Genomic DNA, 144,179 nt, shown 5'->3' on the forward strand with positions numbered 1-144,179 from the left:
CATTCTCTATCGCTCGATCTCGAAAGGCCAAAACTTTTTCTCTCTCATCTTGTGGCTATCTCAATACTCTAGGAGCGCAACAACGGCGGGCCAACGACCTCTCCAACACAAAAGCACCAAAGGCAGCCTCTCTGGCGTCACATCAGAAATAGTGAAAATTGTCTCTCTCTCTTGGAACAGACGGACGGGATGAGCATGGGCTATGAGGATTAAGGCATGATTGTGTGCCCACTGTTGTTCCCAGTGTAATAATGTCTAGAGTCGATCACACATTCTCAATTGTCCTTTGCTAAATTTGGGCACACCGTCTGTGGGCAGCATTAAGTCAGTCATACCGCTCTCTCATCTATGTGGATAGGGGTATTAACATGCATTGAGTGGTCACAAGCGCATTAGCAAAAAATTATCAACTGTGCACAAGCCACCAAAATAGGCGTGCATGCTCCCAGCCAGACATTTGTGTGCACAGACAAAAAAAAAAATCATCATTAGAGCTTCATCCTTAATTAAAATGCCAAAAGAGACGTCCTACACCGACAGAAACTTTGCCTTAGTATTGTAGAGATTGTTTTTCAAGTTTTGTAGTTTGACCATGGACACTAGGGCCCATGGTGGGCACCGAAAATCAACATGGAGTCTGGGCCAAGGTGGACGGTGACACCCGGGTGGGACCTGAGCCATGTGTCAAAAGACACGCCCTTGACCCCGACTCTTCCCCCTTTCCCTCGTGAATACCCATCATTCTATATCTCTCTCTCGATCTAGAAATGCCAAAACTTTGTGTGTGTCTCTCTCTCTCTCATCTCGCCCCCTCTCGTTACTGTTGAAGTACACCAGCGACATGTCGACGGCCTCTTTGGCACTGCAACACCATCGACAGCCTCTCGGGTGCCCCCATCGTATGGGATGGGCATCGACTCTGCCATGCCTCTTGAGTCGGTCAAACATTCTCAATTGTCCTATTTTTTTGCTAAACATGAGGCACATATTCTGGGTGTAGCGTTAAACAAGGCCCCAAAAGTGACGTGTTCAGTCGATCACACTGCGCTCTCAACCAGTGTTGTGAGAGGCGTACGCCTCAGTACCTGAAGCGTACGCCTCAGAGGCGAGGCACATGCTCAAGGTACTGAGGCGTTGCTGTGATGCGCCCCTCATCAACTTCCGGCCAGTTGTGACCACCGACCACCGGAGTTGCTGTGCTGCAGCTGCTGCTCAGTCTTCTCCGACCACCGGACGACCGGCATATCCCTCGCTTCCGTACCAGCTGGGCGGGTGGTCCTTCTCTTACTGCCTCCCCTCCCACCGCCTCACTTCCATTCCAGTTGTGAGAGGCGTACGCCTCAGTACCTGAGGCGTACGCCTCAGAGGCGAAGCGCAGGCTCAACGCCTGGCTTCGCCTCATCGCATTTAACAACCTTGCTCTCAACTCTATGGACAGGAGTATTAATGTAATGCCCTAAAAGTACAACTCAAAATTGTTTGAAAAGATCTAAGTTAGTTAGCAAATCTTGAGCTGATTACAAAGAAGTATACAATAACCAAGATTGGATCTCAGTATTATCAGATTTAGGTCGATTTTTACACTCAAATTTAATAATGAAGAAACCAGAATTTTCAAGACATTTCATTGTCAAAACATAACTGAATTAAATATTATTTAACAAGTAATATTTCAAAATGCCAAGCACAGTCAGGAAACAAAACTAAATAGAATTGTAATTTCTTGATTGGTCTATGCCATCTCGCCATGGCTTGTACCAACAGTCTACTTATCACCTAAAATGATAAGGGGCCAAACCACATCTAGCCCGATAGGTACAACAATGTCACATATTTGTAAAGAACTAATGTATGTATGACGAACAATCGTGCATTCAAATATGCATGAGTCACATCAATAATATCAATTAATTAGGTTTTCAACAAGATCAATGCCTTTATATTTGAAAACCAACAGGGGTATTTTAAGAAATTACTACGATCAAATATGGCATATAACGTAAACAATACCTGAATCTCAAGTCAGAATAATGCAGATTTTTCTCAAATGTATATCAAAGAATTTGATATACGTATGACCAAATTCTACATAATCGAAGTCATGCATTTGCATAGTCAAAATATTTCTGAATTATATATGTATCATAACTCATTTTTGAATAACTTAAAGTTCGAAACATGCATAATCCCGATGTAGTGCCCCATCGGATCGATGTCGTGCTCGTCGCAGACGACCTCCCAGAACTTAGATCTGATCTGGTTCCCCCATTGCCCTCCCTGAATGTGAAGGATTCCCCTCATTTTTCCTCTGGTTTTCCCCCTTTCTTCGGAGATCCAAGGACGAAGAAGATGCAGAGAATGAGAGCGAGAGAGGAGAGCGGCTCTCACACGGGTTACGATGAAAATGGAGAGACGGGGAAGGTCGAAGGGGGATGAGGGTTTTATATATGGTGTTGGGAGGAGATCGGACGGTGGACATCTGTTCCCTCTCTTCTTTTCGATTTGATCGGACGGTGGATTTTGGTTTGGTCTGAAGGCTCAGGTTGGAGTTTCTTTCTTGGGATAATATCTAACGGAATTCTTTGGTCACAGACCAAAATGGCGTTCGGTTATTTAATCTGACCAGAATTAGTCAGTGTGGTTTCTGGTGGGGGCTGGTAGCGTGAGAACGGTGTTCATGTAGTTTGCATGAGTTGCCTAGACCGCTGTGGGATTTGATGTCATACATCTGTTGGATCAATGAGATCTGACGGTCTGCATTTTTTGGTTGTAGGGCGAAGATGCTTCATGAATCCATGTGATAAAAAACGTTGCTTTCGGTTTTGATTACTTCGGGTCTCGGATCCATGGATCTGACTTTACATGGGACACATGGTAATATTCGAAGCAATCAAATGTTGAATTTCACCCTTAATGAGGATATGGTATGCATATTTTAGTTGAGAACTTGAGATGCACATACCTATAATTCTAAGAGTGGGACCCGCGCCGGGGGGAACCCCCGGCCCCCCCTTATATATATATATATATATATATATATTACATTTTTTCCCCTATCGCACCCCCGCACCCAAGGTTTTTGAAAGTGCCGCACCCCCGCACCCGCACCCATGTGACATAGCTCTCAACCTTTTATAATCGGGAGATGTTTTAAATAATTTTTCAATAGGAAAAATGTTTTCAATGTTTTTTTAAGGCATTCTATTTATCAAATATACCATCATCGGCCCAAAACATTTCTTGATATAAGTCTTCTAGTAGTCTCAACAATATATCTATGCTTCATTTCAGCTAGTCCATTTTGTTGAAGAGCATGAGGATAATATTTTTTATGAATAATCTTATATAAGTCAAAATAATTTTTGGACTCTTTTGACACAAATTCTCTTCCGAATTGGTTCTAAAGATTTTAATATTGGTTCTAAATTGAGTCTTTGTATAACAATGAAATTTTTTAAAACAATCAAATACTTCGGATTTGTGTTTAAGAAAATATATCCAAGAGTGTCTACTATAATCATCCACAAATACAACATAATAAGATACTCCTCCTTTGGATACAACCGGAGTCGGTCTCTATACATTCGAATGTACCAACTCAAATGGATTTTTAGATATAAAATGTCTAGGCCCAAAAGGTAAAGATTTCATTTTACCAAGGATGCAATCTTCACAAACAAAATCTCTTTCTTTATAGCTTATAAGAAATGAAAACAAATGTAATTTGGACATACTAGGATGTTCTAATCTTTTGTGCCAATTTTTTATATCTTTCTTTTCTACAAAATTACAAAAGATATGTTTTGATAACTCAAGATTGTCCATAACACAAAGATCTCTTCTTCTATGGCCTCGCCCAATCGGCTTCAACTGTATTAAACAATCATTAGATGAAAACAAAATTTTACATCCATGATCCGCAATTTGAGAAACAGATAAGAGGTTTAAATTCAATTTTGGTAGTACTCTAATATTTGGTATAAAGAAAGTTTGTTGTTTTTGAAAAACTCTAAAACTTTTAATTTTTAAGGAAGTTTCATCGACGGTTGAAACATAAGAATTATTTGGGTTAGTATGACATTTGGATAATATGGACTCATTTGGAGTCATATGAAAAAAAATATCGGTGTTAAGGATTCAAGAAGTCTTACCAGGGTCACCACTTGTAGACACGGCCGCCCCTGAGAATAAAGAAGCTTAATTTTTGAACATTGGTTGTAGTGCCTCCATGAGTTGCATCAAAGATAATGAACTGATGCATTTGGAGTCGTCTACACCATTTCTTTCAAAGGATGGTCCCACTGAAGCCATATTTTTATCATCTCTTTGATTTCTTTCCTTCTTTTGGGGCAAAAATCTTGATGTGTCCCAGTTCATAGTAATGGTAACATATTATTTTCCCACCCTTGTGTCTTTTGTCACTTCTTTTATTACTTTGGCTTCTTCCAGTCATTGAAATTTCTTTCATTTTCATTATTTTTTTACAAAATGAGGAGGTTTATAACTCAGTGTAACTTTCGGGCTTTGACATAGCAAGCACGAATTCTTCATCATCTGAAGCGGATGGTTTTTTCAACATATTTTTCTCCATAGTTAACTCTTCAAGAGTTTCAACTATGGTAGGTACACCTCCTCTATAAAGGGCCGACTTGGTCCCTTCAAATTCGGGTCTAAGCCCATTAACAAATTGATAGAAATGCTCTATTCTAATTTGTTTTCACGGAGTTTTACATCTTGGGGGCAATGTCATTTTTGCTCTAGAAGAGTCAATTCATCCCAAAAAAGAAAGAAGCGATTGTAATATTTTCTAATGCTCATCTCTCCTTGGGTCATAGTTTTCACTTTATTTTGCACATTGCATATGTGAGCAATATCCTTGAGACTATACATATCTTTAAGATACTTTCATGCATCACTAGCGAAGTTAAATTTTGCTAAACTAGATCACTCGTTGATGTTAACACTATTGATGAGTCATCCAATTATCTTGGAATGACCCATCCTCCATTCTTTCTATTTTTTCTCATATTCAGTGACGGCTATGTCACACAGACTCGGCTAGGAGGTCGACGCACCCGCATCGACACGCCCCGACACGGGTGCGGCTTCGGACACGGGGCAGACATGGTCAACCAAGTGTCAGATTCGGTCAACGCACCAGGGCTGAGTCCATCCACATTTTGAACTCGGTCAACTTTGACTGAGTCTATTTTTATCCATTTTTAGGGCAAAAGACATATAAAAACTAAAAAAAATGATCTTTTTATATCTTTTTATATATATATATAATCGAGTCTTATTATTGTTATATATATATATATATATATATATATATAGCCGTGTTCCCTAATGGGCACAACTTTGACCGAGTCTTATTATTGTTATATATATATATATATATATATATTTTAAATATATATGCATATATATAGACGTGTCTCCGTGTCCAAAATTTTTGAAATCGTTGCGCACCCCCGCACCCATGTGACATAGAGTGATGGCCTTAGACATCTCTTCTTCTTGAAAAGCCACTTCCTTTTCATTTTCAATCTTGGTAAGTATAAATTTAGGCTCTCTTTCAGTACCATCAACCAAACCCCATAGACCCTTTTCTCATATTTTGTGTTTCACTATAGATGCCCACATCACATAGTTAGTATCATTGAGTCACACGAGAATGAAGCCGATCACTTCTCTTTCATTTTTCGTATTTTACAATAATGAGAGAGAAAGGAAGATAACCAAAGATTTGTTGAGGAACTCTTTGATAGTGCACTTTCCGATGCAACGATCCCACGAACCGATGCTCCACCAATCTCACAATCCTCCTCTTGGCTTTTTTGAATTAATAACAACCAAAGCTCAGATACCATGTAATGGAATAACACAAAAGTAAATAAATGTCACTTATGTTTTTACAAGAACACAAACAACCAAAAAGAACACTTGATCAAGCCACACTACCCACACAAGAGTCAAAACAAATGTTCTTGTATTGAAATAAATGCTATAAAAGCATTGGAATATACATGGGCCTGACGCCCTATTTATAATACATAAGAGGCAAAGGCAGCAGCCCAACTAGTTACTAGTTGGGCTGCTCCCAACTGTCACATTTGTGATCTTTGGGAGCAGCTCCAACTAGCTGCCCAATCACATCACATCATTTACATAAAACAAAAAATAAAAAGAAATAAAAATACACAGTCAGCCCCTAATGGGCTGATGCCTATTACAATGTAAAATGACCGGAATGCCCTTGATGGGTATTCCGGTTTATATATATATATATATATATTAGAGGGCTAATCTTAACACGTCTTTAAATATTTTATATTTTTTCTTGAGTTTTGCATCCGCCGCACATAAAGTGAATCCAACAGTGCACCTGTATCTAGAAAAAATCAATAAACTGTTGTATTCCGGTTGTGTCCCTTGCGGATGCAGTTGTGGCAATGTGGCACTTTAAAAAACTTGGGTGCGGGTGCAGTTGCGGCGATGTGGCACTTTAAAAAACTTGGGTCTAGGAGTGCGGAGAGGGTATATATATATAAATTATAGCAGTTTTAAGTTAACACTACGAGAATGTGTGTGCATCTATGTATTTATATATATAATATAGATAAAACTGGACTTGGTTAGGGTTAACTGAATCTACTTTTGGACAGAAATGAACCTCAGTGTGGTTGACTTTACCTGACATAAAGGAAGCCGTGTCCAAGTGTCGCACCCGCATGGGTGCGGGTGCGGGTGTGATGCGGATGTGGTGCCCTCTTAGAAGAGTCTCTGTTACATAGGTTGTATTTTATGATGCACTACTGAGAACAAGAAAGCATCAGTGCATGCTTTATTCATGTTGTGTTTAAATCTTGATATTTTCATATAGGAATGCCACTGTTCTATTAACAAAATAATGTCAAACTAGCATCTTTTTTATGGGAACATGAATGTTTGTTAGAACCAAAGATTTATGGCCATCATTTTTAGCAGCATTTGTGGTTGCTAATGTGATTTTCCAGATTCTTCATAGTTGTAGGGATTTCACTCGGTGTTTCATCTGGGATCCTTAAGACCAGCGAGAGAGAATATACTTGAAGCCCGGAATTTTCAGAATCATGGGGGTTGTATTGCGGCTGGAGAAAAATTTATGAGCTGGTTGACCATGCCGCCATGAATTCTTAGGGGACCCTACTTTTCTATCCTTCAGATTTCTGGACATGTTGGTGACAGATGAAAGTGTTAAAATGATGTGGTTTCCTAGTTTGAACCACTGGCATCGTTCCTGCTTCAAGTCTTCATGCATTGAATAACATGTCTATGTTACCACAGAGGAGGGAAATAGAAAACTGTGGAGCTATGTAACACAAACTCTTCTAACAGGGCACCGCATCGCACCCGCACATAGGCGGGTGCGACACTTGGACACAGCTTCCTTTGTGTTAGGTGAAGTCAACCACATTGAGGTCCATTTCTATCCAAAAGTAGATTCAGTTAACCCTAATCAAGTCCATTTTTATCTATATTATATATATATAAATACATAAATGCATATACATACACGTAGTGTTAACTTAAAACTGTTAAAAATTATATTTTATATATATACCCTCCCTGCATTCCCGCACCCAAGTTTTTTTAAAGTACTGCATCGCCGCACCCGCACCTATGTGACATAGCTGCGGAGTTGTTATGTGAGCCTAAAAGCAGGACTATTATGATTGTCTTCCTAAATGTAAGCTTAGGCCATGATCCAACAATTCACTAGAAAATACTGGTGGTCATGAGTTGCACTAATGAGAAGTGGTGGGAAATGAAACAAGATTTGTCATCTCTGAAGAGGATGAAGTTCAATGTGTCAGGGGCTTCTAATATGAAGCTTAAATATCAGGCAGGTTTTCATAGTGAATCCTTATGTAGGCCAACCAACTGATAAAATGAGTTATTCAACAATGCTAATTTCAGTTCCAAATGGGAAAATAAACAGTAGAAATTAACTTTAGAAGAATTGGAAATCTTTCAGGGCATAGATTCTACACAGTCTGGCACACTTCATGTTTTATTGTGAAATATTTGACAACCTTCTGTTAGTTTGTATGAAGGCCTACAACTACTATAGACCATAGAAGTGTGACTCCTTTCATAATGGAATGGAAAGCAGACACTAAAGTGAAAATCTTATTTTTAACCATCCTGGCTGCATATTCTTTGATAATTTGTGATGCTGACTGTTGCTTTCGATAGAAAGACCTGCTGTGAGGATCAAGAGTTGACTATACAAGGGAGGTTTTCTTCTTTTTGCATGCATACATGGATTTCCTTCTGCAATGCTAGCCTACAACTTCTATGATGGCTGCAAGTGCCATGCATGCTGTAACTTTGAGCAGGATACAATGTCCATGCAGTTGTTACATGTGCCACCTCCAAAGTAGAGGTTGCATTGAAAGCAAGCACTTATAAGCCATGCAAACACCGTGTGTTCTTCATGAGTCTGAAGAAAATACATGAATAGATTCAGAAAATGTGTACATATGCAATGTATCAACAAAACAAGGACATGTCCTAATGAAAGCTAAGGATTCCTTCAGTCGATTGTATCCTTTATGAACTTTTCTTTATATGCCGGCTGCTTTATCATGTTGATATGGGATAACAAATCCATACAGAAGTATCTAAAGAATGTGTTTATATTTTCCGTATAAGTTAGTGATATCACTTATGAAGTTATGGTTATTGATTCCAAAGAGGAAAACTTATCAAAACAAAAAGGAAACAAAGCAAAACAGAACAAAACGTCAGTTGAACAAAAGTGTTGGTTGAAATGAACTTTTGTTACCATGACTGCTTATGAGCAGTATTCATAGAAATATAATCTTTTCATCTTTTGCAATCTTTCCAGGTGTTGCATCGACTTTGTGCCAATCGGATTCGGTCCTTGGCAACAGTGAAAACAGAGGTGATTCATCGAGGAAGGCTGTTATGGAAGGCGTGCGCAAAAGGTTCATAGAGCGGATTGTTTCACAGCATGAAGATGATGATAGTGACAATTCTAGTGATTGATACTCATGTTCTTGTTTTGAATGTCAATTAAGGTTCTAGGTGAGTGACCTTCTTATCATTGTCTTCCTGTGGATTCAACTAACGTTGTGTTTGTGTGTGCACCCGCACTGCATGCCTGTGTTTGTTAAAACAGGTTTTTCTTGTGTTTTAACATGACGCTGTTTTTCTGTGGGGGATGGAGCTGGTATGTGTACTAGTGCCTATGTGGTCCCAGTTTTCATGATCACTATGATCTTCACATTAGATAATTTGGTTGGTGCTCACCTGTATTCACTGACCTTGAGCTGTCGAATTTGATGGTTAAAGAAAAAAGAAACATATTTGATCTACATGTTTTGGTTTGTTCAGTAAAAAAACAGAATTTATATCTTGTGATTGGGATGTGTAAGAAGGATTTTCAAAGGGTTTAAAAGTCGGCGACCATAACATACCGAAGTTTTTCCAGTAGATTTTTTTTTACTTCAAAAAACATGATTCAGGGTGTCGATCCCTATCCAACAAACCATGATGAATGCATGTAAGGGTCAGATTATGTGTGAGAGGTGGTTGACTTGACTGTACACTTTAATCGGTGTATCTCTCTCTCTCCCCAAATGCGCTGGGCAAGATGAGCCACGAGGAGCTTGTTTAAGCTTAAATGCCTCAATCACGATCAAAGGGTGTATGGCTCAGCTCAGCTTGGGTGAGCTCGTGGGGGTGTAATTATATGATTTAAGTGTAATATATGTCACAATAAACAGTTTGACACGAGCATCAAATTTGAATCAGTGAAGTTATCTAATCAAACACAGACTGGCCTGACTTGTATTCAAATTGAACCGAATACCTTTTTGTACCTGAACCAATATGTATCCCAACCCGTTGTTCCAATAGTTCTGAAATTAATATGAAAGCCAAAACCAAACCCAAAATCCAACATAAGCTCACATTGCTTTAAGTTGGGATCAAACTTTCCGATTGAATTTGAAATCAGTTTAAAGGAAACCCAGCCTAAACTGGCCCGCTTCAATCAACCATCACCCAACCCTTCCGGATACAATCAAGATTCTGCCCTCATTGCTGGCGTTTAAATTTTTGAAAGGCAAGAACCAGGCTCACCCCCTTATGCAAGTAGGAATCTTGGATCATCCACAACTTAATGGCACCAATACTACAGTATTAAGCAGCTTATGACTGCAAATTATGGTTGATCATCTTTTTTTTCCTTTTTTTTTCTGGCAAATAAGTGGTTTGATCATTTTTAAAAGATGCACATTGTGAGCTAGGCTCTGTTTAAGTGCCTTTGAATTGGACGTTCCTTGTGGTTTCTGGTTTCCCCAATGCGCTCTGTTGTTTGGGAGCAGCGCATACTGTTGTTTGGGAGCACTGGTGATGGTGAAACTCTGCAGTGGAGATGGAGTTGGCAACCCAACATCATATTTCACAAGAGGATGTTTTGGCAACTCCATCCCTCAAACCATTTTTTGGCAATAGCACATTTTTGACAAGACCATATTTTGTTAACACATGGGAACAGTATTTCTGTCCCAATGCAAGGCTCCCAAAACAGAGGCTTATATGACTGGGATAGAGTATGGCTCAACCAGATGGTCTTTTTCTTAATTCCCAAAGTATTGGATAACCAACTTGTCCTAGCCAAGTGAGACATGGTGGGAATACCTCCATATACTACATAATTCAATATCCCGGTTATCTCATTTTTTTCTGGATAAATGAGTTGCACCAGAAAAACACCCTAAAAGGGAGAGATGGTGGAATGCTTAGAAAGAAGTCACTCGGTCTTGCTTATTCCAGGTCCATCTCTGCTGCTGTCATTTTAAGATATTTTCCTACCACCACACAAACATGCTGTATTTTAGACTCGGGTCATACCCACCTTAAATGAATGGACCCCATGAAGATGAACTCAGATCCCTTGGCTCTCTTTCATTTCGCATCAGCCTGACCAAGGCACATTGTGCTTCGAAACTCATCTATCAACATTTCATACGTCTTCTTTACCTTTCACTTGATATATGTATGGGTGCAAATGGGTCGGGTCCCAAGTCCCAACCATATTATCAGATATGGGCAGTTCACATCCAAACCTGACATGGATCGGAAACATAAGCAGTCTGGTATTTTTGGATCTAGACTAGAACCGGGCAAGCATATAACATCGGATCTGGGTCAGAATCAGATCTGAACCTAACTTGTTTTTATTTTTTATGTATCTAAAAATGTCGAAGAATACCCATACGGTGAATCTAGAGTCATGGAAGTTCATGTCAGGTTAGGATCCATAACATATTCAACCCAGCTTGCTGAAAACAGATACGGTGTTGGACCAAGCATGACCCAACCCGTATCCGACCTGTCCGAACATGCACCCATTCATGTGGCTACTTGTCTTCTCCACTCCAACACTTGCAGTGAAATTGAAACACCTCAATCAAATGATACCTGGAAATCACCTAAATACAAACAAGTTCTGGTGCGTTAAACTTAGAGTTCAATTTGGACCAGCTGCGTCCAAGCAAGCTTTACCCTTAACCTATTCTGAGTCCGGATCCAAATACAGCACTATGGAAGACAGATTATGACATGCACACAATATGAAAATGTGCCAGAAACTTCCAGGTCCTATCCATCATACTGACCTGGCCGTCTGTTTCACATATTCTGTTCTACCAACTATAGCTATCAAATCAAACCACAGAAAACTGGGGCAAGCATGTAGCACTTGACATGCACAAAATAAGGGGCAATATGATACTTCTAATTGAATGCCATATCCAAAACTAGATGAACACAGACTTAGAAATTGTTAATTGACTCTAAAATATTCATATTATTCCATTCATAACATACTCTCGTCTATATAAAATGAAAAACTGAAGAGAACAATCAAACATGAAAAAGAAAATGCTAAATATAGATGGAAGATTTTGGAAATTGCTCCATCACTCCTCAACACAGGTGAGTTTTTTCTACTCATCCAACCTTGTGACCATTTCGCCTTTGTCCCTGGGTTTCCTGCTTTTTCCTACAGCACTTTGTTCTGCCTTCTTCTGTGCTCGGATCAATGCTCGCCTGGCACGGGGGCGCATCTCCCTTACTTTCCTAGGTGGCATTACATATGGCTCTAGAGGTCTCTCAACAAAAGGATGCTCATCACCACTGAAAATTCTTAGTTTCCGATCTCGGTCCTGCATCAGCATGAACATTATTATTAACAGTAAATTTCAGGACATAATTAGCATTGCAGATACAAACATAATTGCAATATCATCCACGTTCCCAGCTAGGTCTCAATGAGATCATTTCAAAAAAGATTAAATCCATGCCAAAGGAGAACTTTTATTTTTTAATTTTTATATTTGGGATATTACAGGCACAGGCAAGGGGTCCAAGTACACCAGTTGTGTTTTCAAGTTTTTTCTGAAATATTGATAAAACTGGCCTGTCCTACATGGTACAGTTAAAATATTCAGAATTAAATTATTTTTCAAATGAGTAATGATGTTCAACTATGGGAAGATGTCAACTAAGTCGTTTACCAATTGCAGAAGATAATTTGGATGGCCCAGAGAGGTCCACAAGATGCCGACTCCAAATGAAGTTCAGTCATCACCCTACCAAGCAGCTTGATAGGTTCCGAAGAAGGGATAAAGATGCCGAAGATACTTCTTATTTTTTACGTGCCTCTATCTAAAAATGGTCAATTTATCAACTAGATGTTAAAATTGTTAGAGAACTTTGTGAAGAAGTTTAAATAGATCTCTCGTCGGGAGTAGATTTAATGGTAAAACTCTAAAATTAAAAAAAGGCCTTGTATGGTCTTAAACAAGACCCTAAGGCTTTGTATGATAAATTTAGTCATGTTTTGATTAATTTGAGATTTATTTCTTGTTATACTAACATTGCTCTCTTTGTTAAGAAAACAAGTACTAATATTGTGATACTTCTACTATACGTTGATGACAAGATCATTACAAAAAATGATAAATGAGTTAGTAAAATTAAATATGTTTTAAAGAAAATTTTTGATATGTATTCCTTGGGATTTTTGAAATATTTTTGAAGAATTGAGGTTGCCTACTTACCTAGAGGATATATCCTCTCCCAAATGAAATTGGCTGCTGATATATATATACTAAGTATTTTTTTATGAAAAAAGGTGAAGACCCTAGAAGTCATAAATGTTAAATTAAGACTCGAAGATGGCATATTGCTCGAAGATCCTACTCCTTATCACCAATTGATTGAATTGCACACCTACCTTTCTATCACCCAGCCTGATATTGCTCATGATGTTCCAACATGCTCCTACCACAGTACTTATGAGTGCAATTATGAGGATTGTTCGCTATATTAAAAATACGATCTCAAAAGGGTTTTTATGATCCTCCTCTTTATTAGATGTAATTGCTTACATTGATGCTGACTGGGGTAGTAATCCAAATGATAGAATCTCAACAAATGATTTTTGTGTTTTCGTAGGAGATTCCTTAATTTTTTGGAAGTGCAAGAAACAACACAAGGTCTCGTTGTCTTCAACTTAAGCAGAATATCAAGCCATGGCCACAACAATGGTTACAAAAATTTCGCCACGAAATGGTTATTTTCATCTCTAAATCTTCAAATATGTGATGTGACAAAAATGCAATCTACATTGCAAGCAACCACACCTTCTATGAAAGAACAAGGCATATTAAGATGGATTGTCATTACGTACGTGATGAGTACATGAAAGAAACTATTGAATTACCGTACATCACATCAAAGTACTAGCTTGCCGATTTTTTCAGCAAAGCTCTTCCTACACCTCACTTTATGTTTCTCCTTAACAAACTTTCGATGATCACACCGTAAGTTTGAGGGAGGGTGTTAAAATATATACATATACATAGTATTGTAATCAGGAGTATTTTTGTCTTTTTACCTCTTGTAATTAGCACAGTCCGCTAAGGACTGATTTATAATTTTTTCTTTTTTATTTTCTTTTGTTTTCTTCATTTAAATGACCAAGGGCTCTATGGTCATTAGGTCATAGAGTCGTTGGGACCTCATCCCAACGGCCATATTTATTACCGTTGGGGAGGTCCCAATGACTATGGGATCCACCCCTTTGGTCCATTTGTTGTATAAATAGGGGCTAACAGCCCCTTTCAATGTAATGCTTTTTAAAGCATTTTATCAATAACACAAATATTATTTTTATGTCCCTTGTTCGTCTTTTTGAGGACTGTGTATAGCCCTTAGTTGGCTCTTTGTATCTTGCCCACTAGTGGCTTTGTATTTGTGTGGTAGTGCACTCTTTATCTCCCTTTTTGGCATCTATCTTGTGCACTTAAGATTTCATTACATGATAACAGAGCCCTTTGGGTTCTCTTGATCTTGGAAGCTTTGTTAGTGGTGATCAAAGATCGTGTTCATGATATAAGTTATTCTTTTCTCCCTTCTACTTTATCCACTTCTCTTATTGTTCGTCATGGAGCATAAATCAAGAGTTGAGCTCTCCTTCAAACTCAATGGATCCAACTGTAACGACCTCAAACTGACCCTCGAAAAAATGCTGATATATATATATATATATATATATATATATATATATATATATATATATAACAATTGCAGAAAACCTCCCAAGAACCAAGGGCGCATTACAGATTTAATATATCAATTTTATCAACCATATCAAATATTTAGTCAATTTAAAACTATGAATTGAACATCATTTATTCAATCAAATAAGTCAAGAAAGTTCAAAATTCAAAATCAACTCTATTCCATCCCATGCACATCAGAACTCGGGCCACCAAATCATAAACCTTGAGTCCTTCAATCGATCATTCCTTCTAATCACTGACCCTCAGTGTCTGAAAAGTACTTTTAGAAAATGGGTAAAAACTGAAGTCCTCATACAAATTACTCTAAAATCCAACAGTAAGTAAATAACACAAACTAAATCATGCATAAATTTAAGAAGAAATCATAGGCAACAAATCATCAGAATTAACTTACCATTTAAGCAGTTCAAACAAGCATTCAACAATTTCATGCTAAATCAAATGTTAAAAAATGCATGAACTAATGCTTAAACATTTAAAAATGCATGAATCAATGCAACATGCATGAATAACTTTTATGTTAATTATCAAAATTGTTTTTGCATGCATGTCCCTATTAAATATACACAAATTTAATTTTCACTTTCCTTACAAACCTGCGGATACTCAAACAAGTAAAGTTTTCGAGATTCAAGGCAATTCTCAGTCATAACTTAACACACAATTTGTATTTTAATTACTGGATTTCATCGATATCAGACATCAACACCATCGATCGGAACATTAGGCATCAGTACCTAATGCCAGAACATCAAGGACATCAGCATCCATTGATATCACTTTCTTGATATACCAATAACTACAGTTGAGTCAACACCACCACCCCTAGGTAAAGTGACTGAAAGTTCCCTACAACTGTGGTCGAGAACATGAACCTCACATCGAGTTCTTAAAGACAACAATTGTACACGATATTTTAGTATCCTCACGATCCCCCACGACCGCCATCCAAGATTCTCATACTGTCAAAGGGACATCAAGAAAGAACATTATTACATCGTTTGGTCTCTTTTATCATCTTAATCAATTAAGAGTTCTTTACACAAGAACAATTATGCAAATCAATATGCAATAACAAATTCAGGCTCTTGCCCTATCAATTCAACATTGTAATTAATTTTGAAAAACTAATATTCCAAAAATCATTTTGTAATGCATAAAGAGTTTCACTAACTCATGAGCAACACATGCTCCCGGCCTCCATAGGGTTCACACATAACCACTATTCAATTTAATAAATAATTCATGACATTGTAAAATTTCAGTGAATATAAATCACACGTAGATATACAAACTTAGGTTCACAATGCACAATCATCAATGCATATTCATGGCAAATGAATGAATACAATCTTATCAAATTCATCACATTAGCCAAAACCCAAACCTTTAAAACCGACCAGTTTCAACATTTATTCATCTCAGATTTAAATAAATATTCAAAACCGATCAGATTTCATAATTTTAATAGAAATCAGATTTTGAAACTGATTTCCTGTAGGTATTGACTGCAGCATCAATGCACATTCATAACATATAGGTGAATGCAGCAATATATATATCATACCTGCTGTTGCCGCATACATATATGCTGCAACATGCATACCATATGTTGTCGCTGCATACATATATGCAGCAATAATACCATACTGCCAACTTGCTGTCGCTACACGTGTGGATAGCAACATGCTAACAGCGTGTTTGCTATCACTACACAAGCATAAATAGCAACATGCTGACAACATGTTTGCTGCCACAGCACGTGTGAATAACAACATGCTGACAGCTCGTTCGCTGTCACAACACAAGCATGAACAACATGTTTGCTGTCACAGCACAATCATGAATAGCAACATGCTGACAGCATGTTTGCTGTTAAATCATGAATAGCAACAAGCTGACAGCATGTTTGCTGTCATAGCACAATTGTGAACAGCACAGTGACAGACTGCAGCAATATGACTGACATCTCTATCGCTGCATATATATATATATATATATATGCAAGCAGTGACATGGCAGTTATCCAGAAAACATAACTGATTCATTCACATGGCCAGTAAATAAAAGAAAACGTATGGTTCATTTACATGATCAGCAGATAAAACAAAGCATACAATCTCATATGAATTTAAATCTAATCATGCAAGCAACGATACCAGAAAATTTAAGAAACAACTATTGATTCAATCTTTCTGTATCATGGATCCAATAATAAGAAACGCAAATCAAACACCATAATCCTTGCGTGACATCAAACTCAAAAAACACGCAGCCCTTTTTAAAAGAAATTGTGTCTATGCTAAATATCAGAAGATGGCTGGAATTAAGGACAAATATATATATATATATAAAGGAAAATCATCCCGATCAAAAATAAATTCCAGATTTGTAAAGATTCATAAATATGTATAAAAATATACATATTTGATTTTCCTTCAAATCCCTACTTGATTTAATCCATATTACTCTTCCCACTCATCGGAATAGAAAAGAACCCGTACCTTGATTCGAAGATTCGTAAAAATCTTAGAGGAAGGAGACGTTGGAAGAGCTTCTCTCTCTCTCTCTCTCTCTCTCTATTGACGTGTTTTTTTCTCACTTTCCATTCTCTCACTCTTTTATAATTAGAGAGACCTCTAAGGGGGGGGGGGGACGCCCCTTTCTACCTCTCAACAATATTTATCTACTATTTTTTTTGTATTATCTTGTGGAATATTCCACATAAGGGGGGATGCCCCCTTCTAGGAGAATATCAAGTAGGGTAGAGTTCTACCCAAGGTAGAACTCTACCTTATTATCACCTCTTTAAATATACATATTTCACTTACATATTTTTAAAGTTTAAATTCACTTTTATTTTAAAAAGGTATGGATGGGTTATGGGTCCAGGTTAAACCCATGATCCAAATCCATATCCAATTCCAATTGGATCTCAACCCATACTAGGTACTAGTCATTATGGATCCTGAACTAGGTCTAGACCCATATTAACATCAATCCAATTCGATAAAACATATCTCCTACGAGATCTACGTTCCGAAACGGATCTAACTATGGTCCTATATCCATTTCACTCCTAAATTTCGCTTGAATTTAACTTAATTTTAACCCAAATTTCGCTCGAATTTAAAAATAAAAATAAATAAATTTTGCATGTTTTACCCATCATTTTTAAATATCTTCAATGGGCCCTGTACTAGGTCCAGACCCCTATTGGAGTCAGCCATATTTAACAATTTTTAAGCAATTTTGATATATTCAATATGAATATTTAATTAAAAAACACATTTTCAAGCTAAAAAAATATAGAAAAAATTATGAGATATTACACCAACTACATGACATGGGCTTCGGCAATGAAAAGTCACCTCAAAGGCAAGAAACTTTAGAGATTTGTGATGGGCACTACTCTTGAACTATCTTTTAAGCTCACCAAAGTCGAAGAAGGTGTTGAAAAAGCCCTTAAAGCAGAGGAAAAGGATATCCATGAACATCAATTTAAGGTAGAAGATTAGGAAAGCAACCATGTTAAGTTTTTAGCATGGTTCATGAACAATGTTGATATAAAAATATGTGCCAACATAGTTAAATTTAGAAGAGTCAATGAAACATGATTCTTTCTTTAAGGGTATGTATATCCAAAAAGATCTTGTTAGACAATATTTTTGTCAAGACAAGATTAGAACCACAAAATAAGGGGCATGAATATTTTAGCGTCTTGTCTCCTCTTTGGGATGAATTAGCACTTCTTGAGCTAAAATGGGTGGCTCTCGAAGATATTGAATTAAGAAGAGAGCAAATTGAGAAAGAACACTTCTTTTAATTCCTTCACGGAGCTTAGAGAACTTAAGGGCAAAGTCGCTTCCGTTGGAGAAACCACGCCCAATAAGGAAGAATCTAGCAAGAATGGAGGAGATATCAAAGACACTGCAAGTCAAATATCAGCGGTACTACATCAACTACTCAAATCATCTTCTACTTCAGTTATCGCTATTGCATCATCGTCATCTCCTCCAGGTATGTGAATTCTTCACTTGGGTGTTTCCTTTCATATGACCCTACATGAGAATGTTTTTTCCAAAGTTTGCACTAATTCTAAACTACCGATGGAACCTCTTTAAAAATAAATAGTATGGGAACTCTTGATTCAAAAACTTCTCAAAAATGTTTTGTTACAAAAATAAGGGTTGTTCCAAAATTGAATTTAAAACTTTTTTTTGTTTCTCAAATTTCCGACCATGGATGCAAAGTCTCCTCATAACCAAAAGATTGCATTGTGTAGAATCTTCGGTCAGGAAAGCTGATTGGGCGAGGCCATAAGAGAGGCGATCTTTACTTGGATTTTTTGACTCTTCCACCTAAGTCATTTTGTAATTATATTCAAGATAAAAACACTAATACTTGGCATAAGAGACTTGGGTATCCTAGTTTTTCAAAGACGCATCTCTTTCTTTTTTTGAAAAATATTTGTAATGTAAGGGATATATCTTGTAAATATTACATTTTTGGAAAAAGGAAAGCAATTCATTTTCCCCAACAAACTTTCATTTATATTCGTTCTTTTGAATTAGTGCATTCGGATATATGGGGTCCTTCACCAGTCTTATCGAAAGGAGGTTACTCCTATTATGTTATTTTTGTGACTTTCCTGGATACAAATGCATTTTCTAAATTTTAAATTTAAAGTGTTCTCTTTCTTTAAGAAATTTCACATAATAATTAAAAATCAATTTCTTAGTAACATATTTATCCTTAGGTCCAATTCAGGAGGTAAATATATGTCAAACGATTTTCAAAATTATTTGAAATAACACGGCATTTGTCATCAAAAGTCTTGCCCTAGAACTCTCCAATAAAATGGAGAGTAGACATATAATAGAAACTGTTGAGACTCTTCTCATTTCTAGGGAGATTCTAAACAAAATTTGGATCGAAGCCTTGTTAACTTGTAAAATTCGAGTTTAAAAAAAAAAATTGACCCGAGTTGGATCCAGATCCAGACCCGATTTCCCCCCATGCTTGTAAATAAGCATGCAGGGGGGGTTCCTCTTACGCAAAAGAGGAAACTCCCCCCCCCAACCCCCCCAACCCGTGCTTTTCTCTCTCCCCTCTCCCTCTTCCCCACTCTCTGCTCTCCCTTTTTTCGGCCACCCAACGCTGGTGACCCCCCATCAGGCCTCCTCTCACATGAGCCCCCCTCTTCTCTTCTCCCCATCTCTCTGTTTCGGTCTCGTAGGGGAGGGGCGCCGCCCCCTTAACTTCTCTCTCTCTCTCTCTCTGTTGGCAGGGGAGGGGCGTTGTTCCCCTCCCCGCTCTCTTAGGTCAAGGGAAGGGCGCAGCCCCCCCCCCCCCCCCTCCTCCTCTCTCTGATCCCTCTCTGCTCTCGGGGGTCGGGCTCGGCCACACACACACCTCCAATCTGTTGTCGGGTGGATCGGGCTTGGCCTGATAGCCGAGCCCACCCCACCCCCCTTTTTATGTGCGAGTTAGACCCCACCCCCTGCTTTTGTTTCGCAGGAGAGGGGCACTGCCCCTCCCTGCTCCTCTCTTTGTTCTCCCTAGGTGGCACTGGCAGGAGGGCGCCGACACAGGCAGGAGGGGCGGTCCTCCTACCCCCTCTCTGATTTCGCAGGTAGGAGGGACAACCCTCCTGCCCTCCCTCTTTCGTTTTCTCAATCAGGAAGGGCTCTTGCCCCCTCTCTGTTGCGCAGGCAGGAGCCCTGCGAGACCCAGCCTAGGTTGGGGCCGGGGTCATATAACGACCCCAACTCATACTTGTGAAAAAGTGGCATTTTTTTTTAAATAAATGTGAAAACATTCCTGGAAACCCGGTGCCTTTACAGTTTAAACACAATTACCACCACAAGAGATCTTATACCCATCATCCAAACCAAGCACAAACTTTATTTATTAAAATGCATAAAGTTTGAGACATAAGCAAATAAAATGTAAATAAAGCAAAAAGAAGAGCCACACTTTCAAAAGGTATCTGTCAAACAGTCGTGTAGTCCTCTCGTAGCTCCTCTCAAAACAAGTCGTCTCATTGGGCATCTAATGCTGCGAAAAACACAAAAGTAGGGTGTCCGAATCCAAAGAATCATGTATACGAATTCCTCTAATGAAACAAATAAGTAAAAAGAATATAAATAAGATTCACGTAATATTTTATAGGGATGCATTTATGACAAATTCATAACTCAATTAACTATTCATGTAATAAGGAACAATTATTAAGTAATGAGAGAACAATTAACAAACAATAGGAACCATAAAATAAGTAATAAAGACAATTAACATGTATTAAAGAACAAACGGCATGCATTCACCAATATATAATAATTAAGGGAACAAATAAATATGCATGGTCTAATGCATAGCAGGAATATGCATGATTTCAGTGCAATACATAAATAAATTATTATATTTTATCAAAGTTTTTTTTCATATGCATGTCCCTATTAAATGTACACAATTGAAGTTCATCTTTTCAATTATCGTTGCTCGTGGATACTCCAAACGGGTAAAAGTTCTCGAGGTCAAGTTAGGTTCTCAGGGTAACTTAGCACACAAGTTGTATTTTATTATTTTGTTTCAAACTTAGCCCTCGACCGATATCAGGAATCAACATCATCCATCGGAACGTTAGAAATCAACAACCAATGTCGGGACACTATGAAAATCAGCAACCATAATGCCACTTTCTTGGTATACCAAAACAACAGTTGTGTTTACATATCACCCCCATGCAAAGTGGCGGATTCTCCCTAAAACTGTGGCCAGGAGAGGAACCTCAATATCAGCTTCAAGGGCAACAACAATGCACACGAAGTTTTAGTATCCTCACGGTTCTCCAAAACCGCAATGTCCATGATTTTCATACTATAGAAGGGACATCAAGGAAACGTAGATTACATTGTTCTTTTAATTTTATTATCTTGCTATTAATTCATCTTCTTTAAATTGCAATTCAACATGCAAAATTAATAACACACGCTCGCAAATCAACATGTAAAGCTCTTCACGGGACCACAGCCCGTGGCAACATAGAACAATGCAATTAGAACAATAATATCACATTTGATTTTTGCAATGCATAACAATATCTCAAACAAAGAGCAACCCATGATGATCCATTTTGAACATCTATGCATTCATATGCAAAAATCATGAATAACATGCCACTATGCATTCTTTTTAAATAATTCTCAATGCACATTCATCTATGCCAATTTAAGGATGTACATGAAATAATAATATTCATATCCATGTGCATGAGTTCACACGTTCATGTTAAATGCATGCTTTCATTCATGAATCATTTTAATCAAACATGTGAACACTCATGCAATCATTACATGCAAAAACATATTGATTTCATGTATGCACATGCACTTGAAATAACATATTGCTCAAGCATATCGTATCAAGTAAGGCATGTGAAAAGAAATTCATTCTTAGCATGTTGAATTCAAATTCCAGATTTAAACAAACACAGTGTTAAGAGTACATTAACTTTTTTTTTCTTTAATCACATGCAAATCGAGCCTGGCAGGGCAAGCCTGTACCAGTCCAGTTGAGAGTTGGACTGGACCTGACAGGGCCCAGCCTGCCCAGCCGAACCACTCGGTTGGGTTGTCGACTGTCCAGCCAGGGCCAGGCCAGGCGAACATAGTTTGGTTGGTCCGACGGCCAGCCACCAATATATATATATATATATATTGTGAAACAACCAACGCATGTGTCTCGGGCTGCATTTACAAGCTTCATGTGTAAAACCTATAATTTTTAAGGATTATTAATAAATAAAGAACTCATTTTTTTATTTTCAAATTAGAAATGTGTTTCTAGCTTTTGAATTTTATTTATTTATTTATTACATATTCATTTGTTCATTGAAGCCAATCAGGGTATAATTTGTATTTATAGAACTATTTTGGGCTATAAATCATATATATATATATATATTATATTTAAATATATTTTTGATGGAGTTTGTAAATTATTTGAGTGTATTTGTGTGTTATTTGGCTCTTGGTAATGATTTATAGGATAATTTGCTATTTTTGGCTAATCTTGTTATAATTGGCATTTTTGAGTTTTTGGCATTTGCGATCGCACACGAAGGATTCATTGTATTGCTTGGGCAGTGGTCTTTGCGGACTTCAAAACTCCTCGGTCTTTTGAGTTTCGATTCATTGTTCTTCACATTATTAAGGTAAGATACCTTAACTGAACTTGTAGAGAGCATGTTTAGGCACTAATTGTGTAAGCATGATGTCGGTGCACTGAATATTTAAATGAATTGCAAATATAAGTTATGCTCACATACTTCACTTAGCTATGGATATCTAGAACTCTTATGATTGTAATTCGGAGATCATGCTTGTTATGATTGTAGTTAGCGGAATATAGAGTGTGTTTGTTGCAGGTACACCTGTGTGTGGGTTTGAATGCCCGTGCACTTATGAATGTATAATATATACGCAATATGTGCCATCATACTTTGGTTTGCGCATACTATGTTGCTTTGTATGTTTGTATGGATTTGATACATGGTGCACATATAACTACTATGGATATGTATAAGTCGTGTTCGATGCATAATGTGAATGTTATATATATTATCTTGTCATATGATGGACTCATTTATTCTTGTATGGAAGAATACATGCAAATGTTATAAATTGTTTTGAACTTGTATGTTTTGTTTGCTTGAAAAATATGTGTATGATGTAAGGTAGGATGGTCAATGAGATTTTGACCAACCCTTACACAATTATATCTAAAGTGATATATCGATTCATATGGTGAAAAATGCATGACCTTTATCGTGTGTGCAAATCTCGAACTACGCAGGAGTTATGTATGTTGAGGTTTAGTTGCTTCGTATTATGAAATGTGCATGTTCACGTATGCATGCATACAAAGGCGTAGCTAGGGGGGCAGGACTGGGTTGTAGCCCAGTCCTGCCTCTCGAAACAGTTAATTTTTTTTTTTAAAGCCCAGGCCTGATTCCATATGAAATAGTTTTTTATCCATTTTTTAGCCCAGCCCTGACTGCAGCAAATAGTTTGATTTGTCTATATGAAATAGATTTTTATTAATAATTATAGCCATTTTTTATTTTATCTCAAAACAAATTTTTTTGGGGGCGCTGCCCCCGAACCCCCGACTATCACACAATTTTTTTTCTACACCCCTGTTTGCCCCCCCCCCCCCTCGCATGGGCTACGCCACTGCATGCATAGAATCATGTTTTGTTTACGCATGCTTCGAGGTTCAATTTACGAAATGCAATATTCTTTGCGGTGATGATATGATGCGTAGGATAATATGCTTTTGTATGATATGATTTAAATGCCACGTGAAATGAAATTATGAATGCATGCGATAAATATTTAAGTTCAATAGTGAACTTTGGTTCATGAAGCCTTATTGGTTAAATGTGTGATTTTATAATTTTAATGTCATATGAAGTGATGCATGATGTGCTGCTTTGATTGTATACATGCTTATGCTCGTATTGATGGCTATCGACCCTGAGAGTGGTCAATTGTATTGATGCATGTATCACAATAGTTTTCACTGGATAAGGTACTCGTTGAGGAACTCTTCCTAAAGGATTCTCTGTGAGGGTGTGCATGACCAGATCAGGTAATCCAGCTAGAGCAGTAAGTCTTTGTGAGGAAGTGCATTGTCCAAGACCAGGCAGACCATCCGTCTAGAGCGGTAATTCCTTGTGAGGTTGTACATTTCCCAGACCAGGTGATCCGGTGTGGATTTTGTAAATCTTTATTATGAATAAATGAAATGTTATGATGAATTGTGATGATCTTCTGAGTTGATTAAGATAGTCAGTTATGAATCTATAGATTTGGCTTTTCTATTATAGCATGATTATATATTAAACTCAGATATGATAATCAGATCTTTATTGATTTTAGATCTTGATATGAGGTTATGATTGTGACGCTTATATTAGCGTATATGTGAATGACACATCACGCCTACAAATGACTAGTTTTGACTTATTAGGTGAATGATACATCACGCCTACATAGTTTCATTGCAAATGATTGCATTATGATTGTATGAGTAAATATATCACACTTATGTATTATGATTGATGTGTATCATGAATATCTAACCAAATTATTTATAAGGTATGTGCGTGTATTTCACGTTGGAATGGTCAAATGTGATTTGACTTATTGTTTATAAGAATTATGAATGCATATGAAAATGATGCAATGATCTAAATGTCTTAGATGCATATATATTTATGCGACGACTCGTATGACTTGAATGCATATAGATATTGCTTTATTACGTGAGTTAAGGTTGAATAGAATATTAAGTGATGAAATGCCTTTAAATGCTTTATATTCGAATGCTTGAAATGAATAACTCATAGGACGTTGTTCCCTTGTCTATCGTTTGACGATGGATGAATAATATATCTTTACCTTTAAATACTTGATATGTTTTCTTTAAGTTTGAGTTTGGGTTGCTTTACCAAACTTTAGCGAGTCTGACCCCATTTTATGGGGGGCAGGTAAAGTATGATGAGTGGTTGGAGCGAAGGGTTGGTCGAGCTGCATCCTCGAGGGTCCACTCTTACCTTGCGATCTTGGTATTCATGATCTTTTTGTTTTAAGTACTTGATCATGTAGAGACTGAAGTATTTTTTTCATACTCTGATTTGAAATGAAATTAAAACTCTTCATATTTCAGTCTTATATTGTACGTGGTTTGAAATGTGTATATCTCGTATATTTTTATTTGATTGTTATCTTTAGTGTAATCGCGCCCAAAGTCTTAACTGTTTTTAAAAATCGTTTCTGCATTATAAGATCTGATTTACTTATACTCATAAAAAAAATGGTCTCGAAATTTCAATATTTAAAAATTTTGGGGCGTTACATCATGATTCAGATATGCATACTAGGGCATGATCATATTCATATATGCTCACCAAAACAAAGCAAAACCTCATGCATGCCATGAACATTTAGATTACATGTATATACTTATTCAAGAACATATGCATATCTAAATTTCTCAACTACACCACCATCATACAAACTTTTAATGAAAAATGCATGCATACAATATTGTTTCATCACATATTTACATGCCTCTAACAGTCCATAACATGGATCCTCCATGAAAATCGATAATATTATAATGCAACCACATAACAAGCTATTTTTCTAATGAAATAAATTCTGTTTTAACATACTACTATGCATGTACAGAATTTTATTTTTGAAGGGATGAAGGAACAAAAAATACATCCATGGAAGATGTAATATTTGCTTTATACTTTGTCGTCGCACTATAATGTGCACAGGCTTGCATTGTAAAATATGTATTAGCATTACATAAATGCAACCTCGTCGGACACGCAAATGTGTATGTTATTCTACATGTTTCCTTCTTGCTCTTTTTCAAAAAAGACATGGGTTTGCGCATGGATGCTAGAGTTTTAAAGGAAAGGGATTCCTTAAGATAACCCAGTCTTCCAATTGCGTAGTTTTGCAAAGCAAAGCCTGCACGCTTATAGGTTGCGAAATTGCAACTAAGCTTTCCCAAGTCGGTGCATTTGGGAGAAATGTTTTACAAACTTCGGTTTGAGATTTCGATATGACTCGGATAACCCCAATTAGGGGCATGAGCATATGGTTGGACGGAGTTTCTGTTGAGAAACCCATACCCCTTTTATCGCAAGCAGTATAGTGAGACATGTGCAACATGTTGATACTACGATAACTGGATGAGAGATTCGTGGCAATCTCGTATCGTGCAAATTGCATAATGTTATAAAAATAGTTGGAAAGACCAAATTATGTCAAACTAAATTAAATAGTTGCATCGTTTCTTTTACGAAACATTGAGTTGGGGTTTCTATTGAGAAACCAATACCCCTCTCATCATAGCCATACTTTTAGACAGTCACAGCATGTTAGTACTACAATAATTGGATGAGAGGTTTGTGATAACCTCGAAGCGTGCAAATGGCACATTGTAGAAATCACATAAAGGTGTTAGATCGCCTTCACAGGCAAGATGCTCGAGCTAGTTTGAAAGACCAGAGCATATAAAATGGGTCGTCAGTTAAATAAAACCTGACGCGTTCATTCACCTCTTATTTTCATCAAGGAAGAGGATGGATCGGTACAAAAACTCTGATGGACGGGTTATTAACAACCACCCCTCGGGCAAATGACTTGGTGTCCCCAGTCATCGGAGTTAAGATACGGGACTACTGGAGATTATCCTAGGTGGTAGATCTCATGGACTTCTGCAGAAGTTGGATGCATCTGTTGCCACGTATGCCTTTGGGGAATCCTCGCTCTATCACCGACCGTCCCCTTAGGAGCGGACTCAGCTAGCTATTCGGGGTATCGAAAATACATGGCATAATAAACCCCCGGATTAGTCTTAGTTGTTTCTACGTTTCGCGTTTGTGCGTACCCGCAAGCCAGCTAATATTGAAACAAAGTTATCTTGCTAACATCACTTGTCTAATTGTGTATCATGTATGAATTTGATACATATTATAGTTTTGTGTATCATGTATGAATTAAATGCATATGCTAGAATTGTTTTATATTGTCTTGTGCATCTACCAGTTTTTCATGAAACTGACCCATTTTATGGGTATAGGTGATGATTAGGTTTACGAGACGGGAGATGTCGCGATTGCAAGATGGCTTCAAGATCTCACTGTTTCTGTTGGCTTTCTGCGTCCTAGATACATTTTGGGTTTTTGCATTTTGTATAAGGGTTTCTTCGAGAAATCTCATTTTTGTATAAACTTGAATTTTTCTTCTAATGCGTATGGTTTTTGAATGTTTTGCGAAGATTCAATCTATTGTGAAATGGAGGTTTTTACGCTAACACGCCCAAGGTTGTCAACTTGTCTGTTATTTTGAAAAAAACTGTTTTTGTTAATTCACTAAAACAAAAACTCTAAAAAATATAAAGGATTTTCTAGTCTCTTTCAATTATTTGCTAATGCGCCCAAGATTTACAAATTTGAAATTTTGGGGCATTACAGGAACCTCCAAGATCTCAAAGATCTCGATCAGCTGTCGGATCCAACTCTCAGCAATGTCTGGATCCTCCTTACCCGTGAATGACAGAGGGTCCATGTCCATGAATCGTTTAAAATTCACCCCTTCACCAGGGTTCCTGTTCTCCCGTTATGACCATGTTTGTTGCCATCCCCTCCATTATTGGCGAGGTTCTGGCATGTCTATGTCAGTGTGTGGAAAGCTCCCATCATAAAATCTCTCTGTACGGTCCAATCTTCGGGCTGACGTCCAGCCATCTATAAAATTAAAATAAACAATTTTGTTCAATTTATGGATCCTCAACTATCTACTGGACTTTGAATGACTTGTTTGGCTCGACATTGATAAATTTTAGGATGGCTCTGATACCATTTTGTAACGCCCCAAAATTTTAACCTTAAATTTTAGAGAAAACTTTTTTTTCTTTTTAAAATAGCGAAAATGCTTTGGGTTAAACATTTTGGGTGGGTTACAGTACAATCAATCATCACAACTGAATTAAAATGTGAACATTAAGATTTAATTCAGTTTCAATAATTTAAAATACATATCAGAGTATTTTGATAACAATAATTATTTTTCTAAAACTATTACCGGAAAAAAAAAGACTGGTTCTCGACCTCGCCCAAGCATTTTACATTCGCTCCGCAGTTACACATCATAATTTACCTAAAACCTCATAAAACGGGTCAGATTTATGAAAGCCTAATAGAAAATAACATACATAAATGCACGATATCATAATACATTGAAATACAACCTCGTACATCAATCATACAACACATATCAGACAATAAACATAAAATCATGCTAATAATTAAAATAACAGTACAATTTAGTGCATATCCATTCATGCTAAGATTTGCGTCAATACAATAAATTATGCATATGCATAAACATTTACAAAATGCATGAACATATACAAGATGCATGAACTTACCATTTTAGTGCTACGAGTCCTTCATGCATGAATAAGTTATCATCTTAAATTATTGTTTTCTTGCTTAAATAATGCATGTCATGTTTTATTTATATGCAATTCACAATCTTGTTTCACTTGCCAATATCTGTTAGTGGGTAACAATATCTGTCAGTGGGTACAATGCAGACTCTCCCAGATGGAGGTACGGCCCAGGTTTGTATTTTTAAACAATTGTCTTATTAACCTGTGTGGCGCCCCAACTGTGTATACTCTGGAGAGAGAATATAATTTTATAGAGAGAGTTCTCAACTTCTACAATCCCGATATATCAGATTTTTCTCATGAGTCTTACCTACCACACCGCGGGCAAATCATGGTAGTTCCCCTGGTTACTGGTCTTATGAATGGGGGACAAAAGCAACCTTTCGTGCTAAGCTAAATAACCGAACATCATAAAAGTAGAGATTTTCTACCGAAAATACGCTTTCTGCAATGATACCGTTGTTTTTTCTTCCACTCGTCCCTCATTCCAAGCTGAATTAGACCTTCACCAAGGTAGTTGCAGGTCTCTAATGGAGGTCTAGACTTTCCTAATGGTTTGGAGGAAGGATATGTGAGGAAGAAAGGAGAGATGCACATCACTATCATGAAGCTTCTATTTATAGATAGGCCTAGGCAAGAGTCTCATCTCTAATATAAGAGATTAATATCTATTAATTTCTTTTATTAATAAAATAAGTAAATAAATTATAGGTTCTAACCTTAGTAAATTTCGAAATTGATTAAGCTAAAAAAAAAAAATATGTGGTCTTAGACCCAAAGACAACAGAATTCGACGTTTAAATAGTCGATTTGATAGCCCTCGAAACGTAGATCATCGTCGTGATCTTCGTACGCACACAGATCGGCAAGAAAATTTAGTCAATGTTGAAAAACATTGATTTTCGACCTACAATTAGGCATGAACTTCGGTCGATGATAAAACACTCAAATCAACACCAATTTGGACGTGTAGATAGTCGATTTTGATGCCCTTGAAATGAGAAACGCCGAGATCGACTCTGATTTAATAGGTAAGGCACCGATCGGCCAAAATTTTTGTTGAAACCATAATAACATTGCAGTGAACATCCCACAGTATGGGTCCAATCCAATGAGATTGGATCTAAATATCCTAAGTTATATCCAACCCAATTCATCCATAATTAGTTCCAAATGTCATGGATTATATCCAACCTAATTGGGTTGGATCCAAATACCATTAGTTAAATCCACTACCTAATTTAAGGTCCAAATCCATATTAGATTCCTATGTATGATTAAATTCACATTTCACGCCTAATTAAATTCAATATTAAATTCCATTTCAACTACTTATTCAATTTAATTTATAATTCCAATCTCAAATTGAAAATCAAATAAATTCTTAATTTCATCAATATAATATATAAATAACGATTTAATAATTGTCCAAAAATCACAGATATTACAATTCCAATCACGGGTGAAGCATGATCTATGATGACTTCAAGTCAAGGATCTCACTGCAACACTGGCAGTTGCTAAGTGTTTGGTGGAGGGCCCTCCTCATAAGGACAACACAAGGGACAACTGCTCATCATGCCTCCAAAAGGCCAACAATGGGAATAGAGGAAGGAGCACATTAGCCACACCTATTAGGAAGGGTGAGAGAAGGCAACCCCTACCTGATAGAAGGAAATGGATGTTTTATCTCATCATAGCTTGATAGAACCCAAATCTAATCATACTTCTCATATTCGATTTTACCATGTTATAAATCTCTCATAATGATCTCAAATTAGGATGTTTTGTGTAAAACCCACAAAAAAAAATAAAAAAAAATTAGACCCGGGCCAGATCCGGTGGTTAGTCGGTTGCATGCTTATAAAAGCACGCAGCGGCAAGGGGGGGGGGGGGGGGGGGGGGAGGTCTCTCGAAACCTCCTTCACCTCTGCTCTCTCGTTCTCTCTCTCTCTGCACTTTCTCTCCCCTGACCCCCCTCTCGTTTCTGCTCGCCGAAGAACCCCCGACAACCCACAGGTCGGCAGGGGTAAAACCCCTGCCGCCTGTGAGAAGGGTTCTAGCAGGGGGTTTTGGGGCCCTGCCTGCCCTTTGTTTTCATAGGGAGGGTCGAGCTCTCCCTATCTCCTTTTTGCCGAGCAAGGGAGGGTTCGACCCTCCCTACCTCTGTTTGTTGCGGGGAAGGGCTCGAGCCCTTCCTGCCTACGTGCTATGCAGGGGAGGGTTCGACCCTCCCTGCCTTCGTAGTACGCTGGAGGAGGGGTCGAGCCCCCTCCTCGGTCCCTTGATGTTAGGGGAGGGGTCGAGCCCCTCCCTGCTTGTCTATTGCGCAAGGGAGGGGTCAACCCCTTCCCTGCTTCCGTGTTTTGCTCGGAAGGGGCTGAGACCTGAAAAGAAATTCACGTACTGGGTTTGGATCAGATCGAAACACAATTCAAGTATAATTTCATATTTAAGCACATGTTCATTTATTATATTAATGGCATATTGTAAATTACATTGTTGTGTAATGGGTATTCTCGTACCCTAGTAATTGTAACACTATAAACTTAATGGAATGTCAATACTGCAGCCTCCAGTGAAGGATTATGCAGCTCTTACGTATCCTCTCCTCTTCCTGTGCTTGGTCTTGTGCATGTGCCAAGGAACCCACCATTTCTTACATGGTATCAGAGTCATTGATCCTCTCTCCAACGTCTTCATCCAAGGTATTTCTTTTCTTATTCTTCTTGAAATCTATTGATTCTCTCCGGTCAACGTATTTCTAAAATCTACATCCCTATTTCTCGCTCCTTCTCATCTAAAAATCTGCATCCCTATTTCTGAAATCTACTAAATCTTATTCTAAAAATTTGCATCTCCCAACTATTTGCATCTAATCTTTCTCCTTCTCACACTGTTTCACATGATTTCTTTTGGTCACGCATGAGCAAATCTTTGTGTGATTTCATAAGTTGTTCCTAATCTGATATTTTCTTCAGAACTGAGTAAAATATCATATTTGAGTAAAATATCATATTCTTTTTCTTTAATAACGTTACCTCCAAAAAAAGCATATTCAGCTCTTTGCATTTCATTGACTGGTCTTTACAGATCAGTTTACTGCATAACTCCGGTTCTGTCTTGGGTCAGTTACCCGTAAAAAAAAAAGACCGAGTTCCAAGTTCTGATTTTTTGTTCTGACTTCTTTGGTTCTACTCCAGTATTGTTTCTGACTTCTTTTATTTCTGAGTCTTGCTCAGCCTTCAATCACCTATGGATTCCCTTTCTTCTTCTCAATCTGGCCTCTCTTCCAACTTTCTTAGTCAACTTGTATATGAAAAACTAAATAACTCCAATTTTCTCACCTGGAAAAGACAAATCATCCCATTTATAAGAAGTCAAGATCTTTTTGAACATCTAGATGGCTCTGTTTCTGTTCCTCCAGAGTTCATATCACAAGATGGCAAGGCTGGGGAAGGTGACACTTTCGTTACTTTTGTCAGAAATCCAGAATATATATCCTGGATGAAGCAAGATCTTGGTTGCCTACATCACTTCCACCCTGTCACGAGAGGTGCTTGTGGCAATTCCAGATGACTGTTCTATAATGCAATTATGGCATCGATTGGTTCAGACATATTCTCAAGTTTCTCAGGCCAGAGTATTATTTTTGAAGAAAGAGTTTCAAATGTTGAGGAAGGACTCCATGACCATCATGGAATACTTGAACAAAATGAAGACCATTACAAATCAGCTGGCCATCGTGGGATGCGCAGTTAGTGACAGAGATATGGTGCAGCAAACTTTGAGCGGGCTGGGATCGGATTATCATATGATGATTACTTCTTTATTGTGTTTGCCAGATTTACCTACATTTGAAGACTTCGTACCAAACTTTTACAATATGAGATGACCTTGAAGGGATTTTCTGAAAATACTCATGCTCAAGCTGGGGCACACGATGTCCTTGCCACAGGAGTTGCCTATGGACGAGGACGTGGTAGGTATGATTTTCGAGAAAGAGGGGAACAAGAAAGAAATGGACAAGAAAGTCGTGGAATATTACCTATACCCAATATTCCTCCTAATGGACAGAGGCAAAGATCTATACCCACCCATTTTCTATGCAATAAAAGGGGACATATCAAAGCTAATTGTTGGTTTAATCCTCAAAATAGAGGCAAACAACCAGAGACAAGAAATGGGTCAGATAAATTTAAGAACAATAGTGAAGTCAAGGAGTTATTACTATCTGCTCTAGCTGAATTGAATTTAAAACAAAATGATCAGGGCACTTAGTATGTCGATTCTGGTGCAACCACTCATGTCACTGGTGATGTTGGTAAGCTCCTAACTCTTGTTCCTTATGCTGATAGAAATAGTATAGTCACTGGAGATGGGTCTCACCATCATATTTCTCATATTGAAAACCCTGTCATTCCTATGTCTACTTCTCTTGCTGTTTCAAATGTCATTTATGCTTCGAATATCAAGAAAAATATCGTTTATGTCTCTAAGCTTGTAGATGACATCAATGCTCTAGCTGAGTTTACTCCCTTTTCTGTTTGTGTCAAGGACCTTCACACGAGGGAAACATTCGCTGAAGGAAAACGCCAAGGGAATATGTATGTGTTCCAAGAGAATCCTTCCACCTTGAAGCTCACATTATCATCTTCTTCAACCCTTCCTAAGAATGTTTTTAGTCTTTCTGAGTGTAATAAGCCGAATCTTTGGCATGGTCGTCTGGGTCATTGTAATAGTCGTTTCATTCAAAAGCTTGTTTCAAGCAGTCTTCTTTCCAAGTCAAGTCTAAGTTTAAATGTCAATGATAAAAAGTATTCAAGTTGTCTGCAATGTAAGAGTCAAGTTCTTCCATTTCATTCTATTAATAAAAGAGCTTCAAGACCATTTGAAATCATTTGTTCGGATGTTTGGGGTCCGGCTCTAGTTCCCTCTATGTCTGGCGTCAGATATTATCTTATTTTTGTTGATAGCTATTCTCGGTATACATGGATTTTCTTTATGAAATGTAAATCTGAAACATTAAGTTATTTCAGAACTTTCATTTCTTTGTTCAAAATCAATTTTCTGATAATATTCTTTGTTTCCAATGTGATGGAGGGGGTGAATTTTCCTCAAATGACTTTATTAATTTTCTCCAGACAAATGGAATACGTAGACAGGTGTCTTGCCCTCATACACCTCAACAAAATGGGATTGTCGAACGCAAGCATCGCCATATTGTCGAGAGTACAATGAGCATGATGCATGATAGTAACCTTCAAATTACCTTATGGGCAGAGGCTTTTCATTCAGTTGTTCATATCATAAACCGATTGCCCATGAATATCCTGGAAAACAAATCACCCTGCTTTTCTCTACATGGTGTTCATCCAAATTATCATGATTTGCGAGTATTCGGGTGTGTATGTTATGTTCATGTTGACAGTTCAATGCAACACAAGTTTCAGGATAAGGCCTTGAAGTGCAGATTTGTGGGGTATGCCGATGATTATAAAGGGTACAGATGCTATGATCCCGTGAGCAAGCGTATCAAAATATCCAGGAATGTTGTATTTGATGAATTGAATTTTGACCACAATGTTAACACTCTTCCTGAAATTGAAGTTTATCACCCCTGGTTACACTCTGATCTCTTTTCTAGTGTTAATGATGTTTGTCCTTCAGAATGTAATCAAAGAGATGAGGGAAACATGTCTGATGCTCTCCAAAGAACTCAGGAAAGTGTCCTCTCAGATTTATCCTTGCCTCTCGGAAGGTATAAAGGTATTGTTTACTCTCGACGAGAGAAGGGGACCATCTCCAATTCTGATTAGGAGATGAATTCTTCTTCCTCTGTTCCCAGAAGATCCACTCGACCCCGGCATCATATTGACAGATGGGTAAGTTATGAGAACTTCACTATGGATTTTCAACTCTTCTTAACCTCTTTAGGTAAGGAAGATCAGCCCACAACATTTTATCAAGCAGTAAATTCTAAGCGATGGATTGAAGCTATGAATGAAGAAATGGATGCTCTTCATGAATGTGGCACTTGGGAGATTGTTCCCAGACCACATGATCGAAATGTGGTTAGGTCCAAGTGGATGTATAAAATAAAATATAAGTCGGATGGTACTATTGAACGATATAAGGCTAGACTGGTTGCCAAGGGATTCACGTGGGAGCAAGGACAAGACTATGACGAGACCTTCAATCCAGTTGTGAAAATGGGCACTATTCGAATTATATTATCATTGGCTATTGAGCACCAGTGGATTATCAATCAGCTGGACGTAAAAAAATGCATTCCTACATAGAACTCTGAAGGAGGAAGTGTACATGGAGCAACCCACGGGGTATGCAGAAGGGAACTCCAAAGAATATGTGTGTAGATTAAAGAGAGCTATATATGGTTTAAAGCAAGCCTCCCGATCTTGGTTTGATAGTTTTTCTCTTGAAATAGAGAAATATAGTTTTAGTCGGTCTCTTCTTGATCATTCTCTTTTCATATTCAAATGTAAAGACATAGTTACCTTGTTATTGATATATGTTGATGACATAATCATTATAGGTAACTCTAATGAACATATTGAGCAGGTCAAAGAACTCCTGAATCACAGGTTTAAGATGAAGGACCTTGGTCAACTGCGATATTTCCTTGGAGTAGAAGTTGACAGAACTGTTGAAGGCATGACACTTACTCAACAAAAGTACACTATTGATGTTCTCAGCAAGGCAGGTATGAAAGATTGCAAGCCTCTAAGCATGCCCAGTGTACTTCATCAGAAACTCAGTTCCCAAGATAGAGATTTGTATGAGAATCTTACAGAATATCGCAGCATAGTAGGGATGCTTCAATATCTCACCTTTACTCACCCTGATATTGTCTATTCAGTTAATCAGGTATCTCAGTTCATGCATGAACCACGCATTGGGCATATGGAAGCTGTTAAACGCATTCTTCGATATTTGAAGGGAATTATTGGGGATGGTCTTGTGTAACGCCCCAAAAATCCAGGACTTGTAACTTTTAGAATAGTTTAGAAAGCTTTGAAATCATACAATTATCAGAGTTTAAATAATACTTCAGCGGAAAATGATATTTTTAAAACCACAAGTCAATGGACCTTGAGCGCATTACAGCGTAAACTTTCCTTTGTCAAATCCCGCACAACTATTGAAATCAAATGGTTTTGATATGCAATTTCAATGATGGAGAATTTGTTTGTTGAAACCGAGAAGAAGTTTACTAAAACAGCTTTAGTAACTCAAGGTTTAATAAAAAGAGAAATTTTGGAATACCCTTCATACCAAATTTACCAACATGTCCTCAGGAGCGAAACGTCAGGGAAAAAGTTCTATCTTGATCTCATCACGCCATCGTGCCATCTCAGACTGTATTACCTATCCATAACCTGCCCATAAAATGGGTCAGTTTTGCTAAAAACTGGTAGGTGCACAGACATGACAATATTGAACATAATTAAGCAGAATAATTTAATATGTCAGGCAAACAGGCAATTATATAGCAATTTAATTTCAACAGATTCAGAGAGCAACTATCATGAACACAATGCTAAAATTATTACAAGCATTTTACTGGCACAAGTAGGTTAACTATTACAAACGAAGCACTGTACAAGAAAGTTAACTAGCAAAATACAATGCTTCGTCGACCACACACACAATTCCATAAGTATTGAACCTGTTGTACCCTATAACTTCCATATGGGCATAACTCAACAAATTGTGATCAGATTATGTTTCGATATTAATTGGCCAAGGGGGTACGCACAAGGCACGACTCTAGAAACAGCTTAGACTGATCCGGGGGTTTATTATGTTATGTATTTTATGATAACCCGGATAGCTGACTGAGTCCGCACCTAAGGGGACGGTCGGTGACCAAGAGAGAAATCCCCAAAGCAGCATAAACAATGGATGCATCCCAAACATGGAGAGCTACCACCTAGGATAATTATGGTAGTCTCATTCCCCTAACTCTGATGACTGGGGAAGCCGAGTCTTTTGCTCGTAACTGCCATTAATGGCCTGTCCATCGAAGTTTTGTACCTTCCTGTCCTCTCTCCTGACAGGAGTCAGCGATTCGAATGAGTACATCAGGGGTAGTTAACTGAAGACCCATTCTACATACTCGGGCCTTTCGACCAATTCGAGTATCTTGCCCGTGAAGGCAGAAACATCACTTATTTAGGTGATCACAACATTTTGTTATTTGCACTCATCGAGGTTGCCACAACCTACTCATCCAATCATCGCAACGTAAGAAGACGTACTTGTCAAAAAGTACGGGCGTACTTGTCAAAAGTACGACTACGATGAAAGGGGAAATAGTTCCACAAAAGAAACCCCAACAGATATTATCTGCAAAAGAATTAATACAACATATCCTGGCAAGATAAGTCTTGAATTCAATTCAACAACATTTTTCATATTTCATGATGCAAGGTTATCTCGGATCTCTCGTCCGATCAACAAAGTACTTAACATGTTGTGCATGTCTAAAAGTACGCTATACTGAACCAAGGAGGTGTGTGGGCTTCTCAAAAGGAACACCCAACACACAACTTCATAATGATCCCAAGAATAAAGGAGTGCTCGTTTGGCACGATTCATCCTTAAAAGCCATAATGTCACATTAAGTCATTCACACAAGACACAACACTATCAATCTTACATCCAAAATTTATCTTAGTATCGACATGTGACACTAGATTGATACATAAAGAATGGGTCCTTCAACAGAACCCCACTCATTCATATGCTCATGCCCCTGATCGGGGTTATTCAAAATGAGTTGCAACTTGAATCAAGGTTATAAAACATTTCTCCCAAGTGTGTGGACTTGGGAGGGGCCAAATGTGGCTTCGCAATCCTGCAAGACTTAATCATACTTTGCAAAAGTTGTGCATTTTGAAGAGCACCAAGTTCGCAGAAGGAAACTCGTTTTTAGAGAACTGAAATGCACAAGCACAACTTCTAGTGTTTTGAAAAACAAGTGAAATCAGGATAGACGCAAGACTACATTTATGTAAGTACATATTTACCATAGGTGTGAGCATATGCAGATTATAACATGTCAACAAAGAACTCTCTACTTGCGATGCCGCACATCGAGGGAAAAGACATAAGTAATTACACGAGGTACCAAAACCATACATTGACCACTTAGACAGGCAAAACATATAAGGTCATAAGTAATACACGAGATACGAAGTCGTACCACACTCAAAGGAAATGTGCAAGCAAAAATGGTTGCAAGCAAACAAGGGCATATGTATTTCAAGAAATACGAAACCACACCTCAACTCATAAGCAACTATGCAAAATAATGATCGAAGAATGAAATTGTACATCGACCCATAGGAACGTACAGGCAAGTATATATGCAAGCAATTAAGGGCATAAGTATTGCAAAAAGTATGAAACCACCTTCAACCACATAAGCAAATACGCAAATTAATACTCAAAGAGTAAGATCATACATCGACTCATAAATATGCAGACAAGAAAATATGCAATGCAGAAGCAATATAAATCTAAGCATATCTAGCATGGGCATCTTAATTATTTCAACTTAACTAGGTTCATTTATTGCCCTCTGTGCGACTTTACCCTACCTTGGGATGTCGTGCAGCTGCGTACGCCTACGCGAGAGGATAATACGAGGGTTGAGCCGTGGAGCACGATCGGGACCTGTTGCGTAAATAGGCAAGAGTGTTAAATATTCAATTTTGCTAATATAATTAATGGTGCAACGGGGCAAGGGTAGAATTAGGCGATGGCGGCACCGACGACAACGGGGCGACAGGGAATGAGCCACTGTCAAAAACAGCGAGGCGGCAGGGGGTCAGCCCCTGCCGACAGCAACGAGGCGGCAGGGGGCCTACCCCTGCCGACAGCAGCGAAGCGGCAGGGGCTGAGCCCCTGCCAACCGCAACAAAACAGCAGGGGCTGAGCCCCTGCCGACAGCCATGAAACGGCAGGGGGGCCAGCCCCTGCCGACAACACGAGACGACAGGGGACCAGCCCCTGCCGACAGCATCGATGCGGCAGGGGAGGCAGCCCCTGTCGACAGCCACGAGACTGCAGGGCTAGCCCCTGCCGACAGCAACAAGGAGGCAGGGCCCAGCCCCTGCCGACAGAGAGAGGGAGAGAGCTCGGGACGGGGGATGACAGGGGGACAAGCCCCCTGCGTGCAGAGAATCAAGGGGCAGCAGGGGGGTTATCCCCTGCCCTCCCAGAAGCCAAGAGGCGGCAGGGGGGTGAGTCCCTGCCAGCCCCACAAAACAAAGGGCGACAGGGGCATTGCCCCTGCCAACCGAGATAGGAAGGCGACAGGGGCACTACCCCTGCGCGTCAAAACCCCAGAGGCAGCAGGGCGAGCCCCTGCCTGCCGGAAAACATGAAGCGGCAGGGGCATTGCCCCTGCCTACAGGTGATCTAGGGGTGGCAGGGGGACTGACCCCTGCCAGAAAAAGAGGGACCGGGGCGGGGGTGACAGGGAGGGCAACTGACCCTCCGTCGGTTTCCCTATCACCCATAGGGGTGAGGGGGTGTCGCAGGGGCCATTGGTCCCCTGCCGGCACTCCGGCGCACCCCCAGAGGGAAGAGGGGAGGACAGAGGCCCATAGGCCACCTGTCGGGCCCCCGATGGGCACCGGGAAGGTGGGAGGCCGCGGCAGGGGCTGTGAGCCGCCTGTCGGCCTCCCGGCGAGGTGACGGAGAGGGGGGGGTGAGGAAGAGAAGAGGGAGGAGGAGAAGTGGCGTACCTGGGAGGCGAGGTGGCTGGCGATCGCCGGCGTGAGCAGGGAAGGAGGAGGCGTCGGTCGTGGTTGCCGCCTGCAGGGAACGAGAAGGGGGGCGGGGCATCGTTCCTCCCCTCCCGCAATGCTCTTAAAGAGCTCGGGGAGGGGCGACAAAAGGGGAAACCCCGATGGGTTTCCCTATCGGGCAGAAGGCGCGATGGGGGGGCGGCGCTCGGGAAGAGGATTTAAAATCCTCTTCCTGCGTCGGGTTATCTTAAAACCCTATCGCAGGCGGGCCCGGGTCGGGTCCGGACCCGACCCTGCCCGGGTCCGATAATTTTTTTTTTTATGAAAAACGTGGGTTTTACATCTTGTGTACAAGAAGAGTATGAAGGAACGTCACATACATGAACTTCTTGTATACACAGATGCAGATTGGGCAGGAGATCCAGATGAGTGTAGGTCAGTCTTAGGATATTGTGTTTTCGTTGGCCTAAATCTTGTCTCTTGGAGCAGTAAGAAACAAAGGGCTATTGCGAGATTGAGTACTGAAGCAGAATATAGATCAATGGCAGCTGCTACAGCTGAAGTAACATGGATCAGACATCTGTTGACAAGTAGGAGAATCAATATCTAAATGTATTCTCTTATGTGACAATCAAAGTGCCATCAACATGTCATTCAATCCTATCTACCACAGTCGTGCCAAGCATATTGAAATTGATCAACATTTTGTAAGACAGAAAGTCGAAAAGAAGGAAATTGAACCAGTATTTGTTTGAACTACTGATCAAGTTACTGACTTGTTTACCAAAGGGCTTATCAAGGACAGATTCTGGATGTTGAAAGGTAAGTTGTTCATGGTTCAAAACCATGTACAACTTGAGGGAGGATGAAAAGAAGACATTATTCACGTACTGGGTTTGGATCAGATCCAAACCCAATTCAAGTGTATCTAATTTCAAATTTAAGCACATGTTCATTTATTATATTAATGGCATATTGTAAATTACATTGTTGTATAATGGGTATTCTCGTAATTGTAACACTATATACTTAATGGAATGTCAATATTGTAGCCTCCAGTGAAGGATTCTACAGCTCTTACGTATCCTCTCCTCTTCATGTGCTTGGTCTTCTGCATGTGCCAAGGAACCCACCATTTCTTACAAGACCCCCTTCCTCCCTCTATTGGTCAGGTGAGGGGTCGAGCCCCCTCCCTGTACCCTCGATGTTCAGGAGAGGGGTTGCGACCCTCCCTATACCCTCGTTGTTCAAGGGAGGGGTCGAGCCCCCTCCTTGCTCCCTCTTCTCTGGCGTCAGGCAAGGGCTTCGCCCCCTGCCTGTTTGCGTGTTCATCAGGCAGGGGACAAGCCCTTACCTCTTTGCGTATTCGGCAGGTAGGGGCGAAGCCCCTTGCCTCCTTTGGGGCTAGCGGGCAAGGGCCTCGCTCCTGTCTCTTTGCTCTTTCGGCAGGCAGGGCGAAGCCCCTGCCTCCCTCGTTGCCTTCATCAGGCAAGGGTGCAACCCCTGCCTCTGTCTGAACCATCGTCAGGCAGGGGTGCATCCCCCTGCCTCCCTGTTTCTCGCTGACAGCAAGTCAGCAGGGGCTCACAGCCCCTGCCCCTACCCTTGCTTCTTACATTGAAAGCAGGTTCGCAGAGGCACGCTATCCCTGCCTCTGCTTCTTTCAAGACAGAACAGCGGCAGCGCCCCTGTCTTCTCTACTTTTAAGATTGAGATAGCATGTTGACGCCTCGCTTTTGCAGCTCGTACGACAGACCCAGCTCGTGCCCCACGACCCAAGCCGTCCATCGCTTACACCCCCAGACGCCAGCAATCTCGCAACTCCCCAAGGTAAGGGAAGATTGCACGAAGGATTTAGACAATTGAATTGAGTGCAATTAACTAAAAAAGATAATTAAATAAATATTTATATATATTTATACGAATACACATTTAACTCAAGGACGCGGTTTCGCGATCCTTGTCCTTTACTTTCTGTCATGTCTTTCGTTTGTTATCGCGCTTTGCGCCTAGGCTTCGCTTACGCATTCCTGCTTTCAGTCTTTCCATTGTCGTTGTGCTTTGCGCCCAGGCTTTGCGTTTGCGCTCCTGCTTATAGTCTTTACTTTGTCATCGCGCTTTGCGCCCAGGCTCCTATTTTTGCAAATGTTTCGTTACTGCCTTGCCATTGCAGATGACGCTCAAGTTTTTGTTCATTGCATGTGCTATAAAGGCATCCTCGTGGAGGATGCAAGAGGCATTTACCGCTCTTCCTCTTACGATTACAGTTGAGTCGGAGGCTCAACGATACATCCTCGTCTAAGGAAAGGGATCCCTAGCAAGGGATCCTGGCTTTTCGAGTGAGCAGTCCTGCAAAGTAGACTTGAGAATTTAGGGAGTTGCGCAAAAGCATCAAAGATTGCCCAAATCGAAGTATTTGAAAGAATGTGTTTGGCTGGTTTTGTTCGTCTATCCGACATATCTTGGGTAACCCCGAATTGGGGCTTGAGCGAACTTCTTAGCAGAGGTTCTGTAGAGAAACCCGTATCCCGTTTATCGAGGCCAGTATTGAGTGATGTGAGGCATGTAGATACCACGATAGCGGATGAGATTCTAGAAAATCGCATGTCAAATGTTGGCACAAGTTGTTGGCTGTTTTAAAAGTTAAAGAATGTCAAAAGTAAAGTTTGAGAAACATTACATCTTTGCGAAACACTTCTGTTGAGGTTCCTATTGAGGAACTATATCCCTTTCATCCTAGAGTACTTGTAGTCGTGCACTGCACGCTAGTACTGCGATGATCGGATGAGACGGTCGTGCGACCTCGAACAGTGCTAAATGCACAATGCTGTAAGCACATAAGAATGGGATAGCCTTCACAGGCAAGATGCTCGAGTGACTGAAAGACCACAACATGTAGAATGGGTCGTTAGTTAAGCAACGCCTAACGCACCCATTCGCCCATTTGGTTTTGTTGAGATTAAAGAGTTTTTAAGTTTAAGGTTTCTTAAAAGTAGGTTATTTGATATTTCTTGTTTAATGAGGGACTCGTATGTAATTTTTATATTTGGCCTCTCTCTATTTAACATAGAGATCAGCCCTAATCAAAGTTAACGAGTTTTCTAATTTCACAGACGTCTCTCTCTCTCTCTCTCTCTCTCTCTCTCTCTCTCTCTCTCTGCCTAGGTTCCTGTGCATCTCATCGAAACTTCTACATGGTATCAGAGCGGTAGATCTCGGGAGTGTGATCGATCGTGATCGACTTACACCAACAAAAAGAAAAAGTTAAAACCAGGTGTGCACATTTATTCTTTTTTGCATAGATTTGATAACAGATCTCATGTTTGACTAAGGTCATGCCCCAGATCTATCATCAGATCTAAGGGACACAGTGACTGCGTGTCTTCAGGATCGGGATATGGTAGAGTTGAATGGTGCGCAGAAGAAACAAAAGTTTGTTTTGTGGAAGTAAAGAAAACCTATTAATAAGCAGCAGTGTTGGATCTGGATGTGAAAGGTGTTCTCTTGCCGTAACCCCTGTGTTGTGGAATATTTTTTAAGTTGTCGTGATTTCTGTGTCTGGGAGCAGCTGCCGTGATTTCTGTGTTTGGGAGCAACTGCCGTGATTTCTGTGTCTAGGAGCAGCTGCCGTGAATTTTTTTTTGTATGCCCATATTATCTTTGGTTGTGAATCTGGATGTCGAGTTCGACATGGTTTTGTTCTTCTCAGATCTCATTTCCTGTGTTGTTTTTTTCTGTAGTCGTGAACCTGGATGTCGAGTTCGACGTGGTTCAGTTTTTTTTTTCAGATCTCATTGCCTGATCTGATCTGATATCTGTTTTGGGTTAAATAACCCTGTGTAGTTGTGAAAGAAGCTTTCGTATGAGGGTGAAATACATTGTTTTTCTTTGCTGACGTGATTTTATCCCTGATGTGGGTTAAACAGCTTTGGGTGGTCGTGGAAATTGACTGACACAAGATTATGAAATATGTTGCTCCTATGTTAGTTGGCTTGTGGTTGATGAACATTAAATTTTTTTTTCATAAGTGATTAAGAGAGTGAACGTGTTTCCTTTTGCAGCAGTATTAGCATCAAATATCTCATTCCTTGTTAAGTATTATTCATTATGGGTGATGTTTCGAAATTTGATTCCAAAAATGAGAATATTGGAGAATATAAGGCATTTGCAAACCCCTTTGCGTATGGTTCTTCTGTGAGATTGAATGAAACAAACTATGTCAGGTGGTCTAGAACGTTTATGATGTCGGTATCTGAACATCGTAGAAAACATATTTTGTTGGAAAATGAACCAAATGAAAAGGTGGGAAAATATATTACTTGGGACGAAGATAATGACATTGTTATGTCACGGATCATGAATAGTGTCGAACCTCATATTGCAGATGGTCTAATTTACTATAATACAATCAAACAAATATGGGACAATCTTCGCGATACGTAGAGATTAATGTGAGTCGTATCTTACAAGTCGAACAGAAAATATATAATTTACAGCTGGGAGATCAGACCTTGGCCCAGTACTATGCCTCCGTCAAAGCTGCGTTTGAAAGACTCAATGCTCACAGACCTCTTTGTTGTTCGAAACATAAGGATCATCAAGAACAGACTATGGTTGCTCGGTTTCTCACTGGTTTATCTTCCGAATTCTCTGTTGCAAAAATCCAAATGTTGACCGGATCTGATGTACCTACTCTTGTTGATGCATACAATCGTCTGAGTAGACTTGCGATCTCTCTTCCACAATCTCATCCTGTGTCCCAGTCATCTGCTCTCACTGTCTCATCTGGTTATGGGCGTGAAAATATTTAGAATATCAGAGGACGAGGTCATGGCAGAGGTATAGGAGGCAGAGGAAAACTTCAATGTACATTCTGTGAAAAATCTGGACATTTAGAAGATCGTTGTTGGGATAAGCATGGTCGACCTTCTTTTTCTTCATCAAAGTCAAATGCTCCAAAAGCAAATGTTACTACACTAGAGGTAACAAATGCACATGAGAATACCTCTGCAAGTGACAGTATCACCCTCAGTCGAGCAGAATATGATGAGCTGATAGCTCTTCGCCCTTCGAGCTCCTCCTCTCCTGTAGCTGGTGTTGCCTACTCAACAGGGAATGATAGTAAGTGGATTATTGACTCTGGTGCATCCAGACATTTGTGTGAAAATTCGTTGTTCTTTTCAGATCTAAAGGATATTAATGTTCATCGAGGAGTCTCATTAGCCGATGGGAGTTCTTCACCAGTTGTTGGTCAGATAAATGTTTCTATATCCTCCTCCTTACAATTGAAAAATGTTCTGCATGCTCCAAATTTTCCTCAAAGTTTACTCTCTGTTAGTTGTCTTACTAAAGAACTAAACTGTAGAGTGATATTTGATCCGATGAGTTGTCATTTTCAAGATTTATTAACGGGGGAAGAAGATTGGTGGAGGCTATGAAGAAAATGGAGTCTACTACCTACATCATCCAATGGGTAATGTTTATCATGCAGTGGACCACTACTCCAGTCTTGTTCAGTGGCATCGTCGTCTTGGTCATCCTCCATTGTCAAAGCTTCGTTATGTCTTTCCTCAAATTCCTTCTACTGCATCATTGCAGTGTAAAGCATGTCAGTTGGGCAAGCATCATCGAAGTTCGTTTCCTTCGAGTCAGAGTCAGTCCAGTCATAAAGTTTTTGAACTTCTTCATGCAGATGTATGGGGTCCTAGTAAAATTCCTACTATGACTCAGTGTCGATATTATCTTGTTATTGTTGATGACTTTTCTAAGTTGTCGTGGGTGTTCTTAATAAAAGAAAGATCTGAAGTTCCAAGTATTATCAAATCCTTAATTCTTGAAATAAAAACTCTGTTTGAATCTGTTGTCAAGATTGTTCGCACTGATAATGCTCTTGAGTTTAAATCAAAAGTCCTGTTACAATTTTACCAAGATCATGGCATCCAACCCAAAACTACCTGTGCCTATTCATCTCAGCAAAATGGTGTGGCTGAGCGAAAACACAGGCACCTACTTGATGTTGCACGGACCCTTATAATACAATCCAATGTTCCTGCGGTATATTGGGGTGATGCGATTATCACTGCTTGTTATATGATCAATCGCATGCCTTCATCTTCTGTGGGAGATCAAATTCCATTACATATCCTAAAACCTAATACCCCACTCTTCTCTTTCTCACCTAAAATATTTGGATGTGTTTGCTTTGTACACAAACTTGGCCCTGACCGTGATAAACTAGTTGCTCAAGCTACAAAATGCATATTTATAGGTTATCCAAAAAAATCAAAAAGGATATCGATGTTATGATCCAATTTCTCGCCGAGAGTATGTCAGTGTGGATGTATCTTTCTTGGAATCCATTCCATATTACTCTAGTATTGGTTCCCAGGTTCAAGTTGATCCAGCTGAGTTTTTTCCATTACCTATACCTCCTTTTCCTTTGGAGTTTGTGCCCTCATTACCGAACCAAACTTCATCTTCTTCACGTTAATAATCCTCCATTGGTATATGTGCGTAGAACTCCACCTCCTCTGGTGCCTTCATCTTCTTCTTCTCCTAAGGTAAGTACTACTGACAACAGTGATGTTCATGATGATGATAACAGGCCAATCGCTCTTCGAAAAGGGACTCGACAATGTACCTTATATCCCATATCTCATTTTGTGTCCAATGTCAGAATTGGAAATCAGATGAAAACCTTTATTTCAGCCTTATCTGCCAAAACTATTCCTCTGAACTATCAACAGGCAGAGCTAGATAACAGGTGAAAGCTGACTATGCAAGAAGAAATTGATGCTTTATTGTCTCAGCATACATGGGATCTAGTTGATTCCCCAGGGGATGCTGACATTGTTGGATGCAAATGGGTATATACAATAAAGTACAAATCGAATGGTTATATTGAAAGGTACAAGGCCAGACTAGTAGCAAAAGGGTATACTCAGACCTATGGTATTGATTTTTTTGAAACCTTTTCTCCTGTTGCACGGATGGGCACCATTTGTCTTGTTCTCTTAGTAGTTGTTCATCATGGATGGAGTTTGTGTCAATTAGATGTGAAAAATGCATTTCTATATGGGGATCTATTTGAGACAGTTTACATGCAACAACCTCCTGGCTTCGAGGTTGAGGGGGAGTGTCAAAAGGTGTGTAGATTGAGAAAGGCAATATATGGCTTGAAACAAAGTCCGCGTGCATGGTTTCAAAAGTTGTTTGAAGTGATGTCGAGTTTTGGCTTTAATAGGTCAGCGGCAGACCATACATTATTTATTAAGAAAACCAACTCAGACATAGTTGTTATGGTGGTATATGTGGATGACATCATTCTTACAGGAGATGATGTGAAAGATATTGAAGCCACAAAGGCTCATCTTCAAAAACACTTTGTTACAAAAGACCTTGGCTCACTTAGATATTTTCTGGGTATAGAAGTCGCCAGGAGTCGTGAAGGGATGGTTTTGTCCCAACGGAAGTATGTTCTTGACTTATTAAAGGAAACTAGAATGCTGGGAGCTAAACCAGCTAATATCCCCATGGACCATAAAGTTCAGTTGTTTGAAAAAGGGTCGAAACCCGTTGACAGCAAAAGCTATCGCTCACTAGTAGGGAAGCTACTATATGTAACTGTGACCAGGCCGGATATTGCTTTAGCAGTAAGCAAAGTTAGCCAATTTATGGACAAACCAACTGAGGTACACTGGAATGCAGCTATAATGATTCTCAGGTATTTAAAATCCTCTCCTGGAAAAGGGTTATTATTCAAGAAAGGTGGAACTCTAGATATAGTGGCTTACCCTGATGCTGACTATGCAGGATCTGTAGTTGATAGAAAATCTACCACAGGATTCTCTGTGTTTTTGGGAGATAACCTAATTTCATTGAGAAGTAAGAAGCAAAATGTGGTTGCTAAGTCTAGTGCAGAATCAGAATATAGGGCTATGGCCCAAACAACTGCTGAATTAATGTGGGTTAGTACGGTTCTGAATGATCTTCAGGTGAAGGTTTCCTCTCCTATGACCATGATGTGTGATAACAAGGCCGCCACATATATAGCGAACAATCCTGTCTTTCATGAAAGGACAAAGCATATTGAGGTTGATTGCCACTATGTAAGAGATATGGTTCAAGCTGGTCATATCACTACCAAATATCTAAAGTCTGAGGACCAAGTTGCAGATATGTTTACAAAGCCTCTTACTAGACCAAATTTCTTAAAATGTTGTGACAAGCTGAGCATGATCGATATCTATGCTCCATCTTGAGGGGGAGTGTTGAGATTAAAGAGTTTTTAAGTTTAAGGTTTCTTAAAAGTAGGTTATTTGATATTTCTTGTTTAATGAGGGACTCGTATGTAATTTTTATATTTGGCATCTCTCTATTTAACATAGAGATTAGCCCTAATCAAAGTTAACGAATTTTCTAATTTCACAGTCGTCTCTCTCTCTCTCTCTCTCTCTCTCTCTCTCTCTCTCTCTCTCTCTCTGCCTACGTTTTTGTGCATCTCATCGAAACTTCTACAGGTTTCTATCAAGGGAGAAGATAGATCGATAAAAAAACTCCAATGGACAGGTTGTTAACAATCACCCCACGGGCAATGATCCGACCTCCTCAGTCATTGGAGTTAGGGGAAGGGACTACCAGACATTATCCTAGGTGGTAGATCTCATGGACTTCTATAGAAGTTGGATGCATCTGTTGCCAAGTAACTGCCTTTGGAGAATCCTCTCTCGGCTGAAAGTCGTCCCCTTCGGAACGGACTCAACTAACTATTCGGGTTATTGAAGATACATATAATAACATACGCCCAAACTAGTCTCAGTTGTTTCTACGATTCGTCTGCGCGTACCCACAGGCCAGTAATATTGACACATAAGTTTGTTCACACTGGTTGATGGGTCATAAGACTTTCGTATGTTTTGGGTATGTATTTTTTGTCAAGTAAAAGCTTATCGATGAAATTACGTATGACTTTGGTGTCTCCGAGATTCTTCTGATTATGATGCTTATGCAGGTAAATGACACATCATGCCTACATAGTGGTATTGCAGAAAATTGCATTATGATTGTTTATGTGAATATATCATACCTGTATAACATGATTGATAAGTATCATGAATATTTGATTAAAATGTCTTGAATATATGTGCGTGAGTTACACGCTAGAAAGGTCAAATGCAATGTGCTTTGAGATAAGAATTGTGAATGCATATGATGATGCAATGATATGAATATTTGCACATATAACTTGAATCCTATGTGAATTTATTGAACTACGTAGGAGTTACGTATGTTGAAGTTTAGTTGATTCATAATATATTATATGTGTGTTCTCATATGTATAGAACTCATGCTTTGATTTCGCATGCTTTGAGGTCCTATTTGAGGAATGCAATGTTCCTTGTGGCAATGATGCGATGTGTGGTGTAATATGCTTCTGTATGATGTGATTGAAATGCTACGTGATAAGAAATGTTGAAAGCATGCGATAAATGTTCATGGTTCATGGAACCTTATTGAAAGAATTTGTGATCTTGTGTTTTGATTTACCATGTGAAGTGATATGATGCATATTGCAGGTATACATGTTTGTGCCTATATTGGTGGCTACTGACCTCAACAACGGTCAATTGTTCAGAGCAGTCGATTCTATTGATGCATGTATTACTGAGTATGGTATCTGATGAGGACCTGATCTCCAAAGGATTATCTACGAAGGTGTGTATGATCAAGATCAGGTGACCCGGCTAGAGTGGTAGATCTCTGTGAGGATGTACATTGTCCAAGAGCGGGTAACTGCAAAGACGGCAAACTCCTGTGAGAAAGTGTATGGTTCAAGACCAGGTATACCATCTAGGGCGATAATTTCTTGTGAGGTTGTACAATTCTCAGACCACGCGATCCGGCGTTGATCTTGTTAATTATAATAGTAGCTATAGACCCTGAGAACCGTCATTTGTGTTGATGTGTGTATCACAATAATTTTTATTGAATATGGCATTTGTTAAGGACCGGGTTCCCAAAGGATTCTCTGTGAGGGTATGTATGATCAAGATCTGGTAATCGGCTAGAGCGGTAGAATCTCTGTGAGGAAGTACACTGTCTAAGAGCGGGTAGCCACAAAGACGGTGAAATCATGTGAAGAAGTGTATTGTCCAAGACCAGGTATACCATCTAGGGCGGTAATTCCTTGTGAGGTCGTACATTTCCCAGACCAGGCGATCCGACGTGGAACTTGTGAATTTCGATTACCATAAAAAGTTATGGTGAGCTGTGATGATCTTCTGAGATTGATTGAAATAGCCAGTTATGAATCTATAGATTTGGTTTTCTGTTTTAGCATGATTATATGCTGAACCCAGATGTGAGAATCAGATCTTTATTGATTTTAGATCATGTTTTGGACCTTCTATGGAAGGGTGGGTTTTTCTGAGAAAGTATGACGCCTTAAGCGAGTCATAACATGTGACAGTTGGCCGCGTAAGGCCTTGAGAGATGGGAATAAATTAAGGTTGTTCAGGACAAAGAGTTTGTTAGAAGTAGTGAGAGCAACAAACGATGACCTGATAATGATTAAATACAGAGACCCCGTTCAAGAAACAAAAACAAGCTAGAGCAATGTCTCATTGTGTCTCTTCATCCGTGTCGAATCAAGTAGAAGATAACATTCTTATAGTCTTCTGCTAAACCCTTTTTTTATGGCTCTGTATAAACTCTTGCAAAGACAAAAGTTTAATCACACGTACGTTTTGTTCAATCGAGTTTTGAACTGCTTACCTGCTTTGAACTGCTTACTTGCTTTGAACTGCTTAGCATGTTGAATAAAATGTTCTTAATTCAGTTTCCTGTAGTCTCTCTTGTTCACCTACTAGTTTTTCGCGAAACTAACCCATTCTATGGGTATAGGTGATGATTAGGTACACCACGGGCGATGGCAAGATGGCTTCAAGATTTCTTTTTCCTGCTCTTAGCTCGCATTCTGGACGTTTTTGGGTTTTGTCACGGATTTTTCTTTGGATATCTGAATTTTGTACTATTTGGGAACTTCTTTAAATGAAAGTGATTTTTCTAAGTGTTTTGCAAGTATCATGTGTAGTGAGTTTTGGTTCTTTTAGCTTATGTGCCCAAAGTTGTCAGCTTGTCTTTCTAAATTCAACAAAAGAATTATCTTCTATTGATTACATAAACAAACTCCGAAAGGAAAGAGATTTTCTTCTAGTATCTTGCTTGTTTTCTGAAAGGTTCGCATGTTTGAAATTTTGAGGCGTTACATTTTGCTTCTTAATTTTACCCATTTTCATAATCTTAGGACTCAGAATTTATCTATTGGATAAGAATTTATCTATTGGATAAGAATTTATCTATTGGATATGGGCCTTTTTTTTAATTATACTTAATGAGCTTCTTTGGAATATAGATTAGCTTATATGCTTAACCTTCTTATATAAGCACAAATTTATTGTCAACATTTTGATTCTTGTGATATAAATTTAACCCCATTGTAACTTCTTTAATAAAGATTCATGATATGAATCATAAAGTTAGTTGGCATAACTATAGATTGTCTTTCCCTGTCCGCTTCTCCCTATCCTCCCTCCCCCCCCCCAAAACAAACACACACACACACACACACACATGCACAATGCTAGGGTGAAAACCAAATAGGAGGCATTGTTCACCACCCTAGACCAGAGTTACCAGTCGAGGAAGCGGGAGCGGGAAGCGGGAGCGGGAAGCGAGGCACTTTAAAAAATTTAGGAAGCGGGGAAGCGTGGGACCACTTAGAAGAAAATTCCGAACCGTCTCGGAAACGACCTAGGAAGCGAACCGGAAGCGACCTAGGAAGCGAACCGGAAGCGAGGGGAAGCGAAAAAAAATGAAAAAAATGGGGAAGCGAGGGGGAAGCGTGGGGGAAGCGTGCTTCCCATTTATGGGAAGCGCGTTTCCCATAAAAGGGGGACGCGCTTCCCATAAAAGGGAAGCGCGCTTCCCAAAAAAGGGGGACGCTTCCCCTCACGCTTCGGAAGCGCGACGTTTCGCGCTTCCCCTTTTGCCTAGGCGCTTCCGGTAACTCTGCCCTAGACAGTATCAAAGTGCTAAAGGCACTTAAAAGTTGGATCTCAATGTAAACAAGGGTTTGCATGCTGTGGAAGATAGAGTCCATTTCTGACACTAACGAATTTAGAAATTGGTAGAGATAGCACGGTATGGCATGGACAATCATGTAAGAATGGCCCACTCGATCTTGCTGGAACGTGAGAATGAGGCGTGAGAGAGAGAGAGAGAGCTGCGGCAGCAAAGGGGGACTTCACACTTGAAGTCGTGCCCTACTTTATGTTTATATATACATATACAAAACAGTAACTGGGTTGGACCAAATATTTGGATCCATACCCAGACATAAAGTTACAAGATACATTGGAGAACTTGACCCACACTGGAAAACCCGATCCAGTTTATGATACAGTCTTAATACCCTCCCTCAAGTTGTGCATGGTCATGTACCATGGACAACTTGCCTTTGAGATACCAAAACCGCGCACTCGTAAGTCCTTTGGTAAGTAGATCAGCAACTTGATCTTCTGTTGGTACATAGACTGGAATAACTTCTTTGTCCTCTACCTTCTGTCGGACAAAATGTTGATCGATCTCTATGTGTTTCGTTCGACCATGGTGGATAGGATTGAAAGCAATTTGAATGGCACTTTGATTATCGCAAAACATATTCGCAACCTTCACTTTTTCTCCTATCTCTGTTAATAAATGTCTTAACCATGTAACTTCGGCAGTGGCAGAGGCCATGGATCGGTACTCAGCTTTTGTACTTGAACGCGCAACAGCACGTTGCTTCCGACTACTCCATGCTATTAAGTTTTCATCAACATACACACAATACCCAGAGACTGACTTTCTATCGTCTGGATCTCCTGCCCAATCTGCATCTGCATACACTTCTAGTGGTCTATGTTCTCCTTTTGCCTTTGATTGACGATAAACAAGCCCATCTCCAAGAGTACCCTTCAAGTACCGAAGAATTCTTTTAACTGCATTCATGTGTTTTGTACGTGGATCGTGCATGAACTGAGAGACTTGATTCACTGCATATACAATATCCGGCCTCGTAAAAGTAAGATATTGAAGCATCCCAACTAAGCGACGATAATATTTCGGGTCCTCATAGAGCTCCCCATCTTGAGCACTGAGTTTATGGTTTAACACGCTAGGAGTATTCAATGGCTTGCAGTTCTTCATTCCTGACTTCTCCAGAAGATCCAGAGCGTACTTGTGTTGGGTCAACAAGAGGCTAGTATTTTGTCGATCCACTTCAACTCCCAAGAAATATCGTAGGACACCCAGGTCCTTCATCTTGAACTTCTGATTCAATAGGATCTTTGTAGCCTCTATATGCTTGCAAGAACTTCCTGTAATAATAATGTCATCTACATATATGAGAGGTAAGGTGTTGACCTGATGTTCTCGAAAAATGAACAATGAATGATCAAGTTGAGAACGGACAAATCCATATCGTTGTACTTCAATGGAGAAACTGTCAAACCATGACCGAGATGCTTGTTTTAGTCCATAAATAGCTCAAACATGTGTCTCAGGATTGTTTTCTGCATAACCAAGAGGTTGCTCCATGTAAACTTCCTCCTTCAGATCGCCATGTAAGAATGCATTTTTAACATCAAGTTGACTTAGAGACCATCCATGTTGAACCGCCAAGGATAACACAAGTCGAATGGTTCCCATTTTTACAACTGGATTAAAGGTCTCGTCATAGTCTTCTCCATATGCTTGTGTGAAGCCTTTAGCGACTAGTCTTGCCTTATATCTTTCAATGGATCTGTCAGGTTTGTACTTAATTTTATATACCCACTTAGACCCTACAACATTCTTATCCGGAGGCCTAGGAACTATTTCCCAGGTCCTACATTCATGCAAGGCTCCCATTTCTTCATTCATAGCATCTGCCCATTTTGATGACAAGGAGGCTTGGGAGAAATCGATGGGTTCTTTTTGTTTTTCAACCTGTGCAACGAATAACTGCATTTCTGTGGAAAAATTCTCATAGCTTACCCCTCTTTCAATAGGGTGTCTGATCCTTTCCGAACGTCTGACATGCTCAGTTATGTGGGGTGTGTCCCTTCTCCTGACATACACTGCCCCTTTGAATCTTCTGCCATCTGGACGAGCAGTACCAGATGTCAGGGTTTCTTCTGCGATGGGAGGCACAGTAGATCCCTGAGCAACTGTCAACACGTTCCCACTAGGTTCTGCATTGGTTTCCATGGGCTCACACTCATCTATCACTGTGTGACATGGAGCAGAGTTATCCATCTCTAGCTGATCAAATAATTCATTCGCTAGCCACGGCTGATAGCTTTCTTCCTCCTTAGTAACCCTTGCTTCTTTGTTCAAGATCTGAACATTGTTCTCATCAAAGACAACGTTTCGTGAGATTTTAATGCGTCGAGTGTCTGGATCATAGCATCGATATCCTTTATACTCTTCAGCATACCCAACAAACCTGCATCTACAAGCTTTATCCTGAAATTTATTACATTGGGAACTGTCAATATGAACATAGCATACACATCCAAACACTCGTAGTTGACTGTATTGAGGTTGGGTACCAAACAACACGAAATAAGGAGTCAAATTATTCAACATTTTCATCGGTAAACGATTTATTACATAAACCGCAGAGTGGAAAGCTTCTGTCCAAAGACTTAAAGGAATATGAGTGTCATGCAGCATACTTAGGGCACTTTCAACAATATGACGATGTTTTCTTTTCGCAACCCCATTTTGTTGTGGTGTGTGTGGGCAAGATATTCTACGCCTTATCCCGTTGTTTTGAAGAAATTCAGTAAATTCCTTTGATAGATATTCTCCCCCTCCGTCACACTGGAATTGTTGAATACTTGTCGAGAATTGATTGACAACAAGAGCATGAAATAAACAAAAGAATTTGAATACCTCAGACTTGTATTTCATAAAATAAATCCAAGTATATATGGAATAACTATCAATGAATGTGACATAGTAGCGAGTGCCAGACAAAGAGGGTTGTGGAGCAGGTCCCCAAACATCAGAATGAATAAGTTCAAAAGGAAAAAAAGCTCATTCATTTATTGAATTGAAGGGAAGTACATGACTCTTACACAACTGACAACTAGAACAAAGAAAACCATCAACCTTATTATACGGACTTGATCTTGAAATAAGACCGCTTGACACAAGTTTCTCAAGAGAAGAATTATTACAATGACGCAAACGACAATGCCAAATATTTGGCTTATTGTACGAAGACAAACTCAAACAATCCTTAGATGAATCCAATTTGAATGGTTGACCAATTGACGATTTTGCTCCAGCTCTACGAACAAGTGAAGAAGTCTCTTTGAGGATATACATATTTCCCTTTCGCTCTCCCTCAACGAGCGTCTTCTTCGTGAGTGGATCCTTGACACAGACAGAAGGAGTAAAGAAGGAGTAAATTCGACGCAAGAATGAATGTCATCAACCAATTTAGAAATAGAAATGATATTTTTGACAATATTAGGGGAATGAAAAACATTGGACAATTTTAGGGAACCATCGGAAAGAGGAATATTCACGTTTCCAGTGTAAGTTATTGGATGGAGAGCTCCATCTCCAGTTTTAATACTTGCATTTCCATGATAAGGGATGGGTTTCAAAATCTTACCAATATCACCTGTCACGTGGGTTGCAGCTCCAGAATCAATATACCAAGTTCCCTGATCACCCTGTTTGAAATTCAATCCTGACAAAGCTGATATTAAAAGACTCTTGACATTGTCTTCATCCCATTGAGTTCCTCCAGCTTTTCCCTTGCTTGACGATCCTGTGACATTCATTTTCCCTTTGTTTTGCGGGTTGTGCCAACAATTTGCCTTGATATGTCCCTTTTTGTTGCACAAATAGCAAGTTGGAACATTTTTGAAATTGTGATTTCTCGAAAAACTACCTAACGGCATGATAGGCGTGGGCAACAATCCATGCCCCCCTTGATTATTTCTTATATGTCCATGTCCTCCTCGGAAGTGGCCACGTCCTCTCCTTGAATTTGTCCCTGTAAACAATACTTCTTGGCTTCCTGAATTGTTGCCTACATCTTCTCCTTTAATGGAAATTTCATATTGTAGTAATTTTGCCCGAAGATCCTTAAAGTTAGGAAGTGAAGGAAGACACAAGAGAGTTGTTACCAACATATGATAATCTGATCCAAGCCCGCTTAGCGCTTGTTGAACTTTGTCCTTATCAGAAATCACACAACCCACCATAGCCAATTGATCTGTGATGATCTTCACCTTGTTCATATACTCTGTAACAGTCATGCTTTCTTTCTTTAGGAGTTGAAACTCCCTCTTCAAATGCATAATTCTTGCCTCTGAGATTTGAGAATAGGTCTTCGCAAGTTGTTCTCACAACTCCATTGCTGAGCACTCATCTGGAATACCTACAAGAACCTCTTGCGAAAGAGTAGAGGTAATGTAGGCTACAATAGCTTGATCTCGTTTTCTCCAAGTGGTGAATTCAAGATTTTGAATCAACTTGTTAGAAGTCTCTCCCTTATCGTCCACAATTTCCTGCACAATAAATTCTGGTGGTGCAGAGATCGTTCCATCTAGGTGTCCATAGAGATCGAGGCTCTTAATGAAAGGCAGTATCTGCCTCTTCCAGGTTAAATAGTTATTGTTACTCAGTTTGTCTGAGATAAGTTGTCCTAGAAAACTAGATGGCAGGGTAACAGAATCCATGAAAACTGAACTGTAAAGTAGCTGACTGTTGACAAACACTTAAGGAATGACTTTAGATCTGAAATAAATTCAGACCAGATTAAATCAAGAATAAAGAATAAAGGAATAGGTATTTTAGATCTTGAAGGAATGACCAGAAATCAAGAATAAAGGAGTGAAACTGGATCGGAAAGAAATAAAAATCTGATTCGCTTCAGATCTAACCGTGACAGACGAAGAAACAGCAGCAACTAAGAAAACAGATCTGATCTTTGGATTAGATCTGATCTTTGGATTAGATCTGATCTTGATTTCAGACTTGAATGAAACAAATGCAACAACCAAAGCACAATATATGAACCTAAACAGTTGATGGTTGTTTTCAGCTTAATACCAAATCTGATATCAGAACCCACGTTTGGGCAAATTCGGATTTCAGATAGCCTTTGGGTTCGACAGTCTGATCCAAATCAGACGTGATAAACAAAAGGAAGAAAAGGTAGATAAAGAGGGCAGCAGTCACGCAGGGTCAAATCTATCGATCAGATCGAACAGATCTATGATCAGATCTGAACCGATAGTTTGGAAGAAAACAAAAAGGAACGATGACTAAACAGAGAGGAAAAAGTTGGATGAAGACAGAAATGGAAGAGGATGCAGATAGAAATAGAAAATAGAAAAGAAGGCAGATAGAAAAACCTGGAAGAAGAAACACCTGGGACGTTGATCTCGCTGGATAGCCCTAGACGGAACAGCACTTGCAGTGTCGATCTTGCTAGACACGCCCTTCGGAGTCGATTCACTGTGCAGAAGCCTGCTCTGATACCATGTAAGAATGGCCCACTCGATCTTGCTGGAACGTGAGAATGAGGCGTGAGAGAGAGAGAGAGCTGCGGCAGCAAAGGCGGACTTCACACTTGAAGTCGTGCCCTACTTTATGTTTATATATACATATACAAAACAGTAACTGGGTTGGACCAAATATTTAGATCCATACCCAGACATAAAGTTACAAGTTACATTGGAGAACCCGACCCACACTGGGAAACCCGATCCAGTTTATGATACAGTCTTAATAAATCATTCATTAAGAATTCATTAAAGCACAAGAGAAGGATTACCAAAGCTTCACTTCCTAAGCAGCACAATAGTTCTTTAGTGTCACTATGGTATAAACTTCATATTCTAGTGATCCTATGCCTTGCGCTTTTTATAATTTTACATTTCCTTTTTCCTCTACCTATTTTCCAAGTGTTCCTTATCATTCCCTAGTTTTTTTCTTTAGCATCACTATGGTCTATATTGAAAAACATTCCAATAACCATACAGTTTGCCTCCTCTTTGTGATCTTACCTCCCTAAATCTTCCTCGACTTTTATGCACTTTTACAGAAAACGTCCTCCATGAAGGCAAAACACTCTATTCGTCCATTTGATGTTGAAGTTTGCAAAAAGTATGTTGGAGAACACAGATCCATGTGCAACTTGACCACACACTACTTTTAGAAGAGCACACATCAGAAGAATATTAGATATTCATAATGCAATCATAGAATGACCTGATGTTTTGGATCTACAAAGGTGCAGCACATAGACATTGGTAGTAGATAAGCAGCCAGCAATTCTAGTGATTCAATGTATAACATTTCATTCCCATTATACTTAAACATCTTAACCACCGACTAATACTTTTTTCGCAAGATCAAATAATCAAAGAACTCATGAGAATTTTGGACAAGCACAATCTGGCAACCGATAAAAGGAAGAAAATGAATCTTGGCTTGATAAAGCAAGGCATCGTTGTTGATCACAATCCAATCAACCTATGATGACAATTAATGAAGCCATCATGGTATTCTCTAAATAAGTTATGGTAAGAAAATGTGGTGGAACATGTTAAGGTTCACGAATGTCATGGCTGCCAATATGTGTGTGTGTGTGTGAACGTGGTCAAACACATCTTTTTACCCCTAGAAAATTCAGAAATAATACAATGGTTTTAGGTATTAACAATTGTTGTGCATTTTATACACACACACAGGCGTTGGCATTGGTTGGACGGTGTTAACAAGTTCATAAATTTTACCCTTACAAATTTGCAATAGCAAGTAAATGACAGAATAGAAATCATATCTTCCATGCATGAAGCAGATCCATCAAGCAAGACCAGGCCGGTTTCAGATATAAATCATACTTTTCAATTATAAGCCTAGTCCCATACATATTTGTGATACCAGTAAAAGTGATGACAAATGGAAAGTAAGAATCTATGAAGAGACAATAGAACAAATAGACTGGAAAATATAGAACTTTTCAATCTGCAATGAGCTTCACAAAAGCTTCAGAAACTTAACAGTCCAAAAAATGCATGCAGATATTCCTCTACTTTTAACAGGTAAGTACTACTTAAATGCCAATCGTGAAATTTTTAGAAAAGACAAATCACTCACATCTCTTAATTTGTTCCGAGGAAGCATCCTTAAGACAGCTTTACGGATAACCTCTGTGGGGTCCTTTGCTAGCTGGTCCTTCAAGCTCCTCTCTTTAAGGTGACCAACATACCTACAAGACAAATGATTCTCCAGTGACTTATTCAAACTCCCATCAATTGCATAAAGTTAGAAAGCACAGTACATTTAACTAGCTGTCCACAACTCTACGATTCAACCATGGATATTGAGTTTTTTTTTGGATCTATAACCCGAAGAAACCGCACCCGGCACCAAGGCCTGGTCACGTGCCAGCAGCATAAAACTCCGACGCTAGGACCCCAGACCCTGGGGCCTATGCTATGTGTTGGCTTGTGCAGAGGGGCGACGCCCATGGGAATCGAACCTTGACTGCCCGTCTAGCAGCCAAGGCCCCACCCCACTACGCAAACCCCCCTTGGGGAATAAGATATTGAGTTTGAACCATATATTCAGGCAAGTGCTTGGTCAGTGCCAGCATGATGAGCAAAACAAAGCGATTAATGTGGATCACTTGCCCTGTGTGCCAATAATAGAACTTATCGGTCATTTTTCTCCCAGTGACACAAATATCTTTTGCATTAAGGACGATGCACATATCCCCATCTTCACGATATGGAGTGTATGTTGGCTTATCCTTTCCTTGAAGCACAGTAGATAAATGTGATGCCAATCTTCCAAGGACCTGAAAACAGTGCATCTTATGAATTGATGTGCACTATAAGCATATTGAGGACAAAATTTCACTCATACAGTGAAAGATATTAGTTAACCTGCCCTTTTGCATCGAAAACTCTCCATCTCAAACCCTCCAAATTGATTCTTCTTAGGCCAGCAAGAGCTTTCTGCATAGCACAGACATGAATAAAATGAAGAGAGAAATTCCCTTAAAATCATCATAGATAGCAGTAAGTCATAGAAAGCAAATGTTGAGTAACAGCAAATGAATGTCAAAAAGGAAATCATACTTGACAATTTGTATAAGGAAATCTATGTTGGGAATTCCACAGATGTAACAGCGACAGAGCTTTACACTAGCCATATTGAAATAGAAAGTAACACATTGTTTTTGCCCTTTTGACCACACAGAACTCCATGAGTGTGTGTCTCGTAACTGTACCATCATTCATCGTCTATGCACAAGTTCAGGGGTGGTCATTGGATTGGGTACTCAATGGCTGCCCCTTGTGGGCTGGAAATTTTGCTCAAACCCTGCATGGTCCCAGGTCAAACCAGACCAGACAGCTAGTAGTATCAGGATTGGGTACCTGCCTGGGCTTGATCAGGCCATTATTGTTAAAAGATATATATGTAAAAAGAAAAAGAAAGAACACTAGGAAGGACCCTTCCAGTCTCTTCTTCCTCTGGGTTACAAAAAAGGCCCAAAACTGAGCAGTATTTGGCACCAAAAGATCTAAGAGATAGCAGGGACATCTAAACTTGCCAATGCCAGGTTGATCACCTACTCACCTGCTCAGCCATTGTTTGCTGCAAAATCTGAGAGAGAGCAAAGCGGTTTGAACTTGCAGGTACCCCATACACTATGTCACAGGGATTCACCCAACAAGGTGCCACACCCATGTCGATGCGACACGACTTGGGTCCGGGTGCGGCATCCGGTGCAGTCAAAATGACCCTAGGTGCGGTCAACCGCACCCAAGGTCATAACTGTCCAAAATGGACTTGGCCAACTTTGACTGAGTCTATTTTGGACAAAAAAAAACTACGAAAGGGGGGCTGGGCAGGGGATTAGGGAAAATCTGTAATGACCCCAATTGCCCTCGTAAAAATAGTGAATTTTTTTTAAACAATTGCGAAAACTAATCCATGGATTCGGGGCCTTACAGATTTAATATACCAAATCACAAACCATAATGTGCATTAAATCAAAAGAAGAAGAATCAACTTTATTTATTTAAATAAAAATGTCAAATAGTCTAGACGTCAAAAATCGTCTATCTCAGTAGAGTCACTATATCATGAACCAGAAACTAGTCACATAGCTCGTAGTCTCCAGCCAGCTACTCAGGACATCACTGAGCATCCGTGCCTATAAAACAGTTTTAAGAAAACGGATAAGAACCAAAGTCCTTTGTACAAATTCCTCTAAAAATCAAAACAGTAAAGAACTAGCATAAACCAAATTAATGCATAAATTTCAGAGGAATATCACAATTAACAACTTACCACAATCAATTTACCATTCAAGCATTTAACCAAATATCATGCAGAAACAAGTATTATGCAAAACCAAAAATGCATAATGCATGAACTAATGTTGAACAGTAAATATGCATGATTCAATGCACATGTATGAATAACTTATTAAGTAATTTATCAGAGTTGTTTTTGCATGCACGTCCCTATTAAATGCACACAAATTTAATTTTCATTTTTTCTTAAACCCGAAGATACTCAAAACGGGCACAAATTCTCGAAGTCCAAGTTAGGTTCTCAGTTGTTGCTTAACAACAATTTGTATTTCATTACTGTGTTCCACACTTGTTCATCGACCGATATTAAGAATCCTCACCCTTCATCGAAACATTAGGAATCCTCACCTAATGTCGGGACATCAATGAAAATCCATAACCATTGACACCACTTTCTTGATATACCAAAACTACAGTTGAGTCAACAACACCCCCAGGCAAAGTGGCTGAAATCTCCCTAAAACCGTGGCCGGGAGGTGAACCACCATATCGGGTTCATGGGCACAATCGCACACGGAGTTTTAGTATCCTCACGGTCCTCCAAGACCGTCATCCAAGATTTTCACACTGTAGAAGGGATATCAAGAAAGAGATTAATTACACTATTTGGTCTCTTTTAACTTTTTAAATAATTCCAAGTTCTTTACACAAAAATCGTTTTGCAAATCAACATACAAAACCAAATTTGGGCCCTGGCCTGCATAATTTAACAATGAAATTAATTTTTGAAAAATCATTAAATTTTCAGAAATAAATTTTGCAATGCATAAATAAAATGAACAATAAGTGGAGCAACACATACACATGGCCTAGACGGCCCGCAGTGGTTCACATCTGACCACCAACACATCTTAAAAGTGATTTATGCATCTTTACAAAATTTCAGTGAACATACAACACACTCGTCGTTTAAAAACATGTTAACAATGCACATTCAAACACACAAATGAATGCACATGAAAACAAACACATACGCATGCCAATCGATGCTCGCAAAACACCTTAACATGATCAATGTCATGCATAAACAATCAAACATGCATATGATCATATTTATGCAAACACCAAATAAATTTCAGATTCATGTGTATAATATGCACAACTGCAAGTCAATCAAATCAAACGCATGTTTATGTATCATTTTAGAAAATGCATACATCAATCTTAAACATGATCAAATTCATGTACTAATTCAACTATGCAGAAATTTCTTATCAAGCTAACAACAGAACAGATCTGAATTCACAAATCAAACAATCATTTATTTGGTAGATCTAGACCAGATCTGCCTAATGCATACACTTGGCAAATCTGATTCATAACAGTTCACCTAAACTTGGCAAAACTGAACAAATTTACGTAGCCATGAAACATGGCAAATCTAAACTAGATTTGCATATATATAGAACTCAGCAAGTCTGATCAGTTCTCATGCACATAAAGCTAAGCAAGTCTGATCAAATTTACATGCATAAAAAAAACTAAGCCAGTCTTATCAGATTTACACACTCAAGGAACTCGGCAAGTCTGATCAGATTTGCACACATAAGAAGTCGGCAAGTCTGATCGGATTTGCATAGTATAAAACTAGGAAGATCTTATCAGATTTGCATATCATAAAACTGGGCAGATCTGATCAAATTTGCATATTTATAAAAATCAATAAGTCTAATCAGATTTGCACATATGTGAAATACAGCAAGTCTGATCAGATTTGCACACACATAAGACTCGGCAAATCTAGTCAGATTTGCTCAAACAAGAAACTATGCAAGTCTCATTCAGCAGATTCTGAAATAAGAAAATATTTCCAACAACATGAATAAGCTGTTAGATTTTATAAATCTAGAGTTTTACCATGCGTGAAGGATGAGGAACAAAGGAAGAGAGGAGCTGCAGAGAAACCCTGAATCCCAATACAAGAATTAGCTGCTACTAATCCTGTCATTATATGTTGTTACTAATACAAATTTAGGGTACTAAAATACCCTTTTACAACAAAAAAAATTACATATGTGCCATTAATGAAAGGATGCATGATCACGGGTCTGGACCCTGACTCGTGATCCAGACACGTGATCCAAACACATCTTTCCACCCTCCCTCAAGTTGTGCATGGTTTTGAACCATGAACAACTTGCCTTTTAACATACAAAACTTATCTTTAGTCAATCCTTTTGTGAATATATCAACCACTTGATCGGTGGTTCGTACAAATTCAGGCTCAATCTCCTTCTCTTCTACATTTTGTCTCACAAAATGTTGATCTATTTCGATGTGTTTGGCACGATTGTGATAAATGGGATTGAAGGACATATTTATGGCACTTTGATTATCACATAAAAGGAGGGATCGAGAGATTGATTCTCCCACTTCTGTCAATAAGTGCCTAATCCATGTAGCTTCAGTAGTAGCAACTGTCATTGACCTATATTCGGCTTCTGTACTTGAACTAGCAACAGCCTTTTGTTTCTTACTATTCCAGGATACCAAATTCATCCCAACAAACACACAATGGCCTGATACATATCTGCGTTTGTCAGGATCTCCTGCCCAGTCTGCATTAATATAGACAATAATTTCATGTGCATTTTGCCCATTTGTCCTTTTTCTGTACAAAAGATCATCCCCAACAGTTCATTTCAAGTACCGAAGTATTCGCTTAACCACCTCCATATGCCCTTCACGCGGCTCATGCATAAACTGATATACTTGATTTACTAAGTAAACGATATCAGGTTGAGTGGAAGTAAGATATTGCAACATGTCGATTATGCTATGATATTTTGTAGGATCCTTATACAAATCTCCATCTTAAGAACTGAGTTTCTGATGAAGGACACTAGGAGTTCCCAAAGGTTTGCAATCCTTCATACCCGCCTTGTTGAGGACATCAATAGTGTACTTATGTTGGGTGAGAGTCATTCCTTGAGAAGTATTGTCAACTTCGAAGTCCAAGGAAATATTGCAGTTTTCCAAGATCCTTCATTTTGAATCTCTAATTCAAGAGATGCTTAACCTCCTCAATATGAACTTTGAAGTTCCCTGTGATGATAATATCGTCTACGTATATCAATAGGAGAGTAACTGTGTCTTGGTTCTTGAATATAAACAAGGAATGGTCAAGGAGAGATCGCCTAAAACCATATTTTTGTATTTCCAGAGAGAAACTATCAAACCAAGAACAGGATGCCTGCTTCAACCCATATATCGCCTTTTTTAAATTTGCAAACGTATTTTGTAGGATTGCCTTCTGCATATCCAGTGGGTTGTTCCATGTATACTTCCTCCTTCAAATTTCCATGTAGAAAAGCATTTTTGACATCAAGTTGACTGATTGTCCACTGATGTTCAATAGCTAAAGATAGTATGACTCTGATTGTTCCCATTTTCACAACTGGACTAAAGGTCTCATCATAATCTTGTCCTTGCTCCTGTGTAAATCCTTTGGCAACAAGTATCGCCTTGTACAGTTCTATAGTGACATCCGGTTTGTATTTTATTTTATACACCCATTTCGACCCAACTACATTTTTGTCAGGTGGTCTGGTAACAACGTCCCAGGTACCACACTCATGTAAAGCCTCCATTTCTTCATCCATTGCTTTAATCCATCTTTTAGAATTTGTTGCTTGAGAAAATGTTGTGGGTTCATCTTCCTTGCCCAAAGCAGTTAGAAAAAGTTGAAAGTCTAGTGAAAATTTTTTATAGCTGACCCATCTTTCGATCGAATGACGAGAGCGGGTGGATCTTCTAACATCTAAAGTAGAAGTAGATGTAGAGGGTGTATCCATTTCCTGATTAAAAATAGTGGGCGCCTCTCTTCCTCGTCGGGTATAAACAAAACCTTTATACCTTTTTGGATCCAAAGATGGCTTTGTGCTCTCCTGTGTAATCAACCTATCAGCAGGCATAGTTTCTTTATCCTTCTTATCACAATCTGAAGAACAAATATCGTTAGTACAGGAGAAAAATTCAGAAGTCAACCAAGGATAATAGACCTCAACTTTCGAATTTGATTCAGAAGAATTGATGCGACGATGATCAAAATTCAATTCGTCGAAGATAACATTTCTTGATATTTTGATGTGCTTGCTCATGGGATCATAAGACCTGTATCCTTTATAGTTATCTTCATAACTCACAAACCTGTATTTCAAAGCCTTGTCCTGAAACTTATGTCTCATTGAACTGTCAATATGAACGTAACATACACAACCAAACACGCGCAAATCATGATAGTTGGGATGAACTTCAAATAGGGAAAAGTAAGGAGACTTGTTCTCCAAAATATTCATGGGTAATCGATTTATCACATGGATTGCTGAATGAAAGGCTTATGTCCATAGAGTAATCGGAAGATTACTATTATGTATCATACTCATTGCACTCTCAATAATATGGCGATGCTTCCTTTCGACAATTCCATTCTGCTGAGGTGTATGAGGGCAAGACACCCTTCTCCTTATTCCATTACTTTGAAGAAAATTAATAAAGTCATTTGAAGAGAATCCACCACCTCCATCACATTGGAAGCAAAGACTATTTTCAGAAAATTGATTCTTGACAAAAGAGTGAAAATTTTGGAACTTGAAGGTCTTAGACTTGTGTTTCATAAAGAAAATCCAAGTATAACGAGAATAACTGTCAACAAATATAAGGTAATATCTAGTTCCAGATACAAAAGCAATTGGAGCTGGCCCCCAAACATCAAAACATATAATCTCAAAAGGTCTTGAAGCTCTTTTATTGATAGAATGAAAAGGTAAAACATGACTCTTACAGAAGAGACAACTAGAACATTTTTGTCATTGACATTCATTCCTAAACTAGACTTGAGAATGGGGTTATTTGAGACAAGCTTCTGAATGAAACTACTACTGCAATGACCTAAACAACCATGCCAAAGATTTGGCTTATTGGACTCAGAGACACTAAAAACACATGAAGGAATCACTGAAGACGACGATGAGGAGAGCTTCAAGTTGGGATCAACAGGGCGAACACGATTAGCAGGATCTTCTTGAAAAACATACATATTGCCTTGTCGTTTTCCTTTAGCGAACATCTCCCTCGTGCAGAGATCCTTGACAAGAACAGAATAGAGAGTAAATTCAACTGAAGCATTGATATCATCGACAAGCTTAGAAACAGAGACAATGTTTTTCTTGATGTTAAGAGCATAAAGAACCATTGAAAGACTGAGAGAGGACTTTGACATAGGTATAACAGAATTTTCAATATGAGATATAGAATGGTGGGATCCATCCCCAGTGACTATACTATTTCTACCAATGTAAGGAACAAGGTTTAAGAGCTTACCAGCATCACCAGTAACTATTAGAATATGGGCTGGATATGGATCCATTTAATAAAGGATCCATATCCATTCCCAGGTTTTGTATTTTAATGTAATGAGTTACTAATACAGGGGCATTTTTGTCCACGTGTAAATTATTGTAACCCTATTAAGGCTAATGATGTATTAGCGCAGCCTGTGTGAAGGAAATAGGCTGCCGATTCTCAACAATATCAGAGCTCTCTCTCTCTCTCTCTCTCTCTCTCTCTCTCTCTCTCTCTCTCTCTCTCTCTCTCTCTCTCTCTCTCGTCTTTGATTTCTGCAGGAATTCTAACATGGTATCAAAGCAGCGGCAGGTCTGGGCATAAAAATCTCTTCAGCCGAAACGTGAAAAGCACGTCTTCATCTCTTCTTCAGTCAGCCGAGCCTTTCCCATTCAGAGGCTGAGATCCTTCAGTCGAGTTCCCTTCATCGGCTCCATCTCTTCTTCAGTCAGCCGAGTCTTTCCCATTCAAAGGCTGAGATCCTTCAGCCGAGTCCCCTTCATCTTCTTCAGCCGAACCCAACAGTAGATCCTTCAGCTAGCAGCGAGTCCCCTTCATCTTATTCAGCCGAACTCAACAGCACGACCCTTTAGCCGAGTCCCCTTCATCCTCTTCAGCAGATCATCTTCTTCAGGTCGAGTTTCGTGTTTCCTGTTTTCCAACCCAGTCTTCCTCTTCAGCAGCCCAGTCTTAACAGGTCGAGTTTCCTGTTTTCCAACCAACTTTGCTTTATCATCTTCTAACATCTATCTTTCTAGTTTCTACCATGAAAATTTATTGGTCGAGTTTTTCAGATTTCCATTTGTTTTGCTTCATCATCCTCTAATATCTATCTTTCTAGTTTCTGTTGTGAAAATTTATTCTTTAGTTTCCTGTTGATTCATCATATTTAACGTCTTATATTCTGATATCAGTAAATTCGAGTTCCCTGGTTTTCCAACCAAGAATCTGCCTTTGATATCCTCATTCATTTTCTGTCAAACTTTCCATACCCTCAAAAAAAAAAACAAGGGTTGCCAACAAGCCAACAAATGGATACTTCAGCCAATTCAGGTCTTTCTTCAAATTTCTTGGGGCAGCTAGTTTCGAAAAAGCTAACTACAAACAACTATCTGACTTGAAAAAGGCAAATTGCTCCTTTTATTCGAAGTCAAGACCTTTCAGGTCACTTGGATGGCTCCACTCCAATGCCCCCAGAATCCATCATAACCGAAGCCAAAGAGGATGGAGGATTGCCGAATATTATTCGCAATCCTGCATTTGTTTCTTGGATAAAGCGCAATCAGGCCCTTGTCGCATACATCACTTCCACGTTATCATAAGAAGTACTGATTTCCATTCCTGATGATTGCACATCTAAAGTTTTGTGGGAGGTTTTAGCTCAAACCTACTCCCAGATATCGGAGGCCAAAGTGTTGTTTCTCAAACGCGAATTTCAGATGTTAAAAAAAGGGGCAATGAGCATCATTGAATTCTTAAATCAAGTCAAAAGCATCACAGATCAGTTAGCCATGGTTGGATATCCAGTGTCAAATAAAGAAAATGTGCAACAGACACTGAATGCTCTGGGATCAGAATATCATGTTCTTGTGACGTCTTTATTGTGTCTACCTACGCTACTCAGTTTTGAAGAATTATGTACTAAACTCTTTCAGTACGAGATGACTCTGAAAAGCATGTCTGATGCTTCAGCAGGACAATCATCTACGCATGAGGTTCTTGCCACAGGGATAATAGTTGATCGTTCACGAGGAGGACGTGGCAGAAGCAGGGGAACTCCAAGCCAGGGTGGACGTGGGTTACTACCTACACCAAATTTCAATGTCAGTATTTCAAAGAATGTTCCCACATGCTACCAGTGTAACAAACGTGGTCACATCAAAGCCAACTGCTGGTTTAATACACAAAATCGGAATAGAACACAAAATAATAGAAATGCTGCTATATCAGGAACTGCAGGTACATTTCGAGTCAGTGATGATGCTAAGGATCTTCTCTTATCTGCGATGGCCAACTTGAATCTAAAACAGAGTGATGATGGAATATGGTATGTTGACTTTGGGGCAGCAGCTCATGTCACTGGCAATGCAGGTAAGTTCTCTACCTTGACTCCTTATTTTGGTAAATCTAATATTGTAACTGGAGATGGGACTCACCACCCTATTTCAAACATAGGCAATGTCCTCATTCCTTTGTCTAAGTCATCTATTCCTTTATTTGATGTTGTTCATGCGCCAAATATAAAAAAAAATATTATCTTTGTTTCTAAGCTTGTTGACTCTACCAATTCATCTGTGGAATTTACTCCTACTTCTGTCTTTGTCAAGGATCTTCAAATGAAGGAGATGTTCGCTAAAGGAAAGCGACGTAGAAACATGTATGTCTTCAATGAAGATTCAGCCTCCAGTGTCCTGAAGCCCAAGTCTGATCATGTCTCTAAAAGCGTCTTAAGTATATCCAAATGTAATAAGTCAGATCTCTAGCATTCTCGTCTTGGTCATTGTAGTCAAGTCTTTATTGAAAAGTTAGTGTCCAATGGTTTTCTTTCAGAGTCTGTTTCATCTTCATTGAAGGATAAAATGTGTCCCAGTTGTCAGGTCTGCAAAAGTCATGTACTTCTTTTTCATCAAATAAATGAAAGTGCCTCCATGCCCTTTGAAATAATATGTTCTGATGTTTGGGGCCCAGCCCCCAATCCTTCCTCTTCTGGAAGCAAATATTATGTATCTTTTATTGACAGTTTCTCTCGTTTTACCTGGATATTCTTTATGAAATACAAATCAAAGGTTTTTCCCATCTTCCGTCATTTTCATGCCTATGTTAAAACTCACTTCTCCCAAAACATTCAAATTCTCCAATGTGATGAAGGTGGTGAGCATTCCTCCAATGAATTTTTAGATTTTCTCCAAGATAATGGGATACATCATAGAGTTTCTTGCCCGTACACTCCACAACAAAATGGAATTGTTGAACGTAAACATAGACATATTGTGGAAAGTGCAATGAGTATGATGCATGATTGTAACTTGCCCATTAGTCTTTGGAAAGAAGCTTTTCACACTGCCACTCATGTGATAAATCGTCTTCCTATGCCTATCCTTGAAAATCAATCTCCCTATTACGTTCTCTTTGGTGCATATCCTGATTATGATGAGTTACGAGTTTTTGGATGCACATGTTATGTACACATTGACAAATCCATGATAACTAAATTTCAAGACAAAGCCTTCATATGTCAATTTGTTGGTTATGCAGATGAACATAAGGGCTACAGGTGTTATGACCCTGCCAATAAGAAGATTAGAATTTTCAGAAATGTTGTTTTTGATGAAAATAGTTTTCTGGAAAGTAAAGCAAATCACAATCGAGAACATGGTGACGCAGCTGGTAATTGGTATGATCCATGGCTTAGTACTGAACTTATTTCACATACTGCCGAAGATACTATTTTGATCCCTGAAGGCATACATGGTGAGACGGTTTCAGATGATGCATCACAAACAGCATGTCTGAGATACAAAGGTAATGTGTATACCAGGAGACCCAGAGAGCAAACAAATGTACCTGCTGAAGAACATGTTGCATTGCCTGATAACAAAGAAGCACCAAGAAGATCAGGCAGGATAAGACATCCTATTGAAAAATGGGTTAGTTATGACAACTTTTCTATGGACTTTCAAATTTTTCTATCCAAGATTGAGAAACATGATGAACCACTTGGTTTTCATCAAGCTGTCCAATCCAACAAATGGATTGAAGCGATGAATGAGGAGATCGAGGCACTTCATGAGTGTCAAACATGGGAGATAGTTGGCCGTCCTCCAGATAAGAATGTTGTTGGTTCCAAATGGGTATATAAAATTAAATATAAACCGGATTGTAGCATTGAACGGTACAAGGCACGTCTCGTAGCCAAGGGTTTCACTCAAGAATATGGTCAGAATTACGATGAGACATTCAGCCCAGTGGTGAAAATGGGAACTATTCGCATCATACTTGGCTTGGCAATTGAACATGGTTGGACCCTTAGTCAACTTGATGTTAAAAATGCATTTCTTCATGGAAATTTAAAGGAAGAGGTCTACATAAAGCAGCCTCAAGGTTATACAGAGGGAGACCCAAAAGAGTATGTATGAAAGTTAACCAGAGCCTTGTATGGTTTGAAGCAAGCTTCCAGGTCATGGTTCGAAAGCTTCTCCTTAGAGATTCAGAAGCATGGTTTCTTTCGTTCCCAACTAGATCATTCTCTGTTTATATACAGGAATGATACCACCCTGGTTTTCTTACTCATATATGTTGATGACATTGTGATCACTGGTAATGCTCCAGATCACATTTAACGAATTAAAGTTTTATTGAGTATGCAGTTCAAAATGAAAGACCTTGGGGAACTGAGATACTTTCTTGGTGTAGAGGTGGACAGACAAGATAACAAAATGTCATTAACTCAACACAAATACACTCTTGACCTTCTGGCTAAAGCAGGAATGACAGATTGTAAACCTCTACCTACACCCAGTGTTGTCAACCAAAAGCTCAGTATTTGTGATGGTGAGTTATATCCTGATGCAATCAAGTATCGCAGTTTAGTGGGTATGTTGCAATATCTTACTTTTACTAGACCAGACATTATATATTCTGTTAATCAAGTATCTCAGTTCATGCATGAACCAAAGACTGGTCACATGGATGTTGTCAAACGCATCCTTCGCTATCTAAAAGGAACAGTAGGCGATGTACTTACATATATTCAATCTTCATGGAAGTCACCAAAACATAACATACTGTCCTATACAGATGCAGACTGGGCACGGGATCCAGATGAGAGGAGGTCTGTTTGAGGATACTGTGTTTTCATTGGAAGAAATCTTGTCTCATGGAGTAGCAGAAAACAAAAGGTTGTGGCAAGGTCCAGCACAGAGGCAGAGTATAGATCTATGGCAGGCACCACTGCAGAAGTGACCTGGATTAGGCATCTACTTACAGAAATGGGGGAGGATATCTCAAATTCGACACTTATGTGTGATAATAAAAGTGTTTTACAAATTGCATTCAATCTCATTCATCACAGTCGAACTAAGCATATTGAGATTGATCAACATTTCATCAGACAAAGATAGCAGACAAAGAGATTGAACCAGTTTATGTGCCTTCAGAAGACCAAATTGTTGATATGTTTACAAAAGGTCTTACAAGTCAACGTTTCTGGTATCTGAAGAACAAATTGCACATGGTTCACTCCCATGCACAACTTGAGGGAGGGTATTAGAATATGGGCTGGATATGGATCCATTCAATAAAGGATCCATATCCATTCTCAGGTTTTGTATTTTAATGTAATGAGTTACTAATACAGGGGCATTTTTGTCCACATGTAAATTATTGTAACCCTATTAAGGCTAATGATGTATTAGTGCAGCCTGTGTGAAGGAAATAGGCTGTTGATTCTCAACAATATCAGAGCTCTCTCTCTCTCTCTCTCTCTCTCTCTCTCTCTCTCTCTCTCTCTCTCTCTCGTCTTTGATTTCTGCAGGAATTCTGACAGTAACATGAGTCGCTGCTCCAGAATCCATATACCAAGTACCCTGCTCATTCTGTTTCAGATTTAATCCTGCTAAGGCTTACTTCACTGGCCTTTGAGCTATCAGATCCTCTCTTTGCTTCAGTCTGTGTTGATTTTCCTTTATTCAGGGGATTAAACCAACTGTTAGCTTTGATGTGCTACTTTTTATTACACAGAAAACAAGTAGGAATCGGCCTCTGTCGCTGTGAGTTGGGAGCTATGTTGGGTATAGGTAATATTCCACGGCATCCTTGTCCACTTCTTTCTTGTCTTCCTCTTCCCTTAACATCATAACTTCCTCGTCCTCGTTCATAAGCTACCCCTGTGGCAGTGTGCCTGTATGCATATATGATTATTCAGAGAACCCTTTTAAGTTCATCTCATATTGAAGTAGTTTTGCACGCAGGTCTTCAAATCTGAGCAGATTAGGTAAACACAATAAGGAGGTAACAATCATATGATATTCAGGCCCCAATCCACTCAGAGTTTGTTGTACCATATCTTTATCACTCACTGCACACCCAACAACTGCTACTTAATTTGTGATGATCTTTATTTTGTTCAAGTACTCCATGATAGTCATGGATTCCTTTCTTAACATTTGAAATTCTCTTTTAAGAAACACAATCCTGGCCTGAGAAACTTGTGAATATGTCTGAACTAGTCTGTCCCAAAGTTGCATGGTTATATAGTCATCTGGAATTGCCACAAGCACCTCTTGTGACAACGTAGAAGTAATATAAGCAACTAGCGCCTGGTCTTTTTTCATCCAAGTTACGAATTCTGGATTTCTAACATATATTGTGGTAGATGCTCCTTTACTGTCCTTTTCTTCACGTGATATAAACTCTGAAGGGACTGGAACAGATCCATCCAGATGTCCAGAAAGATCCTGACTCCTAATAAAAGGAATGATCTGCCGCTTCCAAGTCAGAAAATTGGAATTGTTTAATTTTTCAGACATGAGTTGACTAAGAAAGCTTGATGAAAGACCGAAAGGAGAAGGAAATGAATCCATGTTTCACAATAAGAATAATATGTCCAGCACACAGGCCGATAATAGCTAAAAGAATCAGGATACCGAAAGGCAACTTTCAATTTCAAAGAAATTCCTGCAGCCTCTTTTTTTTGGATGACAGAATAGTTACTTAGGTGACTAAAGAAAAACTGGAAACTTGTTGTTTCCCCCTTTTTTTTTGCAGAATAGACTATATCAGGGTATGTGAAGATTTGAATGAAAATGTCAAAAGGCAATTGATTGCGCAAATGGAGCTAGATCTGAATCTAATCAGATCTGATCAAGAAAGGATTAACGTGGCTGATAGGAAACCGATTACGTGATCAGACCTAATTCTCATCAAATCTGATCAACAAGATGATTTAGAACCAGGTTGAGAATTAAGAAGGCAATATAGAATCTATTAATAACAAAGAAACATGACCAGATCTGATCCTGATCAGATCTGATCAAAAAAAATTAGGATTTAAGAGGCGAGATAGAATTGACGTAGAATCTGTTAGTAATCAGAAAAACGTGATCAGCTCTGATCAAGAAGGTAATGCAGAAAAGTTTTGGGGAATTAAGAGGCGAGACAGAATAGGTTAATGAAAAACGTGATCAGATCTGATTTTGATCAGGTCTGATCAAGATTGAGAAGCATAAAGGTATTGGTCTGATCAAGATTAAGAAGCAGAAAAAAATATTGGAAATTAATTTTCATACTTGGAAGGCAGAACAATCTTTCTAGACATACCTTTTGGAAGCAATCTCAGATCCAGCTCTAGCGTGGCTTTGATACCATGTTAGATTTTATAAATCCAGAGTTTTACCATGCGTGAAGGATAAGGAACAAAGGAAGAGAGGAGCTGCAGAGAAACCCTGATTCCCAATACAGCAATCAGCTGCTACTAATCCTGTCATTATATGTTGTTAATAATACAAATTTAGGGTACTAAAATACCCTTTTACAACAAGAAAAATTACATATATGCCATTAATGAAAGGATGCATGATCACGGGTCTGGATCCTGACCCGTGATCCAAACACGTCTTTTCATAAGCAAAACAAACAAATTCAACACAGCAAAACATGATCAGTTGTATGCATAAAAGCTCGATCAACTAAATACCATCAGATTTTTCGAATATGGATATAACTCGACATATCATATTCGAACTGACAAAATTGCATATAGGTCCAGCTTTAAGAAATTAACATCCTGAATATATATATATATATATATATATTATATTTATATTTATATATTGGGATTGCGTGAGCATGGCAACTCATAAAAAATCAACTAGCACGCATATATATATATATATATTGAGATTGCATGAGCATGGAAACTCACGAAAAATCAACTAGCACATATATATTCGTTAAGCCGAAATCCACAAAAACTGAATATATATCTATATATATCTGGTATGCATAAGAAAACATCATGCACATATATTACATGCATATACAGTTTCAAAACAAGAAAATCGACATCTATAGCATTGAATCATACATATTTTCAGAATTGATACTCTAGGGAAATCGGCAATCTCAAGAAATAAACATATATATATATATAATCATCACTTTATATATGTATATATTTTCCGTTTTCATCTAAAACTTATACATAAAATCAGATTTATACATATTTCTTCCCGTAAGAACTTAAAGAAAAACTCGTACCTTGAACGAAATTCAAAAAAAAAGATCGGAAAATATGCATGTATGAAGAAAAACTAATTTTTCTTTTACTTTTCCTTCCTTCTCTTTTCTCTCTTTATTTCTTTCCTCTTTTTGTTTCTTTTTATCTCTCTCTCTCCTCACACCATTTTGGGGTTTTCCTTTCTTTTTCCTCTAGATTACTCTCTCTCTCTCTAGAACAAGAGTTCTAGAGAGAGGGAGAGACTAACCCCTTATAATAATAAATTTTATATTTTATTTTATCTTCTTTTTATTTTTTTAATTTGATTTTATCTAGAAGGGGGTGATGTCCCCTCTAGATGAGTTAAGTAGAGTTCAAGTTCACGTAGAACTCTACATTATCTTCTAGATAATATAAAATTTATTTAATTATTTTATTTATTATTTTATTAAATATTTTATTTAGTATAATATTCTAAAGAATATTCCAGAGGGTGTCGGCCGCCTCTGAAAGTCTCTACGGGAGTAGAACTCTACCTCATCCTCTTTTATATTACAGTTGATTTTAAAGTTTTAAATTGACCATTGATGGATTTCGGATCCAGATCTAAATCCAAGATCCAAATCCATATCCAAATCTATATTGATCCTACTTGGACCAAATCCTAGTTAGTATGGATCTTGGACTGGGTCCAGATACATATTAACTTGGATCAAACGGAGCGGATTCAGTCCGATCCAATCCAGAAAAAATCAAAATTAGAGGCGAGTCATTTTTGAAAAATGCGATTTTCGGGCCAACCGTAATCCGAATTTGAAAAAACAGGCCGCCAATGCGATCAATATTCTGAGGTGCACCTAACGGTGTACATACCTGAATTTTGCCTCTAAATTTCGTCTTAATCAGTGTTGTGAAAAGCGTTGAGGCGTAGCGAGGCGCTCCACCAAAATCTGAGGCGAGGCATAAAGCGTAAGCCTAAAAAAAATAAACTTAAAAAAACTATAAAAATTATCTAAAATTATAAATAAATAAAAAATGCTTTATTGGTGAAGCAACAACCAACAAGAAATAAAAAATATCAAATAAATACTGAAAAAATATGAGATTAACATGTAAAAGTAACATTAACATGTTGACATTCCTCTCTCTCTCTCTCTCTCTCTCTCTCTCTCTCTCTCTCTCTCTCTCTCACACACACACACACATAATGAGTTTTTGCCCTTTCTAGAAAGGGGGGGGGGGTCCGGGGGCTCCCCCCCCCCCCGGTGCGGGTCCCGTTGCGCATTCAGCGGGCGGGGGTCAGGGGGGTCTTATGGGGGGCAGAAGAAATTTTTTCTTGGACTTATGTTTAAGACCCGGTTTCTTATGGATCAAACCCGACTTGTTTAGGTTTAGGGTTGTCGCCCTTGCCTTGTATAAATTCTTTCTTTTCTCTCTCTTGTAACTATCGAAAAAGAGAAATAAAGTTTTTTCCTCTGGGCGGTCGTGGTTTTTTACTCCCTCTCGGATTGGAGGGGAGGTTTTTCCAGTTAAATCTGTGTCCTTGCTGTGTTTGGTTTGATCGTTCTTGTTTATTGTTTCCTTCGATTGTTTCTTACTCGCGGTTTTCGTAACACACCCAAGATTTTCAAAACTTATTTCTTTTGTTACTTGGAATCAGTGTTGTTAAAAATCGGTTCACTAAGTGAATTGTTAAAAAAGATAATTCCTTGTGAGGTCGTACATTTTTCCAGACCAGGTGTTTCGGCGTGGATCTCGTTGATTAATTGTGGCTATCGACCCAGTGAGCGGTCATTTGTGCTGATACGTGTATCGCAGTGATTTTCTTTGATTATGGCTTTTGTTGAGGATTGGGTTCCCAAAGATTTTCTGTGAGGGTTCGTATGACCAAGATCTGGTAACCCGGCTAGAGTGGTAGAATCTCTGTGAGGATATACACTGTCCAAGAGCGTGTAACCGCGGAGACGGTGAACTGTGAGGAAGTGTACTGTCCAAGACCAGGTATACCATCTAGAGCGGTAGTCCCTTGAGGTTGTACGTTTCCCAGATCAGGAGGTCCGACGAGGAACTTGTGTGACTTTGATTGCCATAAAAGGTTATGGTGAGCTCTGTTGATCTTCTGATATTGATGAGTATAGCCCGTTGTGGATCTATAGATTTGGCTTTCTGTTATAGTATGATTATATGCCCAACTCAGGTGTGAGAATTAGATCTGTATTGATTTTTAGATCTTGATCATGTTTTAGACCTTCCTATGGAAGGGTGGACTTTTATGAGAAGGTATGATGCCTTAAGTGAGTCTTGATAGGTGGCAGCTGGCCGCATTAGGCCTTGAGAGAGCATAGAGTGTGTTTGTTCATGACGCAGAGTTTGTTAGAGTTTGCGAGTGTGACACACGACGTGATGACGATGATTTAGAGACCCCGTTCAAGGAACGCAAGCCAGAGCAATGTCTCATTTTGTCTCTTCATCCCTTATCGGGTCAAGTAGAAGTTAAATGATTTAACCTTTCCTTTTTGGTCTTCTACTAGACTCGTTTTCTTTGATGACTCGTCGTGTCTCTTAATCTTTGAAGATAACGAATAAGCATTCTTATAAGCCTTCTGCTAAACTCCTCCTTTTATGGCTCTCTATGAACTCTTGCGAACTCTTGCGGAGACAAGTGTTAGTAAATTCACACATACGTTTTGTTCGATCAAGTTGTTGATTTCGAACCTTTCTCAGGGACGCATTATGTGTTGTCCTGATCCCTTTAGAAGCTTATGTGTCTGGGGGTTCGTGTGCGCACGTGCATCCTGACCTACCTAGTTCCCTTAGACGGCGGTCTAGGCAGATCACCTTCCCATGGAATTTCGAGGACGAAATTCTTTTAAGGGAGGTAGGATGTAAAGCCCGCAAAAAAAAAACGTGTCGGACACATGCCCTGCACGTGTCGGACACGTGTCACGGTCGGTCCGCCGTTTCGGACCCGGATCCGAGCTGGACCCGAGCCCGAACTCGGACCCGGCTTCTCGATCGTTCGAGAAGCCTGTGACTTTAAAAGTCACAGGCGTCTCGGGCGAGGGGCAAAACCCCTCGCCCCTTCTCTCTCATCTGCACCGCCCCCATCACGCTCCCGCCGACGATCGGAGATGCCGGCGAGCGTTCCCGTCAGGCCGCCTCCCCGACGATCCTCGCTGCCGACCTCCCTGCTTGGCTAGCGGCTGCGCCAGGAACCCCGAGCACCGGCGACCCGCCGCCGACCTCTTCCTCCTCCCTGTTGTTTCTCCCTGCGGCTGCTGCCAGGAGGTGTTGTCTCCCCTTCAGTCGCCGGTGACTCGCAACCGGCATCCTCAGCCGCCGACGACCGACGATCCTCCCTGCGGCCACCTCTTCGCCTCCGCTCTGAGTTCCGGCGACCCAGTGGCCCCCGAGCTTCGCTCCAGGTCTCCCCCTATCTGCTGTCGACTGCGCCGACCACCGACGACCTCTCAGCTCCGGCGACCACCTATTCTCTGGCTCCCCTCGTTTCCCCTGGTCGACACCTGCGGTTTTTCGCCTCTGGCCACCTGACATCTTTGGCTGTTGGCGGTCGACAGCAGCATCCGCACTGCTCCCTCTGAGTCTTCGCAGGCGGCCACCACCCTCTGTTCGGGTGGCCTCAGCCGATAGTGGCCCTCGGCCCTTCAGCCTGCAGACTCCCCCGTTTGCTGTGGTCTTCTGAGGTATAAAGCCCTCCCCTTTTTTCTCCTGTGTGATGGGTGGATCGACAGGGGGGCTGAGCCCCCTGTCGTCACCATTTGTTGGCAGGGGGCTAAACCCCCCTGCCACCCTTTGTTGTTGGTCGACAGGGGGCTGAGCCCCCTGTCGTTGGCTCTTCTTGGAAGGGGGTTCCGCCCCCTGTCATTCCTTTCTTTTTGCTGTTGAGCGACAGGGGGGCTGAGCCCTTGTCACCTCTTGTTTCGGCAGGGGGTTAACCCCCCCCCCCTGCCTTTTTGCTCTTGGTCGACAGGGGGGGGGGGGGCTGAGCCCCCTGTCACTCTCCCTGTTTGCTGTGGGTCGATAGGGGGGCTGAGCCCCCTGTCGCCTTTTGTTTTGGCAGGGGGGTTACCTCCCCTGCCTCTTTGCTGTTGGTTGACAGGGGGGCTTGAGCCCCCTGTTGCTTCGTGCTGGCAGGGGGTTAGCCCCCCTTGCCTTTTTGTTGTGGGTCGGTAGGGGGACTGAGCCCCCCTGCCTTCCTTTTTGAGGATCTGTCGACAGGGGGCTCTGTCCCCTGCCCTTGTGCTTTCTCGGCAAGGGGCTTTGTCCCCCTGTCTTTGCCTTTGTTTTCGGCAGGGGGCTTCGACACCCTGTTTGCCTGTTGCTTCTCGGCAGGGGGCTTCGCCCCCCTGCCTTCTTTTGTTTGTTCGGCAAGGGGCTGGGCCCCCGTGCCCTCTGTTGTTCCTGGCAGGGGGCGGAGCCCCCCTGCTCTTCTGTTGCTCCTCGGCAGGGGGTTCTGTCCCCCTGCCTCTTGCATTGAGCCGGCAGGGGGCGGGCCCCCCCTGCCTCCTGCGTTGTGCCCAGCAGGGGGCGAAGCCCCCCTGATTTCTTGTTTTCGAGCAGGGGCTTGCCCCCTGCATCTTTGTTGTTCTTCGGCAAGGGGCTTTGCCCCCTTGCCTTGTTCTTGCTGCCGGCAGGGGGCTGCGCCCCTGTCTCTTGTTCTGACAGGGGGTGTTTCCCCCCTGCCTTGTTGTGGCAAGTGTGGCAGGGAGCCCCTGCTCCCTCCCCTGCCTTTCCTTGTGCTAGCAGACAGGGAGCTCCTGCTCCCTGCCTCTGCTACTGTTGCCAAGCAGGGCTGACGCCCCTGCCTCTGGCACCCTTGTCTGCAGGATGCAGAGCTCCTGCCTCTGCCTTCTGCAGGCAGGAGACCTTGCTGTGTTTGCTTCTCTTTTCTTATGTGGCATATACTAATAAGATCTCCAGGTTGAACGGTGGATCCAGCTCGCCCTATGTGGCTCGAGCTCTTCTTTGCCTACGCTGCGGGCGTACGAGGACCCGCAACCCCTTAAGGTATGGGATTCTTGCGTGAAAGGACAATGAACTGATAAATGCTAAAATAAGAAAGATAACTAAAAGAGGATGATATATGTATACGTATAATATATATACGTATGTCTTTACCTTCAAGGACGCGGTTTCGCGATCCTTGTCCTCTTTACTTTCCTGCACTTTCCTTTCTGTCGTCGCCGCGCTATATGTGCTTAGCCTTTCTATTCCTGTCTTTACATTCCATGTCTTTTAACTCAAGGACGCGGTTTCGCGATCCTTGTCCTCTTTACTTTTCCGCACTTTACTTTTCTGCTGCCCCGCGCTTTGCGCCTTGGCATTTACTTGCTTATGTCTGCTCTGTTCTCCAGGATGCAAGTCCTGGTCCTTTTTTACGTTCTTGCACTTTACATTCCTGTATTTACTTGTTGCCCCGCGCTTTATGCGCCATGGCTTTGCTTATGCTTTACTCTTCGTATTTTACCTTTTGTGCTGACGTGCTTGCTCTTGCACTTACCCTTTTGTATGTATTCGTCTTTTCCTTGTTGATGCACTTCGTGCATATGCCTTGTTCGTGCATGTATCATATCTCTGTCGCATGCTCCTTTTTCTGCTTGCGCTTATTGATCTATCGAGGTGCAACCCTATGCCTCGTGAGTCGTTCTTTACACTTGCGTAGTCAGTATAGGATCTCTTACCTCACGAGTCGCTTGCGTAGTTGCCTGCTCGTGCGTTACGATGATCGAGGTATGATCTCATACCTCGTGTGGAGCTTTAGCGTTCTACCCTCGTGGTGCGGCTTCGCCCATCGAGTCTTGTCCCTCGTTTTGCCTTAGTATGTGCATGAGTTTGCCTCTTGTCAGCTTGCACTCCCTGAGTGCAACTTCGAGTGCATAGTGTATATCGTTCTCACTTGGCTTACAAGCCACGGCACACACTTATGCACTTCAGTTCTCAAAAGACATCGTCATAGGTGCAAACCTATTTTCAAGATGTACAGCTTGTAAAGCAGAGGTAGCGGTCGGACCTCCCAAATTGATGTATTTGGGATAGATGTGTTACAACCTTAGTTTGCCTATTCGATACGACTTAGATAACCTCGTTTAGGATCTTGTGCACGAATGGGGCGGGGATCCTAGCAAGGTACTTGCGCCATCACTAGATCGGCGTTACCTCACCTCTGATGCGAGACCTAGTTTCTAGGCTTTCTGGTTCAACCATGATTGTGGCGCCTTCCTTCGTGAAGGTATTGCTGGATCTCTTACGAGGGATCCATGTTCCTCCTCTAGTAGTAGTTGTACCCTTAGTCACGTACGATATGTTTGGACTACGAGAGCAGGACGAGAGGTCTATAGTAACCTTTAAGCGTGTATCGACACATTAAGCTAATCCTATTATATTGATTTCGCCTAATAGGCAGATTGCTCGCAATTGTCTATAGGATCCGAGCACGATCAGTTGGAACTGAATGAGTTCACTGTGGACTTCTGTGAAGCAGAAGTATTGGGATTTCCTGCGAGAGATCCATACCCCTCTTATGGTGGTTGTACTTTTAAACAGGTACGTTGCGTACTACGATAAGTAGGATGAGAGGCCTATGTCTGCCTCGAATATGCAATGGCATTTGTTTGAGATCACAAGAGTGATGTTTCTACCCTCACTGGGGATTAACCCCCTTTTTCATCGTGATTGTATATGTGAATAGTTACGATGCGTACTGCTGTGAGTAAGATGTGAATTATGTGCTTGCCTCGAACGCGCAATGGCGCGTATAACTCACTTAAATAATAATCATGCGCCTTTACAGGCAAGATGCTCGAATGGGTTGAAAGACCAGAGCATGAGGATGGGACGGCGGTTAAGAAACCCTCTGTCGTGCTCATTCGGGACGGTTCATCAAGAGAGAGGATGGATGGTACAAAACTCCGATGGACAGTCATATATGGCAATCTCGGGCAAAGATCCGACCTTCCCCAGTCATCGGAGGTTAGGGGAAATCCTTCGGGCCACTTCTGCAGAAGTACGGATGTGCATTCATTGGGCATTTGTTTGCCTTTGGGGATTTACTCTCTTGGTCACAGACCGTCCCCTTAGGAAGCGGACTCAGTCAGTCATTCGGGGTATAATAAAATACATAACATAATGGACCCCCGAATCGATCTCGGCTGTTTCTACGTTTTGCCTTGTGCGTACCCACAACGGCCTGCTCAGTAATGAGACAAGACATAACTTATACACATGATCGTGAGATACGCATGTTGTGACATGCTTTGCTTGCTTGCTTGTTAGCTCGGTAGTTCAGTATGCTACTCGTTGAGCTAGGTACGGCTGTCGAGGCGTTACCCTTGTTGGTTAAACTGCTTATGCAGTTCCTTGCTTGGTAATAACTAGCTTCTCATACTAGTTGATTGTTTGTCCTGTGTAGCTTATGAATTGTTTATGATACAATAGCTTGTGCCTCACGATGAATGTAATCACTCGTCGATGGATTGAGCCATCCTATGGTACTTGTATGTAATACGAGTATTGTTATGAATACCTGTATTATGCAATTGCTTTGCTTGGCTGGTGAATAAGAGTTAGTTATTCTTCACCTATTATATCTGTGGGATTGTTATAGTTGTTTAGCACGTTGATCCTTCCTGCTCTTGTACGTAGCTGTTTGTTTTACTAGAGCTTTGCTTACTCCACAGTACTTTTGGTTAGATATGCTAGTCTTGCTTGTTTCTGCTTGAGCTAGCGTTTATCTTACTTATTGCAGCTTCTGCTTTTTCTTGTCCTTTGCACCCCTACTAGTCTGTTGTGTGACTGACCCATTTTCATGGGCAGGTGGTGAACAGGTTGAGACAACTTGCGATGGCATGATGACGCGATGCATTCAAGGCAATGCCCTTTCATGACGTTGCGCTCCTGGGGATAGTTTTGATAGATGCGGTATAAGGTTTCTTTGAAAGCATCTCTTTTGATTATAACTCTGGATTTCTAAAACTGTATTACCAAAATGTGGTTCTTCTTTTCATTTCAATAAAATATATATTGAACTGCAAATCGGTTTGTAAGGGGGAATCTGTTTTTTGTTGTAATGTGCTCAAGGTCTAAGGACTTGTTGTTTTGAACCTGATCTTCCGCTAAACTTCTGTTTTAAACTCTGATAAATGATTGATTTCAAAGCTTTCAACCTTTTTCATAAAAGGTTTCAAGTCCATGATTTTGGGGCGTTACAATGATGGTGACAAGAATTAAGGAAGTCAAGAATGCTTTGGTACCATGATGATAATTGGATATCCTATTGTGCTGATGATGTTGTCAAGGCTTAAGAAATTAAGAAATTCATTATTGATGATGAGTTTTGGGATAGACTCGTATACTTCCAAGAGTTTACGTAATCTATTGGAGAAATGTTGAGATAAGTTGACAAGGATGATGAGCCAATGCTTTACAAAGTTTATGAAATGTGGAATAATATGATTGAAAAAATTCGAGGAAAAAAATCCTGAAGTTGATGATTCAAAATGTTTTAATCATATACATTCAATTTTAGTTAGAAGATAAGATAAGAGCAATACTCTTTTACATTGCATGACATATTCTCTTAATTTCAAATATTATGCAAAGAAGTGGCAGGAAGATGATGTTGGTCGTGTCGCTCCAAATTTAGACCCAGAGTTATCAAGGCATAGAAATATGTGTATGGCAAAACTTTAGCGAGAATCACATATTATAAAGCAAGTCACACAAGAGTGGAAATTTTTTTCTTCAAGGTTATATGAACAGACATTAATAGCGAGAAAGGAAGAGAATAGATCATATCACATGGTCTAACGTCTTGCACTGAGATTGCTATCACAGCCTACTAGTTCATCTTGTTGTGAAAGAAATTAGAGCATGTATGCTCAAAACCACAACACGAAGAGAAACAAACTCACCAGCAAGCGTGCAGAGGATTTAGTCTTTGTTCATTTCAATCTTTGATTATTTTCGCGAACCAATAAGGAATACAGGTTCTAATTGCTCTCTTAGTTACTTGATTATTTTTTAGTTTTTTTAATTAAATATGCAAGTATTTAACATTAATGTAGTCAAGGATCATCCAATTGGGATGTATACCCAAAGAAATGTGACTTAGAGGGGAAGCATGATTTCAACATTATAAACATGGACTTATCTGAGCCTACTCTTCCTTTCTTATGATGAATTTGATGATAAAGTAGAAAATTATTAGGATCATTACCTCATCGTCATATACAATGTGCAGGATATGCTTTTGGTATGTAATTATGCATTGTTTGCTTTTTTTATTTATATAATTTACTTATTTTCTACTTTATTTGTTTGATTGTTTCTTGTTTTCTTAATTCACTTACTATAGTCATAATATATTTAGGTTGATTTAATTATGGTGTTAGTTTTTAATGACGAAGAATAGCAATTGCAGATTGTTAATCTAATTTATTGCATGCATGATGAATTAATGATATGATAATTGCTTTTTATTTCATTAGTATTAGTGTTACTGTTAACTGTTGAAAATTATATATATATATATATATATATATATATACATATACCCTCCCGCACCCCCGCACCCAAGATTTTTTAAAGTGCCGCATCGCCACACCCGCACCTACGTGCCATACCCCATACACCATCTTTCTAGGGCTCCTCAAATTTAGTGTTGCTTACACAACCTAGCATAACAAACTATTTGGTTAGGTCAAGTTGGCAAATATTTGTTTTGATTTTAATGGGCCCAATCGTAATGCATCTTAATCCAACCAAAAATAGAACATCATTGTAAGATCATTTTACTTCCAAGCATATATGTGAACGGGTGCTAAAGGTTATCAACTTGTAAAATATGTCATAATGCATAAATAAGGCTGCCAATTGTAATAATACTTTTGACAACCTTAGCAACTGTACAGAATAAGGGCATAGTGTCGGTCCTCATAGTATCCTGATATTGATACCTTGCTCCTTGCATTCACTTGCTATCGATCACAATATACTTGCCTGATCAATCTTCCGATGGTGAGATGAAGCCTACAAAACACTAATTTGGAAAATTTCTAACATCTTCATTTATGGGTCCCCTTGTGTCAAGCCACATTCCGATCCAACTTGAAGTATCTTCCTGGGTCTAAGATCTTTTAATTGCCCATTGTCAATCTAATAAACCTGCAGTTCAATCCATCACAAAGCCCTCAAACCCAACAAAATGATCACCCTTCCAATAAGGCAAAAAACGAGTTAAGAATCACTGGAAGTGCAAATTGTTCAGGCCCCAAATTCTACTCATCCCAATCGAAGATAGGTATGCTCAAGCTCATTTCTCCCTTATGTATAGGTGAAGCGGGCATTGAATCATCGTGTGAATAAGCATCAAATCTGTCTTTTCTCCATTATATAAACTGTTATTCCTCTCCTCTCAAGCATACCGCTTGTTGGAAGTGATTTGGTTCGTTAGAACCGGTTCCACAACTACTCTAACCAAGTTCGAATCAATCTTTACCCTACACTCACCAGGTCAAAATTAGACCCAGTTTATTTTGTCTAAATCAACCTTATACAGCCAAGACTAGGCCTAATCAGACCTGGATGGAGCTCCGGTTTGAATTTGAATTGAGTCAAGGCCGGACCCAATTTGCTTATGGGTTTAGATTAGGCCTTTAATCTATGTCAAATAGGTGCGGGTGCGGCAATGGGGCACTTTAAAAAAACTTGGGTGCAGGGGTGCGGGAGGGTATATATATAATTTTTAATAGTTAACAGTAACACTAATGAAATAAAAAACAATTATCATATCATTAATTCATCATTTATGCAATAAATCAAATTAACAATCTACAATTCTATTATTCATTATAAAAATTAACATCACAATTAAATCAACCTAAATATATTATGAAAACAATCAAACAAGTAAAGCAGAAAAGAAGTAAATTATATAGTATACTAATAAAAAAAGCAAACAATGCATAATTACATACCAAAAGTATATCATACACAATATATATGATGATGAGGTAATTATCCTAATAATTTTCTGCTTTATTATCAAATTCATCATAAGAAGGAAGAGTAGGCTTCAGATACGTCCACGTTTGTAATGTTGAAATCATGTTATTCTTATAAGTCACACTCTTATGGGTTTACATCCCAAAATTTGGATAATCCTTGCCCGCATTACAAACCCAATTTGAAAATGTTAAATATTTGCATATTTAAATGAAGAAACTAAGAAATAGTCAAATAACTAAGAGAGCAATTAGTACATGTATTCCTCATTGGTTCACGAAAGTAATCGAATATTAGAATGAACATAGACTGAATCCTTTGCACGCTTGTTGGTGAGTTTGTTTCTCTTTATGTTATGAATTTGAGCATATATGCTTAAATTTCTTTCACAACAAAATGAACTAACAGACTGGGATAGCAATCTCAATGCAAGACATTGGAGAAGAGGTTTTATGATCCATATGTTGACCATCATATGATAGGATTTATATTCTCATTTTCTCTCGCTATTAAAATGTGGGATAATATGATTGAAAAAATACAAGTTGTAGCTTTCAAGCATAAGAAAAAAAATCCTACATTGGATGATTCAGAATTTTTTAATCATATTCATTCAATTTTAGTCAGAAGATGGGATAAGAGCAACACTTTTTTGCATTGCAAGACACATTCTCTCAATCTAAAATATTATGCAAAGAAGTAGCAAGAAGGTGGTGTTGGTTGTGGCCCTCCAAGTTTAGACCCAGAGCTATCAAAGCATAGAAATATGTGTATGGCAAGACTTTATCGAGAATCACATATTCTAAATCAAGTCATACAAGAGTTTGAAAATTTTTCATCTTTGAGGTTATAAACTTCGTGAAGCATGGGCTCATCCTTATCAACTTCTCTCAGCATTTCCTAAATAGGTTGCGTAAACTCAATGAAGTATACAACTCTATCCCAAAACTCATCATCAACAATGAATTTCTTAATTTCTTGAGCCTTGACAACATCATCAGTACGATAGAATGTTCAATTCTTATCCGTCACTATGTTAACCAAAGCATTCTTGACTTCCTTAATCCTTTTTATCATCACAATAATGGACGCAAAACGTGTTTCAGCAACCTTCAATAATTTCAGATTAAAATGCCTATTAAATATGGCATTAGCATAATGGTGGTTGACAACAAAATTGTTAATACTTTTGATATTTTTTTTTATTCTTCAATCCATGAATATAGAGCATATGCTGGTGCATTTTCTTTTTCTTTGAGGTTGCAGATGCTCTTAAGGGCTAGATTCAAGTTGTGTGCTATACGAGTCTAAAAAATATGAAGATACTCACTCTCCAAACTCAATGTTGCACTTTTATAAACTGGAGCATTGTCCATGATGATTTGCAGTGCTTTCTGATCACCCACTTCTTTTATTACTTTTATAAACAACCCCTTCAAATACTCAACATTTTTATATTGTCCAAATATATCAACTGCTTTCAAGAATACTCGACCACTAAGCGAAGAAACAATGAAATTAATTAGTAAACACCTTTGAATATCTATTCACCAATCAGAAACAATGGAAACTCCATTTTGTTCACATGAAAAAAATTTAATCTCTAGCAATTTCTCAACATTTTCCCTTTCTTATGCAAGAATTATCGTTCATAATTTTTTTGAGCTTGAAGGTACATAGTCACTCAAGTTACAATTTGCTAGTGAAGTAACTAAATCCTTCCAATAAAGATTTGTAGATACATTAAATGTAAGTGAATTAGAATAAAAATACCTCCATACTTTTCTATCCATCTTCTTCCTTCCATATGTATTGAATGATGCTTGTATCGTTCCTCTTCTCGTACCTCCTACGTCCACCTTTTTTTTTTGCATCTTCTTGGTGGCTTAAAAAATGTATACTAATTGCACAAGAATCACTCGTTGTCTTCCTCTTCTTATATTCATCTTGTATTTTTTTGTATTGTCTTCGCATTGCCTCATCAACTCTTTTGCATCTTAATATATTCAACAAATGAGTTTTAACTCTTGTGTAAGACCCACCAACATAATCTCTCTCTCTCAGAGCTTGTATCGAAATCTCTTATTTTCACCATGCCTATCCACATGTGCCCATAGTGGCCCTCCATCATCACATGATGGGGCTAACAAACTCAAATCAACACTCTCACTACCACTACCAGCAACACTAGCAGCAAAACATATACGTGGGAATGAAGATGATGCAAGTCCTTTGCCTTTATTCATTATTTTCGTCCTTAAAACAAAAAATATATTATATTAAAATAAAATTCATATCAGAAGGGTTGGGTTCGATAGCGCAGAAACCAGCTTTGCAGGGTTGGGTTCGATAGCGCAGAACCCACCCCTGCAGGGCTGGGTTCCACAGCAAGCAGAACCCAGCCTGTTGGGCTGGGTTTGTCGGCGCAGAACCCAGCCCTGCAAGATTGGGTTCCACAATGAGCAAAACCCAGCCTATTGGGACTGGGCTGGGTTTGTTGACGCAGAACCCAACCCTGCAAGGCTGGGTTCGACAACGAGCAAAACCCAGCCTACTGGGCTAGGTTTGTCGACGCAGAACCCAGCCTACTGTGTTGGGTTCGTCGGCAGAGAACGCAGCCTGTTGGGTTGGGTTTGTCGGCGACTCGACACAGAACCCAGCCTGCTAGAATGCGTTTGTCAGCACAGAACCCAGAGAGAAAGATTGAGAGAAATTGAGAGAGAGACATACCTTGCACGTGCAGTCGTCGAAGGAGCGTCGGAGGAGAAGGGGAGGCATCGGAGGGGTAAACTTTTTTGCCCTAATCCCCCGCCCAGCCCCCTTTCATCATTTTTTTCTTCGAGTCCAGATTTGGACGTTTATGACCCTGTGTGCGTTGACCGCACCCAGGGCCGGCTTGACTGCACCGGGTGACACAACCGCACCTGCACCCGAGTCGTGTTGCGTCGACGCGGGTGTGGCACCCTGTTGGCTGAATCCCTATGACATAGCCTTTAATCCTCAAGGCCACATCCATCACCCTACACATGCCATCCAGATAAGACACATAACCCATTTAATTTATAGATCTTACCCACATGCAACAAAATCCATCTCAAAACCTTATCTAACTTCAACCAATATCCACACCAAAAATAAACCCAAGTCCAATCCGATTACACACTTAACCAAACCAGAACCTACCCCCAAAGCAGCCATCCCGCCCCTAAAAAAAACAAAAAAAGAAAAATACAGAAAAAGAAAAGAAAAAATATTATTTATATATATAATAATATATATATAATAATAACTCCGCCTGTGTAGTTATACACTGCCGGTCCCAAGCCCGGATAAAGGAGGAGGGTTGCGGTAGGCCTGTGACAGCCAGCATAAAAACTTTGTCATATCCTATGAAAATGAACCAATATGAGAATTTCGTTGGGGCGTTCCCTACTGAGCGACGCGCTGTACTCTCTAGGCCCGGAGGCAGTGATAAATGTGCAAGGGTTGCTAGGTCGTCGCCCAGAAGCGACGCGTCACACCGGCGCCCGGGTGTGGTGTCAAATAGGCAAGGGTTCCCTCACTTTGTTGGACGGGTGGGGGTAAAGAAGTTAGTCCAAGACCATAAAATTAGGTTAGCCACTTGGAACATAGGGTCTTTAACTGGTAAGTTGGTAGAGTTAGTAGATGTTATGTGTAGGAGAAAGATTGATATTTTATGTCTTCAAGAGACCAAATGGGTAGGTGAGAAAGCTAAAGTGATAGAACCTTGGGGATATAAGATTTGGTATACAGGAATAAATAGGAATAGGAATGGAGTAGGGATTGTTATGAGTCGTCAGTTTATAGATAATGTAGTTGAGGTCCGTAGGAAGGGTGATAGAATTTTACTTATTAAATTAGTATTAGGTACGGATATTATTAATATTATTAGTGTTTATGCACCTCAAGTAGGTTTAGATGATTCCATTAAGCATCAATTTTGGGAAGATTTAGATGGAGTAGTACAAGAGACATCTTATGGAGAAAAGCTTTTCATCGGCGGTGACCTTAATGGACATGTAGGCATTAGTAGGGATGGATTTGAGAATATCCATGGAGGCTATGGTATAGGAGAAAGAAATGAAAGTGGAGAAAGGATTTTAGATTTTTGTTTGTCCTATGATATGATCTTAGCAAACACTTGGTTTAGGAAGAGGGAGTCTCACCTAGTAACATTTAAAAGTGGGGTTAATACGAGTCAAATAGATTTTTTCCTACTTAGAAAGAGAGATAGGGGTTGTTGCATCGATTGTAAGGTTATACCAGGAGAAAGTGTAGCTACACAACATAGAGTCTTAATTTTAGATCTTAGAATTAGACAATGCCGCAAAAGGGATAGACATAGGATAGATCCTAGAATTAAGTGGTGGGCACTGAAAGGAGCTAAACAAGGAATGTTTGTAGAGCAGGTAGTTAAGGAAGTTGATTGGTGTCTCGAGGAGGATTCAGAATCAATGTGGAATAAGATAGCGGGTGGTATGAGAAAAGTAGCTAAGGAGGTATTGGGTGAGTCTAAAGGCGGTGCACCACTAGGTAAGGATACATCATGGTGGAACGAGGATGTCAAATTAGCTATTAAGGTTAAAAGAGAGTGTTATAGAAATCTAAGTAAGAGTCATGATAATGAGAATTTGGAGAAGTATATGATAGCAAAGAAGGAAGCTAAAAAAGTTGTTCGAAACGCGAGGGCTAAGGTATATAAGGAGGTTTATGACAAGTTGGATACCAAAGAAGGCGAGAAGGATATTTATAGGCTTGCAAAGATGAGAGATAGGAAATCGAAGGATTTGGGTATGGTTAGATGTATCAAAGATGAAACGCAAAGGGTTTTAGTCAAAGATGAGGAGATTAAGGAAAGATGGAAAGATTATTTTGATAAGCTATTTAATGATAGTCATGCTCAAGATCTTGGAGACTTCTCCATTCCTTTTCATGAGATAAATCGTGACTTCATGCGCAAGATTCAAAAGAAAGAAATTGCAGAGGCTTTGAAGAAAATGAAATCAAGAAGGGCAGTTGGCCCAGATGGTATACCTATCGAGGCTTGGAAATGCTTGGGAGAGAAAGGTTTAGAATGGTTGACAAATCTTTTTAACTTGATTTGGCGAACAAATAAGATGCCTAATGAGTGGAGGAAGAGTACTTTGGTGCCTTTATATAAGAATAAGGGTGATATACAAGATTGCACAAACTATCGTGGTATAAAACTCATGAGTCATACTATGAAACTTTGGGAGAGGGTGATTGAGTCTAGGTTGAGGAAGGTTGTCATGATATCGGAGAATCAATTTGGTTTTATGCCTGGAAGATCAACTATGGAAGCTATACATCTTCTTAGACAACTTATTGAAAGATATAGAGAGAGGAACAAAGATTTGCATATGGTTTTTATTGATTTAGAGAAGGCATACGATAGAGTACCTAGGGACGTTCTCTGGTGGACAATGATGAAGAAAGGTGTTTCTCTCAAGTACATTAGTATAATTAAAGATATGTATGAAGGAGTAGTAACCAATGTCCGCACTTGTGGAGGGGTGACAACCAATTTTCCGATAACGGTTGGGTTACATCAAGGATCTGCTTTAAGCCCTTTCCTATTTGCGATAGTGATGGATGAGCTTACGAGATCAATCCAAGAAAATGTACCGTGGTGTATGTTGTTTGCTGATGATATTGTTTTGATTGATGAGTCTAGAACTGGGGTTAATGCTAAGTTAGAATTATGGAGACAGACATTGGAAGCTAGAGGTTTTAAGTTGAGTAAGAGTAAGACTGAATATATGGAATGTCGGTTTAGTAAGCAACGAAGTAGTGATGGGAGTGTAGTGAAGCTTGGTGAGCAAGATATACCGGTGAATGATTATTTCAAATATTTGGGATCCATCATTCAAAAGTATGGAGAAATTGATGGAGATGTAAATCATAGGATAAAGGTTGGGTGGATGAAATGGAAAAGTGCTACTGGAGTGCTGTGCGATCGTAGAATGCCATTGCGGTTGAAGGGAAAGTTTTATAGGACGACTATTAGACCCGCTTTACTATATGGTACGGAATGTTGGGCTGCCAAGAGACATCATATTCAAAAAATGAGTGTAGCTGAGATGCGGATGCTTAGATGGATGTGTGGAAATACAATAAAAGATAAGATTCGGAACGAAGAGATACGTAAGAAGGTAGGTGTTGCACCAATTGAAAATAAGATGCGAGAGAATCGTTTACTGTGGTTTGGACATATTCGGCGAAGGCCTAATGATGCTCCAGTTAGAAGGTTGGAGAAATGGGAAAATATATTACTTAAAAGAGGTCGGGGTAGGCCTAGGAAGACTTGGATGGAGATGATAGGAAAGGATATGAATGCTTTGAACCTCACCGAGGACATGGCGTTGGATAGAAATGATTGGAGGAAAAGGATTCATGTGGAAGACCCAAAATGAATTTCTTTTTTGGTTCATATCGCTGACCCCAATTGTTTTGGGATGAAGGCGTAGTTGTTGTTGTTGTTGTATAATAATATTATTATATATATATATATATATGTTTACAAATTTACATTTTAACACTCCCCCTCAAACTTACGGTACAATGAGCGAAAGTTTGTCTAAGAGAAAGTGAAATCGGGGAGCAGCGAGAGGCTTTGTAAAGAAGTCTGCTAACTGATATTCTGAAGTAACATATGGCAGATCAATTGTCCCATGTAGATATTCATCTCTAACGTAGTGACAATCCATTTTGATGTGTTTGGTGCGTTCGTGGAATGTTATGTTACTTCCAATGTAGATCGCACTTTTGTTGTCACAATACATCCGTGAGGCTTTTGTTGCTTCAGCTCCCATGTCAGCAAGCAGTCGTCGAAGCCAAACTACTTCCATGGTCTTGGTTGTCATGGCTCTGTATTCAGCTTCAGTGGATGATAGAGATATCTTCAGCTGCTTTTTGCACCTCCACGAGATTAATGATTCACCTAAAAAGACATAAAAACCAGTGGTTGAGCTTCTGTTATTGGGATCACCTCCCCAATCGGCATCAGTATATGCAAGTAAATCAAGAGAGGAGGAAGAAAACAAAAAAAAGTCCTCGTGAAAGGGAGGACTGGATGTATCTGATAATACACATGACTGCTCCCATATGAACAAAAGTAGGAGCATGTTGAAACTGACTTGCTGTGTGAACAGCATGTGCTATATCTGGTGTGGTAATGGATAAATAGGAAAGTGCTCCGACAAGCTGTCTGTAAGGAGTAGGATCAGTAAGAAGTTCTCCATCATCAATCTTCATTTTAACATTAACAATTTCTGGAGTGTCTACTTTCTTACCATCAGTAATACCAGACCTGGAAACAATGTCAAAAGCAAATTTAGTCTGAGATAATAAATATCCGCTAGGAGAATAAGCAATTTCAATGTCTAAAAATATCTCAATAAGCCTAAATCAGTCATTTCAAAATGAGATTTAAGAAGTGTTTTGATCCTTTTAACTCCTTGTTTATCGCTTCCAGTGATGATCATATCATCCACATAAAGAAGAAGCACAATGTTTCCTGCATCAGAATTCTTAACGAACAAAGCAGTGTCAGTTAATCAGAACTGAAAACCAATATCAATCATAACACGACTAAACCTATCATACCAAGCTTTTGGTGCTTGTTTAAGTCCATAAAAAACTTTTTCTAAGTAAAGGGCTTTACCCTTAGGAATACTTAGACCAGGAGGGGGTTTCATGTATACTTCTTCAACTAGCTTTCCATTTAAGAAAGCATTTTTGACATCCATTTGAAAAATGGACCATTTCTTGATAGAAGCTAAGGCAATTAAGGCTCTGACAGTTGTCATACGAGCCACAGGAGCAAAGGTTTCTTCATAAGCAATGTCATATTTTAGGGTATAACCTTTGGCTACTAATCGGGCTTTATATCTTTCAAGAGTGCCATCACTCTTGGTTTTAATTTTATAAACCCATCGACATCCTATAGTTTTCTTCCCTAGAGGAAGATCTTGAATAGTCCATGTAGAAGCCTTTTTTAGTGCATCTAATTCAGCTTTCATGGCTTCTATCCATTTGACATCATTTTTTGCTTGGAGATATGTAGATGGTTCTTCATATGAGTGAATTAATGCAATGATTGCCCTATATATAAGAGAGAAGGACTCGTATGACACAAACTTTCCTGGAGGCCTCGAGACTCTGGATGACCGTCTAGTTGGAATGTCAGAATATTTTTCAAGTGCACATGGAGGATTAGACCCTTGTCGCCTGGAATATTGGATACTAGTGTCTCTATGAACTTCTTTATTGTCAACATTATGATAAAGATCAATAATTCCTTGATCCTTATCAAAGTTATAATCAAAATCATATTCATCAGATTTTGATGTCAGATCTAATAAAAAAGAGTACTCAGTGTCATCCTTTGGTTTTTCAAAATCAAAGAAGCTCTCTTTTTCAAGAAAGGGAACATTTGTAGACACATATAATCTATTATTTTTGAGGTCAAAACCTTTCTGATTTTCAGCATATCCTAGAAAAGCACAGGGAATCGCACGAGGGAAAAGTTTATCATTTTTGTTGATAAATATGAAACATTTGCACCCAAATATTCTCAGTCTAGAGTAGTCTGGAGAAACGTTCATAAGTTTTTCAATGAGAGTCATATTTTGTAAAGAATATGATGGCATCCTATTAATCAGATAGGTAGCAGTTAAGGCAACTTTTGCCCAAAAGTCTTTCGGGACTTGATTTGCTATTAATAAAGTCCTAGTGGTTTACATAATATGGCGATGTTTACGTTCTGCCAACCCATTTTGTTGAGGTGTATCAGGACAAGATCTTTGATGTGTGATGCCATGTGACCTAAGATAATTTTTAAAATTTGTGGATAAAAACTCTCCCCATGAATCTGTGCAAAAATGGTAATATCATTTTGAAACTTGTTTTTAACCATTTTATGAAATGTTTAAAAGTATGAAAATACTTCAGACTTATGTTTAAGAAAGTAAATCCATGTATGTCAAGAGAAATCATCAACAAAAATAACATAGTAAGCAAATCCTCCTTTAGAAATTACTGGTGCAGGACCCCAAACATCCGAGTGTACTAATTCAAGTGGTCTTAAAGAAAAAAATGTTTTGTTCTAAAATGGTTATCTTTTCATTTTGCCAAGAATACAATCTTTACAGTCAAATGATTCAGAGTTACAAAATTTCCCTAGATTTGGAAAAAGTTGGATTTTGGCTATATATGGATGACCAAGTCTTTTATGCCACAGTTCCAACTCATTTTTCTGAATATTATAGCAAAAAGCATTCTTCGGCATTTCCAAAAAATCCATGTAATAGAGTCTTCCTTCTCTATGGCTTTCCCCAATCAGCTTGCCTGACTGGCGATCCTGTATCCAACAACCGTGAGAAGAAAAAAAAATATTACACCCATAGTCAGAAATTTGAGATACAGATAAAAGATTTAAATTCAATTTGGGAACATATCTAATTTCTGAAATAGAAAATTTCTTTATTTTATAGATTTTTTCAAAATTTCTTATTCCTTCTATTTCAAGAGAAGTCTCATCGGCTGTAAAAACCTTTGGCACACTTGTTTTATTTTTAACACATTCGGATAGAATTTGATTATTTGGAGTCATATGAAAAGATGCACTAGAGTCAAGGAGCCAATAAATTTTACCTGGATCGGAAAAAGATGAGGTTGTTGCGCCGATTGAAGCTTCAGATGAAGAAGAGGCACTTTTGATGAAAGGCTGAAGAATCTCCATTAGCTGGGCCATGGAAATTGGTGCATCTTGATCTTTGGGCTTCGATCCAGCAATTGCAGCTCTTTTCTCTCTCAGCTCCTTAAGTTTGGGACATTGTGGCCTGTAGTATCCCAGTTCATGACAATGATGACAAATAACTTTCTTCTTGTCATAGTCACCATTTTGACGATTGAAGTGAGGAGGTCTATAAGATCGAACATGATTCCCTGGTCTAGACACAACTAGAACAGAATCATCTTTTGTTTTAGAAGAACCTTTCCGAAGACGATTTTCTTACATTGTTAATTCTTCAATAGTTTCAACAATAGAAGGAATTTTTTCCCGGTGAAGGAGGGTCGATTTAGTGGCTTCAAATTCCGCCCTCAAACCAGTTATAAACTGGTAAAAATGTTCGGCATCGAGTTGTTTCTGACGAAGCTCGATGTCTTCGGCACAATGCCACTTAGGTTCTAAGAGGGAAAGTTTTTCCCAAAGTTCGGACAAACCATTGTAATATTCACGAATAGTTTTGTCTCCTTGGGTCATCATTCGAACCTTTTCTTGGAGATTGCACACGTGTGCAATATCTTTAAGGGAATACATATTCTTAAGGTATTCCCATGCCTTATCGGAATAATCAAACTTGGCAAGACTTGAGCATTTTTTAATGTCAACGCTATTAATAAGCCATGACATTATCTTCGCATGAGATATTCTCCACTCTTTCCATTTTTTCTCGTAAGAGGCTAGAGTCTTGATTTTCTCTTCTTCCGATAGAGGAACCTCTTTATCTCCCTCCTTTTTAGTAAGTGATAGCTTAGGTTCCGAATCAGAACCATCCACAATCCCCCATAAGCCTTTTCCCCATATATGGTGCTTCATGATTGAAGCCCATGTTACATAGTTTGTATCGCTCAATTTCATAAGCATGATGGTGACTTTATCATTGTCATCCATCGATTACAAGGAGAGAAAAAGAATAGGGATAAAAGAGAAGTGAGAAAAAGAAAGAGATACAATACAACAAGACGTGGAATCTTTCCCAATGAAGTGATAAAACACTTCTTCTTCAAGTGACGAACACTTTTGAAAGCGGGCACGAAAACCGAGGCAGCAAGATGTAGAATATTTCCCAACGAAGTAATAAAACACTTCTTCAAGTGACGAACACTTTTGCAAGCGGGCATGGAAACCGAGGCAGCAAGATGTAGAATCTTTCCCAACAAAGTGATAAAACACTTCTTCCAGTGATGAACACTTTTGCAAGTGGTCACGGAAACCGAGGCAGCTTTTCTTCAAGGACTAATACTTCCGCGGCTTTGATACCATGAAATGAGATGATGATCTTCCAAACACGAACTGAGATTCCAAATGATGTCTTAACAAGACATTTAAGCATAACCTTAAGAAGGGTATAAAGGGAACAAAAGGAAAAAAATATTCTTTTATTGAACAAAGAGAATGCAATGGCTTAAGAAGCATTTTTTAAATGTAATACAAGAGGGGCTGAACCCCTATATATACACAGTATGAGAGAGGGAGAGTATGAAAGACTCAATAGAGTCGTTGGACTCATTCCAACGGCTCTAAATAGAGCTGTTGGACTGGAGTCCAACAACTCTATTGCTAGTCAAGTCTTAACTAAGACTTGACTAGTTATGTCATTCTAGTTCAAATTGAACTAGATGACAAAAAAACAGAAAAAGAAAAATACAGAAAAAGAAAAGAAAAATATTATTTATATATATAATAATATTATTATATATATATATATATATGTTTACAAATTTACATTTTAACAGACCCTACCCAAAATGTCACAAAACCATCTATGGTATAAAACCAATTCTATAATCCACCTATTTGCGCAAATCCAAGACCTAAACCTATTAGGGTCTACACATTGGACAAAGAGTTGCTCCAAGAGATCCATATTTATATAAGCTTCAAGAAGATGTAGGAGCACGAGCGAGCACACGATTTGAGATATAGGACCTGATCCACAAATGGATCTAATTCACACTGGAACCAGGACTAAGAGTACCATTATTGAATGAAATTTGAGTTCCAGAGTTTTGGTGACACTTGGATCCAGGCAAGTTCTTCACATGAAAGTATGCAACAGAGCATTTTTTTTATTGGTATCTGATTCACGAGCTTTGCAAGGTTATATCGGTGTCTACGCAATTGCACCAAATCCATCTACCTTTCACCAAAAGAATTGTCCATTCTATTGATATTCCTCATGAGTTTCCCATAACTTATGCATATAGTTATCCTACCTTTTATAGCTGTGACAGAATGTGCCTTATTGAAACTGTGCATTTCAATTGTTTGCCATACTTTGTTGATTGATTGGTTTTTCTTTAATTCTATCTCCTTTCGCTTTCCTGTGTATCTGAATCTTAATTGATTAAATAAGGCTGGCTTTACACCTAAAAGAAACAGAAGAAGTTTGGCATGATTCAAGCATCACAAGCCAGTATAACTAGAACTTGGGAGTGGTTCTACAAATGTAAAATCACAATGTGCAACTTACACTAATCAGTCTAAGGTAATTATTTGATTTCAGAAGCATTTGCACATTGTTCTGTTTCATCCAAGCACAGTAACTAGTTAATTGCTTCAAGTACAGAAGAGATCTATGTAATAAATAATGTTAGCATCACCCCAAAGCTAAACTAGGAATTTATTGGACTTTCCAAATAAAGAGATTTAGAGATTATAGAAGCCAATGGGAAAAGATGAGACAGATTTGAGTGCCTAAGCTGGTGCAAAATCATGTTGGGTTGACGTTGGATACAGTCAACCGGAGATTGACATTAGCCAAATTTCATCCAAAAACCCTGCTTTAGTTAAAAGCATTAAATTTGAAAAGAAATTGTCATAGTTTAAAAAACAAAAGAAATTGTCATGAACCAAAATCATTTTTTCAATTTTGTCCATAAAATTGAATTCCATATGGAGCACAAGAAGGAAAAGAAGAAATTCATTCTGCACTATTTCAAGAAAGAAATTGAAAAGAACAAATACATGCCTTTAGATTTCCACTGAAAGGGCGAGAGACAGTTGTCATTTCTCTATCCCCAATCTGATTTAAGAAAACTTATCTGCTCCCCTGCGCACAAGAGTGCATAGCTTAGAAGTGTAAGAACGGCAGTGTTCAATCAACCTAGAAGCTTATTAGCAATAAAATTGCACTTCCTTTGAGCCATAAATATACAAAAGCATCAAATCTTTCATGTGCACCAGAAAGCATACAAAGTGCATAAAAAGACTGACATCGCAGTTTTCTAGCCAGAACTAGTGCCACAATGGAGACAACAGTCATGCACCTTAACATGGAATACAGATTATCCATCACAACCTTAAAATTAGACTACCTGAACGTGGAATACGTTCCATTCCACATATTGCCATCCTAAAACAATGACGAAGGCATGACTACTATCCAAAATGACCATACCAATAACGATTCAGATATAGAACACTACATAGGGTAATCACAACGAAATTGTTTCAAGCATAAAATATCACAGAGTAATAATATAAACATCGATTCGTTGACACTGTCTTAATTGAAACAAGGATGGAAGTAACCAAGTAAGGTGCCAAACAAGAATATGAGACGCAAACTAACAAACAGTTTGTGGGCGACAAATAACACATCAGGAATCTTGGTCCTCATGCATTTCGAAAGCCACTTTGCTCGCTTCAGTTCATCATCGAAGATGAAATGGAGATTTTGGGCATGTCTCAAAATCCGCATTCACACACCAGTAAGGCAACTACAGAGCACCCCAAGAACCACCTTATCTACACAGAAACACAGCAACTTAACGAAACTTCCTACACCCATCAAACACAAAACTCTTTGACAACTTCTCTCGCGTTACGGAAACGATTCCAACCCTCCCATAGAGAGAGAGAGAGATTCTACCTTGTGCAAGAAGTCGTTTGAGTGCTGACGAGGAGGAGGCTACCGTCGGAAGAAGGGAAGAGAGAGAGAGAGAGAGCACCTTCTCTTGAATGTGAGTGTACCGATAGGTTTAAACAAAGCTCGTCATAAAAAATAAGTTTAACCAAAGTACATCGACGTCACCGGCCTATTTCCTTAAGGGTCAGTGCGCGCGACGGTCCGTTCTCACCACCTTAAGCTTGTAATCGAGAAATTACAATCACAACCAGAGTGAACAAAAGAAAGCTCAATGCATTTACTTTGCCTGCAGGCGATTACAGTTCAAGTATACGGGTTGCTCTTTCGGAGTATTAATTCACCTGAACTGGACTGCTTACATCAAACTCAACAAAAGCAAAACAGACTCTAAGTGTAACTGTACAATGTAAGTCGCTAGGGAAGATGCTCCTCCCTTCAAATCATGCATCGTCCTCGGCGCTATCTGTTTTGTGGTAAGCCCTGACTTCAGCCGGGTAGCGGCTATTCATTCAAAATGCAGGCTTTTACGTTGGTTTCGTTGTTTCCTTCCACTGCACCAAGTATTTCTTCGTTTCACTAAAGTAGTTGACCTTATGGCGAAGGATCTAACTGAGATGTTTTTTGGCCCGTTGTGTTGCCAGGGTCCTCTGCATGATAGGAGCGCATTGTGGCACACTGCGTTCTGGGTCTCCATCATCTGGATGGAACTGCTTGAGGTTGTACACGTGGAACACCGGGTGCACCTTGAAGTCTGGAGGCAACTCCAACTTGTATGCCAGCTTGTCCACCTTCTTTGTGATGGTGAAGGGTTTTTCATACTTTCTGAGCAGTCCGTAGTATCTCCCACGGAAGATGCTTGTGCGACCAGGATATAGCTTCACCAACATTTAGAACTTTGCCGGTCGACGATGCTTGTCCGCCCACTTCTTCATTCTCTTTGTCGCCTTGTGTAAGAATGCATTCGCCAACTCATTCTGCTTGTGTTAGTCGCGAACAAACTTATAGGCGAAAGATGGCCTTCCCTTTTCTTGTGTGGCAAGAGTGTGTGGGGTCAGTGGTTGCTGCCCCGTGGCTATCTCAAACGGGTTGTAGCCTAAAAACTCATTTTTCTACAAATTATAACAAAATTGTGTCATGTCATGGAGCTTCACCCAATTTTTTTGATTGGCACTAACAAAGTGCCTAAGGTACTGCTCAAGTAGCTCATTGATGCGCTATGTCTGCCAATTTGGCTGCAGATGGAAGCTTGTTGAAAACAGCAAATCAAAGCCAAGCAACCGAAATACTTTACGCCAAAATTTGCTGGTGAAGCGAGCATCATGATCGCTCATAATGCTCTTTGGTATGCCCAAGTGCTTCACCACATGCTTTACAAACAACTCTGCAGGGCACTCTTTCGAAGCTGGGATAAAGGTGGCATACTTTGAAAAATGATCAACCACAACTAGGATGGAACTGAGGTCCTCTACATTGGCAGACTAACAATAAAGTCCATGGAGATGTTATCCCAAGGACGTTCTGGAATTGGTAGAGGCTCAAGAAGACCCGCAGCTTTCTGGTTTGTCCCCTTATCTTGTTGACAGATGAGGCATGTTCGCACATATCCCTCCACGTCGTCCCTCATCCGCGGCCAATAGTAACCGCGCTCAAGGAGTGCTAAGGTTCGTTTCTGACCAAGATGGTCGGCTCATAGTGTATCATGGCACTCCTTAAGCAATTCTCGACGGAGGCTTCCCCACCACGGCACGAAAATGTGTCCCCCTTTTGTCACAAGGAGGTCATCCTATAGCCAAAATTGCCGAGTCTTCCCTACTTGCACCAGAGAAACAAGATGTTGTGTTGTCGGATCCTGCTGCATACCTTCGTAAATGCGGCTCAACAATGCGTCCTCCAAATGTACTTCAGAAGGCTCCGCACACGCAACTGTCAATTCAGCCTTGCGGCTTAAGGCATCTGCCACAACATTGGTCTTTCCAACCTTGTACTTTAATGCAAGGTTGAATTCAGTCAAAAACATCTGCCGCCGAGCTTATTTAGGTGTCAGCTTCTTTTGTGTCTGGAAATAGCTCATGGCCACATTGTCCGTCTTGACGACGAACTCGGCACCCAGAAGATAGTGCCTTCAAGTCCTGAGGCAATACACGATGGTTGTCATCTCACGTTCATGCATCGTGTAACGCCTCTCTGCATCCTTTAGCTTACGACTCTCATATGCAATCGGATGACCATCTTGCATAATAACTCCGCCAATGGCAAAGTCTGAGGCATCTGTGTGGACTTTTAAGGGTCTCAAATGATCAGGCATTTTCAACATTGTCTCCCTCACTAAGGCTTTCTTCAAGTCGTCGAAAGCATCTTGGCATGCTTCTGTCGAGAGCCATACCTGATTCTTCTTTAGCAAATCGGTGAGAGGCACAACAATGAGGGAATAGCCTTCGGTGAAACACCGATAGTAGTTTGTCAAACCAAGAAATGATCGCAATTCTAGCACTTTACAAGGCGGAACCCATTCCTAAATGGCTCTTATCTTTTGCCCATCCATACGCAGCACACCACGCCCCACAATATGGTCAAGGAAGATGATTTCCTCCTGCTCGAAGGGACACTTCTCTCGCTTAACATAGAAGTCATTCTCCTCCAGCATCTGAAACACTGTTTGCAAGTGCCTGACATGTTCTTTTATGTGGCTATTGTAGATCACAATGTTATCCAAGTAGACTACCATGAACTTGTCTAAGTACGGGTAGAAAATTTGATTCAACAGGGTCGTGAATGTAGCTGAAGCATTCGTCAACCCGAATGACATTACTAAGAACTCGTAAGCACCATAGCAATTGACACAAGTGGTCTTCGACTCATCGCCATCTGCAATCCTCACCTGCCAATAACCCGATCTCAAGTCTAGCTTTGAAAAGACTCGAGCAGTGCCCAACTGATCAAATAAGTCTGCTATTAAGGGCAATGGGTACTTGTTCTTTATTGTGCCCTTGTTCAAAGCACGGTAATCCACACATAACCGTTTGGAGTCATCATGTTTCATCTAAAAAATGATTGGGGTGCCAAATAGGGCTTTCGATGGACGAACAATGCCTGCGTCCAACATCTCATCTAGTTGCCTACGCAGCTCCTTTAGCTCAGTTGGCCCCATACGGTATGGAACGATTGCGGGAGGCTTCACTCCTGGGGTCAAATCAATCTTGTGGTCGACCTCACGTCTTGGCGGAAGATGCTTTAGCAATTTTGGAGACATCACCCCCCGAAACTCCTCCAATAGTGGGGCTCGGGTCGGCGACACTGTTGCTTCTACCTTTCTTTCTTCTGGGTGCACTGCAACTAAGAATGTTTGCTCCCCATGCTTGACACCCTTCTTCAGCTGCGTTGTTGATAGCACTAAAGACTTGCTTTTCTGCGTAAGGCACTGTACTGTGTGAGACAGGTTTGGCCCATGATCGTCAATGTGTTAAACTTTGGCAGCATCAGAACATTCTGGCTTCACGGAAACTTCATACCCAAAATCACATTGAAATTGTTCAGGGGCACCATAGAAAAGTTGGCTTTACCGACCCAACTCTCCACTTGAATAGCCACACCTCTTGCTTTACCAAGGATGGGCTTGGCCACAGAGTTTACCATTTTGATGGTCATCTGCTTTGGTCCAAGCTTCAAGCCCAACCGCTCTACATCTTCTCGCGAGACAAAGTTGTGTGTGGCCCCGGAGTCTATCATTGCTGAAGTAAACTTTTCATTCATAATGACTTCCAAGTACATAAGTTCTTTACTGACCTGCATGTTTTTAGCCGCGCAACTTCTAGCTGCGTTAATCAATCGCATGGCCCTCATCCTTGGTTGCATCGTCTCAGTGTCACTGCATTCAGTATTGTTGCATTCTTCCTATGCAGCATTGGCTTGCTTATCGTCCTTCATGAGACGTTTTGGGCACTGCCTGACAATATGTATATCGCCACAGAACCAGCATGTCACAACCGCACCCTTGTTGTTGTTGTTATGCTTTATGAAGTTCTATTTTTTTTTTTTGGATTGATGGAGTGTTGATGCCTCACCTTTATCATCGCGTCGCTCGTCCTTCTTGCATCCGTGGTCAGACTTCTTCTCGACTTTGGTTGATGGAGTGAAAGGCTTGCACTGAGTGTCAACTAAGCGCTCAGCCACCACATATGCATCTTAAAAAATACGAGGATTGCTCCTTTCCACTTCAGATTGTGCCCATGGCTGAAGTCCCACAATGAATCAGTTGAGCTTGTCGTCTTCTGGCATGTTAGGTATCTCCAGCATAAGCTTCTAGAACGTTCTGGCATAGTCTTGCAATGAACTAGAGTGTTTGAGCTCACGAACCATCCGGTACGCCTGCCTCTGCATGTTTCTTGGCATGAAATAATTGCACAACTTTATTTTAAGGTCGTCAAAGGTGTCTATCACGCATTGACCCCTCTCCATGTCGCTACGCTTCTGCATCCACCAAGCAATAGCATCTCCATCAAGTAAGGTTGTTGCAGTTTTAATCCTCAGATCCTCAATGGTCACATTATGGATATCCAAGTAGTCTTCTACTTGGAACAAGAAGTTCTCAATGGCCTTGCTATCATGAGAACCATTTAATTTCACGAGTCTTGGCACATTAATCTTTGATGGCCTTTCACCATTTCCACCATTTAGGGTCACCGTCTGTTGCAACGTATGGTTCTTCAACTGAAGCTCCAATACTTTAGTCTGCAAGTCGGCCATTGTAGTCGTCAACGAAGTGACGTGCCCCATTAGTAAGTTTACCTGCTCTTGCAGACTCGCCACCACATCATTCAATCCATTGAATGATTCACATGCACGTGAAATCGCTTCCTCATGTGAAGTCACATCTTCCACCAACTTGTTAACAATTGCAGCCAACTCTTCTTGGCCCCGAGGTGAACCCATCTCGTCAGCTTCGGTAACTACCTTGCCTTTGGTGTTGTGCAAGTTTTGATAAGGCACCACGATGTCTTGCTTATAAATCGCAGCCTGTCGACATATTTGTTGACACCGTCTCTGGAGTCCTTTCCCCAGCACGCGAACAAGCTCTGGTATCACTTGTCACAGACCTATTTCCTTCAATGGGCCAGCACGACGCGACAGTCCCTCCTTACCGCCGCAAGCCTACTTATCAGCTCGCTTGCCGGTGGCGGAAGCTTGTAATCAGAGTGCAAGAGAGCAAGAAAGAATATAGGGAAAGAAATTGCAATCACAAGAAGCAATCATAATGAGGGTGGACAAAAGAAAGTTCAACGCATTTACTTCATTCACAATTTTGCTCGCAGGCGATTACAGTTCAAGTATACGGGCTACCTCTTCAGGGTATTGATTCACCTGAACCGGGCAACTTACATCAGACTCAACAAAAGCAAAACAAACTCTAAGCACAACTGTATAATGTAAGTCACAAGGGAACAATGGATCTCTATCACAAAAATACATGTATGAGTGCGATCCCACATGCATCTAGAGTTCGAGATGTAAATTCTAATATTTGCTTTAAAAAAACATGTAAATTCTAATATATAGTTTTTAAATATGACATCGATTTTTTATTTTAATAAAAAAGTTTTCTTTGCTACTTTAATATATAAAATTTATTTTCATTGAAGCATTAGTAAAAACCATGAAAAATTATTAAGAATATAAAATTGATATTCATATGTGTGTGTTCTTGTCAACGTGCCATAGCATGTTTCCTCGTGTCACAGAAATAAAAAGGACATGGCTGAAATAGCATGTCCCTATGATATAGGCTTGAATTGTAAAATTGAGTGGAATTGGAATCCCATTGCATCAATATTCTATAATAAAAGACATAAAAGTAAAGAATATTTCAATCCCATAAACCCAAATTCAAATGATAGCCGAAGAGGGGAAAGGTTCCATCTGAACGACACTTGCACATGGGTTAGTCGATCCTAAGAGACAGGGAAGCCCGTTGGATAGCGTGGATCACGCGAACCTCGAAAGGAAATCAGGTTAAAATTCTCAAACCAGGATGTGGCAGTTGACGACAACGTTTGGGAGTTTGGACACGTTGTCGCGAGCCTTAGGAAGAGTTATCTTTTTTGTTTAACGGTCTGTCCACCCTAGAAACAGCTTAATCGGAGGCAGGGTCCAGTGGCTGGAAGAGCATCGCACATTGTGTGGTGTCCGATAAGCCTTCGATGACCCTTGAAAATTTGGAGGACTAAGTGCCGCCCATGCCCAATCGTACTCATAACTGCATCAGATCTCCAAGGTGAACAACCTCTGTCCAATGGAACAATGTAGGCAAGGGCAGTCGACAAAACAAATTTATAACTTCGAGAAAAGGATTGGCTCTGAGAGCTGGGCACAGGGGTCCTTGTCCAGAACCTGTCAGTTGTCGATGGATTGCTCGAGTTGCTCTTGCGGCAAGAGCGACCTACTGCATGCCGACCGGGGGACAAACAAGGAACAACCCCTCAACGGGCCTTCCCCGAGCATCAAACAACCAACTTAGAATTGATACAAACAAGGGAAATATGACTATTTAATTAAAACAAAGCATTGCAATTGTCACGAGCCTATTTTTTCAACTGGTCAGTGTGGTGCGATGGTCCTTCTTTACCGCTGCAAGCTTTTTCGATAACTCGCTTCCCGTTGCAGAAGCTTTGAGTATAGAGAGTGCAAGAGAGCAAAAGAGAAGAGAAGGAGAGAAATTGTAATCACTTGAAGGTAATCACAACGAGGGTGAACAAAGAAAGCTCAACGCATTTGCATTCATTCACTATTTTGCTTGCAGGCTCATTACAGTTCAGATCTACAAGTTAACCCTTCAGGGTATTGATTAACCTGAACCAAAGTGCAAGGGTGACCTGGAGAAAGTTATAAGTGACTCAACACTTACATCATGACTCAACCAAAGCAAAACGGATTCCAGACACAATTGTACAAAGTAGGTCTCAAGGGAACATGCTCCCCCCCTCAAATGATGCACCGCCCTCAGCGCCATCTGTTTCATGGTAATCCCTGACTTCATCTTGATAACAACTCTTCATCGGGTATGCTGCCCCCCACGTCGGTTCCACTGTCTCCTCCCACTGCACAAAATACTTCTTCATTTCGCCCAAGTAGTTGACATTTTGATGAAGGATCTTGCTGAGATGTTTCTCGGCCCATTGTGCTACTGGGGTCCTCTACAGAATAGGAGCACGTTGTGGCACTCTATGTTCCAGATCCTCCTCGTCCGCATAGAATGGTTTTAGGTTGCAGACATGAAACATCAGGTGCACCTTGAAGTCCGAGAGCAGGTCCAGCTTGTATGCTAGTTTGCCCACTCTTTTGGTGATGGTGAATGGTCCCTCATACTTCCTGATCAGTCCGCGGTGCCATCCACGGAAGATGCTTGTGCAATCAGGATAAAGCTTCACCAACACTTGGTCCCCAACTCGAAACTCAGCAGGTCGATGATGCTTGTCCTTCTACTGCTTCATTCTCTTAGCCGCCTTATGCAAAAACACCTTTTCCAGCTAAGTCTGCTCGTACTAGTCTTGAACAAACTAATAGGCAAAGGATGTCATTCCCTTCTCCTATGCGGCTAGAGTATGCAGAGTCAGCACATGTCGTATATCTAAGGATAGCACCCCACCATAGAGTCAACTCATTAAGTCACGACACTTATAATGTTCCTCCCAAGGTATAAGCATGACATTCTCAGGACATCTTGAAACTCTAGAACCCTACACTCATTTCTTAAAGTCATACATCAACATTTAACAACATTTTACATGCATTAATGTCATGATTATCTTCACACATGATACATTCATAATTTAAATTATGTCATAAATCAATAAACATGTAGCGTGTATCATCATATTTAAGCATCATACTGAACATCAAGGTTATGTATTCCTAAGCATGCTAAACAATTGTTCTATTCAAAATAAGATAAAACTATCATTCTTATAACACATGGAATCATATTAAAAGATGCTCAAACTAACCAGTATATGTTTTATTTAACTAAGGAGGAATTTGCAGATACTCACTTACTTGGAACGCTTAAATTCTAAATATAAGGAATAACCATAGTCTTCATGCAAGTTCTAATCCAAAATAGACAAAAATCCCGTATCATCATTTAAAGTCTCATCTTTGTAAAAACTATGAAAACACCCCTATGCTTTAATGCCAAACTCTGACTTTGTTTTCTTAGAATTTGTCATTTTACAAGCCCGAGTCGGTCTGTCCAGACCGAGTCGGTCTGTCCAGACCAAGTCGGTCTGTCATATATATTATTAAAATCTTTTTTGCCTGACTCAGTCTGGACTACTGCCAGACCGAGTTGGTAGGTACTCTGACTTGGTCTGGACATGCCTAGACTGAGTCAACCTTTTATTGTTGGCTCGAATCAGTCTGCTTGACCACTCAGGGTCAAGACAGAGAGTTAGACTCTATGCCTCCTCCTCTTCTCTATTGTGGTTTTGCCTCCAGCAACCTCACGGTTGTCAGCGGCTGCTGCAGAGCACCTATCCCCTATCATCCACCATGAACGAGACAATACCGCTGGCAATCGTCGATTACTGGTGGTTGTTTACTCGATGTTCTCTTTTTTTTTTTTTTAGAATAGTAGGTCACCAGCAACTGAGGGCAGAGGAGATGAACCCCTTTGCTCCTCCCCACTGAAAGTGGCAGGCAGCAAGGTTCGACCCTTGTCCATGTTTTTTTTTTGTTGCCGATAACCTGCTTGTTGTTGGTTGTGAGGATAGAGGGAACCCCCCTCTATGCCTCACCATTTTGGGAGGTAGGGACAGGGTCGCCTCCCTGTCCCTACACCTCTGCAGTCGCCGGCAACCACACAGTTGCCGACTTTCCCTTTTTTTTTCTTAAGAGAATGAGGGAAAGAAAGAAGGTGACTTACCTGGTTTGCTAGTGATGGGGTGATCTTCATCATCCCCTGTATCCTCTCCTCCTCTTCTATCTCCCTCTCAATCGCTCTCTCTCTGCGTGTATCCCCTCTCTCTTCTCCTTTTGCCAAAATTGTCAAGGGGGAAGAGAGGGGATCCATGGCTTTTATAGCCATGGGTGAGGGGTGTTACCCCTTATCCCCCTCTTACCTCCATTAAGGGGTGTTTTCCTCTCTCTCCCCACTTACCATACGTGGGAGAGAGAGAGGAGTAATTGTCCATCCTCTCTTTGTAACCGACTCCTAAGTGGGGTTACGTTCACCTAGGAGACATTACAATTTCACCCCCTTTAAAAGAAGATTCGTCATGAATCTTACCTGAAAATAACAGAGAAAACTGTGTGTGAATATCTGCCTCACTCTCTCACGTAGCTTTATTCTTGCTGTGATGCTCCCATTTTATCAGGTCCATCAGAATAACCTTTTTTCTCAGTTTATGCATTTTAAATTCTAAAATCATGATTGGTTCTTCACTAATACTTAAGTCTTCTTGGATATCCAACACTGATTCGACTGTGTCTAGTATGTGAGAAGGATCTATCACGTACTTCCTTAACATGGATATATGAAACACATTGTGCATCATAGACAACGGTGGGGGTAATGCCAACCGATGGGCTGTAGAACCTATCTTTTTCAAAATTTTAAAGGGTTCAATATATCTTGGACTTAATTTTTCTTTCTTTTTAAACCTCATTACCCCTTTAAAAGGTGATATCTTTAAAAAAATGTGGTCACTTTGCTCGATCTCCAACTCATGTCGCCTCTTATTTGCATAACTTTTCTAACGACTCTAAGTTGTTAGCAGTTTTTCACAAATGAATTTGATCTGCTCTTCTATCTGTCAAACCAATTCAGGCCCTAAGGTCTTCCTCTCACCTACCTGGCCCTAGTACAAAGGCATTCTACAACGTCTCCAATATAAAGCTTCATAGGGAGATACTCTAATACACAAGCTCGCAACATATCCTCTAGCATTTGGATGGTCCTTTCTGACTGTCCATCTATCGAAGGATGAAAAGTTGTGCGCATCTTCAATTAAGTCCCCATAGCTTCTTGAAAGTTTTGCCAAAATTTGGAGGTAAATTTCGAATCTCTACCATATACAATAAAGTCTGGCACTCCGTGCAGTCTCACTTCAAAATTTTACTTTTGCAAGTCAAACTAACATTTGAAAAAGTTTCTGAAAATAACTCACCTCCATTTTAAAATGTAAAAAAAAATTGTAGAATGAGACTCGCCTGTCGGTATGAGGTTCAACCATTCCTGGCACCATAACCAGAGGTAATTAAACCATGGATCAATCATGTGTTTTGCTTTACTCAACTTGTCTAAATTGATATTCTATTCCTAAATGCACAAAGAATCAGGCATGTGCTATGACTTAGAAAATTTTTAATTGAAAACGTTATGTATGCTTCAAAATATTAGAAAATACTTAGAAAAGGACACTTTAAAAATCATGAATCACATTGAGAAAGTACTTTGAAAATCAATTTCTGAAGAAAAGGAGATCTTTTTGAGGAAATCAAATTTTGGAGAAAGACTTAGAGATTTTTTTGAGAAAATCAATTTTTCTTTGTTTTGAACTCTTGATTTGATCAAAAGGATGGGTGTGTGGCTCTGTGAAACCTTTTCATGATGTAATCTAACCTAGATGAATGAATGAATGTAATTTGAGAAAATATTTTCTGAAGAATTTGAGGAAAATTAGTGATAAAAGGATTTTTGTGCATTATAGAACTTAGATGAAATAAATTCTTTACATATCCCTGACTATGACCACAAATACGTATTGAATATAGTTCATTTAGTTTTAAAAGGAGAAATACTTTAAAAAAGTTTTGAAATATGCAATGATTTCTGAAAATGCCTAAGAGTGTAGGTTGTTTGTGGCTTAAAAGAAAGATGATAAATCTGGATATTATTCGTATTCTGACTATGACCACAAATACGAAACCCAACGAGTTTATCAACTTTTTAGAAGCTAGTGCATGTGCCATTTGTGTAGACCATTGTGAGTTTGAATATGCATGAATCATCATCCATCACACATTGACATTTATATAAAGAAAGTAAACTATATGCAATGCAACCCTATTTTAAGCAGAAAATTAAATTCTTATTCCAAATTTTTATAATTTATATCAATAATTGAATTGAAATAAAGAAAAAGAAATAAAGAAAATTACAATATTGAATGTCCCTACAAAATTAGCAAACTTGTTAGTGGAAATATGTCAGCTTTTTAGGATTTATTCAGCAATATTTGGAAATTGCTAGATTTATCCGGATATAAGCCTTTTCTTATGCTATTCTGAAATAAAATAATATAAAAGATGATATATGATTTAATAAAAGGTTAAATTGAACTTGGTTTGAAGATTAAAATTTCAAAATTATGGTAAAATGACTAAAATACTCCTAAAAGCAAGACTATGGCCTTGAAATCAGGGTTTTCAGAAAAGATTTTTGTAAAAGACTTGATTCGGGGATAAAATGAATTCAAAAGGATGCCAAATCGGGTGTGGAGCACCCTGATATGATTATAAACATGATCAAACATTAAAAACATGAAAATCAAATATAAAAATAATGAAATATGCAAGAAATCATGCATTTTGTCTATATTTTAGTTGAATCAGGACTGCGCGAGTACCTTGTCTTTATGTTTTAGCTAAATAACACCTCAAATGACTTCAAAATTAACAAAAATTGACATAATCTCTAAAAAATAGAATTTTTGAGATTATTTTAATATGAAAATTGAATAAAAATGAGAAAAATAAGTGATTTTACCTGCAGTCACGAACCTATCATAGTGTCAGACCCAAATCGGGTATCAAACCACCATAGTGTTATCATCGCAAAATTTTACTTTTGCAAGTCAAACTGACCTTTTAAAAAGTTTTTGAAAATAACTCACATTTGTTTTAAAATGTAGGATAATTTTGAAGAATGGGACTTGCCTGTCGGTATGAGGTTCAACCGTTCCTGACACCTTTACCAGGGGTAATTGAACCAAGGATCAATCAAATGCTTTATTTTGCTCAACTTACCTAAATTAATGTTTTATCTCCTAAATGCACAAAGAATCAGGCATGTGCTATGACTTAGAGAAAATTCTGATTGAAAACATGATGCATGCTTCAGAGATTTAAAATACTTGGAAAATTCTTGTAAAAAGTAATGCGTTGAAAATTATGAGCCTTATTGAGATAGTATTTCTGAAGAAAATAAGATCAGCTTCTGAAGAAATCCAAGTGTTTTAGGAAAATCGATTTTTGAGGAATTTTAAATAACTTTGAAAAAACTTGATTTCCTTGAATTAGAACTTTGAAATTGAGAATATCGGGACTTGGAAATTGAAAATATAACTTGAAAATTCATGAATTGGAATTGGGAACTACTTGAAACATCCTTGAAAAGTCAAAGGTTTTGAGAAAATCGATTTTGAGAAAAATTAGGGCAGATTTGAGAAAATTGATTTTTTTTTAGATGGAATTGGGAAAATACATCAAAATGATGGGCGTGTGACCATGTGAAATACATTCATGATGCACTCTAAAGCCTAAATGATGCATGAATATGATTTTAAGAAAAGATTTCTGAGAAAATTGTTTGAAAATGAATTTTTTGTGCCTTGTAGAACTCCAATGAAATAAATTTGCCTCATATCCCTGACTATGACAACAAATATGGATTAAATGTATCTCATTTGATTTTAAAAAGCGAAAATATTTATAAAACTTTGAAATATGTAATGGTTTATGAAAATAGCCTAAGAGTTTAGGCTGATTGTGGCTTAAAGGAAGATGGTAAATCTGGATTTTGTTCGTATTTTGACTATGGCCATAAATACAAACTCGATCGAGTTTACCAACTCCCTATAAGCTAGTGTACATTCCATTCATGTAGACCATGGTGGAATTGAAATATGTGCATGAATGACAAACATCACAGTTATATATCAAAGATTAAACTATATGCAATGCAAATCCTAATTCTAAGCAAAAATTAAAATTCTTATTCAAAAGTTTAATTACAATTTATATCACTAATTAAATTTAAATAAAATAATATAAAGAAGAATACAACCTTGAACATCTCTGCAAAACTAGAAAACTTGTTAGTGAAAACATGTTGGCTTTTTCTAGATTTATCCAGTAATATCTGGAAATTACTAGATTTTGCTAGATATAAGCCATTTTCCTTGATTTTCCTGATACAAACATAATTAAATATAAAATAAAATTAAAGAAATAATAAAGATAAATAACTTTGAAATTTGGATTTTGGGGGAAAATTGACAAAAATATCCCTGAAAACAAGACTATGGCCTTGAAATCAGGGTTTTAAGAAAATATTTTGGTTAAACTTTGAATTTTGAAATAAAATAAAGTCAAATAACCACAAAATCGAGTGTGAAGCACTCCTATATGATTAGAAACATGCACAAACCCTGAAAACATGAATTTATATCAAAAAAATTAGAATTATCACAAAAATTATGATTTTGCCAGTGTTTCAGGATCCTGCGGGTACCTTGTTTTGCAATTTAATCTATTGAAGCATCAAATGAGATCCAAAATCAATAAAAATCGACATCTGCACTTATTATAACCCTAAAATTAAATTAAAAATAGAAGATCAAATTTGGACATAATTTTAATATGAAAATTGCCTAAAACCCTAAAATATGCTATTTTTACCCACGGGCACGTACTTGTTTCACTGTCAGACCCGAATCAGAGACCAAATCACCATAGAAATTCATAAAAATTTATAGAGGACTACTAAACAAAAAAATTAAAAAATTTCTTTTTACAGATCGAAAAATCATCTCCGATTAGGGAGATATCGTTCTGACAATCTGTACTTGAATTTGACAAATATATAATACATCAAAACAGATACTTTCGGTTGCAAATACAGGTAAAAACAACAAATCTCATCAAACAATTCTAAAGTTTTAGAAGTGAATATCATACAGATAGATAAAGAGTTTACATTTTTATAGATCATTGATCGAACCTTCGGTTAAGAAGATACGATCAACACAAATCAACTTAGGGTTTAAATAAAACATAACGGGTTCTGAGAAGTTGATCCTACTTTCTGACAAAATAAAAGTAGCAGACAGTAGCATAAAAATATAAAAAAATTACAGTAAATACTAGATTCTAATATAAAGCTATTGCAATTTATGGATCATGAATCAGATCTTGGATGACAAAAATATCACCTTTGCAACTTACACCAGAATATCAATAGCGATTTTAAGTAACAAAAATCACAGTCTGACTTTGTATTTTTCTAACAGAGTTCTTGACCTCAAAAACCTTTGATTTTTTTACAAAGACTTACTGACACATCCATGAACTAAATATAAAAAAATCAGAATTATCCAACAGAGATTTAAATACGAAATAACATAATTTCTACATACCTAGAATCAAAACACATAAAAATCTAATAAAACACTAAAAGTTGTGGTTTAAACATGAAAAAAGATAAAAAAAATGCATAACAGTGTAACAAAATTTAATTTAATGCTGAAATATATGAAATAAACATTAATATGATAAGAAAATACAAAAAATACATGGAATCCATGGTTGAAATTGATTTTACCTTTGAAAATATGGATTTAGCCCATGTAACGGGTAAATCTCATATTTCATTGGTTAAGAACGTAGAAAACGTACTTCTAAATGATTCTAACGGATTAGAATCCTAAAAAATATCCTCAAACTGAGTTAGATCATCTTCTTGGGTCAATTTTGGAGTTGTTGGATGAAACCCATGGTTAAAAACCATGAAAAAGGCTGCGCCCATGGTGAAATCATGCTAAAATCATAAAAAAAATTAATAAAACATGAAATAAGATGTAGAAAATTACCTTGAGGGCTGCAGCTACAATGGAGGAAGGAGGAGGTGATGGAGAGGAGAGGGAAGCCACGAAATTGGGAGAGAAAAAGAGCCTAGGGATTGACCCCCAATTGGCTTCTATTTATAGAAAAAATCTAGGTTTAACTAAAGAGTAAAAAAAAATGATTTCTTAAAGGGGGGGGATTTTTATGAGGGATTACTATCCTATCCCTAACCTTAACTAACCTAATTAACTTCTAAGTAAACACCTAATTGATCTAAAAGACCCCAAATGTGGCGCCACCTAGTGTGGGCCCATTGGGTTTTTAAAGCTTTAATTTAAAACTTTTAAAAACAAGTGGCTAAAGACTTAAATAAAATGGATTTTCAAAATTGGTTTTTGACTCTTCTAAACCCCTAACCTAGTTAGGACACTGACTAACCCTAGTCTAGCCCTAACTTTTTCAAATGTGGCGTCACCTAGTGTGGGCCCCACTTGAATTTTCAAAAACAATTTTAAAGCTTGAAACTGAGGGGTTTTTCAAAAGAGATTCAAAAGTAGACTTAAAATCAAAATTTTTGAAATGACACAGAGTCTTGATTAAGTCAGAACTCCTTTGGATATGGCTCTAACTGAGTGGGCTCCACATCAGAGTTTTGAAAAATTTAAAATAAAGACTGAAAATGGCTTTAAAAAGGGGTTAAAATCGATAGATGAAATTCAAAGGTTTGAAAATAGAGTTCTAAGCGAACTGAAACTCTAGACTAGATTCTTGAACCAATTAGGACTCTGAGATTTTAGATTTTTGAAAGCCAAATGAAGAAGTTTTTAAAAGATTTTATCAGAACTGATAAAATAAGTCAGAAAATGCAGTCAAGGTTAGAGTCCTAACTCAATTGAAACTCTGAAATACAGTCTTGAAACAATCGAAACTCTCCAACATGACCTAATTTTTGAAAAATAAATAAAAAGGAATGAAAATGGAAGTAGAAACAAACTTCAGAATAGACTATGAACTGAATTAGGACTCTGGGACATAGTCCTGATCGGACTAAAACTCTAGATTTTTTTGGTATTTTCTGAAAAACAAATGAAAGAACTTATGAAAATAGTGAAAATAACAACAAGTATTGAAATCAAAACAGAGTTCTGATCCAACTGGGACTCTGGGAACAGAGTCCTAATTGAACTAGGACTCTCAGAATTTTGAATTTTCTGAGAAAACAAACGAAAGGATTTTGAACAAGTGAAAATGAGGTAAATACTGAAGTCAGATTAGAGTCCTGGTTCGATTAGGACTCTAAGAAAGAGTCATAATTTGATCAGAACTCTGTGAATTTTGATTTTCTACAAAGCAGATAATGAGATTTTAAAAAGACTTTTGAAAACCAGTGCAAATGAAGCGAGAAAATAAACTCAGGATAGAGTCCTGATTTAATCAGGACTCTGGGGTAGAGTCTTGATTCGATCAGAACTCTGTAATAGAATCTCAAAATTTTGAAACTCTGTGATAGAAATATAATAATTTTGAAATTTGGAAAGATAAATGAAGAGATTTTGGAAAGATTCTCTCAAAATTGAAATCAGTGTCAGAGTCCTGATCCAACTTGAACTCTGGAAAAAGAGTTCTGATCCAACTAGGACTCTGAGTTTTTTTACTTCTCTTTGAAAGATTTTAAAATTTTTGATTAAAAATAGGCAGAATGGCAATGAAAGATAGAGTCCTAATCCAACTGAAACTCTGGAAAAAGAGTTCTGATCCGGTTAGAACTCTAGAATTTCAGTTAAAATGGAAGATTTTGAAAATCAGATAAGAAGATTTTGAAAACAAGTGAAGAACAGGAGTAAAGAATGAAATCAGAATAGAGTCCTGATTCGATTAGGACTCTGAGAAAGAGTCCTAATTCGACTGGGACTCTAGGATTTTGGCCAAAATGAAGGATTTTCTAAGGTTTTCTCAAAAATAGGTAAAATGATAGTAAAAGGTAGAGTTCTGATCCGACTTGAACTCTGGAAAAAGAGTTCTGATCCAACTAGGACTCTGAAATTTTGACCAAAATGATAGAAATGGATGAGGGATGTGACCATGGTTGGTTTAAAATAAAAATAAAGTTTTGAAAAGATTTAAAAAGATGAAAAGGCAGAGTCCTGATCCAACTAGGACTTTGAAATTTTTGGGGAATTTTGATAAATAAAAGAATCCAAAAGCGACACCACTTAAGTGGGTCTCATCTGAGAGTTGAAATCAATTGAAATTGAGTTTAAAATGAATCAAGATTGTTTTATGAGAAAAACACTTTAAAATATAAGATCCTGAGGGTTGACAAATGGTAGAATGTTGATTTAAAACCCAGGTATTTGAAATTGATTTTAGAATAAATGTTGTGAAATCAAATTTGGATTGGAAAATTTTGAAAACAGGAGTACTTGATCTCGATAATGAGATGTGATGACATGCAATGCAATAAAATGATATGACAAATGCATGCAGTGATATGCAATGGCACATAAAATGCAAACACTGAATAAGGCTGAAAATTTAGGGTGTTTACAGATGCCTCTCTTTGCTACTAAGCCGGTTGAAAGCCGAGCTTAGTGGCAAATAAAAACACACCAAATTTGGACTATAAAAATGCCTCAGTTAGAAGAATCTGACCAGGTATGTAAGAATAGGCTCAGATGATAGTGGTAGATATGGAAAGGAGAATAAAGAAGAAGATTCACCTAATCGAAACGAGGCTCAGGTTTACCCCTTAACCTGGATGAGACAAAAAATACCTCATGGAAGAACGAGATTCAGGCTTAACCCTTAACCTGAAAGGCATGGTATCTTGTGAAAAAATGAGGCTCAGGCTTAACCCTTAACCTGAAAGGGATGATACCTCATAAAAAACGAGGTTCAGACTTAACCCTTAACCTAAAGGGGACGATACCTCATAAAAAATAAGGCTTAGGCTTGGCCTTTAACCTGAAAGAGATGATACCTCGTGGAAAAATGAGGTTCAGACTTAACCCTTAACCTGAAAGGATAAACAGAATCCTTGAAAGAAGAAACCATGATGAGACCTTAGAATCTTGCACAATAAGTTCGACAGGAGTTTGCAAAAGGAAGAAAGGAGATTCCCTAAAGCTTGAAAAGGGATTGATCTTGGGCGTCTCATTGCTGAGACTGAATCAACTTTTAAAACAGATGACCTTTTGCATAAATAATTCATATTTAACCCTTAACCTGAAGGGGAACTGTCTATGGTGGGACAATGGGGAACACAGGGATGTATGCAAATCTGAGAGCCCAGGCGCTCATATCAAAACAAGAAGGGAAGGATCTTGAACAACTCTCGTTATCAAGTCCTAAAAGGGATAAAAACAATGTCAGGATATATCAAACCATACATAAAGCTCTTACTTCATGTCAGAATAACTTGAAAAGATTGTCAATAAGATAAACATTATAGTTGATTCAAGATGATTGAAAATAAGCACATTTGTTTAAAAGATATTTCCTCTCCTACCTAGAGTATTACCTCCAACTGGGCTAACTCAGTAGAATCGAGAATTAAAGTCAAATAATTGTTGTTGAGTATCTTCAAGGAAGCTATTCATTTTCTTGATATGAAAAGAAAGGAATTGTTCTCAATATCATAAAAGCAATTGACGAAAAGGATATTGATAAGAGAATTTCAAGTAAATAAAGATAATTCTTGGCAGTTTTGGCAGTTTGATATCTAAGATTTTACCCATGATGATCTTTTTGCACTCTTTTGAGATAGAATTGGAGCTCTCTTGGGGTTTTTTTGGGGAGAAGTTTATTGCATCATCCTTCATTTTGGAGATGTCCTGACTTTTCTTTTTTTTGGAAGGGTACATCACAAACTCTTTCAACTTGGAGATGTTCTGATCCTTCTTCTTCTCTTAGAATTTATACTGATGATATTGTTTTTTGGTTGAAAATCTCTTGATGATAGCACAAATCAAATATCTTTTAGGGTTTGTCGGGAGGTTCGTCGCACTCGCCTTCAACTTGGCGGTGATCTGAACTTTTCCTGGAAGGATCTGTCACAAACTCCTTCATCTTGAAGATGATCTAAATCTTCTTTAGCTTCGGGGGGTCTAACTTATCCACCAATTTTCAACTTGACGATGATTGAGAGATCCCTTTTGCAGATATTTAATTGCAGCTTAAATGATTGATGAGATATAAAATTGAGTGGATTTTTCTTTCTTACCCAGGATATTTCAACTGCCTTGTCTTTACAAGAATGGCCTTTAAAAATGTGCCATTGACTGCGATCAACATCAATCACTCATGGCTTTGTGATAACATTGAATTTTCTTTGCTGGCCATATCGAGGATTTATTCTTCATCCTTTTGGTTGACCAAGAGAAAGATTTTGAATTTTGAATCCTTATTCACAAAAGCTTTGCTTTTTCAGAGGTAATGCTGAAGGTATTCTGAGGTACTTCTTTTGTGCAATAAAGGTTTTTGAAATCAACAAGTATCTGACGATAAATTGATAAAATGTTCTTGAAATCCTTGGTGAAAGAGATTGTTTGATGTCGGATTGATAAATTCATGGCTAGAGTTTGGATCTTGAAGTTTGACCAGTGGGTAGACTGCTTTTTGTTTTGATGGACCGGCTCGAAAGTAGGATTTTAGTTTTGACTTACCGGCTCGAAAGCAGGATTTTTGTTTTAACTTACCAGCTCGAAAGTAAATTTTTGGTTGACAGACCAGCTCAGAAGCAAGATTTTGGTTGACCGACTAGCTCGAAAGCAGGATTTTGGTTGATCGACCAACTCGAAAGCAGGATTTTGGTTGACCGACCAACTCGAAAGCAAGATTTGTTGACCGACCAGCTTGAAGCAGAATTTTGGTTGACCGACTAACTTGAAAGCAGGATTTGTTGACCGACCAGCTCAAAAGCAGGATTTGTTGACCGACCAGCTCAGAAGCAGGATTTGGTGACCGGCCAGCTCAAAAGCAAGATTTGTTTGACCGACCAGCTCAGAAGCAGGATTTATGTTGACCGACCAGCTCGAAAGCAGAATTTATTGACCAACCAGCTCGAAAGCAAGATTTGTTGACCGACCAGCTAGAAAGCAGGATTTTGGTTGACCGACCAACTTAAAAGCAGGATTTGTTTGACCGACCAGCTCGAAAGCAAGATTTTGGTTGACCGACCAACTCGAAAGCATGATTTGTTTAATCGACCAACTCGAAAGCAGGATTTGTTGAACAGTTGAATTTAATGGTTGAAAATGATTGACATTTATGAGATTGTAACCCGAAGGCTTGGAAAATGTTTGACATTGTCTCCTGAAGGTTTGAAAATGATTTCCATTGGTAAAGTTGTAACTCAAAAGCTGAAAAATGATTGACATTGGTAGAATTGTGACCCGAAGGCTGGAAAATGACTGATATTGGTAAGATTGTAACCTGAAGGCTTGAAAATGATTGATCAACCTGGAGGTTTGTTTATAGAAATTTGGCATTATAGAGAACTGTGTTACCTCTATGAATGGTCTCAGGATTGATCCTTTATCCTGAATGGAAAGTTCAGGTTTATCCCTTAACCTGAAGGGGAAGTGAATTTGATGCATATGAATTCAAATGAATGCATGCAAATGAATGCGAAATGATGTAAATGGGTGCACATGCGTGCAAAATGAGAGATTTGTGTGATCCTACCTGCATACAGAACGTTTTGAAGACATATTTCAGAATAATGCCCTAGTTTAATAGGGAAAACAAATTTTGGATAAAAAGAAGATAATTGATGTTTGAAGAACGCTCTCTGAAGGTGACAAAGCAACTGACTTTTGATTGATTCAGGAGGGACTCTGAAGAGGGTCATTCCTCATGAAAGGACATTTTGCAGAGAAGGAGAACAAAATGTGGCATCAAGCTTATGAAGAAAATCAATGATTTTATTGATGACAAATCAAGAAAATATAAACAGGATTATATCATCCTTCTAAAATAAAAGCAAGATGAGAAATGGGAAAATGCTGGCATTGCCATCTTTTTGAATGATTGAGGAAAAAGCTTAGTCATGATCACTGGTTCTCCTTTTCATCTTCGACGAGGAGATTCTTATCAATGCAGTCTTGAACAATGTTCTTGAAGACGAAACAATGCTCGGTGTCGTGCCCCATTGTTCGATGAAATTTGCAGAACTGATCTTTAAACCTTCCCATGGTTGCAGGAGAATCTGCCATCTTAGAAAGTTTAATCATCCCCTTGGTTATCATATACTCAAGAACTTGCTCAAGTGGCTATTCTAAGGGAGTAAACCCGCAGTCATATCCCCAACCGTCATGCTTTGGTCTCTCTTGGGGTTTTAATTCTAGTTGGATGCTCGCAAGAGGATTGTCATTTTGCTTGCTGATTCTGTCCTTTTGACCTGTGTGGTCATCTCTGCCGAGATTTAGATTCCCTGATCCGCCGATGTGGTTCTTTTTGCCACCCCTTTTGCTTTTGCCATTGTTGTTGCCGGTGGTATTCACAGAGAAGGTGACGCATGACTTCTTCTTGGTATCAGAGTTGCTCTTTGAGAGTGTGAGGCTCTTATATACTCCATTCTCTATCCCCATTTCGAGCCATTCAACTCGTTCTATCAATTCCATGAAAGATCGTGCTGGGGAAGTAGAGATCTGGCCTCTCAAAGGTTGGAAGAAATTATTCAGAATGACTGACAACGCATGCTCTTCCAATATCATATCATTCATTTGATTGCAAGTGGATCTCCATCTGTGGATAAAGTCTCTGGCCTTTTCAGTGTCCTTCTGCTTCAGATTGTTGAGGTGATTCAGGGTTGGTAGCACCTTTGTGTTGAACAAAAAGCGCTCAATAAAAAAATTAACCACCTTGTCGAATTCCTTCAACTCAATGGGATTGATGTGCTTTGAATACCATTTTGCGGCGGTGCCCTTCAGACTGCGAGGAAAACATCTAAACAAAGCACGATTGCCTTTCTTGAATCTATTACATTCCATAAAGAACATAGCTAGGTGAACCTTGAGGTTGCCAGCTCCATCAAATTTGACAAATTTATGGGGGAGATCCTCTAGGCTGTCATCCCCATCTAAACCATCATAGAAATCCTCACTTGTAAAGACCTTCTTGCTTTTATCGCAAGCTTGCAGATCTTTGACCATTTTGAGCATGTCTTTTAGTTGTGACTGGTCAGGGTCATTAACAGATTGATCCTTGGACTGATTGGCTGACCTCTGCCCCTGAGTCATCTTCTGAAAAGTTTGTTGAGCTTCACACTCTTCATCAGTATCGCCCTCTGACTCAATTTCTTCTGAAATATCCTCTTGCTGAACTCTTTTCTTTGAAATTTTTGGGTGCTTTTTCAGAACACGACCCTTAATCTTCTTATTGGTGGGAGTCTTGCGAGAACTGGCCCCTGCTTGATCTGTCATCATCTTACTCATCATTTTCTGAAATAATGAGTATATTTGTGAATCCACATCATCACTAGCTTATTGATTCTGTTTTCTGAAAGATCATGGTGAATCCATTTCTTGCTCGCTGCCATTGCTAGGGTATATAGGCGACGTTGTCTTCTTCTCTGATCTGGTCTGAACCATTCCACAATGCCAAAATTCTCTGTAGGACAAAAGGATGATCAGAGTGATGGAAAAATTCTTGAAGGTATTGACTTTAAGAATACATGGAAAACAATGGATGAAGAATTTGAAATTAGGTTGACAATTTGAAGAAAATATCCCATCACCAGGGATTGGAATTGCAATGACTACACTGTTATTCCATGAGAGGGAACAAACAACCAGTGCATGCCTTGTTACCTAGGCCGTCAACCATGAAAGAAAATGCCATTTTTGAAGAAAAGAGATATGTCTTGGCAAAAATAATCCACAAAAAGGCTTGAAAAGAGGGAAAAGGGAAAGGTGGATAGACATTTTCCACCGCAGTAATCAAGGAATATACGAGGAAAATAAGGTGAAGAATTTTGTAGATAGACAAAAGGATTAGAAATCCAAAAAAAATAGGAGAAAATTATATGATTTTTTGAAAAAATTTTCAGGCAAGATCAAAATAAGGCTGAAAATTCGAGATCCAAAGGAAAGGTATGAAAAAGAGAATCGCCTGGACTTTTTTGAGGAAAAATATGAGATTTTTGAAAATTGTCCAGGGTTTTGATAAAACTGTTGAAAAAATAAATGAGATTTTGAAAAATGATGTAAAAGGCAAATAAAAGAAAAATGAGAAATAAAGGAGTATGCATTCAATCACATCATGCACAAACAATTATGCACATACAACACTCCCTAAGAAGCTAACTCTAAATACATCAATTTTGAAATAGCTGTAGGACCCTAATCTTGACTCTAGGCTCAAATCATCTGTGTCCAACCATGCTATGCCGATATACTCGACCCGAGGCTGGATGTACGTGACATAAAAATTCAATTTCTTTAGTTCTAGGCTTGTGTTTTCTAACATCCTTGAGAGACTGCCGATATATGTTGGACTATGGCCCTTGGTACGTGGCAGGGGAGAATCAACCCAAATAGGTAGCCCAGTTGTGAGGCTTTATCCCGAACTATGGTTCTAGAAGAAAGCCCAACAACGTGAAGACCAGGTAGAAATAGGTGGGGTGGTTTTAGAAATATGATCAACATGCAAGAAAATAGAAGGCTCTAATGACCTAAAGAAGTAGAGTTTTGAAAAAAACTTTAACAAAAAAACATTGTTTTCAATCAGATCCTAGATTAAGGAGGATTGTATTTGAGCTAAGTCTAAGTGACTGTGAATAATGCCTCCTCAATCAGTCCTACCAAACCATGCCTAAGTCTACATGAGATCCATGTCAGCTAGGTTTGAATCTAGGCTTCCTAGGTTCATATGATATCATGAAATAAAAACTGACATTAATAGAACACAATTTTGATAACTTGAAAAGAGCAGAGCATGAGATTGATCAGGTGAAGACATGTCTCATCACGGTTGCCAAACCTGTTATCATCACAAAATTTTACTTTTGCAAGTCAAACTGACATTTGAAAAAGTTTTTGAAAATAACTCGCCTTCGTTTTAAAATGCGGGATAATTTTAAAGAATGAGACTCGCCTGTCGGTACAAGGTTCAACCGTTCTTGGCACTTTTACCAGGAGTAATTGAACCAAGGATCAATCAAATGCTTTGTTTTGCTCAACTTACCTAAATTGATGTTCTATCTCCTAAATGCACAAAAAATCATGCATGTGCTATGACTTAGAGAAAATTTTGATTAAAAAGCATGATGCATGCTTCAGAGATTTGAAATACTTGAATTTTTTTTGTAAAAGGTAATGCTTTAAAAATCGTGAGCCATGTTGAGATAGTATTTCTGAAAAAAATAAGATCAATTTCTGAAGAAATCCAAGTGTTAGGAAAATCAATTTCTGAGGAATTTCAAATAATTTTGGAAAAACTTGATTTCCCTGAACTAGAACTTTGAAATTGAGAATATCAAGACTTGGAAATTGAAAATATAACTTAAAAATTCATTAATTGGAATTGGGAACTACTTGAAACATCCTTGAAACGTCAAAGGTTTTGAGAAAATTGATTTTGCAGAAAATTAGGGCAGATTTGAGAATATCAATTTTTTTTAGATGGAATTGGGAAAATACATAGAAAGGATGGGCGTGTGACGCTGTGAAATACATTCATTATGCACTCTAAAACCTAAATGATGCATGAATATGATTTTGAGAAAAGATTTCTGAAGATTTATGAGAAAATTTTTTGAAAATTGATTTTTTGTGCCTTGTAGAACTCCAATGAAATAAATTTGCCTCATATCCCTGACTATGGCCACAGATATGGATTAAATGTATCTTGTTTGATTCTAAAAGGAGAAAATATTTATAAAACTTTGAAATATACAATGGTTTTTGAAAATAGTCTAAGAGTGTAGGCTGATTGTGGCTTAAAGGAAGATGGTAAATCTGGATTTTGTTCGTATTCTGACTATGACCATAAATACGAACTCGATCAAGTTTACCAAATCCCTAGAAGCTAGTGCACGTGCCATTCGTGTAGACCATGGTGGAATTAAAATATGTGCATGAATGACAAACATCACAGTTATATATCAAAGTTTAAACTATATGCAATGCAAATCCTAATTCTAAGCAGAAATTGAAATTCTTATTCCAAAGTTTAATTATAATTTACATCACTGATTAAATTTAAATAAAGAAATATAATAGAGAATACAGCCTTAAACATCTTTGCAAAACTAGAAAACTTGTTAGTGAAGATATGTTGGCTTTTTCTAGATTTATTCAGTAATATCTGGAAATTACTGGATTTTGCTAGATATAAGCCCTTTTCTATGATTTTCTCGTATAAACATAGTGAAATATGAAATAAAATTGAAGAAATAATAAAGATAAATAACTTTGAAATTTGGATTTTGGGGGAAAATTGACAAAAATACCCTTGAAAACAAGACTATGGCCTTGAAATCAGGGTTTTCAGAAAATATTTTGGTAAAACTTTGGATTTTGAAATCAAATAAAGTCAAATAACCAAAAAATCGAGTGAGAAGCACTCCTATATAATTAGAAACATGCACAAGCCCTAAAAACATGAATTTATATATAAAAAAATTAGAATTATCACAAAAATTATGATTTTGCTAGTGTTTCGGGATCCTACGGGTACCCTATTTTGCAATTTAATCCATTCAAGCATCAAATGAGATCTAAAATCAATAAAAATCGACATCTGCACTTCTTATAACCCTAAAATTAAATTAAAAATAGAAAGACCAAATTTTGACATAATTTTAATACAAAAATTGCATAAAACTCTAAAATATGTTATTTTTACCCACGGGCCTATTTCAGTGTTAGACCCGAATCAGAGACCAAATCATCATAGAAATTCATAAAAATTTCCAGAGGACTACTAGACAGAAAAACAAAGATTTTTTTTCTACAGATCCGAAAAATCATGTCTGATTAGGGAGATATCATTCCGGCAATCTGTACTTGAATTTGACAAATATAGAATATATCAAAACAGATACTTCCAGTTGCAAATATAGGAAAAAATAGCAAATCTCATCAAACAATTCTAAAGTTTTAGCAGTGAATAGCATACTGATAGATAAAGAGCTTACTTTTTTACAAATCATTGATCAGACCTTCGGTTAGGGAGTTATATTCAACGCAAATCAGCTTAGGGTTTAAATAAAACATAACGGGTTGTGAGAAGTTGATCCTACTTTCTGACAAAATAAAAATACAAGCAATAGCAAAAAAATATAATAAAATTACAGTAAATACTAGATTCTAATACAAAACTATTTCAATTTACGGATTATGAATCAGATCCCAGATGACAAATATCACCTCTGCAACTTACACCAAAATATCAATAGCGATTTTAAGTAACAGAAATCATGGTCTGACTTTGTATTTCCAATAGAGATTTAAACACGAAATAGCATGATTTCTACAGACCTAGAATCAAAATACATGAAAATCTAATAAAACACTAAAAACTATGGTTTAAACATGGAAAAAGATAAAAAAAGTGCAAAAACAGTGTAACAAAATTTAATTTAAAGCTGAAATATATGAAATAAACATTAATATGACAAGAAAAAAAATACAGGGAATCTATGGTTGAAATTGATTTTACCTTTAAAATATGTATTTAGCCCATTTTACAGGTAAATCTCATATTTCATTGGTTAAGAACGTAGAAAACGTACCTCTAAATTATTCTAACAAATTAGTGTAATGTCTATGATTTATTTTGTGGTAATGTCACGCAAGTCGTGTTGAGACCGAGAAATTTTGTTGAATTGACAATTTTTGTAATTTTTGTATTTTAGCCTACATAGAAATACAGGTCAAATCGTGTAAATTTTACATAAAAAGGCAATTGAGGGAAATCTAGAGTGAATTAACTTCCGAAATTTTTAGGGCAAGTTTATAATAGGTCTATTGTGATTTACCTCAAATTTGAGGTCCGAACGATGAAAAAACCCCGTCAGTGCCTTTTCAATTTTTCAAAGCTACCCAAGTGAAGAAATCTCCGTTACGAACGAATTGGGTCTCGTTTAGGCCCTCGCTAATTTTCTAAGCGATCATGGAAAAATAATTGAAATTCAATTAAAAATAAAAACGATAAAATAAACATTCATTTCTTTCATTGGTCAAGGTTGACCAAGGCCATGACCGACCATTCAGGATGGCCTTGGGACGACCAAGGCCATGAAACCAGCTGGTCACGTTGACCAGCTGGGTGTGTGGCAGTCTCGTAAGAGACTCAAAAGCTATCTAAAAAGGGAGGGCCACGATTCACCCTACCCAAATCAATAGAAAAAAATGTAATAATGAGCTAATAAAGAAGCCATAAGGAGGAGACGTTTTGGCTAGAGGGGTCGACTCCCCCTTGGAGAATGCGTGGTGCATGGGAGCCTTGCCTTGGGATTCAAGGAATACCAAGGGCTCTTCCCAAGAGGGAAGAGCCATCACGAGTCTTGAAAGAACCTTATTGGATGCATGGGGCAGCAACCTCATGGCATTTCTGTAAATTCTGAAAGAAGATTTAAATCCTCTTATTTGGATGGTGGAGCTAGGCGGCGGTGGGAAACTGTGACCCACCCCCAGCCCCACATCTTGGAGGGTGATTCTCCACCCTCCATCTCAGCCCAACCCTCTTAAAGCCCCTTGGAAAAATCGAGAACCCCATTAGAGGGGGCAATTTTTTTCAACTTCATTCTCTCACATTCTCTCTCCCAAACTCTCTCACTTTCTCTTCCTCCTAGCCGTGGGGGTGCTCTCCACCATCAACGTTTGAGGAGCTGCTTCATCCGAACCTCCAAGGTGAAGATTCACTGCGTTTTGTTCATGGTTGGTACATCATGAAACCGAGGAGCCAATGCATCTATGCATGCATGCTCCATCAGGTGGATTAGCTTGTAGAAGCTTGTCATTTTTTTAACTGATTCACCATGGTTAACATTAGTTAGATTGTTGTATCCATTTACATTCTGTTTTTCTATTTCCAATAGCATTCTTCTTTCTTGTATTCCTTTATTTTTTTTCACTTTTGAAGCTTCATTCGTGTTTTTCCTTTTTTTTCTCTCATAGCTGAGTTTGTGGCGTGTTCGTGGACGTGTTACCCTTGCTGGGGTGCACTGGACCGAGCTGGGCTCGTTTCGAATGCACCCAGCCCACTCGGCACCTCCTTGAGTGTAGGCGTGCTGCAGCTGATGCGCCGCAACCGCCACCTCCCTCTTTGACCTTGCTTCGATTCAACCCAGTCCCAATGCGTTTGGGACTGACACAGCCATGCCCTTGGCCTGTGTCACAGTGTGACTAGGCTTCATTAGAGGAGAAAGGGCCCCTGGCCCTCCGGCATTAAATGTCTTTTTGTTTTTATTTTTCCTTTTTTTTCTGTTGGCTCGTTGTGTTTGGGCATCGGGTCACCCGAGGGTTTGGGCGCATGGCTGGGCTCTGTTTCAAGGGACTGAGGCACAGATCCATGTGACTGGTCTGAACCCAGGGTTCAGACCAGACCTAGGTCAGGCCGTGTGGGTCCTGTCCTAGTGACCAGATCCCAGCCCTTCTCATTTTGGCTCAGCGCCGACCCCGTGGCAGCCGCTCAAGAGCGAGCTGCTGCTGTGGCTCGTAGCTGCGATCAACATTGCTTGGAGGTTGGTCTGAACCGTGGGTTCAGACCCCTTTTTACGCAGCTGTATAACTGGACCTGTGGACCGGACCTATGACAGGTCCAACCCACACCCGCAGGTCTTGGCGCCATGGTTTTACCGAAGGACTTCAGTTTTTGGGTAGCCAATCTGAGCTCACTCAGTTTGACAAGGTGTAAACACCCCAAATTTTCATTCACCTCTCCAGCATTCCCACCAAGCATCAACATCTAGCCTCTGAAATCGCCGGAGGGCAAAATGGTCATTTTTTGAGCCAGAACCTTGCAAAAGTCTAAATTTCATCTGCAACTCTCAAAATTTCTCTATTTTAGCTCAGATGTTCAAAATTTTATTCCTGACAGGACATGGGAATCCCCAAAGCCCGGTTCAGGATTGCATTTCATAAGACATGTCACAGCATATCATTGCATGAGCATCTCATATCACTGCACTGCACAGCATGTCATTTCGAGGTCCAGAACTCTTGATTTCAAAATTTTCAATCCAGATTAGAATTTTAACTCTTTTCAAAATTGATTTCAAAACCCTGGGTCTTTAAAATTATCAATTCTTCCCATTTTACCCCCAGGACTCTAAATTTCAAAATATTTCCTCAAGAAAACAATATAGATAATTTTCAATAAATTTCAACTCAGATTTTGCCTTTTGTCAGCTATTTCAACTATCTTCCTTTTACAAAATCGCCCTACAGGGGCCAACTCTTTCCAAGAATTCCTGTTTTACCCATTAGTCCAGATTTTATGAAAATTCCAAAAAAAAGAAGTTGTTGTTTTATCCTTATTTCAATAAAGAAGCAATGTGGGACCCACACTGAGGTGGTGTCACACAAGCTTTTTTTTTGAAAATTTGAATTTTGAAAAACCCAAAAATATAGGAGCCTTGTCCCCTGGATTGGTGCCACTTGTCTTTTCTCTCTCCTCCCATTTCCATGTCAAGTGTCAGTGTGGGGCTACCTTAAGAAGCTGCCACATGTCATCCCATTTATCTGCCTTGTGTCACTCTATCCATCCTGCGCCATGTGTCATTCCAAGGTCACCATGAGATGCCACGTGTCATGTGTTGTCCTGTTCAGAAAAAGTAGAACTTGTCTCCCCTGAGGTGGCACCATTTGAATTATGTCTCCTGCAAGTGACACATGTCACTCTCTCCTTTTCTCAGAAAAAGCAAATGCCATGTGTCAATCTCTCATCTTCTCAGAAAAAGCAGACTGACACATGTCATTCTCTGCTCTTCTTAGAAAAAGTAGAGGACATGTGCCATTTCCTGCTCTCTCCAGAAAAAGCTAGAATTCAAATATTCAAATCTCTCCATAGGTGGGGCAAATCCTGAACTTCTACCATTTTCATTTTGTCTGAGATGGTGCCACATGGCTTGAGCCTCCTTCTCTCCCCTCTGCCACGTGTCATTCTTTGCTTCTTTCAGAAAAAGCAGGTGACACATGTCTCCTTCTACCTCCTTCAGAAAAAGTAGAGGACACATGTCACTCTTGGATTCCATCAGAAAAACAACTATTCAAAAAATTTTAAGACAAGAGCATAGGTGGCGAAAATCCTGGAGTTCTACCTTTTTCTACTTGGCCAAGATGGCGCCACATGTTCCTTGCCTTTCCTAACTGCCACATGGCATCGTAGGAGCCATTCTGAGGAAATGCCACATGTCCATCCTTCATTCCACCAGAGCCAACCTCCATTTGAAATTCAAATCCCCCATGAGGTGGCGCCATCTGAAGAATCTCCTCCAGCAGGCTGACACTTGTCAGGTATGGAACCATCCTGAACTGCCACATGTCCAGATCTCCTTTCATCAGAAAAAATAGAATTCAAACTCCTCTGAGGTGGCACCTTCTGAGCCCACTGCTCTGTTCTTCTGACATGTGTCAAACACCTTTTGAGGTGGTGCCAATCCAGAGTCCCACTTGGCTTCATTTTTATTTTTTATTGTATTTTTAATAAAAGTAGCCCACCATGAGGTGGCGCCACCTGAGGACTCCCTACAAAAAGCAAGTTTGAATTTCAAATCCCAAGATAGCACCCTCTGAGGTGGCGCCATCTGGGAGCTTCCTGCAGAGAAAATCAAGCAAACCAAATTTTGAAAAATTTCAAATCCTGCTGAGGTGTCTCACCCACAAATTTCCTATTTTATTTTCTCAAAAAATCAAAATAGCACCCCCTGAGATGGCGCCACATGGAGGGCTCAGATTGAGCCTGTTTGAAATTCAATTTTTTTCAGAAAATCTATAAAAACAAGGCTCAACGCCCAGCATAGGGAGACCATCTTTTGAGAACTCTTGTGAACTTGAAAATTCGACCTAGCCTTCTTGAGAATCCAATTTTTGCACTTTGGAAGTCACGCCACCTTTGGCTCAGTGAAGAAGGCATAGTGGGTCGATTTTGGTGAACCATCCGAAGCCCGGAGCGAAGGACGAACAAAGCTCGTGATAGCCTCCCCTTTCAAGAGCTCCTACGCTGCGTAACGAAGCAAGGTGCACTTCTTTTCCCTCGATTTGATTCCATAAGTCGATTCAGGAGTCGTTTGAAGAAAGAGCTCATCCGAGAGATGAATTGAGCTATTCTCATAAAATGACATATATAAAAATATTTAATTATGCTTCCTTGATGATTTTTAGCATTCATGCATTTAGCTAGGTTTAATTTGCATTTTATTTCATTAATTTAGCACATTTCATGAATTAATTAGGATTAATTTAGCATTTATTTCAATTCTGCTCATTTTCAGTAGTTCTCTGTTTTTGTCAGTCAGTCCACACGTCATTTTATGCATTTATTTTTTTATTAAAAATCTCAAAAAAATCATGGATTGCGCTTTTAGGTGTCCCTAGAATTGTGCCAAAAGTTCGGAAGCATTTGAATTTGTTTACTGTGGTAAACATTCAAAATGTCAAGTCGGGTTTTGTTACCCAGGATGCGTTTTGAAAAGCATTTGCCGACTTGTAAAATCTAGTTCTCCCTCATGGGAGATCCGATTTTTACTCGGGAGAATGTCTCGTTTTTAATATGATTTTCTCAGATTTTTCTGATTTTTTTATGTCTGACAAAAATCCGAGAGTTTGGGACACGTGTCAGAGCCTGATTTGGGCCTCTGAGACTTTGGATCGACTTAGGTCGATGGGTTCTCTTTGTGTGTGGCTCCAAATCCAAAACTGTAAAAAGTGAAAGTCATGTCCAAGATGTCCTATGTCTGAATCTAAAAGCCTGTGATTTTTAGAACAGTTGTGATACCAGTTTCGGATTTTTCTTTTCAGTCCCCTGTTTTGCTACATTTGTCTGTTCAGTCAATTTAGGAATGAAAAGTTATATTTTTATCTGTGTCTCTGTTGATCAAATACCAAAGTCATAAACATTAAAGTTGTTCATGTAAATGTCTTGAGTAGCTATGTTAAATATCATAAATTTCCATGGCTGTTTTCTATTTTTTTAGCATTTTACATCAGATTAGGGTGATTTTTACGTCTGTTAGAACTAAATCCCTGTTGCCGCATTCACCATGGCTCAAATCCTGAGGCTGTAAAAACCAAAAATGTTACATTTCGGGTCCTTTAACAGTCTGCAAAATATCAGAAGTTTCCATGGTGTAAATCTTGCATTATCATATTAAGCATTGCATTTGGTTCGGATCCGTAGGTGAAATCCACCCTTTTTAGGATTTTCTTTAAATTTTAGCATTCAAATCATATCATTTCATGAATTTTAGCATTTTAGGCTGTTTATCAGAGTAAGTAGATGCTTCATACCTAATTTGGTGCAATTTGGAATCCATTTGAGGTTCGGATTATCCATAATACCAAAACAGGGTCCCGCAAGACCCAGATCCAAGCGAAAAATAAGCGAAATTCGTTATTTTGGATAAATTGCAAAATGTCAAATTCTGATTTTACAGTCTTAATGTGTTTAGCAGCATGTCATCATGTCTCTTACTGCATTTGATTCAATTTTAATTTCAAAATCTCAATTTTATCAAAATTTCCTTCAAAAACCTTGATTTTAAAGGTATAACTTTGATTTTAGGGGTATTTTGGTCATTTTAACCCCAATTCCGAATTTCAAATTATTTCTGAATGAATTTCCTGTATTTTCATTATTTCAAATATCAAGGAAGCATACGAATAGGGTTTATATCCAATTAAATCCAATAATTCCATAATATTATTGGAAAATCTTGGAAAAACCCACATATTTGAGCTAACCCCATTTCAAGTTTGGCAGGGACATTAAAAAGAAGGAGCTGAAGTCTGCAAATTTTCTTTTATTTCATTTATTTAGTGATGTAATAATGTAAATTTTGGAATAAGAGATTTAATTTCCTGCTTAGACTAGGATGCATATCATATAGTTTGAATTTATGCCATATCCTGTTTCTATGATTCATGCATTTTATTTCAAAAGCACTATGGATGTTCACGAATGGCACGTGCACCAACTCTTAGGGAGTTGATGAACTCGGTGGAATCCATATTTACGGCCCTAGTTGGAATATGGACGAGACCCAGATCCATCATCTTTCTACTAGTCACATTAAGCCTACACTCTTAGGCTATCTTAAAATGCACATCATATTTTCAAAGTTTTCAAAAGCATTGTGCATTAAATCAATTAAATTCTGAACGTATTCATGGCCACAGTCAGAATATGTGAAGGATTTCCTTTGACTTAATACACATTTTTCCAACAAATTTCTTAGAAAATCTTTCAAAGTGCATTCATATACTCATGTCATTTGCATAATAAAACCATTGGTTTTCCCATGATTTTCTTAAGAAAACTTCATTCTCAAGAAATCGATTTCTCAAGAAACTCTGAGTATTTTACAAAATCGATTTTCCCAAGTCAAGTTTTCACAGTTTTCCATGGAAACCAGTCTCTCAAGAAACTTCTAAGTTGAATTTCCAAAATCAAAGTTTTCCCTCGATTTTCCTTGGAAAATGTTATTTTCTTAAGATTTTTAAAAGAAGTTTCCCAATCTTTCTCAAGAATCACAAATCAATTTTCAAGGGTAAGATTCCCAGGATTTCAATTTCCCAAGTTTGAATTTCCTTCTCCAATAAGTTTTCCTATGAATTTTCCATCATTTTCCTAAGAAAATTCTCAAAGCCCGAGTTTTCCTGAGAAGTGTTTCCCTTTTCAAGTGTTTACTCTTTTCTCAAGAATTCTTTCTATTTTCTCAGGATTTTCATCCATTCATGATTTCTCACATCTTTATGAGCTTTCTCGTGATTTCAAAAAACCCTCTTTCGTCTGAGTTTCCTGAGAAATTGACTTTCATCTTTTTCTTGAGAGATTCTTTTCAACTCCAAATACTTTCCAAGCATACATCATGTTTTTCCTACTCCCATTTTCCAAAATCTCATAGCACATGCCTGAATTCTCTGTGCATTTAGGATAGAACACAATTTCGATGATTTAACTAAGTTAAGCACAATTTTGGTCCTTGGTTCGATTACCCCTGTTAAAGGCGGCAGGAACGGTCGAACCTCGTACCGACAGGTCGAGCCCCATCCCATAGATTTTCCCGTAATTTTCAAAACGGAGGCGAGTATTTCAAAACAATTTCCAAAACCCGGTCAAGTTTGAAGCGCGAAAGCGTTTCCTCTTTCTCTCTTCCGCAAGGAAGGGAAGACGAGGGAAAAATTTCGCGACGATAACAGGTTTGGCAACCGTGATGGGACCTGTCTTTGTCTGACTTAAATTATGCTTGACTTAGTTCAATTATTGAAACTATGTTCCAAAATGTCAGCTCTTTTACTTTCAATATCATGTGAGCCTAGGAGCCTAGATTCTGACCTAGCTGACATTGACTGCATATAGCCTAGGCATGGTTTGGTAGGACCATATTGAGGAGATATTTTCATGCTCACATAGACTTAGGTCTAAATACAACTCTCCTCAATTTAGGATCTGAATGCAAACAATGTATGCTTCTTCAAAGTTTTCAAAATCTATCTCTTTAGGTTTTAGAGCCATCCATTTCTTGCATGTGATCATTTTTCAAAACCCCCATTACCTATCATTACCCGGTCTTCACGTTGCTGGGCTCTCTTCCAGAACCCTAGTTCGGGACAGAGCCTCACAACTGGGCCAACTATTTGGGTTAACACCCCCTACCACGTACCGCGGGCCACAGTCTGAAGTATATCGGTAGGCGCTCAAGGATGTTGGAAAACCTTACCTTAGAACCGGAGTTGAAATTCTATGCCACGTACCTCGGATTTTGATTCGGGTATATCGGCATAACTGGATTGGACAAAGATAATCTGAACCTAGAGTTAGGATTAGGGTCCTATAGCTGTTTTCAAAATGATGCATCTAGAGTCAGCTTTTTAGGGAGTGCTGAATGTGCATAAATGTTTGTGCAGGATGAGCTTGTATGTTACCTTTATTTCTCTCATATTTTCTCAAACCCTGGATGATTTTCTCAAATATCCTATTTCTTTCAAAACTCCAGGTGATTTTTCATTCTACCATTCTACTGGATCTCGATTTTCCAGCCTTATTCCGATCCTGCCTGCAAATTTTTAAAATTTCAAATTTTGCTCATATCTTCAAGAACCTTGTTTTCGGTATATCTTCCAAATTTTGTCCAAAATTTTGTTTGTCATTTCCTTCCAAGATTACCTGATCCCATCATTTGTTTTCCCTCAAGAGTGTCACTTTCAAAATTCTTTTTCCCATCATGCTAAAACATCCCATGTTGCTCTGCAGAGGGCATTGGCATAGTTGTGTGATCCTGACAAGATCAAAGACCGCGCGCGCTACTTCAGCATATTAGTTACGGACAGTGAGTGAGAAATGGATTCCATAAAGTCTGTCAAAGAGGAAGCTCAGACCATCAAGGAGGAGATTGATCCCGCTATATATCGTTTGTTCAAAAGAATGATGATTGAGATATTATCCGAGCAAGCTGAAGCCAACCTCGGAAAAGTTCCTGTTAAAGAAGAGGCATCCATCACCATCCCTATGAGCATCATTGGAGACCACAACAGGGCAACCAGTTCTAAACCCAGTAACAACAAAAACAGAGGCAGTCAAAGCAGCAAGTTAGAAGAGTCTAAAGATCTGAAAGGAAAGTATTCTAGAATCCAGAATAGACCTTTTCAATCTAGCCCTCAGCAAAAGAAAAAAAATCAAGGAAAACCAAAGCGCGAAAACTGGAGCGGCGATCGAAATTTCACTCCTATAGACAAGCCACTCGATGAAGTCCTTGAATACATGTTGATTAAGGGATTAGTGAAGCTCCCAAAGGCCACAACTCCTCCCACCATTATGGGAAGGTTCAAGAATCAGTTTTGCAAGTTCCATCGGGCAATGGGGCACGATACTGAACGCTGCTTCGTTATCAAAAATATTATACAGGACTACATCGATAAAGAGCTTTTGGTGCCAGAAGAAAGAGAGGGACGAGTTGCAGTCCTGACTAAGCCTTTCCTAGATCACTCTGAAGAATGACAATGTCAATGCCAATGCCCTCTCATTTTGTCATATTTATTCAGGACGATATAGTCCTAGTTGTTTTCCTTTTTCAAGTTGTCATCCCTTTTTAGACATCAATAAAATCATCAACTTTTCTCATTTAATTATGACATTCTTCTTTTGGTTGTTCTGTTTTTGTTATTATCTCTCTCCCATTACACTGGGGCATCTTTTTGAAAATTTATTTTCAAACATTCTATATGCAGACAGGATAAACAAATTCCTCATTTCATGCACTTGTGCATTCATATGCATCAATTCATATTCATTTGCATTCAACTGCATGAACAACAATCTGGTCAGTATTGGGATTTCAACAAATAGTCCCATCACAATTCCTAATGATTCAAAGATCATCGCCAATACTGAACCAAAACCCAGCGCTCGAACTGGTATTATTTCAAAATCCAGTACTCAAGCTGGTACATTTTCTAAGATCCAACTTTTTGGAAAACCGAGTTCCGACTCGGGCTTTTATTCAAATTATCCTCTTTTGTTGATCCGGGTTCCGACTCGTGATCTCTCTACTTTACTCGAGTCTTGACTCTGTAAACACCCCAAATTTTCACCCTTATCCAGTGCTTACATTTCATGTGTCATTGCATATCTTCGCATGCATTCGGCATACCATTTCATTGCACAGCATAGCATTGCATGTCATTACATCTCATCTTCGAGATCCAACACTCCAGTTTTTAAAATATTCAATCCAGATTTGAATTTTAAAGCTTTTCTTTCAAAATCAATTTCAAAACCTGGGTATTTATTCAACATTCTGTCATTTTCCAACCCCCGGGACCTTATATTTTGAAATACTTTCTTAGAAAACAATCTGGATTCATTTCAAACTCAATTTCAATTGATTTCAATTCTCAGATGAGACCCATTTAGGTGGTGTCGCTTCTGGATTCCTTTACTTGTCAAAAATCTTCAAAAATTTCAGAGTCCTAGTTAGATCAGGACTCTTTTTCCAGAATCCTAGTCGGATCAAAACTCTAATTTTCACTACCTTTTTACCTGTTTTTGAGAAGAACCTTTCAAAATCTTCTGTTTTGGCCAAAATGTTAGAGTCTGAGTTGGATCAGGACTCTTCTTCAAGAGTCCAGTCGGATCAGGACTCTTCTTCAGAGTTTCAATTGGATTGAGACTCTAATCTTTTACAACTATTTTTATCCATTTTCAATCAAATCTTTCAAAATCTTTCAAAATGAGTCAAAAATTCAGAGTTCTAGTTGAACCAGGACTCTGTTTGAAGAGTTTTAGTTGGATCAGGACTCTGATCCTGATTTCAATTTTGAAAGAATCTTTTAAAAATCTTTCCATCTATCAAAATTGTTATACTTTTATCAAAGAATTTTAAAATTCTTAGGTTTTATCCCAAAGTCCTGATCAAATAAGGACTCTACCCCAGAGTCCTGATCGAAGTAGGACTCTATCCAAAATTGATTTTCTCACTTCATTTTCACTGGCTTTCAAAAGCTTTGCTTAAAATTCATCATTTTCTTGTCAGAAAACCAAAATTCTTAGATTTCTGATCGAATCAGAACTCTTTCTCAGGGTCCTAATTAGATCAGGACTCAGAACCAAAAACTTCAATTTCATCCTGTTTTCACTTGTTTTTCAAAATCCTCAAATTTGATTTCTCAGAAAATCCAAAAATTGGAGAGTCCTAGTTCAATTAGGACTCTGTCCCCAGAGTCTTAGTTGAATCAGAACTCTGTTTTATTTCAATATTCGTTATTGTTTTCACTGTTTTGACAAGTTCTTTTATTTGTTTTTCAGAAAATACCAAAAAAATCTAGAGTTTCAGTCCGATCAGGACTCTGTCCCAGAGTTCTAATCCTATCAGGAGTCTGTTTTTACTTTCATTTTTATTTATTTCCATTTGTTTTCAAAAATTAGGTCATTTTGCAGAGTCCAGTTGATTCAGGACTCTATTTTAGAGTTCGGTCGAGTTAGGAGTCTAACTCTGATTGTGTTTTCTGACTTATTTCATCAACTTTTGATAAAATCTTTCGAAAATTCTCCCATTTGAATTCTAAAAATCTAAAATCTCAGAGTCCTAAGAGTTCAGGACTCTAACTCGGAGTTCCAGTTCGATTAGAACTCTATTTTCAAAAATCTTGAATTTTAATTATTAATTTTAACCCCCTTTCAAAGGTATTTTCAGTGTTTATTTCAAAATTTGCAAAACTCGATGTGGGCCCACTCAGTTGGTACCATATCCAGAGGAGTCCTGACCCAGTTAGGACCCTATGCCATTTCAAAAATTTTAATTTCAAAGTTTACTTTTGAAAATCTTTTGAAAACTTTCTCAATTTCAAGTTTTAAAATCATTTTTTAAAAAAAAAAACTCAAGTAGGGCCCACTCGGGGTGGCGCCATATTCGAGTAAGTCAGGGCTAGACTAGGGTTAGTCATTGTCCTAGTTAGGTTAGAGGTTTAGAGGAGTCAAAATCAATTTTAAAAATCCATTTTATTTAAGTTTTAAACCATTGGTTTTTAAAAGGTTTTAAATTCAGGTTTTAAAAACCAAATGTGGGTCCATACTAGGTGGTACCACATTTGGACTTTTTAGGGTTTAATTAGGTGTTAATTAAGGTTTAATTAGAGTTCATTTAGGGTTAGAAAACCACAAAAAATCGTTGCCTTTAGTGGATTTATTAGAAAGAGTCCTAAAAAAATGAAAAACCTCTTAATTAACCCTAATTAAGTGACTTTTTGAAAAACTATAAAAAGGGACCTAAGGGGGGGCCAAAAAGGGGGCTCTTTTCTCTCAAATTTTCGTGGCCTCCCTCTCCTCTTCAGCACCTCCACCTTCCTCCATTGCAGCTGCAAGCACCAAGGTAATATTTTTAATATTTTTTAGTTTTATTTAATACTTTTTCATGTTTTAAATCAATTTTAGTCATTGGCACCATCACCTTCATGGATTAAACCATGGATTCAACCTCAAGAACCATCAAGAATCAGCAAGAACGATCCAAGAAGGTGATCTAACCCTGTTTTGGGTGATTTACAGGGATTTTAATCCATTAGAATTAATTTTAATATAATTCTTTACATTATTAACCAATAAAATATATGATTTACCCTTTTTAATGGGTTAAATCTATGTTTTAAAGGTGATATCGAATTCCAGCCATTGATTCCCTGTTTTTATTTTATTTTTATGGTTTATTCATGTTTGTTTTACGTTCTATAGCATAGAAATAAGTTTTATTTACTGTTTTATGGTTTATTTTATTTATTTACATTAGTTAATGCATGGTTTGTCAAGTTTCTTAAATTTCTGTGTGTTCTAGGTTTAGAACAGTAAAGATAATGTTATTTCGGGTTGAAGTTATCATTATTTATTTCTTATTTTTTCATATGTGATGCATGAATGAGTTATTGAGTTACTGTAGAAAAATCAGAGGTTTTGGACCTCGGGAACTCTGTAAAAAAAATCAGACATCAAATCAGGTTTTTAAAGCTTTAAAATCATGGTTAAAATCAAGAAGGTAACTTGCTGTGATGATATTTCTCTCATCTTATATCCTATTTTAGATCTGTAAAGTGATATGAATTTACATTGAGTATATCTGTCTGCTGTGAAATTTTCAGATTTTTTGATCACCGTTTAGTATTTTTCCCTATTTAGAGAATCTGTTTTTAAATTTAAAACTCGTTAGGGTTTACCAAAACCCTAATCAGAATTGTGTTAGTCATAAATCCCAAACCACAGATCCGATTCATAATCTGTAAAAAATGAGTATTTTTATTTTTATGTCTACTGTTCACCACTAAAATTTCATAGATTTTTGTTTAGGATTTATATTTATGTCTGTATTTTCAATCTGGAATAGCTGTTTTAATCCCTGTTAAGAGTAATATATTTTAGCCCAGATTGCCGGAAGGTTTTCTCCCTAACCGTAGATGATTTTTCTAATCTGTAAATTGGGAAATCTCTGTTTTTCTTCTTAGTTAGTCTCTGTAAAATTTCATAAATTTCCATGGAGATTTGACCCCTGGTTCAGGTCTTGGATTGGAACTGGTTGGTGAATTAGGTCAAAAATAGCATATTTTAGGGTTTAATGCAATTTTCGGATTAATTTAATATCAAAAAATTATTTTTATGATTCCAATTCGACATTACAGTTATAACAAGTGCAGGTACCAATTTTTATGGATTTTGGAATCCATTTGATGGCTGAATTAAGCAAATTGTAAAACCGGGTTCCTGAAAGATCCAAAAACACTGCTAAAATCACAGTTTTTGTGATATTATTGGATTTTCGTGCATGAGAATATTTTTAGGATTTAATCATGTTCATAATCATATTAGGATGCTTTAGGTTTAATTTTGTGCTTTTTTTATTTCATTTAGTGCATAAAACCTAAGTTTTTACCAAAATCTATTTCTAAAAACCCTGATTTCAAGGCCATAGTCTTGCTATCGGGGGCAATTTGGTCATTTGACCTCAATTTCGAAAATCCCTAACCCTAATTTTCATATTTTTAAGCATGTCACATCATATTTAGTTTAGTATATTTTCATTTGAATTTCAAAACTTGCACTTTACCAAATATCTTTCTAAAAACCCTAATTTCAAGGCCATAGTCTTGTTATTAGGGGTATTTTGGTCATTTTGACCCCAATTTCGAAATTTCAAATTCCATTTTCATATTTATTCAATTTTATTTCATACTTTATAATTTTTATTTAAGGGAATCAAGGAAAAGGTTTATATCTAGCAAAATCCAGTAATTTCTAAATATTACTGGATAAATCTAAAAAAGCCAACATATATTCATTAACTAAGTTTTCTAGTTTTGCAGGTACATTGAAGACTTTATTTTTCATGTATTTAAATTTCAATAGTGATGTAATTTGTAATTAAACTTTGGAATAAGAATTTACATTTCCTGCTTAGCTTAGGTTGCATTGCATATAGTTTATTTTTTTAATGTGTGATGGATGATGATTCATGCATATTTTTACAAATTCACCATGGTCTACACGAATGACACATGCACTAGCTTCTATGAAGTTTATAAACTTGGTGAAATTTGTATTTATGGCCATAGTCAGAATACGAATGATACTTAGATTTATGATCTTCACATTAGCCACATTCAGCCTACACTCTTAGGCTAACTTAAAAAATGCACTGCATTTCTAAAAAATACAAAAAGTATTTCTCAAATCCTCAAAAGCATATTCATTCATTTCATGCATTTGCCAATTCCAATTCAAATTCTAAGTCAAAGGGAATTGAATTTCTCAAAATCTCCTAAGTCTTATAGCAAAATCGATTTTCCCAAAAACATTGAATTTCAAAGAATATTTCAAGTATTTCCCAAGTTCCAAATTCAAATTTTCTAAGTTAGAATTTCAATTTCAAAGTTTGAATTCAGAGAAACCAAGTCTCAGAATCGATTTTTACCAAATGTCAAGGATTTCTCAAAATCGATTTTATTTTTCTCAGAAATACATTTCAAATCCCCATTCACGATTTTCCATGTGATACCTATTCTAAATATTTCAATCATTCAAAACAAACATCATGTTTTCAAATGTGCATTTTCTGAAAATTCATAGCACATGCCTGATTCTATGTGCATTTAGAAATTAGAATATGATTTAGACAAGTTGAATAGAGTAGAGCATAAGATTGATCCTTGGTTCAATTACCCCTGTTAAAGGTGGCAGGAATGGTTGAACCTCGTACCGACAGGCGAGTCCCATTCTTCGGAATTTTCCCGCATTTTAAAAACGGAGGCGAGTTATTTTCAAAATCTTTTTCAAAGGTCAGTTTGATTCGTAAAAAGTTAAAAATTTTGCGATGATAACAGGTTTGGCGACCGTGATGGGACCTGTCTTTGCCTGATAAATCTAATGCTCTACTTAGTTCAAATTGTCAAAATCGATTTCCATGGAATGTCAGCTTTGCTTTATGATATCATGTGAACCTAGGAGTCTAGACTTGAACCCAGCTGACATGGAATGCATATAGACTAGGTATGGTTTGGTAGGACCATATTGAGGAGAATTATTCATGCTCACATAGACTTAGGTCTAATACAACACTCCTCAATTTAGGAATTGTATGAAAACAATGTTTGCTTCTTCAAATATTTCAAAATTCTATCTTTAGGACTTAGAGCCTTCTGTTTGATTGCATGTGCTCATGTTTTTCAAAAACCACCCCCACCTATATTGTCCCGGTCTTCACGTTGCTGGGCTCTCTTCCAAAACCATAGTTCGGGACAGAGCCTCACAACTGGGCCACCTATTTGGGTGAAAACCCCCCTGCCACGTACCAAGGGCCATAGTCCAACGTATATCGGCAAGTGCTTAAGGATGTTGGAAAACTTGAACCTAGAACCGGAGGAATTGATTTTATGCCACGTACATCGAGCCTTGGCTTGAGTATATAGGCATAACTGGATTGGATACAGATGATCTGAACCTTAGAGTTAGGATTAAGGTCCTACAACCATTTCAAAATTTGTGCATCTAGAGTCAGTTTTTAGGGAATGCTGTATGTGCATACTTGTTTGTGCAGAATGTGATTGAATATGTTATAGTCATTTCCTTTTATTTTCCATGTTTTCCCAATTTTCTAAAATACTGGATGATTTTCTCAAAATTCCTCAATCTATGTCCATGTACTGTCCATGTTTTAAAACCTTGGACGATTTTTCAAATACTTCATTTTCCATTTTTCATCAAACCCTGGACGATTTTCCAAATTTCCCTTAATTTCCTCAAAACTCCAGGTGATTTCCCATCTTTCCTGTCTTCTAGATCTCGAATTTCCTGCTTTATTTTTATCCTGCCTGCATTTTTCTCAAAATTCCTGTATTTTCAAAGTCTTATTCCAATTTTCCATGTCTTCCAGTCCGATGGCATCCAGTCAGCTTGATTCAGTCTTCCCCGAGGGTCACATCTCCTACGAGGTGCGACAAAGTCTTCCCGAACATCGAGTCCTCAGCACCGGATCCTTCTTTCCCCGGTGGTATTATTCATGGTTCAAGAACTTCTCTCGTATGTTTCCGAACCATCTGGACGAGTGTGGATTGGAACTGGCGTCCGCAGCGGGAAAGCAGACAGTCAACGGCAACTTGATCCATGCACTAGCAGAGCGGTGGAATCCGAGCACTTCTACCTTCTGGTTCCCGTGGGGCGAGATGACAGTATTGATAGATGAATTTTCAGAGATTATGGGATTGCCCGAGCCAGCCGGTCAACCTGGAGATCCATTGGAGAAACAGTTTTTGATTAATGTCAAGGGTCTGGACCCAAAAGATGCCTTAGCTCGCATGACGGGACGCAAGTCTTGGCCTCTGATTGAAGAAGATGGGAATGAATATGTGGACCTGCTCGAAATCTATAGACAGCATGGGACATTTGTGGAAGTCAGCTCATTGTCCAGGACAGCTCGAGAGAGAATTCAACACGCGATGGTTCTGTGCACGGTAGGATTAGCTTTCTTTCCAGATGGACGAAATTACATGGATATCAGAATAGTTCAGCTTCTAAGGAGATGGGGAAGTCGACAGACCAGCCACCTCTCAATAGCCATGGCCGCACTCGCTTTTCTATACCGAGGGTTGACTCGTTTCGCACTCGGAGAGTCGATCCTAGTCGAAGGGTGCACCTATGCCTTGCAGTCTTGGTTCCTCCGGCATGTGCCAGTCCGAGCCAGTTCATTCAGATACAATGGAGAGAAGCTTCTTCCAGTTGCGCGATACCGGTTCTTGATCGACAACCTTCAGAAGGAAGAGGTCGTATGGGACTACTTTGATCGCCAGGAATCACCTCCCAGATATACTTATGCTTACGGCAAGCGATTCAGACTACTTGGCCCGTTTTTCTGCGCATACTATCATCCAGAGCGGTGTGTCAGGCAGTTCTCTCAGAGGCAGAAGCGCGTAGAGATTCGTCCACTAGCCGGGGTTCTGCCAGAATTCGATCTCGCATCAGATCAATGGTCCGGAGCATACCATTCTGCCAGACATGGCTGGGATTCTTTTGTCAGTCTTACTATCTTTCCTGGTCCCCGTGTATCTTCTGATTATCTGAAGTGGTGGAAAATTGTCTGTCCCCCTCCCCTCTGTAAAGTGTATTATTGAAAGAACCATGTTTTTCCCCTCAATAAAAATTCGTTTATTTTACATTGGTTTGACGACCTCGCCTAGGTAACAAGGCATATTTTCAGTTGTTTATCTTGCAAAGAATAACAACACAATTGTCGTAATCCCAACGACGACTCAATCCCTAGTAATGGGATATTATTTCAATTGTCTACCAAAATTCTTAATAAATATTTTTCTCCAAACCAAATTTTCGTCAGAAGCGTAACCATCAGTTCTACCCTGCAGAGAGCATCAGAGAACATTTGCAATACCCGATGGTCAATACAAGATCCAGAAAGAAAACCACATCAGTTGAAAACGTCGCGTACTCAGTAGCTTCAGAAGAAGAGATGGACTCACCTCGATCCATCCAGAGTCAGGGTCAGCAGGCGGATGATGGCATCGATCCCCAAATGTACGTCATGTTCAAAAAAATGATGACCAAGATGCTGGCAGAGCAAGCTGAGGCCAGTACTGAACAAATTCAGACCAGACAGAAAGATAAGGGTCATGCCGTCAAGAATGTGAAGATCAGCAAAAAGCAGAGTCGTCATGAGGAAATATCTGATGAGTCAGAATCAACTGACGATGCTGACAAGGAATGTGAAAATAAATATGAATTCAAAAGGTCGACTCAGGGACAGAGGTCGGCTTACAAATCCAAGAATCAGTCTGTTGACGACCCTACGCAGTCACAACTGAAAGATGTGATGAAGATGGTTAAGGATCTTCAAGCTCATGACAAGGGCAAAAGAGTCTTTACAAGTGAAGACTTTTATGATGCACTGGATGGGGATGATGATCTCGATAACC

At 38.8% G+C, this 144,179-nt stretch overlaps 1 protein-coding gene across 1 annotated transcript; it reads right to left on the reverse strand.

Moving 5' to 3' along the window:
• Window positions 1-11,794: 11,794 nt before the first annotated feature.
• On the reverse strand, window positions 11,795-99,327 carry LOC149842919 (uncharacterized). The gene is made up of 6 exons (XM_090001644.1): window positions 99,223-99,327; window positions 98,320-98,400; window positions 59,500-59,571; window positions 59,245-59,411; window positions 58,709-58,820; window positions 11,795-12,245 (listed from the first exon to the last, which is right to left on the reverse strand). Exons 2-6 carry the CDS (start codon window positions 98,356-98,358, stop codon window positions 12,027-12,029), a joined length of 609 nt encoding a protein of 202 aa, XP_089857770.1. The 5' UTR covers window positions 98,359-98,400; window positions 99,223-99,327; the 3' UTR covers window positions 11,795-12,026.
• Between the last annotated feature and the right edge of the window lie 44,852 nt (window positions 99,328-144,179).

The sequence above is a fragment of the Nuphar pumila genome, chromosome 3 (genome assembly GCF_984573655.1).
Source record: "Nuphar pumila chromosome 3, dmNupPumi1.hap1.1, whole genome shotgun sequence".
In the NCBI taxonomy this organism is placed as follows: Eukaryota; Viridiplantae; Streptophyta; class Magnoliopsida; order Nymphaeales; family Nymphaeaceae; genus Nuphar; species Nuphar pumila.

Bases quoted from the DNA above. Each gene is read 5' to 3' on its own strand.
- LOC149842919 (XM_090001644.1), bottom strand. From the start codon at position 98,358: ATGACAACTGTCTCTCGCCCTTTCAGTGGAAATCTAAAG. The intron at 58,821-59,244 runs GCAAGTGATCCA...TTTGTCTTGTAG, and splicing joins TTCTATTATTGGCACACAGG to GTATGTTGGTCACCTTAAAG. The intron at 12,246-58,708 runs GTGAGTGATTTG...ATGCTGATGCAG, and splicing joins CTCGGAACAAATTAAGAGAT to GACCGAGATCGGAAACTAAG.